Source organism: Bidens hawaiensis, unplaced genomic scaffold, assembly GCF_021521415.1.
Source record: "Bidens hawaiensis isolate Kalapana, Puna unplaced genomic scaffold, B.hawaiensis_p1.1 tig00027238_1, whole genome shotgun sequence".
Taxonomy (NCBI): domain Eukaryota; kingdom Viridiplantae; phylum Streptophyta; class Magnoliopsida; order Asterales; family Asteraceae; genus Bidens; species Bidens hawaiensis.
Window position 1 is genome coordinate 110,831 of NW_027494396.1, and position 144,179 is coordinate 255,009.

The following is a 144,179-nucleotide window of genomic DNA, read 5'->3' on the forward strand; positions in this document are numbered from 1 at the left end:
ATAAAAGAAGACATCAAATGTTCATCATTCTTATGGGTAAAGAACCGCAAGGTTATGGTTGGGTTAGAATGGGATGGTTGGTGTGTGTTCTCGTTTTGATCCATTGTATCCACGTGAGCTTGTATTTAGGAATTAATCATCTTGGTGGTTCTTGCTGGTTGTTACTCTCATTTTTAATTAGATTTCTGGCTGTAAAATGAATATATAAATAAAGCTTCCTTCTGTTGTAAGGCAAGTTCCATCAACTGCAAAGTTGGCAACCAGTTATTGACTAAAGTGCCACAGCTTGGTAACGAAAGTGCCCCTTAAGTTGATAGTTACATAATTAAAGTGCAAAATGCCCCCAAGTTGATTGTTACAGGAACAATTACACCCTACATGCCAGCCCACAGACCCCATCCTCAAACCCAAGTTTCAACTTGAATCCGCTACCGTTTATCACTAAAAAGTTAACCTTAAAAAGTTATGTTTATCAAAACTCATATTTTTATGAGTTATACATAACATAACTTAAATGTTGATCGGTCCACTAATTTGTTCAAAGGAAGTGGTGAAGGTGGAGGTGATGGCGGTGGTAGGCATCAATTGTTTTAGTTGTGGCAACGATGGTGGTAGCGGTGTCACCACCGGTGGCAATAGTAAGAAGTGGGAGACTATTGTCTATGTAAATGAATTCTTCCATTATTTCAAAAAAAATTGTTTGATGTGTTATGAGGGAATTTATCTGTTTCTTTTTTTGTATACGGTGTTTCTCCTTTCGTATACGGTATAAACGTCATGTGTTCTTTGACTTCAAACTTTTATTTCAATAAAATTTTCCCATTTTTTCTTATGGGTAACTCGCTAATATTATGTTTTTAGTTTTGTTTGTTTCCTTGTGGAATTTTGTTGAGTATGGTTACTATTTCAATGAATTTTACGAACTACACAAGGAATAAAATTTAGATTTCATATTTTGATTAAGTCGAATTCCAGGGAACTAAGCGCTCTATAAGTTTGTGGCAAATAATACGACACCTTAACTTTAAAAAAAATCATAACTAAAAAGGGCTGGTATGAAAAAAAATGACTAATTAACCGAAACGAAACCAGGTTAAGTGATAAAATCATACCGAAATACTAACAAGAACTGATAACCAACTGATGATTCCTTTTTTAACCGAAAATTACAATTCAATTTTGGTTACCTCATTCCAAAATGATAACTGTATGACATCAACTTGTTGAATATTTATTATTTGATTTGTGGCCCAAAAATTAGTATTTTGGCCAAAAGTTTTTGTCACTTCATTGATAACTATAACAAAAAATCTAGGCAAAAAATTTAGGCCAGTGTTCTTTTTTTCTTCTTCATCTTTTAGGTCTAAAGGATTTAAGCTTAACTGCAAAGTTGAGTAGTCGACTCATAACCGAACTGAACTCATACATAATATGAAAATTGAAAACCCAAAACCGATCAATTTTCTAACAAAAATTTTGGTTTTAGGTTGGTTTGATCCTAATACTTTGGATTATAATAACCACCAGATTTATTATAGCTTTCGGATATCTATTAACCAGCCATCAAATAATGACTATCATTAGCAATACTTTTTTAACGTTTATGGCTCATACTAGGGTTATTAAAGATTGAGATTCATTCAAGTTGAAAAAAATAATTATAATAATAAAAAATGTACACAACTTGATTTCAACTAAAAAGAATAATTTAATCAGCAAAACTACTATTTTACATAAAAATATAAAATGAATATGTTGATGATGGTCAAGTTGTGGGATATGCCATTCAACGCCTAGAATACCTCAAACTCAAAGAGTGGCTGCTTTGACCTTTTGAAGTGGGAAATTGAATTTTATAAAATTTTTTGTTATTTTCTATAAAGTCAAAAGTAGACGATTTCACATTTGTGGCAGAACGACCTTCTCCGAATACAACAACGTTAAATCCATTCTTTACTGGCGTGCCACTGCCATCCCAATGTTTATCTCGTATATACGGTCTTGATTATTAATATATTTTTTTTATAATAATGAATATGTTCATAATGGTCAAGTTGATTTTGTAAGTCATAACCATGTAAAGTTTAAACGTACTTTTATGATTTTTCTACCCTTGACTTTCTACTATTCAAACTTTCATGACTTATCTTTAATGTATCGACTTACAATTAACATAACATATAACTAGTGGCGAAGTTTGGACGAATTCATCGGAAAGGGCTCAAAATGTATTTAAAAAAAACATAAACGAGGGGGGCGGACTCAAATTTTGGGGCAAAAGCGGGTAAATTTACACTAGCGTATATATATTTCAGGCGAAAAATGGTATCCACTACTGCTAAAAAAAACCGGGTTGGGAGGGGGGGGGGAGGCCCTAAAGAAGCTTCACCTATGCATATAATCACTAATGCCTATAGTTTTTGTTGGCAATGGACTTTTCTACAAAATTTTGCCGGAAATTGTGTCAAGCTAACAGCATTCTACAGCCAATTTCGTCATATGGTCTCATGAATTAAAATAGATGTGTCGCGTTAAAAGTAAACATATTTGGATGGAAGGCTAAGATGTGAAGAGTTGCAACATCGAATGCCCATTTAAACGAAAGGCTATTGATAAGATAAAATGGTTTCCATTATATGAAGGTGAAAGAGAGTCGACCGGGCACATTTTCCAATCTTGCTATGTCACATCGGTGATATGGCAATTTATTAGTAGTTGGTGTGAAATACCTCGGTGTACACCTTAAGTTCCGCGGTCTCAGGGTCGCCGAGAAAGCAAAAAAAAAATAATTGGGCCGATGGTGAAATTATTTTTGGACCTTAAGTAAAAGAAGTATTTTGTTGGGTTTAAACAATTTAATTTTTATATGGGTTTATTTGGTTATAATTGGGTTATGTAAAAAAAACTTGTGTATAAAAATAGGATTAAACATGTCTCAGATGAATGAGAGTAGAACCCACAACCTTTGGGTTGTAAGTAATACTCATTTGCAACTAGACCAAACTAATGGTTATGTAATTAAGTTTAAACACTAAATATACATATTGTTTTAATAAAAATGCATATAATTAAAAAAAATTGGGCCTACGGGGTGTCGGGCATGTGGCCGTCGACCACCCGGCCACACCTTATGGCCGGCCCTGTGCGGTCTCCTCAATATTCATCTCACTAGTGTAGTACAAAACGATAAAAGAAAAGTAATATAGTCGGTGATTCTCACGATATGTTGGTATATATGGGAAAACAAGAAATATGATCCTCTTCAACGACAAAATGATTTCGTTTAATCAATTAAAATAAGGAAATCAAAAAAAGTAGTTTCCTTTAATTAAGAGAGATTCAATACATTGTATTCCCGACAGCTTCTCTATCTCTATCTATATATTACACTAAAATCACAATATTTTCGTCTATAAGATATATGTAATCGAAATATAATCGACATCGTGATACCCTTGTATATAATGTAGCGCTTGAAATCATGATGATCAAGATATAAGATTTGTCTAAGAATGAAAACATATAAATGATTGGCTAGATTGAAAGACGCAAGTATAGCATAGTTAAAATTCTCAAAAGAAACGGAAATTTTCGGACCAACAGTCCATACAACTGAAGTTGTGAAATATGTTGGATACAAGCGGGTCTTTTATGCAAATCTCAAATTAAGTTATATAAGCCAAAATTGTGGTCCACGGATTTTGCAAAGACATTTGAGAATATGTGTTCTCTGGTGGTGGATATCATTGTACTTCATTATAATAAACACCTATCAATGAAATATCTCTCTCTATGTCCCTTTCTCGCATGTTTACACTATCAAGCTTGTTTCACAACAATATACAATTAAATAATCTTTTTTTACATCTGTATCATTATATTTTCCTACCCATCCACTCACAACCACTTTCAAGTATGTTAGAAATAAATAGAGGATAAGCAGCGTTTCTCCGAATTTACTAATCTCTTTAAAATTTTATCTGTCATTCATTCACAATCACTTACAACCCTCTAAAAATTTTTAGAGATTCCTTTCAAATAATTATAGAGAAGCTATTGAGAATGCTCTAAGAGTGTATACGTTTTGTGACCATCGCAAGAATATTGCAAGCAAAGTAGATCTTATGATAATAATATATCTTTTAGGCTATGTGTATTTTGTAATGAAGGGGCTACAAAATGAAACGACTTGTGACATGTGACGCTCAGTTAGTAAATGATGGGTTTTTGTTTTTGAGGTGTAGTGGTGTTGTAACCCAACACACACACATACACATACATACATACATACATATATACATACATACATATATATATATATATATATATATCACATACAAAAATAAAATAACAATATTCAAACAATAAAACAAGCAACAAAAGAATTTCGCCCACCCCCCATATTTCCCCTATTGTAGCCCGAGGACGGTGTTCTCACCCCAAAACCACCTTTGTCTTCCATATTACTCGCCGGTTACGCATAACATTCGAATTTAAATCAAAAAGTTATTTCTAACAAAAAATAATTCTAAATCCTCACTTCTAAAAAGAAGCATTTCTCTTTATCTATTTTTGTACGATAGAACATTTGTGAATACTACGCTTTTAGAGAATATGTGATCATGACCATACCTTATGAACAATGAAAAGTTGAAAATGAAAAGAACAAAAGTTCCTTCTAAAAATAATTAATTTAGGATCAATCTTTTCATTCTAAACATAATGACAATTAGAGAGAACGGTTAAAAATGTTAGTTGATTTTTTTCTCAATCAAGTATTTTGTTAATAATGTATTTATTTTTTATAACTTTTAAGTAAAGACAAAGCCTTTAAAACACTAATGGGCTGAGAGGTTTTGAGTTCAAATCTTATGTATGATAAAAATCAGCCGCTACAAAAACAAAAAAAAATAATAATAAAAATACACCCACACATATCTTGCTAGTGATAGAATAGTTAAAACGACTTTGAAAAAAATGTTCGTGTCTTAATTAAGCAATAATATCTATTTTAAAAGTTGAATGAAAAATAAATATCGATAAAGAAATTATTTATTCGTCATTTGAAAACCAAATGGGATATGCACACGTGTATAACATTCATTATTGGTCATTTACTTCATAAAATAGTTTTAGACGGCCAAACAACTACAAGAAAACAACAAATGCATTGTGTAGATTCCATAAGTCAGGATTACGTAAAACATTATCGGGTTAAATTTAAGGAACTTTGACTACGAACCCACGTGTAGTTTTAACTTTTAAGGAACAGTTGTTGTCTAAGGCATTATGAAGATGAACGGGAGATAATTCCTAATAAATTATTAGAGGAGTAGGTAAGTCGTAGTATATCTGCACTTGTATTGAAACTTAATATCTGATGAAGTTTACAAGTTTCTCTTAATCAAGTAATGCGTTGTGTTGACCAATTGCGGATCCAGTGCTGTAGTGGGTGGGTGGGCGGTAGGGCCCAACGATTCTTCATACGACAAATAAAACCCTTTATGGCTTAAAATCGATGGTTTTTTTGGGTAGCGATTACAAAATGATGCGAACAAACAATAAACACGTTGTAATACACCAAAAAAATCCTCATCATTGTTACAAGAGATAGCCATATCAGAAATTACTAAATTTAAACTATGACAATCACATGGTGTGTAAAATGCTCTAGGGTTAATGTCTAACAATCGTTTTTGCACGCCTTGATGTTTTCCCTTCATATTCGATCCATTATCATAACGTTGTCCTCTAATATCATTTACATCAAGCCCTGAATTACTAATTTCTTTGATAATAACATCAAAAAGGCCTTTGCCAGTTGTATCATCTACTATTAAAAATCCTATAAAATATTCATTAACTTGAATCGGAGTTGATGAAACATCTACACATCGTAAGACAATGGACATTTGTTCTTTGTGACTTACATCGGGAGTGCAATCAAGTATAACTAGAAAATATTTAGCTTCCTTAACCTTTTTAATAATTTTAGTTTTATTTCATTTGCTAACAAAAAAATCAATTAGTTTTGCATTTTGTGTCTAAGGTAATGATTATGGATTTCATTGTCTTTTATGCGTCGAATATGTTCTTGCAGATATGTTCTCGCATTACTGCATCAAATTCCGCAATCATCTCGATAATAGCTAAAAAATTACCATTATTTTCTTCATATATTTTTTCATTCTTCCCACGAAATGCTATATTCTTTTTACCAAAACTCTTTACAATGGCGAGTATTCTTATTAGCATGTTTCTCCATGTTCTTTATCTTTATTTATTTGATCTTGAGTTTGTTTATCAAATGTTTTATTTTTCGCCAATCTTATCACTAATTCCATCCATGTTCTCATATTGACAATATGCGCATTACTTATTTCATGTTCTTTTAATTTGGCACTAAGATTTCTCCAATCATTACTACCTTCACATGCTAATTTACTTGTACATTGATTCACATTGAATAACTTACAACAAAAACAAAATGCTCTATCTAGTTCTATTGAATAAACCAACCATTTTCTTTCTGTTTTTTTCTCCATTTGGTAACTTTCGCATATAAAGGGAAGTACTGAAGCTTCTTGAATATTCATCTTTTGGAAATTTGTAACTATAAATTTTAATCGGGCCTTTTTCTACAAGTAGATCCCTTAAATTACTATTGATATTATTCCATTGACTTGGGTCAACAATATTTGGAGGTTCATTAGCTTGATTCTCATTTGGAAGTTGATTATTATTTATAGGTTCATCATCACTTGTTAGCTCATCAATTGTATGTTCATTATTTGTAGGTTGTTCGTCATTTGTAAGTTCATCAATTTTAGGTTCATTATTTATGGTTTTTCGTCATTTGTAAGTTCATCATTTTTAGGTTCATTATTTATAGGTTGTTCATCATTTGTAAGTTCATCATTTTTAGGTTCATTATTTATAGGTTGTTTGTCATTTGTAAACTCATTATTTATAGGATGATCATCATTTTTAGGTTCATTGTTTGTGGTTTTTGTGACGTGAAAGATTTAAAAATATCGTCCTTTTGTGATTCAATTAAAGCATCTCTTTTAAGTCCTTTTGCTTTTTTGCATAACCAGATTCGTAAGTTCGGTGTCGATGTGACATTGAAACAAATAGCAAATAAATTGATAAATGGACAAATTCTAAAGCAATAAGTGAAACAAGTAGCAAATAACAAATATGCAGATTCTATGTTGACATGAAGTGATGACAATATACTAACCTTAAATCGGCAATTCAATCCAATCAGCAGTTCAACACATTCAAATAATCAAATCCAGATTATCTTTCAAACCAACAAATCTCTAAAAGTCAAATATTGTATATTTGTATTTGATATGCACGGCTCACGGGTCACGGCTGTCCACGGCAGTCCACATGGCACAGACTGACCAACTAATACTCAACACAAACGTAAACCAACCTGCAAATCGAAATTAAAAAACGCAATTGCTTATTCAATCACAATAGAATATTAGAATGCTAGTATAAACAAAGATTATGAGACTTACACAGCATATAAAGATGAAGAAAACTGAATCAAAGAGGTGGAACTATAGGTTATAGCCGTTAGCTATTAAACGGTGATTTCATTGATTCCGATTTCCAATCCATAAATCGCGTGCGTGCATGGAAAGTGTCAAACAATCGCTTCAGTTCCATTGTTTTAATTCTATAGGCAGTAAACTCCATCCTTCCATCGACGGCCTATTAATCCCTAATATATTTATGGTTTTTTTCTAAAATTTAGGGGCATTTATATATTTTTGGGGCCTAAAGCCCTGGCTCGGCCCAACAAAGCTATTGGGCCAACCCTGGTTAAAAGTAAAGATCGTAACTCTAGTTTTTAAAAGTTTAGAATCAAAACATACCATACTGTAACGATAGTGTATTAACTATTTAAATTTAAAAAATATATCTTTTTAATCCTTTTAATAACATGGTTAAATTAATAGGGTAAAGTTAAGATAGAAAGTACAACAAAAATGAGAATGATGAGAAGGAATCTAATCCATTGATCTTAAAATTTGGATGATGTGGATTAATTTAAGAATAAAAATTGATGAGAAAGATTTGAATGTAATAACCCACTTATGATGATTTTCTCTCTCCAAATTCAAGACACATGTCAATTTCTCCATCATTTTAAAACGTTTATAACTTTTTCATAAGACATTTTTAAATTTTTTTTTTACCATAATAACAAACGTTTTTTTATCTTTAATATGAATATCATATTGTTATACAAAAATTAAAAAAATTAGTGACTTTTTTTATATTGTGTTATTTGGTTGTTCATTGTGATTTTTAATTGAGTTTTTTTATGCATTTGTTTTATAGATTTTGGTCATTGTGTTTTTCAATTGGTATTCATATTAAAGATAAGAATTAAAACAAAGATTACATCATTGTGTCTTTTTGTTCGTCATTGTGTCTTTATGCTCAACATTTGTCTTTCTACTTATCATTGTGTTTTAGTCATTGTACTCAACATTCACTTAAGTTGAGAAAAATAGTATTATGTTCATTGTGTGTTACGTTCAAGTCATTGTGTAATATGTAAATTCCATTGTGTTTTAAGTTTCGGGTAATTATGTTATATGTATTCATTATTGTGTTTTACGGGCTATTGTGTTATATGTATTCATTATTATGTTTTACGTTTCAGGTTATTGTGTTTTATGTGTTATATAAATCATTAGTATTTTTCATTATATTTACATATTATTACACAACAGTGTTATTAGTATTTAAAAAAACACAACGACCAGTTGAAAGAAACAATGGCGAAAAAAAAACACATTGACAAATAGAAAGACACAATGACGAAAAAATACACAATGACGTAATTTTTTTTATTTTAGTATAACAAAATCATACTTATATTAAAGATAAAAAACACTTGTTATTATGGTGAATTATATTTTTTTAAAAAATATCATATGAAAAAGTTATAGACGTTTAAAATGATGGAGAAATTAACATGTGACTTGCATGTGGAGTGAGAATATGTGTACAAAGTTATAGACGTTTATACCCATTTTCATTTGGTCCATACTTGACACATATCAATTAATTATATCTTTTCACACTTCTCATTTTTATTGGGTTTTGTAGAATAACTCAACCCTAAATTAATATATGATTTTAATTATAACAAAGTATTTTTTATATATTTTTTTATTTTCATATTATCTATCAATTTTTTGTTTTTATGCAAAGTAAATTCACCTAATAATAAAAGTCACCTCCCAAATACCAAAACCCTTTAAATACACCCATTTCCTAAACCGTATATGAAATGACGTGTTCCAGTTCCAGCCGGCCAACAACAACCCTCTTGTTCGGAAAATATCACTGCCACTGCCGTTGCCTCTAAACAATCAGCATCAATAAACCCTAACTCATCCACACGCACCACCAGTGATGGCTGCAACCATAGAAGGCCAGGACAGAGTCCTAGCCACAGCTCAACAGATCGTCAAAAGCCTCAACATCAACACACAAGCTACCGAAGACATGATCCTAATCCTCTCCAATTTCGACAACCGCTTATCCAACATCATCGATTTAATCGACGGCGGCGATGATCATTCCGATCACCGCTTCCAAACCGCCGAGAGCCTCATCCTCCGTGACGATTCCGGCGGAATCAATGATTCCGTTGACTCCTCCACCACCGAGTATCTCGAAGCCGTTAACACGATCATCAACTTAACCGAAAACCTAACCGTCCAGTCCGATTTCGACAGCCAGGTTATGGATCGAGCTGAAAACGCGTTGCAGTTAGCCATGTCTAAGCTCGAAGACGAGTTTCTGCATATTCTGATCCGTAACACGGTGACGCTTGACGTGGATCGGTTGTACGGATCGATCCGTAAAGGCGGCTCGATGAATACGATGAACACGTCACGCGAGATTGAAATTGAGGATGAGTTTGAGAGTTATCGAGAGGATGATGACGTCAGCAGCGGTTATTTTCATGATAGAGGTTTGAGTTTAGGCGGTGATGTTTATGTGGAGTTGATTTATCCGGAGGCGATTAAGGAGCTTAAGGCGATTGCGGATCGGATGATTCGGTCCGGTTATGAGAAAGAGTGTTGTCAGGTTTATAGTAATGTGAGGCGCGATGTGTTGGACGAGTGTTTGTCGATTCTCGGAGTCGAGAAGTTGAGTATTGAAGAGGTGCAGAAGATTGAGTGGAAGGTGTTGGATGAGAAGATGAAGAAGTGGATTCAGGCGGTTAAAGTCGTGGTCAAAGTGCTTTTAGTTGGTGAGAAGCAGTTATGTGAACAGGTGTTTAGTGAGTCTGAATTGATTAAGGAGATTAGTTTCGTCGAGACTGCGAAAGGGTGCGTGATGCAGCTTTTGAATTTTGGTGAAGCGGTTGCGATTGGTCAAAGGTCGTCGGAGAAGCTGTTTAGGATACTCGATATGTATGATGTTGTTGCGGATGTGTTGAATGATATTGAAGCTTTGTTTTCTGATGAGTCTGGTGAGTCGGTTTGTAATGAGGTGAAGTCTGTGTTGAGTGGGTTGGGAGAAGCGGCGATTGGGACGTTTGTTGAGTTTGAGAATGCTGTGAAGGGGGAGAATTCTAGGAGAGCGTTGCAGGGCGGGGAGATTCATCCGGTAACTCGTTATGTTATGAATTATATTAAGTTATTGGTTGATTATAGTGAGTCGTTAAACAACTTGTTGCCAAATAGTCGAGATCATGATATAATTGCTGAAACGGTTGATGATATCGATAGTGGTGATACGTTATCTCCTGTTTCATGCCGGTTGTTGTCACTAATTACTTCGCTACAAGCGAATCTTGAAGAGAAATCGAAATTGTATGACGATAATGCCCGTAGATACATATTCTTGATGAACAATATACTTTACATTGTTCAAAAGGTTAAAGATTCTGAGCTTAGAAACCTTTTGGGTGATCGGTGGATTCGGAAGCATCGTGGGCAAATTCGTCAATGGCACACGAGTTACCTGAGATCAGCATGGGGGAAGGCATTGTTGTGTTTGAAGGATGAAGGGGTTGGTGGGGGGTCAAGCAGTGCATCAAAGTTAGTTCTTAAAGAAAGATTCAAAAACTTTAACGCGTGTTTTGAAGAACTTTACAGGGTGCAATCTGTTTGGCGTGTCCCGGATGATCAGCTTCGTGAAGAGCTTCGAATATCAATATCTGAAAAGGTGCTACCTGCTTATCGTTCGTTTTTCGGGAGGTTTGGGAGTCAGTTGGACAGTGGAAGACATGCAGGGAAGTATGTCAAATACACCTGTAACGATTCCGGCAAATTCAGGTATACCCTAGCCGGAATATACTATTTACGTGTTATTTAATATTGACTATATGTGTTATAGTACGTTTATACGAGTATATATGATTCACAGTACGAATCATACTCGAGTATATAGTGAATCGTATTGGAATTACAACTAACCAATGAACGATTATTGAAACCCGAACGAATCGGGAATTACATTATAGACGAAGTATATAATGTTTAGTGATGTTTACGAAGTATTAATGCTTCGGGATAGGTGAATTATAGCACAGAAAAAGGATTTCAATTTAATGGTACATCGGTACGCTAAACGAAACCTTTAACACCAAACCAAGCAAGAGACGATCAATCAAGCCGAAAAAGATGCGTAACTATTAATAATATGATGTTTTAATGTCATGGGTTAAGTTTTTAAAATTTTTAAATCAGTTTTATGTAAATTTTATTTTAACCCGAAAAACGACCATTTTATGCTCGTTTTAAGCCGAATTACGAGTTTAAACGAGAAACGAACTGAACCAGACTATCCACAACATTATCCAGATTATGAAAATCGGAATGTGTGGCCTAGAATGGATGTGTGGGCCCCACCCCACACATATCTTGGCCGGCCATGATATTACACACACACATTTCCTTTTTTTTTCTTTTTCTACTACACAAACTCTCTCAAAAACTCCCCAAACACTCTCAAATCTTCAAGTGTTCAACCAAAGTCTTGAGTTTTAACCAAGAACACAAGGTATAACATATGTTTTGAAGCTTGATTCTTGTTTCTAATTTCATAATTCTTGAGAAAAGGAGGTTTTCATGTGAAAAATGGGTGAAAACCCGAGATGAAACCGATTCTCGTGTGATCAAGGGATGTATACAAGTTATACAAAGGATCTTGATCCAAGTAATTAGTTAAAAGTGTTTAGAATGAATTTTTACGGTTGAAATCTTGTCAAATGAGTTTTCCATGTGAAAGACGGGTGAAAACCCGAGATGAAACCGACTCTTGCATGATCAAGGGATGTATACATGTTATACAAGGGATCATGGTCCAAGAAATGAGTAAAAAGAGTCGGGAATGGATTTCTACGGTTAAAACCTTTGTTTTTACTTAAAAACCGACACTATGAAAGAAATGGTTTGATTGTTGGTATAGTTTGCTTGGTATAGTGTTATGGTGCTTGTAAGTGTTGTATCTAGCGGCTAGCAAAGGCTAGAAACCAAGATCTTTGCGATCTAAAGCTAGAAAACACAAGATAGTTCGGTTTTCGTGTGTATATGAAATTTGGATAGATTTTCGTGTGCTTAGAGTCGGGTCACGAAATTTCACAGAGATGATCTACACATGAAAATAAGAGATCTGTGAATTTTTGGTAATTTTTGGATAAAAGATGAATATTTGGTGAATTTAATGCTCGGTTTTGGCCAAAAATAGTGAAAAATAGCTAAACATGATGAAAAATTCTGGAAAATTTAAGATAAGCTTTTTATAACATATAAAAGTCACCCACAAAATTTGAGCTCAGTTGGAAAAGTCTAAGTAGGCTTTTCGGTGAAACGAGTTCTAGGGCTTTCTAGCTCGGTTTTGGGTGAAAATGGCTTGAAAAATGAGTTTTAAATTCTGGAAAAATTCCAGGAAGTTATGAGGATGACAGAGATCATCCCAGAAAAATTTGGGATTTTTCTAAAGTGTTTTGGTATTTTTGACATATTTAGTGTTTTAATAAGATTTAAAAATAGATAAATAAATGTAAATATAGGAAAATAAATCTGGAAAAATTCCAGGAAGTTATGAGGATGACAGAGATCATCCCAGAAAAATTTGGGATTTTTCTAAAGTGTTTTGGTATTTTTGACATATTTAGTGTTTTAATAAGATTTAAAAATAGATAAATAAATGTAAATATAAGAAAATAAATCTGGAAAAATTCCAGGAAGTTATGAGGATGACAGAGATCATCCCAGAAAAATTTGGGATTTTTCTAAAGTGTTTTGGTATTTTTGACATATTTAGTGTTTTAATAAGATTTAAAAAATAGATAAATAAATGTAAATATAAGAAAATAAATCTGGAAAAATTTTGTAAAATTTTCTTTCTGTCAAAATAAGTTTTGTGCAAAAATTCAAGACCCGAGACTAAACGGGTAATTATTTGTGCTAAAAAGAACGTAAAAACAAATATTTAAAGCTTAAAACGTGTAAACCGGCAAAGTTCGCATAAGCGAGCTGACTGGTACACGAAAACTTTAAAAATGGACTATTTTCATAAATCTAAGTAAATTAGGTAAAAATAAATCATCCGAAAATAATTCGGATGATTTGGGTAATTTTACCCGATTTTACCGTTTCCGGCACCGAAATACCGGAAACGGGCCCCACGGCCAAACGGGGTGTCAAACCGAGCTATAATTTCATCACCTTAACTAAATTGACTGTCAAACTCTAAGCAATGTCACAATCTGAGTCCTTAGAAGTGTCACGGGGTTAACATTGTCCCCGAATCGAGTACAGTACTGGGTTAACAATGTTCCCAGATGTACCGATTGATACGTATTTAAGTTATGGGAATTATATAGTAACGACTAGATATTATATTACAGATCCAGGCACGTAGCTGTTCCTTATATTACTCACCGACTCACAAAAAGGTGAGTTTTTCACGAGCCCCTTTTAATGGATTGTTTTAATTATATTTTCCCGGGGCGGAAAACATGTCTTATTTAAAGTATTTAAGTACATACCGATCGTATGGAAATACTTGTACATTTATATATATATGGTCTGATGCACAGAATATATAAAATGTTTATCATGTGTTATTGTTCTGGGGTAACATAGTTCCCAGGGGTTATTATTGTTCTGGGGTAACATAGTTCCCAGGGGTTGTTATTGTTCTGGGGTAACATAGTTCCCAGGGGTTGTTATTGTTCTGGGGTAACATAGTTCCCAGGGGTATTTATTGTTCTGGGGTAACATAATTCCCAGGAAGTTAATGGAAATGTTCTGGGGTAACATAGTTCCCAGCATGATTATATTGTTAATAAATGATTATTAAAATGATTTGTCAGTGTTTATTTAAATTAGTGAAACTCACCAACTATTCGTAGTTGACCCGTTTTCTTTACATGTTTTCTAGGTATGCCCAAGTTGGAATGATTGATATGTGCTTAACTATCTGTGCTACCTGTTGGAAGCTTGCTGCTCTATGTTTTGTAATGAATTTATTAATGTCTTATCGGTAAAATATGTGTGTAACACCTAGACAGTAATGAAACTCGCAACAATGTAATATGTTATAAATTAATGTAGTGGTATTTTCCTTATAAGCAATGCTGTTGATATCAGATGTGTCTGTGGCATCCCGTGTACGTTTCCGCTGCGGTTACGGGGTGTTACAACACCCCTGATGATTTGGAGAGGTACCTGTCAGATTTGTTTGAAGGGAAACCTGCGGTTTTGAACAACATAAAACGAAAAGGTACATAGAATGCAATCAACATGTTAATGATGATGATGATGGTTAATGGTTTGGTCTGCATTTTTGTTGTTGTCTCTGGCCCAATATACTGTAATAATCCTGTACATGTATGTTAGATCAAATGTTACGTGTAACTTATGTCGTCATGTATTTGATGGTCTACTTGTTTGTTGTTGTAGCTTGACCTCCAGGTTATTAGTTCTTCACCACCTAGGTGAGTTGTGGTGCTGCTAACCTTTCCTATTACCATTTCACTAGTTTAGGTTTTGGGCATTCATCATGAGGTCTTTTATATTCTTTTTCTAGGGCGTTTGTTACATTATTTAAACTTTTCTGGGGTTAACCGCTTAGCTCGTATTATAAGGTGTTTCGGGTCAATCTAATCTGTACAAAAGTTACCCATTTTGACATGTTACCTTAACCACTCAACCCATATATATTGCAAATTTGCCAATTCTGGTTATTATATTACCATAATGGCAAATGGTCAGTGTTTTTAACCAACCTGTGATCTTTACAAATCTGGGGAGCAGTTAGGAGAAATTTAATATATAGTATACTTGTATTACAATTGCCTTGTTTCCATCTACCTTCTGCATGGTTCTAACTTCGAAATGCCCGAAGAACCGTTCATCTTCATTGACCTGTAACCCTTTAAAAGTCAACTGCCCGGTGTAAGTTGTGCTTTACCTGGTCCCATAGGTTAGTAGAGTATTGATGGGGTGTGTGTGTCTTAACTACCGGGTAACAAAAAGACACGGCTTGTGGAATCATGTAAAGCTTTAGCAAGTACATCAGCAGCAGCATCTGTCCCCTCAGGCCTCATCCATGTAGTTCTCACTTCTAGCATATATAATTGGTGGGAGTCTAATCATAAGTTGTATACCACACGAATATAATCCATTAACGTCATCAAAAAATAATGCGGAATCAATAAATAAAACATGCCCAACCACCCAGTGTCATTAGATGCCGTTTATGATCTAATTATCCTTGCACTAGTATGGATTCGGTACAAGTTACTGAAGTTCTTTGATGCCGTTTAGGATTTAATTATCCTTGCACTTGTATGGATTCGGTACAAGTTACTGAAGTTCTTTACTAATTGATACATGTTTACGATTGTGACATGCTTGAATATCTTATCACTTGTTCGATCAATACACACTTGTGATTGTGGTCACACGCTTTTCATTGCTGAAATTTGATATAAAGTACACAAATACCTCAAATCATTTTTGAAATTCTAACTAATTTGATGCAAACATGCTCTTCATTGTTCAAAACTTAATAGATTCTGTACTCACATCCGATTAAATACATATGATAAAGAATTATGTACTTACACTTTGTGAAGCTGAAGCATGTCTCGGAAGTAGGAATACTTTCAAAACAAGCACTAAGATACGGTGTATGTGATACAGTGTAATTCCATTTATAGCAAAGCTATAACTAACAAGTATGAATCCTTTCAAACCAATCATTAAGATATTACTGCTATAATGTTATAAACATATGTATTGTAACTTGAAAGCACACTTATAGAAAACTATTGGTAGGGTATGAGAGGACATGATATGCATTACCTTTATAAGGCCTATGTGATATTTGATCGTGTAATATGGACCTTACCCTGTATGGATTCAAGGGGGAAATTTGAAGTTCTGCTTCGTGACACATGGATGATATGCAGCATAATCAAAGCCTCAAAGGTGTTTGTTTTCGGATTGATGATAATCCTGCTTAGTTTGCAATTTGCATACTGATTCAGAAGGGAAGAACTTGTATCAGTATCCCAATGCTTTATTTCTGTCCTAGTTGATCCTGATTCGACATTAGAAGTATATTGATTTTTCCCCAATAACCGAATACTTTTGTCTGTAAATACTGCATACCTGATTCCATCCATAAATCGATTTGATTCCCTATGAGTTCTAGTCTCAATAAGACTACTAATTCTTACTGTTCATATAGTATGATATGAATATACCACATCAATTCGTTATGTATGGATGATGAGATTTCATTGATACAGAGCTAATTCCAATAGACTTATTGGAGGGTCCCATTGACGTACATCCAGTAGGAATTGAACCTACGAATTCGCCAATTATGAGTTGGGTGCTTTAACCATTCAGCCATGGATGCTTAGCGGGTAATAGTGAATGACCAGATTCCAATTCAAATGGAATCTTTCAACTAAAGCAATGAGATGCTTAAATGGAATTCTTGGGTTAGGTATTGATGGAATTATTTCGTAATCAGGTTGATAAAATTCTAAAATTGAGAGTCAAGTATCACAAAATGCTTGGTTGCTTTGTGTTGTTGAGTAGTCTCCACCGTTACCATCATTATTTTGAACCGTTCCATTTGAAAATTAACAACCTAATCTAAAACAAACTAACGTAATCGACATCAAATGCATCTATAACATAAACTTGGTTTTAATTTTTGTGAGATAAGCTAAACACAAATTGTCTATCAATAGTCAAACCTTTTCATATACAGATCGATTCACCAACTCAAAATGATTTAATCATGTACGGAAATGAAGGGCGTGTTTCCTTAATCTTAAATGCATATACCTAGAAGAATCAAAAGATGCAGGAAAGTCAACATGAATAAAAGTGTGCACGTATGTTTGAAGTGGGGTTGATAAACGGGTTGGGCTTGGTGGTTGGTGGGTGACTATTGAACTCAACACGAAACCAAAAACCGTCCACATGGAGCCGATCCAAACATGACATGTTTATTCTCGGGCGGACACAAACTCAAGTTTCAAACCCAATAAATGGTTATTTGATTTTCCTTTACGTATTAAATCTTTGAAATTCTAAATTTACATGTATATTTTATTTTTTAATGCATTTATGTTTAAACTATTGTAATTTATTCTTAAACACTGGTTGAAAATATTCACTTAAAGTAATAATAAATAAATAGTTAAATGGTTTAACTCGCGAACCGGATAGTTGACACATAAACGACTAGTTTAGCTAAAGGTGTTTACGGGTTCAACCCGAAACTGACCCGGACCCATTTAGACTAAAGCAAAACCTGTGAATTCCATGTGTTTCACAATCTTGTCAGAAACTCAGTTCGCAGACGTTGTTTGAATGCATTATTAGAAAAAAGATATATGATATTCATTTTGTCAAAGTTATAAGTAGGAGAGTTTCTAAAAAACTAGAAAATAATAATAATAATAATAATAATAATAATAATAATAATATGCATACAAAAAGTCAAAAAGGCCAATTAAAAATAAAACATAGTACTGGGCTAGCGTGTATAAGCCCGGCCCAAACCCCACCCCATTATAGTTAGAAACCCTAACTCCCCATTAGTTTCGTTGTTGGGGTGGCCTCCGAAGAACACAACCATTTTCATTCACCGGATACGCCATCAGCAGCCACAGCAGCAGTCATGGTGAGTTTTAACCGGTGTACATGTATACACGTATATTATTATTATTATTATTATTACTACTGTGTAGCTAACTTATTATTATTATTATTATTATTATTATTATTGTTTTATTTTTATTCCATCTCAGGTCAAGTACTCTAAGGAACCAGAAAACCCTACCAAATGTAAGTTTTCAGTTACGTTTGTTTATTATTATCTTTTTCTGAAATTAAACATACTAATATGTTATAATTGGCATAATTATTACCGATTTTAAGCAAATGAGTTGAAACTAATACTCGAATGAGTATTTTAGATTGTGATTGTATGGACTTGTTTGTTGATTTTAGGACATTATAGAATATAGACATACTAATTAATCCTTTTTTGTATTAATGTGTAATTTATCAGCTTGCAAAGCCAGGGGATCTGATCTCAGGTGCCATTTCAAGGTAACGTACCGGTTCTTTTGGGCCGTTGTTTCATATGGATAACTTGAATATAGGATGTAAATTTGATATGAACTGTTAAATATTATATGGATTAGTTGTGGTTATTGACTGTTAGAAACCGGACCACAAAACACCTAGTTTATCAATTTAATGCATTTTCTACTCCAAATCAAGATGCATAGTGTTTTTTATTGTTTTTTTTAAAATTTTTTATGATGATTATTATTAATGTTGTTAGCAGTTTTTACTAGATATTGTCAAGCTTTTACAAAATGTTACTGTTTCTAAACCAACTTATTTGATTTTACAAACCTAAGTTTTTGGTTTCTATTGCGGTAACTTAACAAATATGACAATAGCTTTGGTTTTATAAATTGCTGTTTCAATTTATTATATTTTGGTTTTATCTGTTTATTTATTTGGTATAAACTTATTGTAATATGTTTAGAACACTCGTGAGACCGCCCATGCTATCCGTAAGTTGCCTTTGATCAAGGCCAAGAGATACCTAGAAGATGTTTTGGCCCATAAGCAAGCTATTCCTTTCACTCGTTTTTGTCGTGGAGTTGGACGTACCGCACAGGCAAAGAACCGTCATTCCAACGGTCAGGGACGCTGGCCCGCAAAGTCAGCAAAGTTTATCCTTGATCTGCTAAAGAATGCTGAAAGTAATGCAGAAGTATGTACAGTCATTTCAAGATATTATTTTTTCTAAATAATCCGATTTATAAGTTTTTGATTGGTTTTATATTTTGTGTAGGTCAAAGGGTTGGATGTGGACGCCCTTCACATCTCTCACATCCAGGTGAACCAAGCACAAAAGCAGAGACGTCGTACATACCGTGCTCATGGAAGAATCAATCGTGAGTATAACTTATTTTAGCGTTTAAGTCAAAGTTGTTATTTTTTTGATTTTGGTGAATAATGTAAAATTTTGATTTTTGTGCAGCTTACATGTCATCTCCTTGTCACATTGAGCTCACTTTGTCTGAGAAGGAAGAACCCGTTAAAAAGGAGGTTGGTTTTAATTTTTGCATTATTTTTTAGGGGCAATTTCATAGAATAGTAACCAAGTTTCAAAAGTGTTCCAATTAGGTCACTCAACTTTCATATTTTATTAAATTAAAGGTTTTAACCTGTTTTTTTAACGTTTTTATTTTTTGTTTCATATAGGAAATCATTTTATCTTTTTTTTATGTTAACGTTGAGTGGCGACGTGAATTTTATTTTTTATTTTTGAATTTTATTATAATTAACGTTTTTTAATTTTTAAAAAGTATAACTACATATATTGCAAATTCCGACCCCCACATCTTATCCTCCATTACTTTCTTAACAAACAAAAAATTCGGTGAGACTCGATTTGAAGATTTAATGACCCGATTTTAGAAAAATATGCATGAGTGACCTAATTGGAACACTTTTGAAAGTTGGTTACTATTCTATGAGATATTCCCTATTTTTAATGTTAATGTTAAAGGATTGTTGGAAAGGTTTTTGAGTAACTATGAACTTAATGCAGCCTGAGACTCAGTTGGCTCCCAGAACCAAGAAGAACCAAACTTAAATCAGGGGTGCACTCTTTTCAGTCATAGTGTTGCGGTTTTTGTTTTCGTTTTTATATTTCAATTTTCAAAAGATTTTTATCATATCAATTATGGTGGTGGTGTTTTATGGATTTACAGTATTTAAGAAACTTGTTTCATTCATGGTTGATGTCCAAATATGATTTGGTTCTATTTTTGATTTGTTGAGTTCATGTCTGATTTTGCTATTTCAGCTATATTCATGCTAGTAGTGATTTGGGCAGTAAAATTGATAAACCATACTAGAGTAGTTTAAAATTGAAGAGTCGGCCTTGCAATATTTGAAGCCTTGTGGACAAGTTGAACCTAACTAGAGTAGTTAAAAATTTAAGCGTTGGCTTCGCAATTATTAAATGCGACGCTACTTCGTTTGTTTAATCTGGTTTCTACCTTTATGCTTATGCCTATGCTTAATGCTGACATCAGAATGTGCTTTAGTTTCATTAATCTAAATCTCAACTCCATCTACTGCTTGAATCTTGGCGATCTCTGCTCCAAATTATTCAAATATGTGCCACGGTTCCATTTAGAACTAGATAAAGATACAAATATGTCAGTATGTGTATATAGACAAAGAAGGTGACAATGTGACATACTGACGTGTGTTTTGATTGGTGGAACACTAAGCAAGATGATAATTTGGTAAAGTATGATAATTGCTTATCTGCTATTGAGAAAATTTTAGTTCATTTGACATTAACTTAACAGAAAACAACTAACGGCATTGGTAAGGTAGACTAAATTGGCAAGAAAGTGAAACCACGGGAACACATACGAGCATAACACATACAAGCATAAAGTGAAACTAATTGAGTTCTAGTTTGGGCAGACTGAATGATCAAAAGATGAAGCCAGGTGCAGGCAGAGATTTTGGTATGAAGCTGAGATGAAAGTTGATGTGACAGATGGAAGTAGGCGTGCCCAAAATACCCGAACCCGAAAAAACCCGACCCGGACCCGAATAAGCTAATTAGGATCGGTTTATATAGAGTCAAAAAGTATTAACCGGGGGGTTTATTTCAGATAACTTGAATAGTTATTAGGGTCGGGTTTCGGATCCGTTTTAGAAACTTCGAGTATGCATTTATCAATCAACGTGCTTACTTTTAGCAAGGAACATTCATACACTGAAAATCCATCCTAATTCTTTTATGCAAACATATAATAATGTTAAGAAATTTGAATGATTTGTTTTTTTTTTCACAGATAATGTGCCACTTAACTTAAGATTATATATATAATGAAATTTAGGGACAATCCTAATATAAATCAATATAATGAAATAATCCCTACACAACCTATACAAAAACATACACTTTATGTAAAATTTGTATTATTTCTACACAATCTAGTATTAATATAATTTAATATAGTAAATAGCTCCTACAAATTCCAATATATGTGTTAATATGACTTGTAGTAAAATAATCCTTAAAACATACGACTGTTAACTATAAAGGAAATGAGATGTAACATTAATTATAAGTTAAAAACTCAAACTTAAAGATTGATTTGTTAAGAGTGAGAGAATTTGTTAAAAAAGAGGAATCAATTAATTTAATACGATTGAAGAAACTGATATTCTAATATTCAAAGTGATTATTGCAAAAAATAAAAATAGAAAATCCGTCCAAAATGCCCTTTCTTTTAAAAACCTTCCATAGTTTTTTTTCTTATATATTACAATTTTGCCATAGTAACTCTAAGCCATTGATTAGACAAATTAAAGGTTTAGATTGATTTATCGCACTTCTCGCAATAATCTCATTTCTCTCCCCTATATATATATATATGGCATTAAAACTTATGGTGAAATAATAATTCTAGAAAACTATGTCGGTTAAAATGATGAAAGAGTAATTCTAGAAAACTATGTCGGTTAAAATGATGAAAGAGTAATTCTAGAAAACTATGACGGTTTTTGTTCATTTTAAATCTCAACCATTGATTGATATGATCCAATGACTATGATTTATTCTTAATCTTCCTAGGAAACTACTTGTTTTTAGGATAACCCTTCCCTATATATATATATATACCTATACAGGGGAGAGATCTTGCGAGAAGTGATATTACGAGAAGTGAATGTGTAACTCCATTAATCTCTAATTTTTCACTCCCTTGCTTATGATGTTACCTACATGTATGTAGGTTGGTTGTATTTATGTCTTAATACACATTCAAACCTACTTATACACATACAAATGTACCGAGCCACATTAAAACCTACGTACCTACACACATACAAACATACATACACATATACAAACATATGTACCTACACACGTACATACGCACATACACAACACACCTACACATAAGAAATGAAGTGAAATTAGGGATTAATGAAGTTACACCTTCACTTCTCGCACTTCTCGCTGTAAAAATACTTCTGAAATGATCCAATACCTATATATATATATATATATATATGTTTTTGATCAACCACACAATGGCTCTTTTACCAATAAATCCAACTTCTGCTGCAGCAACTCAAGCACATCCTCACATTTTTGCTCGAAAAGCAATTTCCTCAATTTCGCAAGAGTCAACCACGGTGGTCTAATTCCTTTTTCAATCATTTCTTCCATTAACACACAAGCTTGAGAAGCATCTTCATTTTCACACAACCCATTAATAAGAACCGAAAACGTATGCAAACTCAGAACAAACTGTTTCCTTTTCATAAATTTCCAAACTTTAAACGCCATCTCAATATCCCCACTCTCACTAAACATCTTTTATCATTATCGTATACTCTTTACTTATTTTGAATGCATTCTTTAGTTATTATTTAGTTAATGTTAACTGATCGAATATTGTTGCTCCTATATGTTGGTAGACAACTGAAACTAGGGACATTCAAAGAAAATACATAAATAACCTGATTAAAAAACATTCTTAACTAGAAGGATCAAAGTTGCCACCTCAAATGATAATCTATATTCAAAAATAGACCAACAATTTACCAGAACTATGAAATCAAACTGCTAATTTAGAGTAACCCGACTAACCCGAACCTAAATAGGGTTAGGGTCGGGTTGCTGGTTATTTTAATTAAAAAAACGATCAATTAACCCGAAATCCGATCGGGTTGACCCGATGAACACCCCTAGATGGAAGGAGTGCACCGGCGGGGTTTCCATCCTGAATTGGATGAATAGCAGACACCAGTTAAAAATATCCTTTATAAGTAACATGCAAGGTGACATGATGAAACACAAGGTTCATAATTGCAAATCTCATTTCATTTCATTTCATTTCTTTTCATTGATTCATTCAGATTGTACTAGACAGAAATCAGAACCGGTTCATGTATGTGAAAAAACGTCTTACATTGAGAGCACATTCAAGAAAAGGAAGTGACTTAGGACAAGCAAATCAAAGATTATTCATCATAGGGACTGCATTCAAGGCTGCACAGCTTCAAGCAGTTTTTCATATACCTCTCTCCCTGTCAAATCTTCCACCTGCTCCGAAATACATGAATCAAAACCCCACTATTCACACAATCTAATAACTTTGTTTCTTCTAATAACACAAATTTTATTTCAACTCACCACGAGGAGCTTAGACTTGCTATTCCACCCTCTTTGAAGGGTCATCTGGCTTAGTTTCAAACCTAAAACCTATAAACACAAAATCAAGTTAGCTAGACCCCACAAAATAATAAAATACTTTAGAAAAATAACCAAAAGAAGAAACAGACCTTGCCCATAAATTCCAAAAGTTCATTGTTAGCTTCCCCGCGTGCTGCAGGTGCAGCCACAGTGACTCTAACATCATCAGCATTCACCCCTGTCAAGTTTTTAAGCCAAACACAATTTTATGAAAAGCTGCCAGTTGGATACTTGTGACAGATATTCATTATGAAAAAACATTTACTTGTAATTGCTGACCGCTGAGCACGGTCTTCCACTTCAATCGCCACCTGGACAAGTCCTCCCTCTAACTGAGAAATGCACGGTGGTACAGGAGCATCCTACATCATTAAACCAAATAATATTAATTTAAAACAACTTTTGCGCATTTACACTAAACAATATCACACTAGTTTGTTACAGTTAGTTACCTGTGGGTTAGTTTCTGCAGCAATTGTACTGAGTGCACCATCAACAACATATATGAAAGAAGCAGAGTCCAAGTCTTCTTCAGACCGGTAACAAACAAAGAGTCCACACCCTATGCAGTTCATGCGAAACTGTTTTTCTAACTTCCCTTCACCTCTGAAACAGAATACAGTTAGTTAGTTAGTTAGCCAAAATAAACCATACCAGTTTTTCAAAAGGTACTCATGATATATGCAGCTTACCGCTTTAGAAGAACTTTGCCTGCCTCCTTTATGTTTAACCTTGTAAGATGCTTTTTCTTATCCAATACGTAGGCTTTGTCGGTTTTTCTTTTGGGCATTTTCTGCAATTGTGTATCTACAATCATACTTTAGTATGGGAAAATAGTATAGAAAAAGGACAAATGACAATTTATTAAGGTAATAACGCGTGTAAAATCAATGACAAATTTGAAAAGTAAGATTGTGCTATATACATTTCAACAGTAATCCCATATCATAACAGGTTTCAGTTAGAATCATAAACTAACAAAAAATTGCTCAAATCATCAGTAACATAATCGTGTAGTGTTTACTATAGGGCTCGCAATTTATGGGACGGACTTGTTAACACGACACGAAATGAAACGGAGTTAAAACAAGTTTGGGTTTGAGCTTTAACATGTTTTGTGTCTTAAACAGGTCGACACGTATAAGACACGATATATCCATGTCCAACCAGGTTAAAACACCTGCTAACCTGTTAGTAACCTGTTGATATTTTTTTTTTACTTTTAATAATGAAATAAATATATGCCTAAAATAAGCACCAGTTCGCCATAGCCCCCCTTAGACGTTAGACCTTGAGTAAACCTAGTTCTCTTCTACAGCCACAAGCTTCTTGTCTTCAACAGGCAACGCCACCTAACCCAGCCAGTCCTTAGTCCGGCCTCCGACCACAGCATGCGTTGTTTGCAACACTTGAAGAAGTCCTTCATCCAGCCGCGAATTACAGCAGCATCTGTTATTAGTGTCCCTAAACAGGCCGTGCCATGTATGCTGTTTCTAAACAGGTTCGTGTTTGGAAAAACTGACATATAATGTGTCGTGTTCGTAGCTAGCACCACAGGCGACCGTGCCTGAGCCTGACTTGTCATGGCAACCTAGTTTACTGAGATATAAATTAAAACTTGGATTTTTAGTGTAGTGCATCACATAAGTTAGCAATTAATTTAGTGTGTTTTGAAATGGATAAGCTCTATAGCAATAGAAACAATGAAGCCATTGTAATTGGACTTAATTAGGGTTTGTCTTCTTGGCTCGATGTTAGACAAGTGAAGTTGGGGGAAATTAGAAGATTATTATATGTTTTTAAACAGAGTTACATATATATTATAATAATACAGTGAAATTAATAATAAGAGATAGGTTAGGTTAGGTTAGGTTAACCGACCGGTGATGAGAAGGTGAGAGCTGCAATGCTTGCAGTAATAGACGAAGAGATCCGAATCCGGACCCTCTGGCAGTGCATCCTCGCTCGAGTACGTATGAGTCGTCCTCTTCGGCATAATTAATTAATATCCACCACGATCTTCCTTCTTTCCGATATCGGATACCACCACACCACTAGGGATTTTGCTTATTTCAAGTCAAACATCTACTTTTAACTCTACGCTGTGTTTTTGTTTCTGATATTAGAAAAAGTGTGTGGATTAATATAAGTTAATAAATTATTTTTTAAAAAGTGTTTGGTTTAATTTATTTATGTAAAATGACTAAAAGGGACATTTTTATACAAGTGAATAAGTTATTTTTAAAAATTGTTTGGGATTGCTTATTTATACCATTTTATACTTTTTTCATCTCTAGCATATTGAAAAAGAAATTACAAAATATATATCATAAAATTTGTTTACATATAATTTTTTGATTAAACCATAATAATACTACATTCAGGATGTTAAAAAAACACCAAAAATGCACATAACATTTTGAGATCTATATCCTCGTCCACCCCATATTCTTCACCATCATCATGCAAATGAGAGTCACCACTATCCATCCTATATAAATATAAAAGATGCATATTGTCAAATGATAACACAAATATAAGTAGAATAACACATAATGTATTAATGTCAAACTTTTCCTCTAAAGATGAAGCTTTGCTCTTGGTTGAACGCTTGTTGGCAACATCCTTAGACTTCTTCCTTTTACCCGAACTACTTCCAGCAAAACTAGGAAACAAATGCACATCAACATCGAAACTTATTTCATCACTGTCTCCCTTGCCCTCTACATTGCTATCCTTTTGAAATTGTAACGGAGCCATAGCTTGATCTCCTACGGCAACCGAATCCCGAAACAAAGGAGCATAGTGCGTCTCAAATATTTCCAAATTTGCGTCCCTAAATTTAGCAAAGTCTTTATCTTCCTACAAGATCAATTAGAAACAAGAACTAAGCCAAACGTGCACAATACATGTAACTAATTAAGACTAATAATAATCTGGTTAAAAAAACTAGTTAAAACTGGTTAAAAAAATCGGTTAAAACTGGTTAAAAAAACCGGTTAAAACTGATTAACCTGAACCGATTAACCCGAAACCGATTAACCCGAAACCCGAGCAAGTTGACCCGATTAACACCACTAACTACACATGATTAAAAACAGTAGGAGTGTAGAACTTACCTTTATTTTCTCATCCCACCACTCAGGCGATGCATCGATTAAGCTTCTCGTCCCACCAATCCCCGTTTCATGCCTCATCAACCAGTCATAAAGCTTCCATTCTTTTTTCATGACGTCCCATTTGTTTTTAATTTGTTTTTCATCAAAGGTTATGCCCGTTTTTTCATGCATGGTTTGAACTATATTCTTCCACCCAATCTTACTAAAGTGAGTACCGGGTCTATTCCCTTTTCTAAGTTCAAGCAAGCACGCATCGATAAAATCCTTGAACATATCATTGTTCCAAAACAATTTTTTGTTTTTCGTAGTCCTAAGCATACGATATCCATGATTGATAAAACAAACACATCGAATATGCCAAGGTAAAACATATTAGTGAATATAAGAAAACAACCATGGATGAATGAGCAAACAACTAACCATATGCCATATGGTACATTAAAATATGAAGTTTTAACTTGAGTATAGCAAATAGATCATGAACACCTAAGCTTTTTTACATATAAACATGTGTCACGCATATAAGATTATTTGCAACAAAACATAATATGCATCTAATAACACACCATAAATATAAAATCTAATAAGACTAGTTAACTTAAATCCATAAACATAAACCCCAATGCAACTTATCCAATACTACTAAAATCACCAAAACACCAAGCATGTTTCAACTAAATAACTTGCAAAAGAAATTAAACACCAATTACAAGAGAATCAAACGGACTGAAAATCTATATGTACAAACCTGGTGACCTGTGTTTTTCAAATTGGACACCACCGTGTGTTTTTATAATGGAAGAAGATGATGCAGGTTCGTATTAATAAGGGGGATTTTAAGAGTGAATTCAATGTTACTGGGGGTAGATGAGATTGGCAGATAGATGAATTCAATTAATCGATGAGTTTGGTGTGCTTTTGGGGAGCGAATTCAATGATCAATTAGGGATTAGGGTTGTATAGAGCTGGGTTAATAAACATCAGGGAGGTAGGCGATGAAAGCAGGGAGATGGGTTAATGAACAGCAGGGAGGTAGGCGATGTGGTGGGTGAGTGAAATAATGATCAGGGAGATGTGTACCTGGGTGGAATAAGGGTGAAAAGGGTATTTCAAAACATATAAGGATTCAAAACCCATCTTTTAACAGGAGAAACCCATAAGTTCTTTTAAGTTCCCAAACATTAAAATGGAGAAAAAAGGACTTATTTAGTTTCATAAGTTACAAGGAGAGAAAAATAAGGAATCCCAAACACCCCCTATGTATTTTCAAGGAGATGTTTTATAAACCGGTTTTTAACTCATACCGGATCAGGCTAATAGATGGAACAACCGGTTAAATTGGGTTGGTTGTGTTGACTACCAATAAATTCTAAGTGTCGCTCTCTGGTTCCCCACCAAGCCACCAGGTTGTTTCAAATTTAAATGGTGAGCTCTCATTCATTTGACCCGATTTAGAATCATTTAAGTTAAAAATAAACTGACCATGGGTCTTACCAAACAAAAAATATCCCTTAAATGAGTTATAACATCTCATTTATTTAATCATCAAACAATGATTTCGCGATTCATGGGTCTCACCAAACCCAGATAGCCCTTATACAAGTTATAACATCTCATTTATTTGTGAAACCCTTCTTTATCAAACAATAATTTAATTTCTTTTCTCTACATATTCTTCACCGCTAGTCTATCCTCTCCATCACCGGTTAACCGCCGATTACCACCCACCGTCGTCAAACTCTTTTCTCATGCATCAACCACGATCGTTACCTACACCACCCATTCTTTGTTCGATTTCTCCTGAATCACCGTTTAATCGGTCACCGGTTCAGATTTGGTTGCCCCTTACCTCCACTTTTATTTATAAAACTCTATTCAGGTCCACTCATTTTCATCTTCATCACCCATACCACCACCACAACGTCAACCTTGATTCCAGGCCTAGAACGCTTGTTACCGGTGACAGATTACTAACATACTATGTTATCTAAAATTTATAAAAGCATGGATGATTTCATTATGAGTAAACTGCAGTTTACGTCTCTGTGGGTTGTCGAAATCTGCGGTTTAGTCTAATAGTTTCAAATTTGCGATTAAACCCGAATTCATTACTCCCGTTAAGTCATTAAATCTGGTTATTAAACCCAACGTGCCCCTCACGTGAGGGGTAGTTTTGTCTTTTTTCTTCCCAAATAAGCCCTAGCCCTATTTTGCAAGCCCCCTCGCGTGAGGGCTAGGGTGTATTTGGGGGAAAAGGACAAAACTACCCCTCATGTGAAGGGCACGTTGATGAGTTAACAGGCAAACTTAACGGATTCGTGAATTCGGGTTTTATTGCAAGTGAAATGAAACCACATGGACGAAAATCGCAAATTTGAACTATTGGACTAAAACAGCAGATTTGGACAAACCACATGGACGAAAACCGAAGTTCACTTTTTAGTTATTGATCTTAATGTTATATGATACAAACTCCGGTTAAATGTTCATTCATGTAAAATTTAAAAAGAACAGTTCATGAACGTAATTGTATAAAGGTAAATAAACATATGTGAACAAACGTAAGTGAACACAAACAAACATAAATGAATATATATATATATATATATATAAGCACACTTAAATGAACACAAATGAAAAAATATAAAACATTAATTAGATAATTCATTCAATGTTGCATCCAAAAATAAACACAAACATAACCAAACATAAATGGATAAAAATAGGCTCAAGTATAGTACAAACTATTTTACAATAAATTAAATTAAAATTAAAAAAATACAGTCACAATATTATAATTGTTTCATATAAATGCAACTTTAACTCAAAAAATAATCCAAAAGTGTATATATCCATAATAAAAAATAATCCAAATGTTTATAATAATAATAATTATTATTTATTATTATTATTATTATTATTATACAAAACTACTCAGTTTTCGAAAAATGAACCAAAAGTTTACTCATTCCAACGTTAATCAGTTTAAAAGTAACTTTAAAAAACATGTGGCGCAAATATAAAAAATCTCTTTGGCAAAATATGTCTATTTAGATTACTACAAAGAAAAAATTACAAATTTTGTCCTTTTGAATTTGCTAAATTATGGAATGGGTCCTTTTCGAAAACGAGTTCCACTTTTTATCCTTTATTTGCATGTTTAGCTCGGTTTTAGTCCTTTACACTAACGGATGTTAAGTTTTTCAGTTAAGTCACATGATGTGCAATTAACACAACCTTGAAGGGTTATTTGTCTAATTAACAAAACCTTTATCAATTTAGGATTTCTTTATTATTATTATTAATATATAACATTGGTAATATCTAATGTTAAAAAACTTATAATATATATTATTAAAAAAGCCATGTTATCATTTCCAGATAATAGCCTCTTTATTCATCCACCAACTACCACCATCACCACCCCTAGCCACCGCCACTACAACGACCAACTCACTGCAGTCATCAACAACCCAACATTGACAGTCCACACCTGCAAATCCCATCGGACACCCGCCACCACCGACTCCAACCCCAATCCCTTTTGCTCATTATAGCCGAGCATCAACAAAGTTCCATCATCGCCGGTGCCCAAGCACCACCAAACCTTCATCTTCATCCACGCACTATCAACCCCTGTCACCATCACTGTTTTGTCCGATTGGCCCGCTAAACGGAACAAAGGCCCTAGTTATGTCTGATTCAGGTTTGATTTGGTCGTTAACCTCCAATTTGGTACGATTCAGGCATGATTTGGTATGTGTCGTTTCAGATTGAACGATCAGAAGGAGGTGGTGGTTGTCGTTTTGTGTTTTCCGGCAATAAGTCACAACCACCAAACACATTCCGATTTCTAGTCCCTTTTTATTGTATGATGGTCATGTGTGTGGGGTGGTAGGAGAGTTGTGGTGGCGGTGATGGAAGTGGCGACGGTGGTGAGGAGGTAACCCTAAATATTTGGGAAAAAGGGTTTTAAATTGATAAATATCGTGTTATAAAACCTAAAAAGAATATTGGAATTTTGAATTTATGAAGGTTGTGTTAATTGCAAAAATATTCTTTTTAAAGGGTGAAAAAGACTAAAATGACTCGTGTGACGTGCACATGAGTATTTAACTGAAAAACTTAACATCCGTTAGTGTAAAGGACTAAAACCGAGCTAAACATGCAAATAAATGATAAAAAGTGAAACTCATTTCCGAATAGGACCAATTCTATAATTTAGCAAACTCAAAAGGACAAAATTTGTATTTTTTTCTACTACAAATTAACACATTTTTTGTACAAAATATTGCAACAATTAAGTTCTTTTATTGATTGGGCTGAAAATTAGAAAAACCGGTCTGCCGGTACAACCGGTATTATAGAAAAAAACTGCTGACAGTGTGCAATATTTGGTTTAACCATTTGAACTGTCCGGCTCGTGTTGGTTTTAAAAACATTTCTAAAAGGTATTTTTGAAAACGCATTTGGATTAGCTTTTATAATGGGAAAAATCAATAAATTGTTTTTAAAAAAATGTTTATCTTAGCATATTCGTGTAAAATGATTAAAAAAAAGGAAAAAATTTTTATAAGTCGGTAAGTTGTTTTTTAAAAAGTGTTTATATACCTTTTTCTTATCCCTAGCAACTAAGCATATTTAAAAAAAAATTACAAAATATATAACTTAAAATACGTTTACATATTTTATAATTTCTTGATTAGACAATAATAATATTGCGTTCATACAAATTGTAAATAAATCATTAAAAAAACCTAAAATGCATAATAATAACAAAATAATGTCATGCTACATTCATCTCCGCAATTCGATTATATCTTGCGCAATAATATCTCTTATCGTTGTCATATGCATAACATCATCATGGTACGTCATGTCTAAAAATTACATAACATTGTCTATAATGGCCATCTAATATTCATGAATAAACATGTGCCACATGCGATCCAACGTATGACATTACGTTTGTGCGTTACGCAAGTCACGAGACAACCAATCCACATAACGTTTTGAATTCTATATCCTCATTTACCCGATATTCTTCTTCTTCTTCTTCTTCTTCATCATCATCATCATCATCATCATCATCATCATCATCATCATCATCATCATCATCCGAATCAGAGTCATCACTATCCATCCTATATAAATAACACATAATGTCAAACGATAACACACATATTAGATGTAAAACAATATCACATACAATGTCAAACGATAACACAAAAATAAAAAGTAGAAATAAAACGTAATGTCAAACGATAACACGTATATAAAATGTAAAACAATAACACATAGTGTCAGACAATAAGATATAATGTAAAGCAACAAACCTTTTTTCCATAAGTAACTTAAGGAGCTCCATTTGCTTCATGAGTCGTTGGATAGATTTTTCTTTTTGGTCAAAACACGCAATGCATGTAAATACTCTTTGGAACCTTCTTCGAAATTGGGAAAAGTGATGACAATGTTCATGCAATCTGCAACTGTTGGGGAGGAACTATTTGGTGGAAAAGTTTATGTGCTTTTTTTTAAGAAGGCATCTAATGCAACATCTAGCTTTTCCACAAAAGATGAAATTTTGCTCTTGGTTGAACATTTGTTGGCAACATCCTCAGACTTCTTCCTTTTACCCGAACTACTTCCGGCGTAACTATGAAACAAAGACTCATCATGGCCTAAACTTATTTCCTCCGTATCTCCTTTGCCCTCTACGTTTTCTTCACGTCGAACACCGTTTGTATTGCTACCGTTTTGAAATTGTAACGGAGTCATAGTTTGATCTCTACAACAACCAAATCCCTAAATTTTGCAAAGTCTTTATCTACCTACAAGATAAACAAATTAAATAATGTATATCACGATGCAATCATAACTACAAGCACGCATCGATAAACTCCTTGAACCAGCATTATTTCACAAGAAATTTTAGTTGATTTCACAAACAACAAAATTTGGGCGGTTTTTATCCATAATATGAACATGGCGACAAATTAATGTAGTCCTAAAATCACATTATATAGTCTTCAAGTCCTAAAATCACATTCAAAAGTCTTCAATTAACTAGTAATCTTGAATCATCATCATCATCATCATCATCATCATCATCGTACTCAGTATATCCCACCAATAGCAATGCTATGGTAGGGTCTGAGGAGGGTAAGATGTAGACAGCCTTACCTCTATCCCATAGGGATAGAGAGGCTGCTTCCGGTGAGACCCCCGGCTCGATAGTAGTTTTGCATCAAGCCTTGGACATAAGGCACATAGCACTCAATCATCGGGACACCGGCTGATCGGTGCATGTGCCCTTGTCTTTCGGCTATCAACGCCACCACATGATGCCTGATTAACCTTCTGCCACTTTTAACGTTATTTTCACGAGATTAGTAAAATAACGTCAAAATTAGTGCAATTTTACTTTTGCCCACCCGAGGGTTCACACATATATACATATGCGCGCACCGCAAACAGAGCGTAGGCTTAACTAGTAATCTTGAATCTTACAATTATTATGACCAAAAAGACACATAATAATATACACTGTAACAATTAAAAGAGAGAACAACATAGAATTGATCCCTACACAAACTTTATAATTTATTATAATTTAGAGAGCAATAGGCAAGTTAAAAGAAGCCCAACTCAAATAAGTATTAGTTTAGCATTTGCAAAACAAATCCCAGTTTCATCCATTAGCAGTCCAATATACCAAGCTCTACTTCTTGTGAATTACACTTGTTTCTTTCGAACACATCAAAACCTATAGTTTAATTAGTCTAAGCATACTTTATCTAAACAAACTGAAACAATCAGATTTAACCGTTATATACACATTAAACTTCATAACATAAACACCACACCACCTACTTAAATTACATATGAATCAAACAGATTTAAAACCCAACTGTACGGTAACTAGGGTTTGGACGAGCAAATAATCGAACCTCAATGACAGCGGTGGGTTGGCGGCAGTTGAGAGGCGCTGTTGTGTTTGGACGAGCAAACGCTCTTAGGTCCTAACGAGTAACGAAATATATAAGCTAATTTTTTTAAACGACGATTAACGTTATTGTTTAAGTTTTTATAGTTAGTATCGGCTCAATAGCTTAAAAGTCGGCCTTGTTAAATAAGCAATCCCAAACACATTCTAAGTAGCGAGCTTGAAAGTTGAAACACAACTTAAATTATTATGTTTGTGTGTGAATTTTAGAATTTCATTTTTACATCGCTGACTATACTCATTCTGTAATTTGTTTAAAACTTTAAAAAGCTTAATGGTTGTGTTGGATATTTAGATTGAGTAACTGATTGAATATCAAGCCTATCAAATCGTGTTACTCGAATCTTCAAACTTTAAAACTGTAATTTGAAAACACTGCTTTGAAATTAAGTTTGAATAAGAAACTTGAGTTCAGTTCGAAATTAGATTAGTTTGATTCGAATTAGTATAAGGTATATATAATCTAGTTAGGAACACATATTATATGATTGATGTGTGCTATATTATACATAGTTTATCCACACATTTTCTTACATTTTAATATGTTTTTATTGCAAATTGTGTTTATTCATTACTTATTGTGAGATTAGTGAATTTGTAGGTAATTATGTACATACAGGAAGATTTGGAAGAATATTGAGCTAAAAAGATCAAAGAGATGATGACAAAAAAAAAATAGAAGACTTAAGTAATAAAGACTCCAACTGCAACACGGTTGTATGATGCTATTCAATTTTGTATCCAGTGACACAAAACCTAAAACAACAATTATATAAAGTTTAACCCATTTGTCAAAATAAGAATCGAGTAAAAGTTGTTGACTTGGTGAAGGAGTGAAGCATTCGAGTGTTTAAACCTTACACGTATCCATGATCGAAGAATCGAAGGCTTAGCCTCTCTAAACTGTTCTATATTTCTGTTTTCACCATGAACATTGTTTATCGTTCAATTATTTTTGTTTCTTTGTATGCTAAGCTAAAGTGCTAAACTTTGTATATCACTCGGGTATAGATAAATTTTGGTATGTTATGGTATTGTTTTAGTTGATGTAATCTATGAAACTTGTTTGGCATTAGTTAATTTGTATTTCTATAATCTATGATGCTTTCATTACATCAAGTATTGAAACATAAATGTGATACGAACTGACTTCTGATAAATGTGATTAATGCTAGTGTTAATCTTACACCTTCACTTTAGATATCTGTTTTAAGTTTTAACACATTTGGTTGACTTCTTTGTCAGGTCAAAGTTAGCAAGTTCACTGATGTTATGTTTCTCAGATCAAACCATTCAACCAACCACAATTCACTGATTACCACAACCAACAACAAATCCGAACATACTCATACATAAATCAGTCACTAAACAAACATTAACACAGCAACGATCAAAACATGACTATAAACCACCAAACCACATGCATCCAGTGGCGGACCCAGGATTTTTTGTCAATGGGGTCCCAATTTTTCCGGTTTACAAAATTTTTGGGTCGGTCGTTATTCGGGTCGGGTCGAGAGGAGAAACATAATAAAACACGAAAATATGGTGTCATCGGAAACGAGTAAGTAGAAAGAATATAGATTAGAAACTAGATAGAACATACACTTTTAATTCATTTTTATTCTACCCGAAAAACATAAGCATAAGCTATATATATATGGTCTTACATGAATAACCAAGACATGAAAAACTAACTCTTATACAAATAAATGATTAATTATAATATACATACACAAGATAAATAATTTAAGTATATGTAAAACTCATGTTGTCATTATATATGTTGCATGGTGATAATGGTTATATGGGATAAACTAAAGAAAAAACACAAATACCCTAACTAAATAACTAATATTGACTAGAATATTAAAAAAAACAACAAAAACTGGGTATGGTGAGGCTTGAACCTGCAACCTCTCAAAGAAAAAACAAGGGACTTTCCACTAGACTAGTTCAACCTTAATAGTATGGGTTCCAAGTATTAATTTTTATGGGGTCCTTACAAAATTTAATATATCGTCTCTATGTAATTTTTAAAAAACATTGGTGTCCCGGGACCCCGATGGGAACTATGTGGGTCCGCCCCTGCATGCATCATAGTAGCAAGCGTTGATGAATTCTGCAATCACAAAAGCAGTAATCAGTAAAAACAAGGCACCAAATTAAAACAGAAACTAACAGAAACAGAAAATATTAAACAAAACTTACAGATCTTGTTGAAGGCCACGATATCGCAACTCTGAACATACTCGTTGATTGGTTCCACAGTAAGATGTTCTTCAATAAGCGTGTCAACAGACACCAAGTCATCAACAATAGTCAACATGATCTGTAGCTTCTTGATACCATACCCTACTGGCACCAATTTTGCTGCAGTCATAGAAACAAAATACCAAAATAAATCCCAAACTTATGCATATAAATGTACCAGCAAATTATTTAATATATAATAAAAACAAACTTACATGCACCCCACAACAAGCCCTCCATTTGCACACTTCTTACAGCCTCCTCAAGCTTTTGCATATCAGTCTCATCATCCCACGGCTTGATATCCATCAAAACTGAAGACTTGCCAGCTGATAACATGAAATCACACGCACGAAATCAAGTTAATAAGACAAAATGCAAGTCAAAATAATATTCAGGAAGATTGAACAAAACAAGCATAAACCCACATTCTTTCTTCTTTCCAGATGCTTTCACTGCGGCTGCACGTTCTTCAGCAGCCTTCTTTTCCTCCTCGGTCTCTTCACCAAAAAGATCCACATCACTATCATCATCCTCATCAGCTGCAGCCTGAATAATATATGCGCAATCATATTTTAAGCAAGTGTAACATAAGCTAGATCATATCACATCACATCAATTATATATAAAAAGTACGCATATTTTACCTTTGTCTCAGCAACAGGAGGAGTTGCAATAGTTTCTTCAGGGAAAGAAGCGGATCCTTCTATGGTAACACCACTTCCTTCAGCAGAGACACCACTGCAAGAAATTTAAAAATGAGAATTATAAACGTTGTCCAATCTTCTGCAAGTCTAAAAACAGAAGTGAGAGAATGTAAAATGTGAAATTTGTGATTATAAGTTACAAATGATAATAGACGACATATCAACTATTTATACTAGAGACAACAATACTAACAACATAACCAGGTAACTAACTTGAACCAACTCTAACTAATATGTATTTTTTAAACAACTAATGATCAAGATTAAAATTCTCACGAGATTCTTAAAAGCGCCTCGATATGGTTGAACCAACGAGAAACATTCACATATTGTGGTGATGGAGGCTTTGTGAAAGCACCATGAACAGTGAGGTCATCCTTGGAAGCTTGATATCTGAGAAAATAAGATATATAATTAGTCCACATCATATAGAATCAAAAACAAACTGAGCATCTTTCAAATAGCAATGTAAACTCACCCGGTGATGTAACTGCGAGACAAAAGGTACTCATCGAGCTTCTTCAAACCAGCTTCAGAACCAACATAGAACGTAGGCGCCATTTCTAGACCATAAATAAATTATAATCAGTCAAACGGATATATTAATTGTTTAAGGTCAAATCATAGCTCATAATTTCAACTCTGTACAGAGTTTAGACCTAATATTCCTATCAGTCACTAATCCTGCTAAATTGAAACCTAAATTAACTTGGATCTTAACACGTACTAATATTATCAAAACTGTACATAATTACTTGAAATTACAACTTAATATCGAACGGAATACAGAGATATATACTAATTGAACTAAAAATTATGATGACTACACAGATCTGTTAAATATAACTAAAATAAAGTAGCTATGAATAGCTGTGATCGTTCTGAGCTGCATGTTTAAGCTGATTTAATAATCAATTAACCGATTAGACGAAAATTAAGAAACGTAATTAACGGACTGTACCTGATTATTAGATATCCGATTGCTGTCCCGCAGTTACTCGGAAGTTCGGTAGTCGGCTGAGTGGAAGACTTGAAACGAAACCCTAGTCCAATTTAATGTGGAGTTGTGGACATAACTAGGCCATGAGCAGGTTGGCTCGAGGTTGGCTCGTTCCGAGTTTTTCTTAAAATTTAAGCTTGGCTTTTGAGTGGTTTTTTTAAGTTCGGACTTTCCTCAATTATTGTTTATTAAGTATTTATGTTTTTAAGTAAATTTATATATTTTAAAGAAAAACTTTAAACGAGCCTATACTCAGCCTTTGCTCGTGCAAAACCTTAAACAAGCCAAATCTTGACTCAAGCTCGATTGTTTAGTGCAGTACATACAAGTCCAAAAGAGGTAAAACTTAAAAATGCACATGACTCGTTAAGTCTTGACGTGCCTAATTGAGCTTTCCATACAAAGCGAGAGCTCGAGTTCGATAACTACACAAGTTTAGAAGATTCGGGCTCTGCTTGAGCTCGGAATAGCACGACTCATTTCAAGCTTTTATAAATTCAAGCTCGTGAGCGACTCGGCTCGTTTGCACCTCTAGTCGTGTCAAGGTAAACTCAACATTTAACTGGTTTAATATAAAGTACAGATTTTAATATTGAGACTTAAATTCTAATATATACAAATTATAGAAGTATTTAGTTTATTAAAATTTAAAGCGTGTGTGCTAAAAATGTTGCTTTTCTTATTGTATTTAAATATATTAACATGAGCAAAATACAAAATTAAAAGGTTCTAAAACATAAACAGTCATCTCAGGTTTCTTATGAGCCAAACTCGTCAATTCCTTTACCTCGAGTTCTTACGAGTCAAGCTCGAGCGCAACATGTTAACTCCTTTACAGTCTAGTTTAGACAAAACCTAAGAAATAACTAATTGATAGTAAGTCCCTCATGTAAAGACGTGCTAAATGTAGCCGAAAAACTAATCATATGTAGAAAATTGTGTAGTAATCATTTTCCAACACGTGTTGTAATTGTATGGTTATGACTGAAATATATTTTTTTAGAATGGGATCTCAGAATCAAGGAAAAAAATTTAAAAATGAGAAATATTAAATAGTTGAAATGGTTTATAGGAGAGAGAAAATATTTTTGGGTTTCTAGGTGTTCCGTCATATTAAATGGCGGAACCCACAATGGATGCAAAGCGTGTCAGAAGTTGTCTGGTGAGCTGGAGGTTTTTCGGGTGTTCCGTCATTTCAAATGGCGGAAGTGACATTTTTTCCATGTGTTCTGCCATTTCAAATTGCGGAACCCCACTTTTAGCATACCCGTACATTTGTTTCACTTCAAATGGCGGAAGTGAATATAATATTCCTGGCATATGACAGACTTGACAAGACTTTTCTCTCCTTTTGACCTTACTATTCACTTACGCCATTTCAAATGACGGAAGTGAACAGTACTGACATGTTACGTACATTATACACTGACAAGACTTGTCCTACTTTTTGACCATAGGTAATGATATTTATTATAGGTATATTGGTTTTTAATACTTTCAACTTTCACATGTTGTTTGATTACCACTCTCAACTTTCGATCTGTAACCTACCATTCCCAACTTTCACTCTATTTGTTTCGGGCACTCCCGAACATAATGGACCCTAACTTCGTTAGATTTTTTGTTGACGTGGCATTGTTCTTACTGACATGTCATTGTTCTAGCTGACGTGGACGTTTTTATAATTAGGTTGGCAAGCCTACATGGAAAATACACTTTAAAGAAATTTCATAATTTCATCTCATCACTTCATCTCCATCTTCCAGATCCATAAAACCCTAAAAACCACAACCACCCACCTAACCACCTCCATCTCCACCCCCACCACTCACCCACCCCTTTCCTTCAGCCACCACTAGTAAAACAACCGCCACAGCACCGCCGTTTACTCTCGTGCAAAAAGTCTAACTTCCCCAATCGTGTTACCCATGTTCTCTCTAGACTTACACCTGATCATTCACCATCGCATCACCTCACCTAAACGAGTGTTCCCGGGCCTGATTTCGTAGCTCTAGCCACCGCCTACGCCACTCTCAACCCCCCCCCACTACTCACCTTTCTTCACCATAGACGCAATCTGTGACAATTACTGTGACATTCGTCAATTTCGGGTTCTATTTGTATTCGTTTGTGTATTCGTTTATCACGTAAACCGACCCGATTTATATCCCGAACATTTCAAATATATAAAATATTGCATTTTATGTTACTAAATCATTCTCATTTATTTAATTTGAAAAACCTCTTTTACGGATTCGAAAACGGCTTTAAAACGAGCAAATTACATCAAAAACGAACTTCTGGGACGCGTAACGAACCTCACAAGACGAGCTGACCAACCCCACCCCTGGGAACGCCACGCCGCGCGGCCACCAATGGGCAGGGTGGTCGCGGGTGGCGGCCTCATGTCTGCAAGTATATTTGTTTGTTGTGGTGTGTGGTTTATATCATTTTACCCAATCCGAATTTCCTACCTACTACACCTCTTGCATATCCTCTCAACCTTATCCCCTGTTATCAAGACCCTTTCCTTCATTCATCCTTGCTTCACTTTATCTTTACTCCAAATTCTCCCTCAAACATCAAAGATTTAAGGGTTGTTCTTCTTGTTGTTAGTAGTTTGAATTCCCAAGTCAAACCAACCATAGTTTTTCATTCTAACTTGTTCATCTAACTTTACCAACACTTGATTTTGGTGGAACAACATATATATATTACATACCCCTTGTTACCTTTGGTAGTTACTTCTCCGGCTCCGGTCAGTGAGGTTTCTGACCTCGTAAGGCAAGGCTTCATGGAGGACTTCGTGTTCTTGATATATATATACTTATATAACTTGTTTATTGCTTACTAACCATGCTTAACTTCTGCTCATTTTAGTTTGTTTGTCACATTTACAAGTCTTGGGTATGTGGAGACCATCTATGAACTCGTTGTGAGATGGAAACCGAACCAAACCGAACTTTTGTATAAAAGACTTGTTGTTGACTTTTTAGTTGCAAATCTTAAGTATTTTCATTTGTACATTATTAAACAAGATCTATGATATTTGGGCATGTGGAAACCATCAAGGAACGTATTGTGAGATGGAACTTTTGTTTAAAGACTTTATTGTTAACTTTTGGTTGTAAAACTTAAGTTTTCTTCATTTATAAATTATTATACAAGTTCTTGGATATTTGGGCATGTGAAGACCATCAATGAACTATTTGAGTGATGGAAACCTAACCAAACCGAACTAAACCGACTTTTACTCGCTTAAGACACACAAGTGTGATTTTAGCTATCAAGACTTGTATATTTATTTAAAAAATAGTTTACAAACTCATTTTAATTATTTTCTTAAGTACTTGGAAATGTTGGATCCAACTTGATCTCATAACAAAGTTTGGATCGACAAACCGAACACTCATTTAACGTATGTTAGTTAGTTATAAAACAATAGATCTACATACTTGGTTAAGTCTTAGTAAGTTTTATTGAATTATCTCATAACATTCATTATTTTGGAAAGTTGACTTTGGGTTTGATCAATTATCAAGACTCAAGACCCGAACCAACAACCCGAAACGCTCGTTAAAGACCCGTTTTAATATCTTTATCCCAAAGGAACTTGCATTTTTGCATTCTTCCCAACTTATTAATTAACAATGGTTAAGGAAATATTAAGGTTAGATACTTTAACCCGGTTTCGAGCAAACTTACATTTTTAAAGGGTTATTATTACAATTTGTTAAATATTTACATTTTAAACATTGAACTTTAATTGTTTACATTTCTCAACATTTATTTTATTTAAAAGCCTTCAAGACAACCCTTTTTATTCAAGACTCCCTTTCACATAAATTTTACCCGTTAAACCTCATCCTTTTGGTTACTCGTTATTTTACCGATCAAGTTTATAACTTGAATGTGAGTACTTCATACCCCATTTTCCATCTTTCGTTTTGGGGTGACATTTCATACTTAATCAACTAAATGCTTTATGCATGAATCTTAAACCCACAAACGTGATTGTATACCTTACTTAAATAATTGCTCGATTTGGTGTTCTATGCTTACATGCTTATATGTTTATCGCTTTTGGATGGTGGAACTATAAATCCTAGACCATTTGGCAACCCCTCATGGCAAGGCGTCGTTAACGTAATGCAATTAACGATAACTATAAAATCCTAGACTGTTTGGCATCCCCTTATAGCTAGGTGTCGCTAACGTAATTCTATTAGCGATATCTATCTATCCAAGTTGTTGCTTTTATCTATTGTTTCGTATACAAGTTTTGTGGATTTTTCTTATTATATACTTATAATCCCAAACTTATGAATTTCTCACCAACCTTTGTGTTGACAAACTTTATTTTATGAAATGTTACAGGTTTGACTTTTGTTGACCCGAGGACTTGACGAAACACGTTACCAAGACTATTAGGATATTAGTAAAACGAACAATATAATTGATTACTTGTATTCAATTTGTTTGTATGAATGAGACGTGTTGTTTATTGATTTATGAAATAAAATGAGTTGATTAAATATTGTCACTTTAAATAGTGTCTTGTGTTTTTTGGCAATTGGTTGCACCCCGACATTTTCCGCCGCCTTTGGTCGTGGTATGACAATTACAACCCCAAATCAAACCCTAATTTCTTGAATGAAGAACAAATCTGAAATCTCTACGAATTAGGTGGTGACCGGAAAAAAGGGGGAATGAGAAGATATATAAAGAGCAACAAGAAGGGTTAAAAGGGGCGGTGCGGGTTGCAAATCGTTGTGGATGTCGACAATTACGATGATTTGCCTGACTAACCTTGCCTCATCTTTGTCTAAAAACCCTATTCCATGGCTGTCTCACTGCCTGCTCCCACCACAAGCACACTTCCTCCAACCTAGAGAGTAGATCGAGAGAGATGGAGAAAATAAATAGATGGTGGCGGTGGTTTAGGTGGTGGTGGTCGTTCAAATGGTGGCAGGGGTTCAAATCGTGGTGTTGGTGGTGGTATGGTTGTTGATTAGGGTGAGGGCGGGGTAGAATATGGTTGGTTGTTGGATTTTTGGAATTTAAGAATTTTAAAAAGTATTACACATAAGCCTGCCACGTAATTTAAAAAAATGCCATGTCAGCATCTCCACTAACGACGTTAGCTATCTGTAAGCGAGGGAGTGACAAAAACAAATATGTTGAAAGTTCGGGGTGGCATATAATAAATCGAAAGTTAGGAGTAATATCAACCAGTTGGTGAAAGTTAGGAGTATTAAAAACCAATACCCCTTTATTATAAAATATTTATTACATATTTATTATATAAAAGTAAACAAATTAATAAAGAAATTAAAAAAATAAATCACCTATGAAATATTTAAATTATACTTTTTAAATTATTTATTATATTTATTATAAAATATTATATTATACTTTTTAAATTACTTATGAAATAAATACTAAAAAAATATTATAAAAAACTTTGGGTTTATAGTTATCAGAAAAAATTAAAAGAAAAATAAAAGTATTAAAACCAAAGTTTCAAAGTTTTTTATAAGAAAAAAATATAGTTTTTTTTTAAAGAACACTACGACAAGTACTAAAAAAACAATTAAAAAAACTGATGTAACACAAAGTATACACTTTTCAGCATCAAATTATCCTCTTATTTTGGTAAAACTCCATGCAAATTCGTTATATTTAGTACTTAATTGAGTTATTTATGAATTTGCAGGTCCGGGCGCCCGCCCGACAAAGAAACGACGAAAAGATGGCGCTTTTCGGACAAAAATCAATAATCTGCCAAAAGTGCATGACCATGCTAAGAAAGTGCATGACCATGCTGAGCCGGTGCATGACCATGCTAAGGAAGTGTATGACCATGCTGACCAAACTGCACCATCATGCGCTTTTATTGCACGACCGTGCACCTTTATTGGAACCCATGCACATCTGATACCGTGCCAAAAGTGCATGACCATGCTATAAAAGTGCATGACCATGCTGAGAAACTACACCATCATGCGCTTTTAGTGCACCACCGTGCACCTTTATTAGAACTCGTGCACATCTACTATCGTGCCAAAAGTGAAACTGCACCATCATGCACGTTTTGTGCACCACATTAGAACCTGAGGGCACGAGCCCCTGCACTATCCGATGCCGAGGACAAGACACGCCAACTTTGAAAGTGCACTAGCTAGTGCCAGAAATGCACGACCATGCCCTTTTTGTGCATGGCCATGCACCTTTTTGGAACCTGCAACTCTGAGCATCCGAAAAGTGAAAGTATGACTTACCTAAAATAGTGCACGACCATGCACTTTTTGTGCATGACCGTGCACTTTGTCCAGAAGCTTATAAACACTGATTTTAACTTCATTTTGGTGTGTGGAGTCTTGGGGATTCTCTCTCAACCAAGTGAATCATTTTAGGGGATTCTTGGAGGCTTCCACCAACACAAGATTCATTATTCCATCCTTCAATCCTTGCTTGATCTTAGTTAGCATTCCTTTATTCTTGAACATGTTTTGTAAGCTTATTTCTAGTTTGATTATAGTTGTATTAAGCCCTATGGGCTAATTACTTTTGCTATCTAGACAATGTTGAAACTCTTATTAATGTGATATATTATCTATGCATGATTTGGGTAAAGTGGTTTTCTTTCAAGAATATGGTTGAATTTATAAGTTGATACTGATGGTGTTCATGCTTGTTATGTTACATAACCTTGTTAGTTTTGCAAATGTTTAGGCATTCATGTTGGAAAACTATGTTCTAGATGTTTGTTTGTAAACTTTGAATGTTCATGAAATCTTTGTTTACATTACTAAGTTAGGAATGACTAGTAAAAATTAACTTGGTTATATAATTATTGATGAGTATGAAACCCTACACTTAATATTGGACAATTGATGAGTGTTGTTATGATTCTTAACTTGGTGATGACTTGCTAGTTAAAGTTTCATAAGTTTATATTAATTTCATGAATTTGACTACTTTAGTGTAATCTTGGGTGATTAGAATGTTGTTATGCTAGCTTTCCTTTGATTATGAGACTTTGTTGTTTTGACAAACAAGCTAGTCTATGTTTAACTCTTGATTGAAAATCCATCACGATGATCATTTGCTAGTATTAGGTTGCTTTATTGAAATCTAGTATTTATGTTTAGATTCATGATGTTTTTGCCATATCATTGCTATTTTGTCATGTAAGTAGAGTAGATTCTTTTCTAGGTAGTTTGTTGGATTGATTGTTTTTCTTGTATTTTTACTTGCTTTGTTTTCATTGTATGCTAGTTTAATTACTTAAATATTCAAATCTAGATTTATTTGTTCGGTTGGTCATTTACAAAGATTTAGTACTAGAAAGTTGCCGTATTCATGGATTGATACTCGGTTTTTACCGACACTTTATTACAAACGATAGGTACACTTGCCTTTCGTGTGTGGTTTAGTTGTAGGTGAAAACCTATTTTAAAACCCGATTTGTATGGAACTTTTATTTAAATTTTTATATATATATTCACACACGTCAAAAACCAAAATACTAAAAGAAAATACGACAAGTATATTTTTTTAAAAGAAAAATAAAGTTTTAAATTTTAATACTTTTATTTTTCTTTTAATTTTTTCTGATAACTATAAAACTAAAGTTCTTTTTAACATTTTTTTAGTTTTTATGTCATAAGTAAATAAAAAAAGTATAATTTAAATATTTTATAATAAATATCATGAGTAATTTAAAAAGTATAATTTAAATATTTCATAGGTAATTTATTTTTTTAACTTCTTTATTTATTTGTTTACTTTATATAATAAATATGTAATAAATATTTTATAATAAATAGTTACAACTAGCTATGGGCTAAAAGTAGAGATAAGTCTTGTCGGTGTATGGTGTATATCACATGTCAGTCCTGTTCACTTCTGTCATTTGAAATGGTGAAAGTGAATAGTAATGTCAAAAGGAGAGAAAAGTCTTGTCAAGTTTGTCATATGTCAGGAATATTATTATTCACTTCCGCCATTTCAAATGACGGAAGTGAAACAAATGTAGGGGTAGGCTAAAAGTGGGGTTCCGCCATTTGAAATGACAGAACACATGGAAAAAAATGTTATTTCCGCATTTGAAATGGCGGAACACCCGAAAAACCTCCAGCTCACCAGACAACTTCTGACACGCTCTGCAACTATTGCGGGTTCCGCCATTTGAAATAGCGGAAAACCTAAAAACCCAAAAATATTTTCTCTCTCCTATAAACCATTTAATTTTTCCTATTTCTAAACTTTTTTTTCCAGAATCAGGTAATCTTACCCCTAAATCAACATCACTAGTTGTAACTACTCTTCTAATATTTAATTGATGATGAAGCTTTACTATATCATGTCCTTACAAAATATAGTTTGTTTTCTTAGCATCTCATTCTCTTAGAAACAACCAAAATAAATACTGATATATTTTACAACGCGCATGTCGCAATAGTCTGTTACACCCTATGCTGACGTGGCAAGGATCTATTCTCTCAATATGGCTAATAGTTTTCTGAACCGGCGGCTTCCTCTCGGTTTTTGTCGGGTCCGTGCCTTAGTAGTTCCTTTATCTTGATCCACTTGGCCCATTTCATTCACAACAGCTGACACATCAAGAGTTTTGCAAAAGCTATCCAATCCTTCAAAACTAAACCAGTCTTCCTTCATCTACAACACATACAAATAATTGTCTAAATATTGTTTGCTATGTTAGAAATGAAACAAATGTGGCATCGGAAACTAACAAAATACGGGTACTCATCGGTTATGCTAAAACTTTCTGGAGCACTCTCAACAAAGAGTTTTATATAACACAAAGAAGCCACATTCCTCATTATCTCTTTGCTGTGGAACCTGTAAAATTATTCATTTGTTAATATAAACCTTAAACCAGATCAAGAAATATAATAACATATGTTAGTCACCTTAGGAACCAAAAACGGCATTTTGTGCACCAGACTTTCATCTTCGGTCCTATTCAAAACCAATGATCCTTGCAAAATATTATCAAATGACAACAAAAACTAAACATAGCTAGCGTACACACCATTGAACAATGAAAAAAAGACATATTTTCTAGAAAATATGTCCTATTTGTTGATCAAGCTCAACACCTTTTGTTTGTTGGAGTCTTGTAAATACAAAGTATACCATAATGGATCAAGGTATACGAATGAACTCTGTGTATCTCCGGAAAGCTGAGCCATATAGTCCATTAGTCCTATATAATTTAAAATGTTAAATTAATGACGTTTTTGTTAATTAGAAGAAATAAACGGTTTAGCTCTTTCTAGGTAATTGTAGAACTTCTAAGTGTCCAACTTCCTCATTTGGTCTACTGCGTTCCTCTTGTTTAACGAGTAACTATGATTGGATTATGGTAAGTTCTTTTTTAACTACTTTTTTTCTTTTTCTAACTAAATGAAGTGCTTCTTCAACTACTTTTTTTCTTCTTTTTTCACGTGGATGCATCAAGTTACATGTTCTGTAAGATGGTGATGAGGACATAAATTAATGCCAATATAACAGACTACGCCCCAAGTTTTAATATAAAAAGATGGAGTTAGGTAAAAGATATTAATGTCAAAGGCTATTAAGAAGCCAAATGTAGTAAGTATCCCCTAACCTAAAATTACTAACTTTCTTCTTGGTGTTTGTCCGATCACAGGGGGATCCACGCTCGGTCAGGTTTTGCCATTTGTCCTACACAGTGCAAATTGTAATGAATAATAATATGTAGACTAGAGAGTAATGATGGAATCAATTAAAAATGAATGATGAGAACTGGATTGGTAAAAAGAATACCTTAAGATTCGTATTTGATTGATTACACAAAGAAGAAGCAAACTCGGAATCAGAGAGAATATCTTTCCATTTGCCAAAGCCATATGTTTCAGCACCTGCGCGCAACGCCTCTTCTTCCTTATATGTCCATTTCTGTCTTAATTGCTTTTCCATTCACTCTTGTGTTATACACTTTAACTACATAAGAATGTGCTAGCATAATAAACACAATTCAAAACATAATAATCCATTTTTGATTCAAGCATCCCATGTAAATAGTGAGTTATAAGTAGATTAGAGGTGTAAACGAGCCAAGCCACTCACAAGCTACTTGAGCTCATACTGATAAAAAAGCTCAAAAACGAGACCCTTGTTTTCGAGCTCGAACCGAGCCCAAGCCTCAAATAAAGCTTGTTTAGTTATCGAGCTCGAGCTTTGTATGAGAAGCTCACCGAGCCTTGTGTATCTTTAAGTTTTATCACTTTTGGAGTTCTATGTATTAACTTCACACTGCACAACCAGTCAAAGTTCATAATAATTGTCCTCTTTACTTGTATAAAAACTAGATAACAAGAACCTGTCGCGGGGGTAAATTTACTCGAATTTGGCAGATATCGGATAAGTTTGTTCAATGGTAATGGTTGTAACATTTATGTTTGTAACGGTACCGAAAACTATACCCAGATTATAAATTTGACTAATTAACATATTTAAATTGAAAATAGCAACACCTACTGTATAACTTAGGTAAAAAAGGAGACAATACCTATTTGCGTCTATGTGGTTTTAGGGCGGGAGGAAATTTGCCCCCATAAGTCAAAATGATACTTTGCATGCTTGTGCTTTCAAAACGGGCGCACTATAGAACGACAATTTTTTTTGTTCAGTTGCTCGCATTACATATGTGTTATAAGATTATATATATATATATATATATATATATATATATATATATATATATATATATATATATCTCCGCTACATGGAATTGTTCATATTATAAATAGGAATTGTTGTATTGCATACGTGATGATAAACTTTAGTTTTCATAGTGTGAATAATATAAACATTATATGCAATTTATTCGTGTGTTACATATATGTAATAGCATAAGTTGTTTTTTTAAGGACTAGTTGACAAAATTAATTAAAAACCAAGCGGAGTAACAGTAACTTTACCCTTTTGCAAAAGTCAGTTTTATATTTATTTTTTAAATTTTTATTCAAGTAATATTTTTTATTCATAATTGATAAGTAGTTTATTTTAAAAGCATGATGATTAATGTGAATGAAAAGTTGGGTATTTTCTTACCCCTAACCTTTTTAGCAGGCTTTTGAAAGCATTCTTACTATTTAAGTAAGTTTTTTTGAGTCGAGATGTCAATCGTTTATACTGATTTTGATACTTTACTACTAACTTATTCAAGAACATCATTAACGAGGAAACCCATCACAATGAGAAAACACCATTGAATTAGGTTTAAAACTTGAAATTATAAGACCCTAAGCCTTAACTATCACCCCTATGCATATGCATTGAGCAAGAACGCGAACTGCCATACCCCTAAATCATATGACAGTTTGACTTTGTATATATTTAATGGAATTATTGTTCAACTTAATAATCAATATGGTTCCTCTATTATTTTGATTATGCTTCTTGTTACACACAACTTGGCACGACTCTCTTGCCCACATTCATATCCTAACATATAATAAAAATCATTCTAATTTTAATTAAAACAAACAACAAGGCTACTCATTTTCACTACCTCCATTTCTTAATATTTATGACAGATGAAGTGTCACAACTAAACCCCGAATACACATTTTTTTCCTTTTCGATTTAAAATTGCATATTGGCGAGTGATGCTTCAAGATGCAAGGCATATAACATGTTGAAGAGAAATAGGTCGGAAATCAATTCGATAGGTTGAAGAATGATGAGCATGATAAATATATAACCGATTAGATAAAGAATGCATAAAAAACAACCATACATTGAACAACAATTTATAAATTCGAACGCACAAGATTGAAGAACAACACATTGGTAGATGGAAGAGGAATCACAATGGTTGGGGGAGGCGATAAGTTTAAGAAACATCGTGGATTTGAAGTATTTGATGTTACGGGTTATTGGGTAAATTGATAAAACAGATACGCAAATATTAACACAAAAACGGATAAATGAGTATTGGAATGGATATTGTTAGAATTGGGGTGAAGGAGGTGATGACAAGTGGCGAACTGGTGATGTGGACATCCTAGGATAGGGCCAAGTGTCACTCCTATTGTACAGATGAGCAAAGTACCGAATCTATTGGAACCAAAAGTACCAATCGCGAAAATTGCCAAAAATGGGTAACATAACCAAAAACGTTTAGTACAGTACGATACAGGAAGACAAAAAAATGGGTAATATACCGATACCGTACCGATTCCAAAATCTAAAAAAATAAGTACAGAATTAACACTGAAAATACTTGATACCGTTTGATCATTCCTTCCGGTCGAGAGTCTTTTATTAGGAGTAAATTATAGGTATAGGTAGATATAATTTAAAAAGCTTGTGCATGTGTGGCTTTTTGGAAGCTTATTAGGTAATCATTGATAATTGATACGCCACGTCCTATCACCCTTGACCAGTTAATTATAGAGGTGTCAAATGTGACGGGTTGGTAGGTTAACGGGTTGGCAGGTTGACGGGTTGAAATGTGCAACAAGAACCCGACCCATATTATTATTCGTGTCAAATATGTCAATCCTAACCCGCACACACATAAATTCGGGTCGACCCGAACACGACCCGTTTAACCCATATTTTTTAAATAAGTTAATTTATATAATCAGACATACAAATTATAATAAAATCAAACCATATATTACAAAATTCAAATGAAATTTAAGCATGAGTCGATTTAGATATAGATGGATTTGACGATATGTTCATACATATTGGTGAATGGATAGAAGAAATGCGTCTTGGGTAATGAAATTTTGGTTGAGAACTTAAAAGTGTCGTTCACGAAAAATATAATTTAAGAGGATACCTAAAAAGGTAATACGGGGAATGAAAAATAATTAAATTCTTCAGCACATTTTTAAAACTAAAGAGGGAATATAAAATTAATTTTAAAATATCTAAATTAAACGGGTTAATGGGTCAGCCCGTTTTTATATAGGTCAACTCGAACCCGACCTGTTTAGAAAACAGGTCAACCCGAACCCGACCTGTTTTTAAACGGGTCGTGTTAGCCGACCCAAAACCTGTTTTTTTTCGTGCCGGGTTCGGATTGGGTTTCTGGTCGTGTCAAGAATTGACACCCCTAGTTAATTACTAGGCAGAACCATTAAATATCTCTTAAGCAGGTAACTCATTTAAAGTCGTCGTATATATATACACGATTATATGTAAACACAAGAGTATCTCATGCATCAATGGGGTGGAGGTCAATTGTCAAAGGCTAACTAAGCCTTTAAACAATAATGTTCTGTTCTTGAGTTTTTTTATAGGAGGGAAGGGAAAGAAAAACTAAGGATAGTTAAAAAATGGGTGTTCTTGAGTTTTTTTAAGAATGAAAAGGAAATGAGTAGGAGGAGTTAGGAGGGATTAAATTAATGTATTTTCATAAGTTATACTTCCAAAAATAGGATGATTACTAAGGATAACTATTTTTTAATATAGTTATCCTTTCCTTTCCTCTAATTTCCTTCCAACTCAAAAACATACCTAATTAAAAAAATTTCCTTTCCTTCCCTTTCTTATCCTTCCATCTCCTTTCATTTTCTTTCCTTAGTTAAAAAACTCAAGAACAAGACGTTTGTGAAGGGAGGTTTTGGGTTCAATTATCACATACAACTAGAGGTGGCCATTGGAGTGGGTTGGGTTGGATTTGGGTGATGGGTCAGGATAGATATGAGTCATGATGGATTTTTAAAATAAAGGGTTAGGATAGATATGGGTCAAGATGGGTAAAACTAACCCATCTTGACCCAAGTGAAGGTTGACATACAAAGAGTTTTAAAAACCCCTCAAATAAATATTCAAAAAAATTATTAAAAAATAATAACTCAAAATATAAATAAAAAACGCAAAATGTAATATAACTAAAATGTTTCCTCAATCATCCTCGTTCATAAAAAAAAAACGTTTTTTACCGGTTTCAGGTTCGAGTTTTTCGGGGGTTTTTTCGGTTCGTTTTTTTTTCATTTCGGTCGGTTTCGGTATTTGCTCGGTTTCAATGTTTTCGGTTTTGATTTTTTGGTTTTTTCGGTTTCAGTATTGTTTTGTTTTAGTTAGTTTTTCGGTTTCATTTCGTTTTTATTTTTTCGTTTCGGTTCATTTGTTTTATTCTGGTCGGCTACGTTTCAGTTTTTTGTTTCGTTTTGCTTAGCTTTTTGATTGCGTTTCGCTTTTTTTTGTTTCGTTTTGGACGTTTTTCTATTTCGGTTCAGTTTCGTTTCAGTTTTTTTGTTTCGTTTGGTCGGTTCGGTGTTTTTAATTCATTTTGGTTCGGTTTTAAATTGCATTTAGTTTTTTTTTATGTTTCATTTTAGGCAGTTTTTCAGTTTCAATTCGGTTTTTTGTTTCCTTTCGGTCGTTTTTCTATTTCGGTTCAGTTTCGTTTCTGTTTCGCCTTGGTCGGTTAAGTGTTTTTGTTTTGTTTTGGTCAGGTTTCAGTTGCATTTCGTTTTTTTTTCGTTTTTGTCGTTTCTCTATTTCGGTTCAGTTTCGTTTTGGTTTTTTTGTTTTGTTTCGGTCAATTCGGTGTTTTTGTTTCGTTTTGGTCGGTTCGGTGTTTGTTTTGCCCGCTTTTCATTTGCATTTCGTTTTTTTTTGTTTCGTTTTGGTCAACTTTTCGGTTTCATATCGATTTTTTTGTTTCGTTTTGGTCGTTTTTCTATTTCGATTCAGTTTTGTTTCAGTTTGGTCGATTCGGTGTTTTTGTTTAGTTTTGGTTAGCTTTTCGGTTGCATTTCGCTTTTTTTTGTTTCGTTTTGGTCAGCTTTTCGGTTTCATTCCCGTTTTTTTGGTTTCGTTTTAGTTGTTTTTCTATTTCGGTTCAGTTTCGTTTTAGTCGGTTCGGGGTTTTTGTTTCGTTTTGATCGTTTTTTGGGTTTCGGATGAGTTTTGTTTTGCACGTGATAGTTTGGGTATTTTGAATTAGATAAATTTTAGATAACTTGGATATTTTGTTTTGACCCATTTTAACCTATAAATGAAACTCACTTGTATATTTCCAACCCATCCTGACCCACTTGAAAAATTTTTATGATCCATCTTAACCTATTTTACTTTTAAAGTTTATCCATCTTGACCCAAAACAATCCATTTGGGTTGGGTTTGACACCCTTACATACAACATTTAAAAGAGATTCATGTTAAATAAAAATATTCACAAGAGTATCTCATGCAAATATATATGACAGATCGATACACAATTTTTAATACGAGAGGTGTGATAATTTCCAGCTAACCTCATTATTCACCAACTAATTTGATCTATATATATATCAATATCTGAAGAGGTAGGTCCTAGCAGAGCCCAGTTGGACCCGCAAGACTCACCTTGAAAAGGGACGTCTGCGCAGTTGAACCCGCAAGACTCCTTAACGGACGTCTGCGCGGTTGAACCCGCAAGACTTAAAGGGACGTCTGCGCAGAGACCAACTGGATCCGCAAAACCCACCATGCTCAGAGACGTGACGTCCTTACGCGCAGAACGCAAGCTGTTCCCACAGGAAAAGCCTCCCAATGGTGAAGTACTCTGCATGTTCCCGCAGCTGCGGATACAAGCCATCAGGGAAGACTACCTGCGCAGCAAAGCTACACGCACAAGGCACTTAGCTCTCATAATAATTCAGTAGTCACCTGAAGAAGGAATGAGCAAAGCCGGGAATACTCCCGCCCAAATGAGCCAGTCCGTACGATACGGGAGGATCTTTTGTACTGTACCTGACGAGGTATGGACAAAAGATCTGACCAAAGATACGACAGCTCACTGATAACAGTATGACGAGCAGCTCGCTCTTGTACTGTGTCACTATTAGCCGCTGCCTACTCACCAACCTGTCGGAGGACGTGCATAGCCTGCAGTTGGTGGAACAGGAATAGTACACAGCCGGCCTGGTCAATATCAGCCGCTGCCTACCCACCAACTACCAGCATGGCATGTGCGTAGCCCACAGTTGGCAGAACAGGAACACTATTCAGCCGGCTATACCTTCTTGGAAACCTACCTTCGGCTATAAATACTCCAACACCATGGAATGGTATATCATCTCACCTCATATCTTATATCTTATACCTGATATCTGCTCTAGTCATTCTCTTAATATACACTTATATTCAAGAGCAATCTAGTCTGATTCTCACGCCGGAGGGTGGTCACAAGGAGGTACCCCCCCTTCTCAGTGACGAGCTCACGGTGTCTGTTTTGCAGGTTATCAGAAGAACCATCTTTGCCGGATCTAACCCCTCGTGGGAAACATCTATTTAACCCCCAGATTATCCGTAATCTGCCCGGGGTCGATTAGTGTTTCTTCATTGGCGCCATCCGTGCATAAAAGCTAGAATTTAATCCTTTTCAGTTTTCTCAAAACTTCTGGAAAGATGGTTAAAGAAACTCTGGTAACCACAACCCCAGCTACTGGGGAGAATACCGACGACTACACAGTTTTTACGAACACTACCCCGGTTACTCAAGCCGGGGCAAGTGCAGAAAATTTTACGAACACTACCCCAGTTACCCGAGCTGGGGCAAGTGCAGTAAATAATCGCTCACTGGGATTCACCGATACCCAGTTAGAGAGACAACGAACGAGGGTCCCCCGCCAAACACTAGATGAAGTTAAAGCGTGGGCGGAAGCACGTCAAAAAGAATTCCAAGCTGAGTTGGATGAACGCTTACGTTCACTCCAACAGGCTGATGAATTCGAAGAGCACTTGTATGATGATTCGGAGGAATCCGATAGTGACGCAAACCCTCGTCATAAGGCGAAAGGGAAGCGTAAGGAAACGGACTCCCAACTGAGAAGGCATTTTGGAGAAACCTTCATACCAAAAAGCGCGGGTGGAAACCCACGTGACTTCTCCAAAACATTTACACCAACTGCTGCAAAGGCGGGAACGTCCAAATTTGCAAGGGACATTGCGGAAGCAATCGCCCCGAAAAGTGCCAAACAGATGTCCAACATCGGCACTTACGATGGTATATCTGATCCAGACGATCATTTGAACAGGTTCATTGCGGGGGCAACCGTCAGTAGTTGGACGGAACCTACGTGGTGTTACATGTTCCAAATGACGCTTGTTGGGGCAGCTAGAGCGTGGTTCGATCGTCTACCGGTCCACCACATCTACGATTGGGCAGACTTCCAGCAGAAGTTAGCCAACACTTCAGCCAACAAAGAAAGTATACCGAAGAGCAATGGACAATCCTCAATTGCATTCGAGAGGAAGATGAATCTTTGCCAGACTTCATCACTCGCTTCAACTCAAAGAAGCTAAGTCTGGGTAATATTAGCGAAGATCTTGTTCGCGCTGCTTTCATCCAGGGCGCGAATGACCCAGAGCTCATCCGCACCTTAACGGGTAAAGATGGCATGCCATCCACATGGGATGCCATCATGACAGCAGCTAAACGCTTTGAGGAAACGGAGAAGCAACTGGGTAGAGATCTCCCCCAGAGCATAAACCTCTACACCCAGAAAACAAGAGAAGACAACGTCCTTACCGCCCGACTAAACAAAAAGCGGAAGCTAGGCATTTGGCAGTCAAGGGTAAACTTTGACACCTCATCCGGCTTGCAACATCGGTTAGGCGGAAGGGATAACGTACAGTCGAACCAGAATTCCAGATGGACGCCACTCACCAAAAGCGTCACCGAGATATTCGCCACTGAGGAGCTCCCATGGCCAAAGGCTCCAATAATCCGACATCGTCACAATGCTGATCGGAGCAAATACTGTGACTTTCACAGGACAAAAGGCCACAACACTGAAGAATGCACAGACGTGAAGGACATCGTCGAAGCATTTGTCAGAGATGGGACGCTCGCGCACCTCGTGGCGTAACGAACGCTGAGCAGGCTGATGCGTGTAGAACCCCAGTTGGGGAAAACACGAATAAAATTGCAGCTTCAATGTTGGAGACTACATACTGCGTAAACAACGAGATCCCGAACCAGGTGCATATCGGCTCGATGGCACTCCCATCCCAACAACATGTAAGGGAGCTCAATTACACAGTTTGCATGTAGATCAATTCCAAACTTGTAAAGAAAAGGCCCAGAGCCACTTCTAATGGAAATGATTCTCCTTAAAACATTGATGCTGATAATTTTACATTTATACTTATGAACTTTCCACACTAATATGCCGGTCTTCACCGCATAAATAAGTGTAAAGAAGTCGTTGCTTGTGGAAGGCGGCAAAACCCGCATAAACACAAAACGGCAAACCTTCACGCAGGTCAGTCATAGGTAAAGCTTGGTGATCCCACTAAATGAAAGTGCCGGTCCTAACCGCACAAATCATGATAGAAGAAAACGAACTAACCTATTGACAACCACGCGTCGAACGGTTAACCTATTCAAAATACTTAGAAAATTTCTAACGAAAAGATGAGGAAAACCTCCACGCAGGTCAGATATAGGTGAAGTTTAGCCATCCTACCAAGTGCAAGTGACGGTTTTACCCGCACAATCACGAAGGAGGAAGCAAAACTTCAACCTATTATCTACCACGTTCAAAGGTTAACTTATTCTAAACACTTAGAAAATTTCTAACGAAAAGATGAGGAAAACCTCCACGCAGGTCAGATATAGGTAAAGTTTAGCCATCCTACTAAGTGCAAGTGACGGTCTTACCCGCACAATCACGAAGGAGGAAGCAAAACTTCAAACTATTATCTACCACGTTCAAAGGTTAACTTATTATAAACACTTGGAAAGTTGCTAATTTAAACTAAAGTATGCATGAGCAAGTCATATAACGTTTATAAAGCAAGTTATCCAGTGAAAGTAGCGGTCTTACCCGCACAAAGATTTATATTTCTTAATAATTCATTACAAGAATGGCCGGGTAACTACCCGCCTACAAGAATATAAATCTATACAATGTAAACCTATCCTAACAGTGGGAAGGGATCTTAAGGTTCAAGCTTCAGGACCACTCCCTCCAAACCCACTTGTACCCGCACCATCAGTTGGCTGTGGCGGTTCAAGGAAGGTCTTTAGAATGGCTAGCCCATCATCAGCAGCAGCAACTTCGTTCACCTTCTCCACCACCGGATGCGGGAAGGCGGCATACTGGTTCACTGCTTGGTCATATACAGCTTTAGTATCCACATCATATAAAGGGAAGTTGGAAGGCGGGATGCCTTTCTCAACGAACCCTAGACCAAGCAGGAAGCCGGCCTTTTCCCCATCCTCATGAGAAGCGTTTAGGGCTGCGCTCATGGCATCGTCGTATGATGTGTCCGTAAAGACCCGATGCACAACCTACAAGAAAAAATACAAGTATCATAACCTTTTCTAAGTACAAAGAAAAGCGTAAAGATATTATGAAATTACGCATACCTGAGACAACGCTTCTCGAAGAAGCCATTCCTTGGCAACCAGAGCCTCCTGGAGGGCAGCTTGAGCTTGGTTACGGGCGCGTTCGGCTTCACTTTTGTTAAGGTTGGCGAGCAACACTTCCTTAGCAGCAGCCTCTTCAACGCCCTTTAGCTTCCGCTCAGTGTGGTCAAGCACGCCCCTCTGGTCCAAGATCTCTTGGAGCTTCTTGGCGTCTTCCATAGCCAAGGCATCATGAGCCTGCTGGAGCCTCTCTAGCTTGGCTTTATGCTCCTCATTCTCAATGCATAGAGGCTCAGCAACAGCTTCAGCCTTGGTGGCCCTCTCAGTTGCGTTCAGTGCAGTTTCCTTAGCCAGCCGAAGCTGTTCGTTAACAGCCTGGGCAGCCTTGGAACGGGCCTCGAGCCGGGACTGAACTTCAACCTCGAGGGCCTTGAAGGCCTTCTCCTTTTCCGCAGCCACTGCGGTAAGCCTCCTGTTCTCCTCCCGGACAGCCCGCGCCTGAGCTACTTCTTGGATACGAGCTGCTTTTAACTTGTCGTTTTCACGACAAAGCAGCTCGACGCGCGGCTGCATCCGGGCCAGGAGAATCCGAAGCTCATTGGTTAGCCTACCCTCCTGGTAGCTAGCCATTGCTTCCCCCAACGCACCACTGGGAGCAGCGTGACGAGCCCACTCCACGCACTCCACAGGCGTGCGAATGGTTGTTCCTCGGCGGATGTTCCATCGTGGAACATACACTTCATTGGAATCCGACACTGCAAAAGCAAAAAACAGTTAGGAAAAGATGATAAAAAAAATATATATATATAATAAAGGCCAAAATAACCCTACGCACCTGTAGGGTCGACGACAGGCCTGTAGCCGCCAAACCTATCACCCGAACTTAACTGATATCCATCCAAGAGGTCAGGCAGATGGGAAGGAGGCAGAGATTGGCTTGACGCCCCAACCCCAGACATACCTGAAGGACCGGCCGTAGTTGCCGGCACCGGAGGAGGCATAGCGGAGGCCGCCGCGGTAGAAACCAGCGGAGGTGAACTCACCAGAGGTGAACTCACAACCGCGGCCGTGGCTGCGGAAGAATCCACAGTAACATTCACCGCCGGCTCAGTGAAAGAATCAGTGAATATGGCACTGACAGCCGGCGGAGATGTCGTCACAGTTGGAACAGTTGGCTCAACTGGGTGAGCAACTGAACCAACTGAAACAGGCGTAGCCGCCTGGGTCATCGCCTCAGGTAGGTTGACCAAGCCTACCGTCATGGGTCCGTAGGTGCTCCTCCCCGCTCCACCCTGGAATGCGGTAGCATCCACGCCTGTACAAAGAAGATATAAGTATAATGGCGGAAAGATATGAAGTTAATAGTAAAGGAAGTTTGTACTTACGGGTTTTCTTGAGCCTAAAAGTGCGAACAGGCGGGGACGAACCCGATGGAGCCGGCCTCTTCACGCCGCTCACCGTCGTCGCCCTAGGCTGCTCGGAGGTGACAGTCGTCTCAGCCTCCGGAGCAGTGGTCTTATCACCACCAGGGTTCCCCGCCACCTCCTCGCTTTCGGTCTCTGAATCAGACCTATGCACCGGATCGGCAGTGGAGGCAACCTTCGCCTTCCCCTTCTCGCCGGCAGCCTTCTTTTTCCGCACCAACGGAGGACCATCTGCGGATTCCTCATCAGAAGATGACAAGATTAGAGGAATTCCAGCAGAGGTACCCCCCCCTTCTCAGTGACGAGCTCACGGTGTCTGTTTTGCAGGTTATCAGAAGAACCATCTTTGTCGGATCTAACCCCTCGTGGGAAACATCTATTTAACCCCCAGATTATCCGTAATCTGCCCGGGGTCGATTAGTGTTTCTTCAATATCACATACAAAATTTGGAGTGATCGAGATTCACATGATAATATAATATACAATACACACATACACCTATATAGAGATCGGGAGTTCATAAGATTCACCATTCACCAATCACCACTTCCTAGACGCCGTGTGATTTCAATTAGAAATGGAAGAGACTGTGAAAACATTACCACAACATAAATGTAGCTGGTTGAAAGACAGGTTTGTCTTGTACAAGTATCAAGACTTCTGGAGCGTTCGTGAGTTCCTTGAAGGACAAATTTTGGCTCAACAAAGCTTCAAGGCTCGACCAAGTGATCAAGGCTTTTGCCATCGTAACCCGAGAAAAGTATGATGGATCCTCGAGCCCTTTGCTCACAACCATGCCTCATGGAATCGTTCCTTTTCTAGAGGAAGACCATGAGAAAATTGAAGGAAACCACGACAGCTTGTGCTACCCGCTCGTGGGCACACACCTTCCTTACAATTCCCTCCCAGAATCAATCCTAGCTTCCAACTGCAAGATAGTTTACATATATCACAATATAAAAGATGTCATTGTTTCTTATTACTATTTCATGAGAAACGTGGCGAAACTACCAATGGAAGATGCCCCGTTTGAGGAGGCGTTTGACGAGTTTTATCAGGGCGTTTCATGGTCCGGACCATATTGGGATCATATCTTGGGATACTGGAAAGAGAGCTTGGAGAGACCCGAGACAACTCTTTTCTTGAAATACGAAGATTTGAAGAAGGATCCAACAAACAATGTGAAAAGACTCGCCGAGTTCATTGGGTATCCCTTTACAATCGAAGAAGAGAAAGCGGGTGCGATAGAAAACATTATAAAGTTGTGTAGCTTTGAGAATTTGAGCAACTTGGAGGTAAACAAAAGTGGAAAGAGTAGTAGTTCAAAAAAAGGTTACGAGGGTGAAAACAGAATTTTCTTCAGGAAGGCTACGGATGGAGATTGGAAGAACTACTTCATGGATGAGATGATCGAAAAGATTGATAAACTGGTTGATCAAAAACTTGATGGCACTGGTTTAGTTCTAAAGTGAAGACTCAAAATCAGCATTCATTTGATAAAAACTGCTTGATTCTAGCGTGTTTGAAGTTTATGTCATAGTTGTGGGCTATGTCTCTCTTCGAATGTATATTTTCCTTAGATGTGATGCTTTTATATTGTTTTGTTGTATGTGTAATAGTAATGATAAAGTTCTTTCTTCTTGCGAGATTTGTTAAATATGACGAGGTGCAATATAAAAAGTTTTGATAGTTTCTAGATAGAGTCGATAGTGAATTAATCAAGGTGCTACTAAACGTATCCTCTTACACCATTTTTACTAAATATACACCCCTGAACTTATTAGATCAATTACTATTACCTCTTAACATTATTTATATACATATTAGTCCATACAATATTTTTTAACTTAATAATCTCCGCTACATATATCAAATTAAAAATTATCAAGTATTACTATTAATTTATTTTTTAGTATTAATATTGTAAATATTTATAACATCTTTTTTTAAATTTTAATAGTATATATATTTATAATATCCTTATTTTATCTCTTTATCTTTTACAAAATAAGCCCTAAACCCGAAAACATAAATCCTAAACCCGAAACCCTAAACGCTAAACCCGAACCCTAAACGCTAAACCCAAAACCTGAAAACCTAAACCCGAAATCAAAAGACAAAACGCAACTTGTAAAAAAAATATGAAATATTTAATTTTGTGCTAATTTGGTAATTATATGATTTCAATAGATAATATGAAAGTTGGCTTTTCAAAGGGGTGGGGGTATAACAAGCAACATGGGATACGTTTAATATGACCCATTAATTATTAGAATAATATAAAGTATTAACAATTGACAATAGGTACCAAAATGTTGGGTAGAGGTGTTCATTCCTAAATGATCATGGTCCAAGTCCCCTGTCATGTGTATATAAAGTAGTTAGAGTTTGTGAGTATGCATATATAAAAATAACAACTGATAACATGAACTACGTGAGCAATACACCAATTATTGTTGAGTTGTAGTCTAATTTTTTTTCGAGTTAAATGTCATTTTATTACCTATGGTTTGGCCAATCACGCAACTTTAGTACATATTCTTTATTTTGTGTAAATGGCTACCTTAGTTTCAAAAAACTTGCATTTTTAGTACTTTTTTCTAACCCCGTTTATTTTTTCCGTTAAGTCATGGTTAATTTGGTAACTTTGTTTTTTTCTTTTATTTTAAACGCTTATATCTTTTAAACCCTAAATCCCGAAATCATAACATCAAAATCCAAATCCTAAATCCCCAAATATCGTAAAAATTCAAACCCTATGATGATATGGAGAAAGGGTTTGGGGATTTAGGATTTGGATTTTGATGTTATGAGATTTGCGGATATAGGGTTTACAAGATATAAGTGTATAAAAGAAAAGAAAAAAACAAAGAAAATAGCGAAGTTATCAAATTATCTCTGACTTAACGGAAAAAATAAACGGGGTTAGAAAAAAGGTACTAAAAATGCAAGTTTTTTGAAACTGAGGTAACCATTTGCACAAAATAAAGAATAGGTACTAAAGTTGCGTAGTTGGTCAAACCACATGTACTAAAATGGCACTTAACTCTTTTTTTCTTTCTTGTTTTTCTCTAAGAAGTAGGTACCAAAACAGCAAAATGCAACCTGGTCACTAACCCCGGGTTTTTAGTTGTGTGGGTTGGATGCTATGTACCCGGGGTTCTAACCCCAGATTCTTCCGGTGTTGCTTCCATTTGTTATCGCTAAAAAAAGTGTTTGGTTTGTAAATGAGCCTAGCTGAGACAAGTTGAGTCGGCTTAGAGAAAAATAAACTTTTCAAATAGGTAATGCCTCCTTAAAACAACCGAAATAAATACTATCATGGAGGTTTACAGGGTAACTCTAGGAAGAGACCATGTCTATTACCAAAAGTGTGTCAAACCTAAACAAATACGGAAAACTTGTTTAATTACCGTTACAAGTTTACTACTCTATGCAAAACACATGGAGTTTTCAATTTTGACCCTAAAGTCTCACCAAAGTGACAGAATATCAATACACCATAATAACCCCTGCAAAAATATATCTCCAGAGTCCAAATCATCAAATGCCCATCAAAATTAAACATATTAAGACTAGAGTTTTGTTTTATATTGTGTTTTTTTAACGATCAACAATCACTTTATTGACAAATTGGCAAGGAGCTAAACTACTAGGTACAACCACCAACACAACATAGGGAAAAAAAAAGACCACCTACGCCTCCACTACAAACAAACAAACAAAACACTAATTACAAATCTAAATCTACACCAATTATCCCTTAGCAAACCTCTCCTTTTGAACCTACTTTTGATCCAAAGGCGACAACTTTAATCTCTTCAACCAAACTACGTAGTTGAACCGAGACACCCTTCTTCACCACATCGTTTCTCCTTTTCCAAATGCACACATAGAAGCTAAACACGAGATATTGTGGTGACAACCCACGACTCTTTTCATATAATCAAACGAGCTTACAAAGAAGAAGGAATTTTTGACACACACAAACAATAAACCCTAGCCAAATACTGAAAGCGTAACTGGGAAAACAAGACAACCAAATCTAGGAAACTAAATAACCCTTAATACTCTTACTATGCTAAAGAAAACACACTAAAATAAAGTTTACAAAGCAATCCCCTGAACTCTTAACAAATCAAGATTAAACCTTCACATAGTGTGATCTTACGCCTTCATTTTAGAACTAAACCAGTGGCACCCAATTTCTCACCAATCAGATTATCAATCTTTTCGATCATCTCATCCGTGAAGTAGTTTTTCCAATCTCCGTCCTTAGCCTTCCTGAAGTACAGTCGATTTTCAATCGCGAGAACTCCATTTGAACAGCCACTTTGGTTTACTTGTAAGTTGCTCAAATTCTCAAAACTACACAACTTTATAATGTTTTCTATGACATCCGCATTCTCTTCTTCTATTGTAAATGGACACCCAATGAAGTCCGCAAGCCTCTTGACATTGGCTGTTGGCTCCTTCTTCATATCTTCATATTTCAACAAAAGAATTGTCTCAGGCTTCTCCAAGCTTGCTTTCCAATATCCTAAGATATGATCCCAGTATGACCCACCCAATGTAATACCTTGACAAAAGTCGTCAAATGCCTCCTCAAATGGGGCGTCTTCAATGGATAGTTTTGCTATTTCTCTTGCGAAATGGTAATAAGAGACCATGACATCTTTCACATTCCGATATATGTAAACCATCTTGCAGTTTGAAGCTAGGATTGATTGTGGTAGGCAATTGTAAGGAAGGTGTGTGGCCACATGCATGGTGTTCAAGTTGTTCTTTTGGTTTGCCACAATTTGTTCAAGTTGTTTTTCAAGGAAAGGAAGACAGTTATGAGGCAAGTTTGTGAGCAGAGGGCTGTTGGATATTGTATCAAACTTGTCTCTAGTAGTGATGGCAAACACCAAGGCCTTTAGCCATGTCGTGCCACTTTTGGGAAAACTGCACAAAAACACATCACTTGGTCGAGCCTTGAAGCTTTGTTGAGCCGATGCTATTGCTTCAACGAAATGTGGAAAGGTCCAAAGGTTTTGATACTTGTACACGGTGAGCCTGCCTTTCAACCAGTTACAAGTGTGTCGTGGAAGTGTTTTCAACATCTCGGCTTCCATGGAAGTATAAACAATTTAGCTAGCTAGGAATTTTTAATTTTCAGTGACAATGACAAATGTGTTATATTGTGAATGCATGGTGAATTTTATGAACTCTATATATAAGTGCCTTATCCACAATATGTGGTGTGTGTGTTAAAAAAAATAGAGTATACACAAAACACGTGTGTGTGTGTGGTAACTCACACAAAACACGTGTGTGTGTGTGGTAACTCAATTTTGAAATGTCACATGGGGTGCTGAAGTGTTCAGTGATGTTGCTTCAGCCATGTGAAAACTGAAAAGTATGGCCAGCCTTAAATTGTGTGTAGTACGATAGATATACTTTTTTTTTAGTTACAAAAGCGTGCTAGGTGTTGTCATGTCATTAGAGGGGAAAGGGTAATTATGGGTGCTACCCATTCATCGGCCAATCCTACATCGTCATTTCATATCTATCCTCAAGTATCCACAAACCACAAAATCATTGACAACACATACCCACAAGTACCCTAAAACTTTATGTGCAATTAATTGATTATTAATGAGTGTTTTTAATTCTTCAAAGGTCTCAAGAGTAGTATATTCACGGTAAACCTTTGCCATAAATTGTTATTTGGCAAACTACCCGTATAGATAGAAGTGAGTTTGTCATGTGATAAAGAACCGATAACACCTACCCACACAACTTGGTGGTGTAATGCCATTATCATTATATTGTTCAAAACAATCCAAATATAAATATGTATCCGAATTACCCAATAATCCGTTCAGATATTCAAATTTTCACATGGGAATGCTCTTAAAATATACAAAGAGCATTCCTTGTATTCATATATCTCAATCTCTATAATTAAACTAAACATACTATATTTTCTCTTTTATTTTCAATTAAATAATATTTTTTATACTATTATTATTACATTTTCTCTATCCTCAACTTACAACTACTTTTAATAAACATTTAAAATTATAGATGGTGACCAATGATTTTCCCAATCTACTCATCAACAAATATTTTTTATCTACTCCACTCACAACCACTTACAACAACTTTATATAATATAGAGAATCCACTCACAATAATATAAAGGGCATGCTGAGAATTCTTTAAGGTTGTGAGTGCTTCCACTCACAACTACTTTCAATCAAAATTAAAAAATTATAAAGAGTGAACCGTGTTTCTTCAATCAACTCATCAATAAAAGTTTTTCTATATGCTCTAAGGTCTCGTCTTCCATGGATCGATCAATGGTGTGTATATGCAATTATCCTATATATTAATTTACAACTCCTAACATCTTCCTATGTTGTACTCTTTGCTTCCCATATTGTACAGTCTCTCCAGTTGTTTCTCTAAAACATTTTTGATTTGTGTGCTCTTTTGATTGGACTGCATATATCACTAACTATTCTATGTGTAGCCTCAACCTGTCATACCCCGGTTTAGGGCCTAGGCGTGTGACCATAAGTTGATACATGTTTTGTAAATACATTAGAGTTGCGGTTTATTATAGCGGAAGACTTTGGTTGAATAAAATATTAATTTATTTGAAAAAAATTTCTCGGATAATAAATACCCAGTGTTTGATTTATAGATCTTATTTAAATACTGTTTTCAATATTTTAATAATTTAAAACTGAGCCATCATTACCTTGCGAGCATCTAACTCCATGAATGTCTTGCTACCTGTACTTATTTGTTTTCCCTGAAATGTGGAAAAAAATACGTCAGCTAAATGCTGGTGAACACGTATGACTCTATAAAACATTTGAATGACATTACAATACAATTATAGTTTTCTGTACACTCAGCAGAAGTAAGTCTACTTCTGGGCTTTGTACCACTCCCCTACACACACACACAAGTGTTCTCCCGAACTATATGTATATAGCCCCTGCAAGGAGAACTAGTTATGACCGTTAGCCCGCGGCCACCTGACCTTTGACTGATTATGCTTAACAGTTATGTTTGGATCTAGACACATGTGTACTCGGTCTGAGTTGCTTTTATTTTCTATATTGTATTATAACGTTTTAGAGATCACATAATCTCATGTAAACGTTGACTGAATCGTTAAGACAAACACCCGTTCATCTTATCTAGTATAAATATGTTTTGATTGATTGATTGAAAAGGTTAATGTATTTACCTGTACAGTCGGTGTGCGTTTGAAACCTTAACTGTGAATGATTGATTGATTGTCTGATTGATTGATTGATTGACCTATAATAAAATAGGTATATAAATATCCGGATCATCTCTTGATCCGGCTATAGACCTTTAGTCTGGTTTAAATAGCTTTAAACCTTGATTGATCATTTATTTGAATAAAATATTTATACCTGTAGTCTGTTAGTTTATTTACTAATCATATGCTGAGTTTCTTCTTCATGAAGAAACATCTATAATATGTTCCTTCTTCAAGAAGAAACATTCAAGGACTGTTACCTTTGTATGTATAATTTTATGTTTCTTAATCATGAAGAAACAATATATTAGCTATATTCTTTGTATATAAAATGTTACGTTTCTTAATCACAAAGAAACTATATATCCTTATGAATGTAAAACTGATGTTTCTTAATTGTAAAGAGACACTATTATAATCCTTTGTATTTTAAAACTTATGTAAACATAATTATGATCAAGGTTTGGGCTATATCCCTGACTATGGTCCAAGCCATCTAATATAATAAATTAATGACTTAGGCAGAACCCCTACCTTACACGGGTATTCGAAGTTTTATACCTAAGATTGTATGAGCAGCACTTCTACTCTATGTCGCGTACTGGTGCTTAAATTATCAGAAATTCGGGTCTTAGCACGAACTTCAAGGTTGGCACGCAACACGAGGCGACATATGGTGGTTGTCGTGACATGCACGTATTTCGAGGTAGAATGTCGGGTTATTTTCGGGTGGCACGCACTTCGAGGGAACGTCAGTTATTTGGCACAGATTACGAGGTTCGGCGCGCCAAACGATGCTCGTCACGCAAAACAAGGTAGAGAGAGTGAATTCTAGAGAGAGAATCTAGAGAGAGAAAGTTTGGTGTGAGATTTGAAGTGCCATGGACCCTCCCCCCTTTTATAGGCTGAATCTGGACCCATCGCGATACGCGATGGGTTTTCTTAAACCCCTCGCGTATCGCGACGCCGCATTTTCTCCGCCGCCATACCACAAGCTGACACGTGTCCGCTGACTCACCAAGGCCCATTGTGATATGCGATGACCTGTGTTCTGGGCTCATCGCGTAGCGCGATGGGTTCCTGAATTCAATCTCACTTTTGGTCCATTGTCTTTTGTTAGCTTGTCACTTCTGGGTCTAACTCCCATTGTCCAAAAATACTAAGGCAGCTCTCAAGCGGCTCGCGGCGATGAGAGCGTGCGAAGTGCGCCATCAAAGCGCCACATTGCGCCCATCGCCCGTGCCCGTCGGGTGCTTCGCACCCTCCGCTAGGACCATTGAGTGTATGCTAGGCATAAAAGAATATTATTATGGAATTTTCTCTCTTTATAAAGAGCTTCCAAATATTTACCACTTTCCATGTGGGATGAATTTTAACTTCCTTATTTATACCCATGTTGAATACCTCCACTTTCTTACATCTTTCAATGTATGATGAAATTTCCTTATTCCATATCCTTAACATGAGATGACTTTAGTTATGGGATATTTTTATTTTCTTATAGAATGATTTCATTTTCTTTACTTAAATTTTCTTATTACTTATTTTAGAAAATAATTTTGATCCTTCAACTTTACTAAATTGTCAAATTTGGACCAAAATTTTAGAGGTTACACAACCATTCCTTCACTTCTCAGCCAACTTCACAAAAAAGTAAGGATTATCTCATCTAAGTCTCACTTCAACAATGATAAAGCCTAAGACTAGTCTCATTCACAACCAAATCAAACCCAACTTTATATTATAAAACTAATTTCACTTTCACTTTTACAACCCAACCAAATTTAATTTTCCACTTTCACTCATACCCCAACCAAACTATCTATTTACTAAATAAAATATATATTATGTTAGTTTTTATTGTATTAAAAATAACCTTTTATTTTAATGACAAAACCTACTCCAGGAAAAAATTATCTACTCTATAAGTGGATTTTTTTTATTTTAATTTTTAATAAATTTTAGCATTTTTATTATATTTTCTTGAATAAAATAGAACTAGCTAGTTTACCCGCGCTTCGCTGTGCGGGCCTGCCATTGCAAGTTATTGTTTTTGTTACTTACAATTACTATCCGGCCGGGGAAAACATAGAAACCTAACTTTCACATACAAAGTTTTACAGCAGCTGAGCAATTATCCTTCCAATAGCCTTTAGTGCCTTCTTGCTTCCAATCAGCTGTTAGGCCTGCAAATGTATTTATTATTTAAATCTAAAACATACATGATATTCAATTAAACTTATGGCAAGACAAGAAATACCAGTATAAATCCATTTGCTTTCTTTACGTTTTTGTTGACCCATGTTGCCATCTGCATTGTTTTTCACAACACTAATGAAATCGATATTTTATGTAAAATCATTCTAAACAATTTTAAAACTCAAATTTTAGATGTTTTAACTTTTAAAGATTTAAGGAACCGTTTACCTCAAGTTAATATCTGCCACCACAAAAGTCAATATCCAATAAAAATTCCTAAGAAGCAATTAAAGTATCATCCATCTTAACCTACATATCAAATTTCATAGATAGTTAAATTAATGATCTCAAAATAATTTTGATATGCAGACACATACCAAATTATGATAGCATATTGATCTTCACACGTGTCCTAGCAAATTTACCAAACAAAAGTCAAAGTCTTTATCAAATCAAACAAATTCATAGTTGAAGAAATTAAAGGTACCTCAATCAAATATTGTTTCTTGTCGTCAATTTTTATAGCAACGTTCCTATTAACTAAGAAACCAAATCATATCCAACTGTTAGTAAAGTTAGTAAAATAGTAAACATTAATCTTGACTTCAATAATTAAATTGGCCACCCTTAAATTGTAATAGCTAAACATACTGATGTAGCTATCTTATTAGCATAGGCGGCCCGATCACGAATTTTTGTATCATGATTTTCTTAAAAACTTGGAACCGATACCCAAGATGTTTGGTTCGGTACCATTATCGTAGGCAAAAACTTGGTAAATACCGGTACCAAACATATCCTAAATCCTCAAAAAGTTGGTACCGAATCAGCTTCATCCATGGACAGTATCATTATTTCCTTTTTCCGGTAAGACACATTTAAATTATCCGGTTATAAATTATAATTCTAATCTTTCATAATATCAATGTTATAACAAAACTTTATTATTTCAGGTTATTTACCCGATTGATTACGGAAGATTTCATTTTACTTTCTTAATCAAAATCGGAGATATCATGGTTATTATCATTATTTGTTATTTTCCGATAAAACATTCAAATTTTCCGGTTATAAATTAAATATCAAATGTTCCATAATATCAACATTAATATTCAACTTCATAATTTCATGTGAATGTCACGACTGATACAAGCTAATTTCACTTTAAATTCTACAAAAAAAAATCCGAGATACCATGGTCATTCTCACAATTTCGTTTTTCCGGTAACACCATTAAAATTTTCAGGTTATTAATTATAATTAAAACAATCCATAATATCATTATTAATATTCGATTTTATTATTTCAGGTTATTACCGACTCATATAATCTAATTTCACGGATTGAGCATGACTTTATAAGATGTATTTTTTTATATTGATGTATATTTCTTTTTTGAATATTCACGTATATTCATTTTCATTATTTTTATATAAAAGGAAACATTCATGTATATCGGGGATATCTGTAACATCCCAAAATTTCCAAAATAATATTAATTATATTACTTAATAATAGAGGGAAAGTTTACTCGGGTTATCGGGAAATAAATAAATAGAGTAGGAGTTGGTATTGGTCGGGCTAGTGTTGGGTAATGGATATGGGTTATGGACTTGGGAAGGAAGGAAGAGACCATGGGCTTAAGCCCATGATCCATAATTATATAAACCTTAATCCCCATTTTCCATTCATTTCACACATATTCCATACACCAACAAAACACACACTTAGCTCTCTCTCATCCTACTCTCTCTCTAGCCGAAATCAAGAGGAAGAAAAAGGATAATCGATTTCCGACCCGAGGTAATGATAGTTTAATATTGTAAGAGCCTAAAACGTTAGTTATAGTCGTGTAACGACGAGCCGACACCGTTAAACCGTTTAAATCACAAGATCCGGGTGGAATCGGGTATAAACCGGACCTAAGATGAGTTTAGGGATCACCCTAACTCAAATCTGGATCAAACGGGACGAAAAATGATAAAAATGGTGGAAGAACGAGTGAGATCTCGTTTTTCCAGCGAAAACGCGGTTTTCCGGCGATGACGGAGCCGGAAAGGCGGCGCCGGAAAAGATAAAGGTGTCAGGGAAGGTTCCCTGACCTAACCCTAGTTCGCTAAGGAAACTTAGAGAACTAGAGGGTGATTCTTTAGCTAGTTCGCTAAGGAAACTTAGAGAACTAGAGGGTGATTCGTTAGCTAGTTCGCTAAGGAAACTTAAAGAACTAGAGGGTGATTCTTTAGCTAGTTCGCTAAGGAAACTTAGAGAACTAGAGGGTGATTCGTTAGCTAGTTCGCTAAGGAAACTTAGAGAACTAGAGGGTGATTCTTTAGCTAGTTCGTTATGGGAGCTTAGCGAATCAGAGGGTGATTCGTTAGCTAGTTCGTTATGGGAGCTTAGTGAATCAGAGGGTGATTCGTTAGCTAGTTCGTTATGGGAGCTTAGCGAATCAGGGGGTGATTCGTTAGCTAGTTCGTTATGGGAGCTTAGCGAATCAGGGGGTGATTCGTTAGCTAGTTCGTTATGGGAGCTTAGCGAATCAGAGGGTGATTATTTACCCAATTCGTTAAGGGCAAAGTAACGAACTAGGAGTTTAATATAAAGATAGAATGGTCCCTGGACTTAGAAAAGAATTATATAATTACATAACAGCCCTTGGAGTTTGGCAATTTATGAAAGATACCTTTAAAAGGTTAACGAGTAACGATTAACTAACCGGTAATGATTCAATGAAGTAAAACCGGCTTAGACACGTAAGACTGATTAATTAGCAATGAGAGTGGCTAGAGTAGTATTTGGTATTCAATTATTAAACAGTTAGACGCGCACAGCTCGAGAAGGAGTAACCGTTAACAGAAGAAGTAGCTGAGATCAGGTGAGTTTCTAGCCCCATTTCCTTGTTATGTTTTCGGGGCTGTGTGCATACTCGATGTGAAGTGTGAATACACTTACCTTAAGTGGTAAGTGTATGCTATAGATGTTATACGAAGTAGCTAATATATAATACTTGCCGGTGCGTGAACGATCTTCGGATATTGCACGCATCGCCAAGGATAGTGATTGCCAAGTGGTTATTAGTGTGTATGAATGCTATGATGTGACTTGCTTATTATGTAAATGATATGAAGCGTGTTGTAGACAAGTAGAGGTAGAGTGTGTTAGAAGTGGCAAGAGTCTAGTAAGAGTGTTAATGGCATGACGATAGTACGTGGTAGGGTAAGCCTATACGTGACTACGTCATTAAAGTGGCAAAGTGGCATAACATTATACGTTATTAAAGTGGCAAAGTGACAAGGTGGTAGGTGTAAATAAGAGGCTAAGTGGTAAGGTGAGCAGGTTAGATAGTGGACTACGTGTCTTCGGATACGTATATGATGCATGTAGTGGTTGTATGATAAGTTGCTTGATTAACTAGAACTCACTCAGCGTAGCTGACTTTTAGTATGCACGCAGGTGATCAGACCAAAGAACTAGCATGAGGATGGCACATGGCATGGATTGAAAGGCTGGCATCTGAAGATGGAAGAAAAGATGTTTTAAATAAAATGTTTTGTGTTATGGTATCAAAGAAAAGATTTAATGCTTTGTAATGAATTATTTAAGTTGACGTTTCCGCGAAGGTTTTAAATAACTCTGATTGTAAGAATCGTGTATATGAGTAAATCCGACGCTAAAGTAGGGCTACCGAGTGCGGGGCCTTACAATATCTTGATTTATATTTTTTTTCCCGACGTGTGTTAACAAATTGCACATTTAAGTATCCAATTAATACAATTTATTTAGTTTGACTTTTCTTATTTATTTAAATAACTGAATTAACATGAATATTGTAATTTATATAGTTTAATTATCTCATTATCACATTTTATATACTTTGACTTTCCTTAATTTACAAAGAAACCGATTTTTAAAAATTAACTACATTTCCGACCTCATTTACTATTTGACCATTTATATTAAATCGTTTTTAACCATTCATTAAGGTAAATCGTTTTAAATATAAATTACATTTACATATTTATAGTACTTTTGTTACTACCATTTATAATTATTGTATTTCCTTTTATATTAAAATTTAAATCTTAACGATTTATTAATTAATTTCAAATAATTTCCCCCAAGTCAAATTCAGTAAAAGTTTACCGTAATTGTATATAATTTTGGTATATGATAACAACTTAATTTGAAATTAATTATTCATAATTTACATAATAATAAGTTTACTAAAATTTTCAAAAAAAGTTATATTACCGTATTTTGATAAATTACAAAGCGATCTGATTTCTATTTATATTATAATTTATAAATATTTTTATCATTTCTATTTATATTATATTTTACATAAATAAGTAAATAATTTATATACATAATCGATACATTGTTAATCTTTATCTCATCACATTATATCATTACATCGTCATTTAAACATTGCAATCTAATTGTGTTTTTATTTTGTTAAGGTCAATGGATGTCCAAAATTTAACTATGGTAATTGTAAACATTTTTTGTATATGATTAACCGTTAACTTATAATTAATAGTCCATAATAATGATTTGATTAAAATTTAAATTGAATATTTATTCTCTTTACAATAATAACTTATATACATTTAAATTTTGACTATATTGTTACATTTAAACATTGTAATCTAATTGTGTTTTTATTTATTAAGGTAAATGGAGGTCTGGAATTTGTCTATGGTAATTCTCTACATTTTTGGTATATGATTTAAACTTTAATTTATAATTAATGTCCATAATAATGATTTGACTAACATTTACATGGAATATATATTCTCTTTATAATAGTAACAACTTATATACATTTAAATTTTTACTACATTGTTAAGAACCATATTTTCATAATTACAAAAAAAATCTCATTCACATTATGTTTAATTTAGACATTATCAAAATTATACTTTACAATTTTGTTATTATTTTTATTTATCTTATAAAATTACAAGTCACGGTAGTTTGTTATAGTTGTTTTGCACTCATACCAATTATTACAAGTTGAATTAGATGAGTAGGCAGTTTCCTCTCTTCATACCAATTATTTCGTACTTTCGTTTAAAATCTAACCCAGGTTTGAAATATATTGTTAGTTCAAATACTAGCATTTGGAACCATATTGAACTATGACACGGGTTTGAAAAAATTAAGTATATTTTTACAAGTTCTTATGTTATTGTTTTTATATTTTCAATCATTTATAACACAGACTCTAATCTAGATATCAATAATAACGAGTATATCAATAATAATCGTTCTCTTAAATATATTAAACTTTCATTTGTTCATTTTATATCAATAATAATCGTACGACCAAAATTATCATTATATTAAATACAATTACTTCAAAACTTGGCTGGTATTAATTAATTATTTATTTAGTAACTGTTACACTTTTGATTATGTTATCAAAATTATATCAATACCTTATTCCTAACTAGAAATAAAAATTATTTGTAACTTTAAACTTATATTCGTTTAAATAAGATTAATTTTAAAGTTTATTTAATAGTCATCAACCATATTAATATACATTATCTACTAATTTATGTTTTAAATTGTATTTTAATCACTACGTTTATTGTGCAAAAGAATAATACTTTTCTTGACATAATATAAGTTTTTACTTCAAATCAATTCTTAAGTTTACAACCATTAATTTACATTAAATCTTTTATTTTTAAACACCTAAAAATGAGGCACAAAATGATTTTAACATAACTGTCAAACAAATAGTAATTGCTAAAAATAAAACATGTTTTCTCCTCAATTTATACATTTTTTTTCGTAATATAACTATTATGTAACACCCCGTTTTTCTAGTTTTGGTTAATAAAATGAGAATATGGATTATTATGAGTCGGGCTAGTGTTGGGTAAAATGAATATGTGTTATGGACTTGGGTCATGAAGGAAAGAAGGAAAAGACCATGGGCTTAAGCCCATGATCCGTAATTATATAAACCTTAATTACCCATTTTTTCATTCATTTACACATATTCCATACACCACCAAAACACACACTTAGCTCTCTCTCATCTTGCTCTCTCTCTCTAGCCGAAATCACCAAGGAAAACCGATCCCGATCCAAGGTAATGATAGTATGATGTTGCATAAGCTTAAACTCGTTAGATATGGTCACGAAACAACGAGCCAACACCGTTAAAACGTTAAAGTCACGAGATCCGGATGGAATCGGGTATAAACCGAACCTAAGATGAGCTTAGGGGTCACCCTAGCTCAGATCTGGATCGAACGAGGCGAAAAACGGTGAAAAACGAGTCAAAACTCGTTTTTCCGGCGACAGCGCCGGAAATGGTACGAGGTAAAAAGGGAATGCCAGAGAATGTTCCTGACATTCTCTGACCTAACCCTAATTCGTTAACGGGGAGTTCAGGTGAACGTAACCAAGTTCATGTGAGTTTCTAGCCCCATTCCTTGTTATGTTTCGGGGCTTTGTGAATACTAGATGTGATTAGTTAATACACTTATTTTAAGTGATAAGTGTATGCCATATATGTTTTATGTGAAAGGTATGATTGACTGCTTGTCGGTACATGAACGATCTTAGGATATTGCATGTACTGCCAGGTAATGGTTTGATGATAAAGTTGTTGTATATGAAGAATGAATGATGTATGTATGTATGTATGTATGAAACTTACAATTATGTATATAGAAAGGTATGGTATGAAGGTATGGAAGAAAGGGTGACCGGACCCTAATAATATCCGAGGATGAAGGGAAACCGGACCCTAATAATATCCGAGGATGGAGTATGTAGGGTGAAATACCCTTTATAACGTAAGGTTAGCTATAAATGTATATGGATGAATGAAGTACAGGTTATGTATGTAATGCGTACCTTCGGGAACGTATATGTGTATGTAAAGTAAGTTATGTGATTAACTAGAACTCACTCAGCGTAGCTGACTTTTAGTATGCACGCGGGTTAACAGATTGAGGTAGTTGGTTTGAGATGGACACATCGCAGGATTGAAGAGGCTGGCATCTGAAGATTTTCATGATGTTTTGAATGTTATATTTTATGTTATGTTTAAAAGACAAAATTATGGATATTTGTAACGGATGGTTGATGTTTTATATTATTCCGCGAAGGTTTTAATTAACTCTGATCTTTAGAACTGCGTTTATGAGTAAATCCAATGTCCAATGTAGGGCACCTGTAACGGGGCCTTACATATTAGTGAACATTGAATGTTTTCTTAATTTATTCATATTATTTCCATAAGGAAAAAACATTTTCTAAATATTTCTATGTTTAAAGTTTAATGAAAGTAAATTTCTATATCACAACTAAATTAGCATGTGCGAAATATGGCGAAAAGTTTAATCTCCGAAGTAGATGAAATTGTCTAAATGGGTAAAAAAAAGTATAGCTACAAAGGAAACGAGTTAAAGGATACACATTGAAAAAAAACATAAAAGCTAACGAGCACAGTCTATCAAAACAACATTGGATTATTATTATTATATGTATTCAATAATTATTTAACATAATTTATCCATAAAAGAGTTATAAAAAATGGATGAGAAAGCTTTGGCTAATTCCTGAATGATATATATTAGGAACCAACTATATGTCAAACACACTTGAATGAAAATTAACATGTTATTGAATATTGATTAAGACTTTATTTTAAAGATAAATTAATTATAGTATTATGAAAGACTAAATTTAGGTTTTTGATTGTCATAACAGTTTGTTTTGTAACATAATTTTACAATATACTTACAAATAGAAATGTCGTATATACTGTTCATCTTTTAACATCTTTTAACATTGATGTGTAATAAATGTTTAAAATTAATGTGTAAATAAACACGGGTCTTATCTTAAAGTAATAAACATTACAATTATTGATGTGTAATAAATGTCTTAGATAGAGTCCATCTTTTGAATTAACATTGAGATAGAAGTTTTTTTGAATCTACATTGTAGAATTGTTTTATTGATTTGGAGACTAATTTCCTTTGTTTTCTTATTATTATAAATATGATATAAGTTATATAATATTTTAACTTTTCATTTATCTTTGTTAGTCTTTGTATGATTTTGTATTTGATTCAAATAAGTTATGATTTCTTATAATTCATGTAAAAGTATCATATATTTATAAGTACAACATTTGCATTTCATTAAATTTATATGATGTTACATATATATTATGTTTTTAAATATGTTACACCGTGTGTAACACGGATACTATCCTAAATCAATATTGGAATCTAATGATATGTTTCTTTTAAGAGATTTGGATCACTTGTAGCTTGCTAATGTTAGAAAAGAAATGACACATTTGGATTTGAAAAATGAAGTTAGTGAGAAGGTAAAATGGTTATTACATTCACACATTTTGTTTTTAGTTTTACATAATCTTCTAGATATTAATGTTAACATAAACTCATTTTGACATACATTAACATTTTAGTTTAATACTTAATCAGGTTGCATGGTTTGTTTTGTTTTCTTAAAATAGTGACCAAGTTTCAAAAGTGTTCTAATTAGGTCACTCAACTTAAAAAGTGTTCCAATTAAGTCTCAACTTTTATATTTTATTAAATTAAAGGTTTTAATATGTTTTTTTAGTCTTTTTCTTTTTTGTTTCATATAGGAACTTTTTTTATATTTTTTTTATGTTGACGTTGAGTGGCGAAGTGAATTTTTTTTTGAATTTTAGTATAATTAATGTTTTTTAAAATTTTCTAAATTTAACTACATATATTGCAATTCGACCCCCACATTTTATCCTCCATTTCTTTCTTGACGCACAAAAAAATCGGTGAGACTTTATTTAAAGATTTAGTGACCCGATTTGAGAAAAATGCATGAGTGACCTAATCGCAACACTTTTGAAACTTGGTTACTATTCTATGAGATATTCCCTTTCAGGTTCTATAGCAAAATGCTTTTGTTTTTCGGACGGAAATTTTTGAAGTTCATATTAGGATAATAAGGTTTAAATATTTTCATTACTTTGCTAATATAGACAAGTTTGTGTAACTATTAACTTTTTATGTAGACAGTGTTACTATCTAATATTTTGTTTAGGCCATTAATATATGGTTGTCTATATTGATTTTCTTATTTATCTATTTTCAACCCGTGTGTAACATGAATACTATCCTAGTAACTTATTAAACAAGATCTCTAAATTGGGTTGGGCTTGGCCCGGCCGCCCGCACTTGTCTCATCTTTGACTTCGGATAATAAACCGGCCCAAACATGGCCTACGAATCCAACATGGTCATGGGTCAAATTTTTGTTTCATTAACGGGTTAAAAAATGTTTTTATTGTCGGGTCACATTTAGCGCGGTAACGGATCAATTTTTTGTTTCATTAACAGGTAAACAAATGTTTTTATTACGAGGTCATATTTAACCAATAATGGGTCAACTTTTTGTTTAATTAACAAGTCAAAAATTGTTTTTCTAATCACGACATATTTAACACATTAACCTGCTGTATTATTTTATGGTGGCACAGACAATGGAGATGGTATTGCAGCGGTACCATATGTGCCAAAACTTAAACAGAAAACGTACATGTTTACATTAGAACTTTGCTGAACAATTTCTCTAGGTTATTAACTCTTTATTTTGGCACCTATTGCTAAATTTCTAACTCTAACTTGATACACATAAGGCATCGTAGAAAACAAATACACGCTAGGAGTGAGTATGTGTGCAATGCGACTCCTATAGATTGGTGGTGTTGGTTGTTGGAAATATTTTGGATCAATAATAATTATTAGTAGATATTACTAATAAACTAGTTATTAGCGAGTTCAAAGAGTAGACTTGAATGTGATATCGATACTCTAAAATGTGTGGTTAAGAACTTAAACTTTGGTGAAATGGAAAATGGGTTTATCCCACAATGAGTCAATGATAGAAGAAGAAATTAAGAAGTGGCTTATAAGGATGAGGACCCACAAGATTATATTCTTGTATGACAATACACACTTGAGAGCCGTCTTAGTATTTTGGCAGGTGTAATACCGGGTCGTGACAAGTGTCGTCAGTGTTGTTGACTCACCTGCCATGTGTCATGATCTGGACAAGAGTATGCCACCGGTTACTAAGTGTTGCGAGTCAGATGCCATGTGTCGAAAAGTGAGGTGAGTCAGCACGCCACATGTCAGCGCTTGAGCTCACCTCAATCCAGAGAGTGACACGTGTCCGATGACACACCACACTCCACCAACTATAAATAGAAGGTGGGTTGTTGGGCAGATTTAAAATGCACCGACACAACTCACAACACACATTCATCACCCGAACCCGCACCACAAAATAGCTGGGTTCGATTGTTTCCAACTTTCACGCTCTAGCTCCAGGTATAGTTCGGATGCTAGGTTAATCCCGGAAGTACATTTTGTTTCAGCTGTTGTACCCAATGAGACAGACGAGTTCACCGGGGTGACTCGAAATCTATTTTAAGGGACCTCTATTAAACAAAAATTCTTAACCAACACCTGTTTTATGTTGCTTTCATTTATTTTGTACTACTATCTTTTAGATTTAATTATGTAAATTTATTTTATGTAAAGTTGTCTTGGTTTCCTCCACTCTTGTATTGTAATCAATATTAGTAGAATTTAAAGTTTATTGTTTTGCTTTAATTTTGTGAACGGTGTCTCTATATTGGTTGTGGTGACGAGGAAGTGATGCAAGTGGCAAAAGTGATGGTGTTGACAGCCGTAGCTGCATGGGTGTTGCTGGAGCTAGTGGTGGCGTTGGCGATGATGAGGTTAAATGTAGGTGGTTCTCGTAGTAGTATTGGCAATGAGGGGTGGGTGATGGCTACACTTGATGGTGTGTGTGGTGTTGGGCCAATTGGACTCGGATTAAGTTGGGATAGTTCGGATATTCGGATCTCTCGAAAATAAATTTAATATTTTTAAAGTTTAATTTATATAACAAATTATATGAGATGTAAACTATGCGTTCTCCACGACTCCACGATGACTCTAACAAATCGACCACCTCCAATCTCCACTCCACCAACTGTCGTCTGTCACCACATCCACTGTTGCACTCGTATCATGTCCTCAAGCACTCGTCCATCACCACCACCTCCTTGGATCCACCACCATTTTTGCGTTCTCCATCTCGATAAGGTATTTAGGTTAATTACACATTTGTTTCAGAGATTTGTTATTGTTTGCTTGTATTACAGATTGTTCGATTTATACATTAGATTTGTTCGATTTATTATTTGAGATGTTGTAAGTTTAATTTTAAAACAATTTTTTCAAGATTTTCGGAATTCCGATTCACTATCCGATCGGATATCCGATATTTTGAATCCAGATTCGGATAGTGAAATCCACTATATGAAAGGTCTGGATATCCGAAACTTCAGATATCCGGTTATAAAACCTACCACAAAACGTATACAACGATTAGAAAGTCTGATGCATGTATGAACAAGATTTATCAATTTAAATGCAAGGTTATCAAATTCTTTGTGTTATTGATCCGCTTTGCACTCTAATGTGCCAACAAAGCATATAACTATTACTCGAAATTGAAAGTCAATAATGTCTTCCAATCCAAAGCCTTGACCCGCTCTATGCTTGACCCAAAGATAAGAAGTTGAATTTAAATCGTTTCTCCTTTTCCAAATACACCACATAGTAACTAAAAACACCGCGTGAAAGGCTTTATATTTATCAGCATGAAACGACACGTACCTATAGAACACGAGATTTTAGGGTGACAACCCACAACTCTTTTCATATAATCAAACGAGCTTACAAAGAAGAAGGAATTCTTGACACACATAAACAATAAACCCTAGCCACCTATTTATACTAAAAACATAATTTGATAAACTAGACAACCTAATTATCAAGGAAACTAAATAACCCATAATGCTCTTACCATACTAAAGAAAACAAACCCTGAACTCTTAACAAATCAAGATTAAACCTTCACATAGTGTGATCTTACGCCTTCATTTTAGAACTAAACCAGTGGCACCAAGTTTCTCATCAATTAGTTTATCAATCTTTTCGATCAACTCATCCGTGAAATAGTTCTTCCAATCTCCGTCCTTAGCCTTCCTAAAGTATAGTCGATTTTCAATCGCAAGAACTCCATTTGAACAACCACTTTGGTTTACTTGTAAGTTGCTCAAGTTCTCAAAACTACACAACTTTATAATGTTTTCCATGACATCCGCTTTCTCTTCTTCGATTGTAAATGGACACCCAATGAAGTCCGCGAGCCTCTTGACATTGGCTGTTGGCTCCTTCTTCATATCTTCATATTTCAACAAAAGAATTGTCTCAGGCTTCTCCAAGCTTGCTTTCCAATATCCTAAGATATGATCCCAGTATGACCCACCCAATGTAATACCTTGACAAAAGTCGTCAAATGCCTCCTCAAATGGGGCGTCTTCAATGGATAGTTTTGCTATTTCTCTTGCGAAATGGTAATAAGAGACCATGACATCTTTCACATTCCGATATATGTAAACCATCTTGCAGTTTGAAGCTAGGATTGATTGTGGTAGGCAATTGTAAGGAAGGTGTGTGGCCACATGCATGGTGTTCAAGTTGTTCTTTTGGTTTGCCACAATTTGTTCAAGTTGTTTTTCAAGGAAAGGAAGACAGTTATGAGGCAAGTTTGTGAGCAGAGGGCTGTTGGATATTGTATCAAACTTGTCTCTAGTAGTGATGGCAAACACCAAGGCCTTTAGCCATGTCGTGCCACTTTTGGGAAAACTGCACAAAAACACATCACTTGGTCGAGCCTTGAAGCTTTGTTGAGCCGATGCTATTGCTTCAACGAAATGTGGAAAGGTCCAAAGGTTTTGATACTTGTACACGGTGAGCCTGCCTTTCAACCAGTTACAAGTGTGTCGTGGAAGTGTTTTCAACATCTCGGCTTCCATGGAAGTATAAACAATTTAGCTAGCTAGGAATTTTTAATTTTCAGTGACAATGACAAATGTGTTATATTGTGAATGCATGGTGAATTTTATGAACTCTATATATAAGTGCCTTATCCACAATATGTGGTGTGTGTTAAAAAAATAGATATACACACAAAACACAAGAAACTTTTAATTTTTTGACTTATATTTTGAGTTATGATTTTTCATTTATTTATTTATTTTGAATTTTTTTTAAGAGGTTTGTGAAATCTCAAATCATTCACACATTTCAACATTTATTTTCTTTTAGTTTGATCTATTTTAACTAATTATACATTTTAATTAAACTTTTATCAATCCTAATGGGTCATATTTTTCACCCCCAGTTTAGAGGTGGTAACCCAAGCCCCAAGGTATCCTAATACCCACCAATTTCATATTATTATGTCATTTACACCAATACTACCAGAAAACTTTTTAAACAATAGGTAATGCTTCTCACAACTACCCCAATTCTATCTCTTTCCTCTCTCTCTCTCTCTCTCTCCACACACACACACATTCTCTCTCGCTCTCCATCGGGTGGTCCACGATTTTGGGTACCTGAAATGGACTTTAAGGTGACAGTGACGTTCAAAAATCGGGTATGGTACCTGATGATGCCCTCTTGCCCTAAGTCTAGTTTGTATATTTGTAAAGTCTATAAGTCTATAAGAAATTTGCCAAAGTTAACGCTAAATCGTTGCGTTGATTTTGTGGTGCTAGGGTTATAAAACCCACCATAAAATGTATACAACGATTAGAAATTCTGATGCATGTATGAACAAGATTTATCAATTTAAGTCCAAGTTCATTAAATTATTTGGTTATTGATCTGCTTTGCCCACTGTTGTGCCAACAAAGCATATAACAATTACTCGAAATTGAACCTCCGTTATTTCTTCCAATCCAAAGCTTTGAGACCCGCTCAATACTTGACCCAAAGATAAGAAGTTGATTTTATATTTCCTACCACGGAGATGTTTTCATTGTTGAAGGTTATCCCGTTTCTTGATCTACGAATAAGCCAATATGCGGCTACCATGCCTGCATTGACCATTCTTTTTTTTACCCTTTGTTAAATTCCAACTATCAGGAAATTCCACCATTTGTTTGACTGTTTGACATTGCGAACCATGTGTACCGAACCGAATATTTCGGTACCAGTACTGGTATCAAGAATTTGTAATTTAGTGGATGCCCTTTAGTCAAAAAATGTCATATACATACTTTATGTTTTAAAACCATATCACGTTATGTCATTTTTTCATAACCCAATTAATTTTTCTCGTTAAATCTATTCATGTCGAAGACAAATTAGGGTAAATTGTAATTTTACAAATTTATTACATAACTAAAATTAAATTAAAAAAATACTTATTCTTTCTCTTTCTTCTACCATCCATTCATAGTCATCAACCACCCCATCCTCATTCTGTCTCTAAGGAGATAAAAGTCAACAAAGAAGTTATGCGTAAGAAGCTTGTACCCTAAGCAAATTATTTTATACAAATGATGAATAGTGACAATATAGTGCGATTTGATTTGAATATATCGTGTTTGTCGGCTAAAGTAGGGGTGTTCACGATCCGATTTTGACAGTTTTTGGTTCAAACCGTTACCTACAGTTTTTAATCAAAGAAAACCGAACTGTTAGAAGTTAAAACCGAACCAAACCAAGCCGTCACAAACAGTCTGGTTCCGGTTTGGTTTCACGATTTAGGATTTGTAATAGGCAAACTCCATAATAAAGACAAATAATATAGCTATGCATGAGATTTAATACAGAAAAGTTCATTTCTAGAACTATTTAAGCTTTACATTTTATATGCGTACTTCTCTTCTTTTGATAGCTGTGTTTTGCATTGCATATCGGTCTAATAAAGCCCATACTTCAGTTTTAAATAATGATAACAATTAAAATAAGTATGTATAATAAATACATTTTTGGGATAGGAATTGAACATGCAGGTTTCATAAATGAGATTGGACATGACTTTGGACTAACATAGAGTATAAATTTTTAGTTAGCCTAATTATATATTAAGTGAAATATAAAATTTTAAAATATTAAAATTTAATATATAAACAATACCCACGGTCCGGTCCAGTTTTATACGGCCGGATTTTGGTATAAACTGCAAACCAAACCGTTCGCCACGGTTTAAAACTATTGAAACCAACCGACCGAAAGTAAAGAAAAGAATCACCATGAAACCAAACCGATGGCTGGTTTGAACGGTTTCACGTTTTAAACCGAACCGTAAATACCCCTAGGCTGAAACATGTTATTTAAGATGGTGATCATGGGCTAAATATTTAGCTCTAAATAGTTGGGGTTTTCTTTTTAATTAATTAATTGAAATGGGCTTGGGTTTGGCATTTGATTCAGCTTTGTAACTTAACAAGTTAACAATAATGATAGGTTTTGTTAAATGGATCGGACCCATTTGATTAATTAAATGGATATTAAGGGTTAATTCACTTGGATATTAAGGGTTAATTCACTTATTCAATCAATTCAAAAACCATAAGTTGAACTGTTGAAGACAATAAGAAAATTTATAGCCCAAACATCATAAAAAATCCTAAGAGTTGACCTAAAATAAAACAAAATAAGAAAATTCATTTCTTTTAGGTATTTAAAATTTTGCCAATTTGATAGAAGTGAACATATTTTTACATACTTCAGGAAACTTGCTACTAAGGGTGTAATCTAAACTAATAAAAATCAATACATTAACTTAAAGAAAAACTTAATAAAAAATCAGAGCTGAAGTTTTAACTTTTAACATTTTATTTTATTACAAGTACAAAGGTTGCTGACATAAAAGATATACCTATTTACATTTAACTGAAAACATAAGTAATAACACTTATTTTCTGCTTATTCTTCATCATGACAGCTATATTGAGCACATTATATAATATACAACCACCTCAACATCAGCATTTCGTGAGTAGAACCGCTTCAGCAGGGCGGTGTGCGTTAGCCTGAACTTGAGAAGCATACTGAAGGTGCCAAAGCAAGTCTTCAAAAGACGGGCGGGCCCACGAATCACCGACAAAACATTTCTTAGTTATGGAGATTATAACCGACAATGATTCAGGTGAAGATGAAGCAAGGACAATGGGGTCCACTACTTTCTTTCTTTCGTCTTCGGTTTCAAATGAAGCCTGAAATATCCAAAGAATGAATCAAGTTCTTTAAACTGCTTCAAAGATAATAACTCGTTTTCGTGATCATATTAAATTTTAGTTTTATGAGAATACCATTTCGTTCACCAGAAATTCGTCTTTTCTAGATACCGCAGAAGGCCCAACAAGGGTTTCGAGTAGAATGAAACCAAAGTTGTAGACATCGTCTTCTAAGTTCTTCATTTGCCTGCAAGAAAAGATCCATGAAAAACCTTGTTTTATCTAAAACGGGTCAAATAAAAAATAAACTAAATCACTTTCATTCAAATATTCAGTTTATTATTACTATAATTTATTTTTGTAACTACAATTAACTAGGTGTCAGTCGTGCTGGGTTGGATTGTTAAACCTGAACACGACCCATATTTTTATTTGTGTCAAAAACATCAACCCTAACCCGCACACACTTAAAATTGTGTAACCCTATCATGAACTGTGTAACCCATTTATCTAAACGTATCAAAGGAGTTGGTGGGCGATAACCAAGTTGTAACTTGTAAGCATGTTAATCGACTTGGTTGGTTGTAAAATATGGGGGGTTCGTGGGTCGACCTGTTTAACTAAACGGATTAAACACATCGACACTACAGGACTTGCTTTTAAACTGGTTAGATATGCCAACCCAAAACCTGATTAACTTCGTGACGTGTTTGGGTCGTCTTTAGGGTCATGTCGGAAATTGCCAACCCTTGAATTAACCCATTACTTACAAAAAAAAGTGAAAAATAAACAAATTGTGTTTACACGCCAACAAACGCGACATGGCTCATTTCAGCCCGTATAAGTTTTCACCAAGAGAGATCTCTTACCATGATTCAACGCCATCCCCATTTGCCTGCGAAAAAAAAACAAGAATAAAACGGTCAGATCATGTTATGCTCATGAACAATATTTTTTTTTTATGTTAGAATATTATTTTACATACATCTTCTTGTTTAGTATCTTCTGCTATAATAGAAAGCCCATAGTCACTCAGCTTTGCCATCCCACTTTCATTCAACAAAATATTATTAGGTTTTAATCGGTTGTTGAAGAAACCGGGAATGAGTCCAGTGTGAAGAAAATGCACCGCCTTCGCGACACCCGACAAAACCCTCAATCTATCTTCCCATTTAAGAACGTTCCCTGCATTAAACAATTAAAAAAAAATAAAAAAATGCTCAAACTTATGGTCATACTGTGAACCAAAATACTTACCAGCAAGAAGAGAATGGTAATTCCCATGATTCACATATTCATACACAAGGTATACTTTGTTTGAATCACTGTCGTTTGGCGCTTCATTACTAATGCAGTGTCCCAAAAGGCACACCAAATGAGGGTGTCGAAGGCGTGCAAGCAAATCCAACCTTAATTTAAGGTTTCTAATCGTGTACTTTTTGGACACAGTTAAATGCCTTATCGCAATGTACATTCCGTTTTCTAGCATCCCTTTGTAAATCTAAATAAAAAAGAAAGATAATATACAATCGTCATTTTACATTTGTACATGTTATTGTAGAGGTGGTACTTTCGACCCGTTGATTTGGATTATGTTTCACCTCTAACGGGTCAAATGGGTTGGTTAAAAGGAGCTTAAAATGGTTAAAAGTCAGACAAAACGTATTTTTGATGCGTAAAACCTCATCTATCATATTGTTTTAAAAAATGGAATGTTGTTGTATCAGCTAGAACTTAAAACTTATAGACAGTATTTTGGGTTAACCAACCCTGCCCGTATCATCAAGTTATCGGTTTTGAAATTTGCAGTTAATAATGATTGCATTATGTGACGAAAGTTTGGTACCTTGCCAGTTGAACCTTCCCCTAATAAGGTAGAAGTATGAAAGTTTCTAGTAGCTTCCTTCAACTCTTCAAAAGTAAACAATCTGTACACTGGGAGTCCTCCTGTACCCAGCTTTGCAGCCTCAGAAACAAGCCCTGGTTCAAAAAACAAAATGTATCACGACTAAATCATCAGTCCTACCACTATTTTAAGCGCTTATTCAAGATCATGTTTCTGAAAATTGTATTTTTTTCAAAAAAATTCTGAAAAAACTTGAAACTTTTATAAAGGTTTTCTGGCTCATACAATGATAACTGCTTATTGAAGATCATATTTATGAAAAGTGTAACTATTTAAAGCTTTTCTGGCTCGGATACTATGATAAATGCTTATCGAAGGTCATGTTTCTGAAAAATTCTAACTTTTAAAGATTTAGGAAAAACTGTAACTTTTATAAATTTTTCGAGCTATGTAAGATAAGTAAGTGCTTATTCAAGATCATGTCTCTGAAAAATTGTGACTTTTTAAAGATTTTTTTAAAAAAGTTAACTTTTTACAGATTTTATGAAAAAAAAAATGTAACTTTTTAAGAATTTTCTGAAAAATTGTAACTTTTGAAAGTTATTCCGAATTTAATACATTAATACCATGTCTTGTGCTTATTCAAGATCATGTTTCTAAAAGGACTTACTGGCACTAGTTAAGAGCTCGGACGGATAGCCGGTAACAGAATAATCCTGCACCTGTTTCGGCAGCAATTTCGGTTCCGATAGGCCCCGAACACAAACTCTTCTACAAATAACCACCGACCCAAGTACCAAAAGCACAAGAACTAAAATACTTCCCAAAATCACTCCCACAAATATTACTGGATTCTTCCCATTTCCTTTTCCTGAATCTCTAATGTTTTTCGGATCCACTGCAACTCCTCGCGCTTCTTCCACACAATAACTTGATGGATTTTGATGTTTCACATCTACCATTAAGCAATTTCCATCAAACTTAACATTTCTATTATTCAACCCATTGCTTAAACAAGAGGGTAAACCACCCGAAAACCGATTTAGTGAAATATCAACGGTTGCGAGTTTGTTCCCACATTGTAAGCGGCTCGGTAGTTGACCAGTCAACTTATTCGAAGTAAGATTCAAGTAAGTAAGATATGGCAATGAGAAGAGTGAAGGTGGAGGCACACCAGAAAGTGAATTGAATGAAAGATCAAGCTCTTGAAGGTTATTGAGTTGACCATATTTGACTGGAATTTGACCAGAGAATAAGTTCTTACTGAGATACAAAACAGTCAAACTGTTTGGTAAATTGGGTAGATCTGGTAATTGACCTGTGAACCCATTTTCCTTAAGGCTCAAACTGGTCAAATTTGATAACAAGTCAACCCCATCAGGGAAACTATTATTCAAGAAATTAGCATCAAGATTCACACTTTGAAGACCAGCTAATCTTGTAAAAGTTGGAGGTATTGGACCATACAAGTAATTATAACTCAAATCAATATGCTCAAGTGTGTACAATCTTTGAATCTTATTAGGAAGTTGACCCCATATTCCCAAAGAAACCAAATTAAGAACCTTTAAGCTTGTTAACCTTGATAAAGTGGCAATCAAAGAGTCCATTGAGAAGTTTTGTGAAAGAGTTTGTGAAGGAATTGGAAACCCATTAAAGGCTAAACTCACCTTTTTGAGATCACCAGAAACCCCTGTGATTTTGAGCTCTGTGACATAGTTATTCTCACAAGTGATGTTGACTTGCGGTGATGATAAGTAGCATAAATCATCACTTGTGTTGGCCCAAAAGTCTAATGGCTTTGGGTACTCAAGCTGCTTTCTTATTTGAAGCAGAACTTGCTTTTGTGAAGGCTGAATTGCATTTGTGAAAAACAAACTCCATGAAAGAGTTAAAAACATGAGATAAAAGCTTGAAAACTCCATTAAAATGCTCTGTTTCTTGTTTTTTCAAAAAGTATGAAATTTACATAAACTGAGTTGATTGATGGTGACCCAATTGAATCTTTAAGAGGTAGAAGTGAAGATTGAAGCTTTAAAAGAACAAAAACAGACAAAAGGGTTAAGCTCTGTTTCTGAAATCAAGATTCCTCTGTTTCATGTGAAATCAAGATTGAAACTTTTTATAAAAATTGGTGGAATCAAAGCAAAAAAAGATGAAATATGAAGTGGGTAGTTGAAATAATTAATAATAAATGTTGGGGATTTGAAGTTCCAATGCATTAAGTGCTGTCCACACGTGGAGTTGCTGCCAATGAAGAGGCCAGAGATGAAGATGAAGAAGTGGGCATTTGGAGATGAATTCCTAATATTAGATTTCAAGAGTTAACTGGCAACTCCCAACAAGAATTTACAAGTGATCAAATTTCTGTATTTAACTTAAAAGTTGCACTTGATGCATGTTATTTAGTACCAATTGACTTTAGATCAGTAGATAGTACATACTACTAGTGGTCAATGGGTAGACAGCCAGCAATAAATTCACGTGACAGCTTGTAGTATTGTAGTCGGTGCTTAATTTAGTAGCAACTTGGAGAATTGATGTTTTAAGACAGGTTTTATCACCAATTAAATTATCATTCTTTTCGAATCTATAGTTTGTTTAGCAAAGTTAATTTTTTTTAATATTTTTTTTCAAGGTTAACTTTTTATTATTTCTATAGAATTATTTTACAAACAAACAAAATCTTTTTTTTTATTAATTTTGTATTTTTATACGTATTTATATATGAAAGCAAAAAATATAATTGTAATAAAATACATATAATGAGTGAGCTTACCTGGCAAATTCCAAGCGAGCTTTTTTACGAACTTGTCTCTAATGAGACTTGAGTGTGAGCTTTTTAAACAACATCAGTACAAAATACTACATCATTTTACTTTTTTCGCATACTAGAATGCATCTTCATATTTTTACGGATTTGCATGACTGCAACAAATATTATTATGAATTCTAACATTCACAAAAGTTAAATTCATCCATGAATTTTGTATGGATTGTATCGCTATTTGGTGACATATTTTTCAAATTATATACTTTGTTAAAAATACATAAATAAGATTATGATTTTCTCATAACAATATAAATCCTAATTCTTATATTACCGTTACCAATAGTTAGTGTTTGGGAATTTGTAATTAACTACTTGGATAATTTGAACGTCGTATAATACTTTCATATTGAAAATTTTTATTGGTTTTCCAAATATTAACCAGATAAAACTCAGACAAAACAGTAACTTCATATGTGATCTGAGAGTTTATTATGAACCAGTTTGAAATGGTGTAAATAACCAATTGATAGAGGAATTGTATTACAAGGAATGGATGCAAAAAGCGCCGATGGCAATTACCCATTTGAATTAGGGTTTCTCTAGAAATTGCGCTCATTTTGACATTGGACTTTAATACAACAATAATAGTCAAAATCCAACCCTTGCAAGAATGCCAGGATGTCGCCCCCTTAGTGTTTGGGAAGTTCTGTAAACGAGTATCTTTGTTTGAGAGTGGTGTAAACACTATCAGATCAAAATTATTTGTGGTTTCCAAATAGTTTGACCGGATAAAACTCAGATTTGAGAGCAAAAATCAAGTATGTATTTTGTGTGTGTTATGATGAACCAATATTTCGTATGATCAAGCGCTGGTTATTAGAGTTAGGGTTTGATAACTGCTTTACAGTTATCTTATTTTAAATTTCAAAATCAAAATATACGCTCTTGATTTTGACATATAACATACTTACGAAATTTATTAATAATCAAATAATTTAATAATAATCACAATTTTACATTTTTAATATAGTAACTAGGGGTGACAAAACAAACCCAAATGGGTTGTTTTGGGTCAATTTGGATAATTTTTAAAATTGGAATGAGCCAGGATGAATCAAAAGAATTTTTCAATGAGGTCAACATGGGTTGAGAAAATGCTAGTGAATTTTTTTGTTATGGGTTAGAATGAGTTTGTTTATGGGTTAGGATGGACTAAAACGAACTCCATCTAATTTAATTTAAACAACACCCATAAAACTGAAAAGAAACAGAGAAATTGAAACCGAACAGATACCGAAACCCACCGAAATGAAGAAAAAAAAAGCAAAACCGAACTGAAAAATTCAAACCTAAACAGATACAAAACCGGTTTTTTTAATAATCGAGGACAACGGTAGAAACATTTTAGTTATTTTATACTTTGCGTTTTTGATTTATACTTTGAGTTATTATTATTTTTATTAATTTTATTGAATTTTTAGGGGTTTTTGAAACCTTATGTATTTTAACCTTCACTTGGGTCAAGATAAGTTAAATTTACCAATCTTGACTCATACTAATCATCTATTTTAAAAATTCATCATGACTCATACTTATTCTAACTCATCACCCCAATCAAACTCAACCATTCACATTGTCACCTCCAATAGTAACATATGTCAAAATAAAAAATTGGCGGGCTATGCCCCTTGGACCCTGCAAGCCCCATTACTTAGGGGTTTCGCTCTTAAGTACCAATAGGATTATAAATTATAATAAGATAAAATAAGTGTGCACTCCGCATCCGATTTGTTTAGATTCATATTACAATTAACTTGATCAACAAGTTAATTCTCAATTACACTAAAATCACTAACACTTAGACCCTGCTACCAGGAGCCTGCCAAGGGGGGTGTTTGCCGTTCGTTAGGGGCAACATAATAATGAACTCAAATAAGCGTACGTCTTGCACTTTCTAACTTGTTTAATGCATTTTATGATTTATATTGTCTACGATTGAAATCAGTTGGCTAATAACATACTTTAGTGTCAATAATTATTTTTCAATCACAATTTCGCTAAATACAAAATTAGCAAACAAAATGTTTCATTTGATACTTAAGACACACATACAAGGACATCTTAACGAATATTACAACATTTGACTTTGGGTGTTGTATGACATTCAAGAATGGCTGCCTGCCTTCCTCCATACCTATGTAGCAGTAGATGATGAAGATTGCAAAGGGCAAAATGGGTATTGCTTGTTTGTTCTTGGTGAGTGGTGACAATGTTAAAGAGACAAGTTGTCAGTGTCTTTCAATAATATGAAAATGGGCAAATTTCAAAGGTTCCACGACATTCATATGATATGAAATTCAGAGAATCACTGTTTTGAAAAGGACGTCGGTGGACTTAAACCGAGTGAGGAAAAAGATCCACACACTACTTTAGCCCGGAGGTTGTTTAATCATTGTCATAACAGTTTGTTTTGTAACATAATTTTACAATATACTTACAAATAGAAATGTCGTATATACTGTTCATCTTTTAACATCTTTTAACATTGATGTGTAATAAATGTTTAAAATTAATGTGTAAATAAACACGGGTCTTATCTTAAAGTAATAAACATTACAATTATTGATGTGTAATAAATGTCTTAGATAGAGTCCATCTTTTGAATTAACATTGAGATAGAAGTTTTTTTGAATCTACATTGTAGAATTGTTTTATTGATTTGGAGACTAATTTCCTTTGTTTTCTTATTATTATAAATATGATATAAGTTATATAATATTTTAACTTTTCATTTATCTTTGTTAGTCTTTGTATGATTTTGTATTTGATTCAAATAAGTTATGATTTCTTATAATTCATGTAAAAGTATCATATATTTATAAGTACAACATTTGCATTTCATTAAATTTATATGATGTTACATATATATTATGTTTTTAAATATGTTACACCGTGTGTAACACGGATACTATCCTAAATCAATATTGGAATCTAATGATATGTTTCTTTTAAGAGATTTGGATCACTTGTAGCTTGCTAATGTTAGAAAAGAAATGACACATTTGGATTTGAAAAATGAAGTTAGTGAGAAGGTAAAATGGTTATTACATTCACACATTTTGTTTTTAGTTTTACATAATCTTCTAGATATTAATGTTAACATAAACTCATTTTGACATACATTAACATTTTAGTTTAATACTTAATCAGGTTGCATGGTTTGTTTTGTTTTCTTAAAATAGTGACCAAGTTTCAAAAGTGTTCTAATTAGGTCACTCAACTTAAAAAGTGTTCCAATTAAGTCTCAACTTTTATATTTTATTAAATTAAAGGTTTTAATATGTTTTTTTAGTCTTTTTCTTTTTTGTTTCATATAGGAACTTTTTTTATATTTTTTTTATGTTGACGTTGAGTGGCGAAGTGAATTTTTTTTTGAATTTTAGTATAATTAATGTTTTTTAAAATTTTCTAAATTTAACTACATATATTGCAATTCGACCCCCACATTTTATCCTCCATTTCTTTCTTGACGCACAAAAAAATCGGTGAGACTTTATTTAAAGATTTAGTGACCCGATTTGAGAAAAATGCATGAGTGACCTAATCGCAACACTTTTGAAACTTGGTTACTATTCTATGAGATATTCCCTTTCAGGTTCTATAGCAAAATGCTTTTGTTTTTCGGACGGAAATTTTTGAAGTTCATATTAGGATAATAAGGTTTAAATATTTTCATTACTTTGCTAATATAGACAAGTTTGTGTAACTATTAACTTTTTATGTAGACAGTGTTACTATCTAATATTTTGTTTAGGCCATTAATATATGGTTGTCTATATTGATTTTCTTATTTATCTATTTTCAACCCGTGTGTAACATGAATACTATCCTAGTAACTTATTAAACAAGATCTCTAAATTGGGTTGGGCTTGGCCCGGCCGCCCGCACTTGTCTCATCTTTGACTTCGGATAATAAACCGGCCCAAACATGGCCTACGAATCCAACATGGTCATGGGTCAAATTTTTGTTTCATTAACGGGTTAAAAAATGTTTTTATTGTCGGGTCACATTTAGCGCGGTAACGGATCAATTTTTTGTTTCATTAACAGGTAAACAAATGTTTTTATTACGAGGTCATATTTAACCAATAATGGGTCAACTTTTTGTTTAATTAACAAGTCAAAAATTGTTTTTCTAATCACGACATATTTAACACATTAACCTGCTGTATTATTTTATGGTGGCACAGACAATGGAGATGGTATTGCAGCGGTACCATATGTGCCAAAACTTAAACAGAAAACGTACATGTTTACATTAGAACTTTGCTGAACAATTTCTCTAGGTTATTAACTCTTTATTTTGGCACCTATTGCTAAATTTCTAACTCTAACTTGATACACATAAGGCATCGTAGAAAACAAATACACGCTAGGAGTGAGTATGTGTGCAATGCGACTCCTATAGATTGGTGGTGTTGGTTGTTGGAAATATTTTGGATCAATAATAATTATTAGTAGATATTACTAATAAACTAGTTATTAGCGAGTTCAAAGAGTAGACTTGAATGTGATATCGATACTCTAAAATGTGTGGTTAAGAACTTAAACTTTGGTGAAATGGAAAATGGGTTTATCCCACAATGAGTCAATGATAGAAGAAGAAATTAAGAAGTGGCTTATAAGGATGAGGACCCACAAGATTATATTCTTGTATGACAATACACACTTGAGAGCCGTCTTAGTATTTTGGCAGGTGTAATACCGGGTCGTGACAAGTGTCGTCAGTGTTGTTGACTCACCTGCCATGTGTCATGATCTGGACAAGAGTATGCCACCGGTTACTAAGTGTTGCGAGTCAGATGCCATGTGTCGAAAAGTGAGGTGAGTCAGCACGCCACATGTCAGCGCTTGAGCTCACCTCAATCCAGAGAGTGACACGTGTCCGATGACACACCACACTCCACCAACTATAAATAGAAGGTGGGTTGTTGGGCAGATTTAAAATGCACCGACACAACTCACAACACACATTCATCACCCGAACCCGCACCACAAAATAGCTGGGTTCGATTGTTTCCAACTTTCACGCTCTAGCTCCAGGTATAGTTCGGATGCTAGGTTAATCCCGGAAGTACATTTTGTTTCAGCTGTTGTACCCAATGAGACAGACGAGTTCACCGGGGTGACTCGAAATCTATTTTAAGGGACCTCTATTAAACAAAAATTCTTAACCAACACCTGTTTTATGTTGCTTTCATTTATTTTGTACTACTATCTTTTAGATTTAATTATGTAAATTTATTTTATGTAAAGTTGTCTTGGTTTCCTCCACTCTTGTATTGTAATCAATATTAGTAGAATTTAAAGTTTATTGTTTTGCTTTAATTTTGTGAACGGTGTCTCTATATTGGTTGTGGTGACGAGGAAGTGATGCAAGTGGCAAAAGTGATGGTGTTGACAGCCGTAGCTGCATGGGTGTTGCTGGAGCTAGTGGTGGCGTTGGCGATGATGAGGTTAAATGTAGGTGGTTCTCGTAGTAGTATTGGCAATGAGGGGTGGGTGATGGCTACACTTGATGGTGTGTGTGGTGTTGGGCCAATTGGACTCGGATTAAGTTGGGATAGTTCGGATATTCGGATCTCTCGAAAATAAATTTAATATTTTTAAAGTTTAATTTATATAACAAATTATATGAGATGTAAACTATGCGTTCTCCACGACTCCACGATGACTCTAACAAATCGACCACCTCCAATCTCCACTCCACCAACTGTCGTCTGTCACCACATCCACTGTTGCACTCGTATCATGTCCTCAAGCACTCGTCCATCACCACCACCTCCTTGGATCCACCACCATTTTTGCGTTCTCCATCTCGATAAGGTATTTAGGTTAATTACACATTTGTTTCAGAGATTTGTTATTGTTTGCTTGTATTACAGATTGTTCGATTTATACATTAGATTTGTTCGATTTATTATTTGAGATGTTGTAAGTTTAATTTTAAAACAATTTTTTCAAGATTTTCGGAATTCCGATTCACTATCCGATCGGATATCCGATATTTTGAATCCAGATTCGGATAGTGAAATCCACTATATGAAAGGTCTGGATATCCGAAACTTCAGATATCCGGTTATAAAACCTACCACAAAACGTATACAACGATTAGAAAGTCTGATGCATGTATGAACAAGATTTATCAATTTAAATGCAAGGTTATCAAATTCTTTGTGTTATTGATCCGCTTTGCACTCTAATGTGCCAACAAAGCATATAACTATTACTCGAAATTGAAAGTCAATAATGTCTTCCAATCCAAAGCCTTGACCCGCTCTATGCTTGACCCAAAGATAAGAAGTTGAATTTAAATCGTTTCTCCTTTTCCAAATACACCACATAGTAACTAAAAACACCGCGTGAAAGGCTTTATATTTATCAGCATGAAACGACACGTACCTATAGAACACGAGATTTTAGGGTGACAACCCACAACTCTTTTCATATAATCAAACGAGCTTACAAAGAAGAAGGAATTCTTGACACACATAAACAATAAACCCTAGCCACCTATTTATACTAAAAACATAATTTGATAAACTAGACAACCTAATTATCAAGGAAACTAAATAACCCATAATGCTCTTACCATACTAAAGAAAACAAACCCTGAACTCTTAACAAATCAAGATTAAACCTTCACATAGTGTGATCTTACGCCTTCATTTTAGAACTAAACCAGTGGCACCAAGTTTCTCATCAATTAGTTTATCAATCTTTTCGATCAACTCATCCGTGAAATAGTTCTTCCAATCTCCGTCCTTAGCCTTCCTAAAGTATAGTCGATTTTCAATCGCAAGAACTCCATTTGAACAACCACTTTGGTTTACTTGTAAGTTGCTCAAGTTCTCAAAACTACACAACTTTATAATGTTTTCCATGACATCCGCTTTCTCTTCTTCGATTGTAAATGGACACCCAATGAAGTCCGCGAGCCTCTTGACATTGGCTGTTGGCTCCTTCTTCATATCTTCATATTTCAACAAAAGAATTGTCTCAGGCTTCTCCAAGCTTGCTTTCCAATATCCTAAGATATGATCCCAGTATGACCCACCCAATGTAATACCTTGACAAAAGTCGTCAAATGCCTCCTCAAATGGGGCGTCTTCAATGGATAGTTTTGCTATTTCTCTTGCGAAATGGTAATAAGAGACCATGACATCTTTCACATTCCGATATATGTAAACCATCTTGCAGTTTGAAGCTAGGATTGATTGTGGTAGGCAATTGTAAGGAAGGTGTGTGGCCACATGCATGGTGTTCAAGTTGTTCTTTTGGTTTGCCACAATTTGTTCAAGTTGTTTTTCAAGGAAAGGAAGACAGTTATGAGGCAAGTTTGTGAGCAGAGGGCTGTTGGATATTGTATCAAACTTGTCTCTAGTAGTGATGGCAAACACCAAGGCCTTTAGCCATGTCGTGCCACTTTTGGGAAAACTGCACAAAAACACATCACTTGGTCGAGCCTTGAAGCTTTGTTGAGCCGATGCTATTGCTTCAACGAAATGTGGAAAGGTCCAAAGGTTTTGATACTTGTACACGGTGAGCCTGCCTTTCAACCAGTTACAAGTGTGTCGTGGAAGTGTTTTCAACATCTCGGCTTCCATGGAAGTATAAACAATTTAGCTAGCTAGGAATTTTTAATTTTCAGTGACAATGACAAATGTGTTATATTGTGAATGCATGGTGAATTTTATGAACTCTATATATAAGTGCCTTATCCACAATATGTGGTGTGTGTTAAAAAAATAGATATACACACAAAACACAAGAAACTTTTAATTTTTTGACTTATATTTTGAGTTATGATTTTTCATTTATTTATTTATTTTGAATTTTTTTTAAGAGGTTTGTGAAATCTCAAATCATTCACACATTTCAACATTTATTTTCTTTTAGTTTGATCTATTTTAACTAATTATACATTTTAATTAAACTTTTATCAATCCTAATGGGTCATATTTTTCACCCCCAGTTTAGAGGTGGTAACCCAAGCCCCAAGGTATCCTAATACCCACCAATTTCATATTATTATGTCATTTACACCAATACTACCAGAAAACTTTTTAAACAATAGGTAATGCTTCTCACAACTACCCCAATTCTATCTCTTTCCTCTCTCTCTCTCTCTCTCTCTCCACACACACACACATTCTCTCTCGCTCTCCATCGGGTGGTCCACGATTTTGGGTACCTGAAATGGACTTTAAGGTGACAGTGACGTTCAAAAATCGGGTATGGTACCTGATGATGCCCTCTTGCCCTAAGTCTAGTTTGTATATTTGTAAAGTCTATAAGTCTATAAGAAATTTGCCAAAGTTAACGCTAAATCGTTGCGTTGATTTTGTGGTGCTAGGGTTATAAAACCCACCATAAAATGTATACAACGATTAGAAATTCTGATGCATGTATGAACAAGATTTATCAATTTAAGTCCAAGTTCATTAAATTATTTGGTTATTGATCTGCTTTGCCCACTGTTGTGCCAACAAAGCATATAACAATTACTCGAAATTGAACCTCCGTTATTTCTTCCAATCCAAAGCTTTGAGACCCGCTCAATACTTGACCCAAAGATAAGAAGTTGATTTTATATTTCCTACCACGGAGATGTTTTCATTGTTGAAGGTTATCCCGTTTCTTGATCTACGAATAAGCCAATATGCGGCTACCATGCCTGCATTGACCATTCTTTTTTTTACCCTTTGTTAAATTCCAACTATCAGGAAATTCCACCATTTGTTTGACTGTTTGACATTGCGAACCATGTGTACCGAACCGAATATTTCGGTACCAGTACTGGTATCAAGAATTTGTAATTTAGTGGATGCCCTTTAGTCAAAAAATGTCATATACATACTTTATGTTTTAAAACCATATCACGTTATGTCATTTTTTCATAACCCAATTAATTTTTCTCGTTAAATCTATTCATGTCGAAGACAAATTAGGGTAAATTGTAATTTTACAAATTTATTACATAACTAAAATTAAATTAAAAAAATACTTATTCTTTCTCTTTCTTCTACCATCCATTCATAGTCATCAACCACCCCATCCTCATTCTGTCTCTAAGGAGATAAAAGTCAACAAAGAAGTTATGCGTAAGAAGCTTGTACCCTAAGCAAATTATTTTATACAAATGATGAATAGTGACAATATAGTGCGATTTGATTTGAATATATCGTGTTTGTCGGCTAAAGTAGGGGTGTTCACGATCCGATTTTGACAGTTTTTGGTTCAAACCGTTACCTACAGTTTTTAATCAAAGAAAACCGAACTGTTAGAAGTTAAAACCGAACCAAACCAAGCCGTCACAAACAGTCTGGTTCCGGTTTGGTTTCACGATTTAGGATTTGTAATAGGCAAACTCCATAATAAAGACAAATAATATAGCTATGCATGAGATTTAATACAGAAAAGTTCATTTCTAGAACTATTTAAGCTTTACATTTTATATGCGTACTTCTCTTCTTTTGATAGCTGTGTTTTGCATTGCATATCGGTCTAATAAAGCCCATACTTCAGTTTTAAATAATGATAACAATTAAAATAAGTATGTATAATAAATACATTTTTGGGATAGGAATTGAACATGCAGGTTTCATAAATGAGATTGGACATGACTTTGGACTAACATAGAGTATAAATTTTTAGTTAGCCTAATTATATATTAAGTGAAATATAAAATTTTAAAATATTAAAATTTAATATATAAACAATACCCACGGTCCGGTCCAGTTTTATACGGCCGGATTTTGGTATAAACTGCAAACCAAACCGTTCGCCACGGTTTAAAACTATTGAAACCAACCGACCGAAAGTAAAGAAAAGAATCACCATGAAACCAAACCGATGGCTGGTTTGAACGGTTTCACGTTTTAAACCGAACCGTAAATACCCCTAGGCTGAAACATGTTATTTAAGATGGTGATCATGGGCTAAATATTTAGCTCTAAATAGTTGGGGTTTTCTTTTTAATTAATTAATTGAAATGGGCTTGGGTTTGGCATTTGATTCAGCTTTGTAACTTAACAAGTTAACAATAATGATAGGTTTTGTTAAATGGATCGGACCCATTTGATTAATTAAATGGATATTAAGGGTTAATTCACTTGGATATTAAGGGTTAATTCACTTATTCAATCAATTCAAAAACCATAAGTTGAACTGTTGAAGACAATAAGAAAATTTATAGCCCAAACATCATAAAAAATCCTAAGAGTTGACCTAAAATAAAACAAAATAAGAAAATTCATTTCTTTTAGGTATTTAAAATTTTGCCAATTTGATAGAAGTGAACATATTTTTACATACTTCAGGAAACTTGCTACTAAGGGTGTAATCTAAACTAATAAAAATCAATACATTAACTTAAAGAAAAACTTAATAAAAAATCAGAGCTGAAGTTTTAACTTTTAACATTTTATTTTATTACAAGTACAAAGGTTGCTGACATAAAAGATATACCTATTTACATTTAACTGAAAACATAAGTAATAACACTTATTTTCTGCTTATTCTTCATCATGACAGCTATATTGAGCACATTATATAATATACAACCACCTCAACATCAGCATTTCGTGAGTAGAACCGCTTCAGCAGGGCGGTGTGCGTTAGCCTGAACTTGAGAAGCATACTGAAGGTGCCAAAGCAAGTCTTCAAAAGACGGGCGGGCCCACGAATCACCGACAAAACATTTCTTAGTTATGGAGATTATAACCGACAATGATTCAGGTGAAGATGAAGCAAGGACAATGGGGTCCACTACTTTCTTTCTTTCGTCTTCGGTTTCAAATGAAGCCTGAAATATCCAAAGAATGAATCAAGTTCTTTAAACTGCTTCAAAGATAATAACTCGTTTTCGTGATCATATTAAATTTTAGTTTTATGAGAATACCATTTCGTTCACCAGAAATTCGTCTTTTCTAGATACCGCAGAAGGCCCAACAAGGGTTTCGAGTAGAATGAAACCAAAGTTGTAGACATCGTCTTCTAAGTTCTTCATTTGCCTGCAAGAAAAGATCCATGAAAAACCTTGTTTTATCTAAAACGGGTCAAATAAAAAATAAACTAAATCACTTTCATTCAAATATTCAGTTTATTATTACTATAATTTATTTTTGTAACTACAATTAACTAGGTGTCAGTCGTGCTGGGTTGGATTGTTAAACCTGAACACGACCCATATTTTTATTTGTGTCAAAAACATCAACCCTAACCCGCACACACTTAAAATTGTGTAACCCTATCATGAACTGTGTAACCCATTTATCTAAACGTATCAAAGGAGTTGGTGGGCGATAACCAAGTTGTAACTTGTAAGCATGTTAATCGACTTGGTTGGTTGTAAAATATGGGGGGTTCGTGGGTCGACCTGTTTAACTAAACGGATTAAACACATCGACACTACAGGACTTGCTTTTAAACTGGTTAGATATGCCAACCCAAAACCTGATTAACTTCGTGACGTGTTTGGGTCGTCTTTAGGGTCATGTCGGAAATTGCCAACCCTTGAATTAACCCATTACTTACAAAAAAAAGTGAAAAATAAACAAATTGTGTTTACACGCCAACAAACGCGACATGGCTCATTTCAGCCCGTATAAGTTTTCACCAAGAGAGATCTCTTACCATGATTCAACGCCATCCCCATTTGCCTGCGAAAAAAAAACAAGAATAAAACGGTCAGATCATGTTATGCTCATGAACAATATTTTTTTTTTATGTTAGAATATTATTTTACATACATCTTCTTGTTTAGTATCTTCTGCTATAATAGAAAGCCCATAGTCACTCAGCTTTGCCATCCCACTTTCATTCAACAAAATATTATTAGGTTTTAATCGGTTGTTGAAGAAACCGGGAATGAGTCCAGTGTGAAGAAAATGCACCGCCTTCGCGACACCCGACAAAACCCTCAATCTATCTTCCCATTTAAGAACGTTCCCTGCATTAAACAATTAAAAAAAAATAAAAAAATGCTCAAACTTATGGTCATACTGTGAACCAAAATACTTACCAGCAAGAAGAGAATGGTAATTCCCATGATTCACATATTCATACACAAGGTATACTTTGTTTGAATCACTGTCGTTTGGCGCTTCATTACTAATGCAGTGTCCCAAAAGGCACACCAAATGAGGGTGTCGAAGGCGTGCAAGCAAATCCAACCTTAATTTAAGGTTTCTAATCGTGTACTTTTTGGACACAGTTAAATGCCTTATCGCAATGTACATTCCGTTTTCTAGCATCCCTTTGTAAATCTAAATAAAAAAGAAAGATAATATACAATCGTCATTTTACATTTGTACATGTTATTGTAGAGGTGGTACTTTCGACCCGTTGATTTGGATTATGTTTCACCTCTAACGGGTCAAATGGGTTGGTTAAAAGGAGCTTAAAATGGTTAAAAGTCAGACAAAACGTATTTTTGATGCGTAAAACCTCATCTATCATATTGTTTTAAAAAATGGAATGTTGTTGTATCAGCTAGAACTTAAAACTTATAGACAGTATTTTGGGTTAACCAACCCTGCCCGTATCATCAAGTTATCGGTTTTGAAATTTGCAGTTAATAATGATTGCATTATGTGACGAAAGTTTGGTACCTTGCCAGTTGAACCTTCCCCTAATAAGGTAGAAGTATGAAAGTTTCTAGTAGCTTCCTTCAACTCTTCAAAAGTAAACAATCTGTACACTGGGAGTCCTCCTGTACCCAGCTTTGCAGCCTCAGAAACAAGCCCTGGTTCAAAAAACAAAATGTATCACGACTAAATCATCAGTCCTACCACTATTTTAAGCGCTTATTCAAGATCATGTTTCTGAAAATTGTATTTTTTTCAAAAAAATTCTGAAAAAACTTGAAACTTTTATAAAGGTTTTCTGGCTCATACAATGATAACTGCTTATTGAAGATCATATTTATGAAAAGTGTAACTATTTAAAGCTTTTCTGGCTCGGATACTATGATAAATGCTTATCGAAGGTCATGTTTCTGAAAAATTCTAACTTTTAAAGATTTAGGAAAAACTGTAACTTTTATAAATTTTTCGAGCTATGTAAGATAAGTAAGTGCTTATTCAAGATCATGTCTCTGAAAAATTGTGACTTTTTAAAGATTTTTTTAAAAAAGTTAACTTTTTACAGATTTTATGAAAAAAAAAATGTAACTTTTTAAGAATTTTCTGAAAAATTGTAACTTTTGAAAGTTATTCCGAATTTAATACATTAATACCATGTCTTGTGCTTATTCAAGATCATGTTTCTAAAAGGACTTACTGGCACTAGTTAAGAGCTCGGACGGATAGCCGGTAACAGAATAATCCTGCACCTGTTTCGGCAGCAATTTCGGTTCCGATAGGCCCCGAACACAAACTCTTCTACAAATAACCACCGACCCAAGTACCAAAAGCACAAGAACTAAAATACTTCCCAAAATCACTCCCACAAATATTACTGGATTCTTCCCATTTCCTTTTCCTGAATCTCTAATGTTTTTCGGATCCACTGCAACTCCTCGCGCTTCTTCCACACAATAACTTGATGGATTTTGATGTTTCACATCTACCATTAAGCAATTTCCATCAAACTTAACATTTCTATTATTCAACCCATTGCTTAAACAAGAGGGTAAACCACCCGAAAACCGATTTAGTGAAATATCAACGGTTGCGAGTTTGTTCCCACATTGTAAGCGGCTCGGTAGTTGACCAGTCAACTTATTCGAAGTAAGATTCAAGTAAGTAAGATATGGCAATGAGAAGAGTGAAGGTGGAGGCACACCAGAAAGTGAATTGAATGAAAGATCAAGCTCTTGAAGGTTATTGAGTTGACCATATTTGACTGGAATTTGACCAGAGAATAAGTTCTTACTGAGATACAAAACAGTCAAACTGTTTGGTAAATTGGGTAGATCTGGTAATTGACCTGTGAACCCATTTTCCTTAAGGCTCAAACTGGTCAAATTTGATAACAAGTCAACCCCATCAGGGAAACTATTATTCAAGAAATTAGCATCAAGATTCACACTTTGAAGACCAGCTAATCTTGTAAAAGTTGGAGGTATTGGACCATACAAGTAATTATAACTCAAATCAATATGCTCAAGTGTGTACAATCTTTGAATCTTATTAGGAAGTTGACCCCATATTCCCAAAGAAACCAAATTAAGAACCTTTAAGCTTGTTAACCTTGATAAAGTGGCAATCAAAGAGTCCATTGAGAAGTTTTGTGAAAGAGTTTGTGAAGGAATTGGAAACCCATTAAAGGCTAAACTCACCTTTTTGAGATCACCAGAAACCCCTGTGATTTTGAGCTCTGTGACATAGTTATTCTCACAAGTGATGTTGACTTGCGGTGATGATAAGTAGCATAAATCATCACTTGTGTTGGCCCAAAAGTCTAATGGCTTTGGGTACTCAAGCTGCTTTCTTATTTGAAGCAGAACTTGCTTTTGTGAAGGCTGAATTGCATTTGTGAAAAACAAACTCCATGAAAGAGTTAAAAACATGAGATAAAAGCTTGAAAACTCCATTAAAATGCTCTGTTTCTTGTTTTTTCAAAAAGTATGAAATTTACATAAACTGAGTTGATTGATGGTGACCCAATTGAATCTTTAAGAGGTAGAAGTGAAGATTGAAGCTTTAAAAGAACAAAAACAGACAAAAGGGTTAAGCTCTGTTTCTGAAATCAAGATTCCTCTGTTTCATGTGAAATCAAGATTGAAACTTTTTATAAAAATTGGTGGAATCAAAGCAAAAAAAAGATGAAATATGAAGTGGGTAGTTGAAATAATTAATAATAAATGTTGGGGATTTGAAGTTCCAATGCATTAAGTGCTGTCCACACGTGGAGTTGCTGCCAATGAAGAGGCCAGAGATGAAGATGAAGAAGTGGGCATTTGGAGATGAATTCCTAATATTAGATTTCAAGAGTTAACTGGCAACTCCCAACAAGAATTTACAAGTGATCAAATTTCTGTATTTAACTTAAAAGTTGCACTTGATGCATGTTATTTAGTACCAATTGACTTTAGATCAGTAGATAGTACATACTACTAGTGGTCAATGGGTAGACAGCCAGCAATAAATTCACGTGACAGCTTGTAGTATTGTAGTCGGTGCTTAATTTAGTAGCAACTTGGAGAATTGATGTTTTAAGACAGGTTTTATCACCAATTAAATTATCATTCTTTTCGAATCTATAGTTTGTTTAGCAAAGTTAATTTTTTTTAATATTTTTTTTCAAGGTTAACTTTTTATTATTTCTATAGAATTATTTTACAAACAAACAAAATCTTTTTTTTTATTAATTTTGTATTTTTATACGTATTTATATATGAAAGCAAAAAATATAATTGTAATAAAATACATATAATGAGTGAGCTTACCTGGCAAATTCCAAGCGAGCTTTTTTACGAACTTGTCTCTAATGAGACTTGAGTGTGAGCTTTTTAAACAACATCAGTACAAAATACTACATCATTTTACTTTTTTCGCATACTAGAATGCATCTTCATATTTTTACGGATTTGCATGACTGCAACAAATATTATTATGAATTCTAACATTCACAAAAGTTAAATTCATCCATGAATTTTGTATGGATTGTATCGCTATTTGGTGACATATTTTTCAAATTATATACTTTGTTAAAAATACATAAATAAGATTATGATTTTCTCATAACAATATAAATCCTAATTCTTATATTACCGTTACCAATAGTTAGTGTTTGGGAATTTGTAATTAACTACTTGGATAATTTGAACGTCGTATAATACTTTCATATTGAAAATTTTTATTGGTTTTCCAAATATTAACCAGATAAAACTCAGACAAAACAGTAACTTCATATGTGATCTGAGAGTTTATTATGAACCAGTTTGAAATGGTGTAAATAACCAATTGATAGAGGAATTGTATTACAAGGAATGGATGCAAAAAGCGCCGATGGCAATTACCCATTTGAATTAGGGTTTCTCTAGAAATTGCGCTCATTTTGACATTGGACTTTAATACAACAATAATAGTCAAAATCCAACCCTTGCAAGAATGCCAGGATGTCGCCCCCTTAGTGTTTGGGAAGTTCTGTAAACGAGTATCTTTGTTTGAGAGTGGTGTAAACACTATCAGATCAAAATTATTTGTGGTTTCCAAATAGTTTGACCGGATAAAACTCAGATTTGAGAGCAAAAATCAAGTATGTATTTTGTGTGTGTTATGATGAACCAATATTTCGTATGATCAAGCGCTGGTTATTAGAGTTAGGGTTTGATAACTGCTTTACAGTTATCTTATTTTAAATTTCAAAATCAAAATATACGCTCTTGATTTTGACATATAACATACTTACGAAATTTATTAATAATCAAATAATTTAATAATAATCACAATTTTACATTTTTAATATAGTAACTAGGGGTGACAAAACAAACCCAAATGGGTTGTTTTGGGTCAATTTGGATAATTTTTAAAATTGGAATGAGCCAGGATGAATCAAAAGAATTTTTCAATGAGGTCAACATGGGTTGAGAAAATGCTAGTGAATTTTTTTGTTATGGGTTAGAATGAGTTTGTTTATGGGTTAGGATGGACTAAAACGAACTCCATCTAATTTAATTTAAACAACACCCATAAAACTGAAAAGAAACAGAGAAATTGAAACCGAACAGATACCGAAACCCACCGAAATGAAGAAAAAAAAAGCAAAACCGAACTGAAAAATTCAAACCTAAACAGATACAAAACCGGTTTTTTTAATAATCGAGGACAACGGTAGAAACATTTTAGTTATTTTATACTTTGCGTTTTTGATTTATACTTTGAGTTATTATTATTTTTATTAATTTTATTGAATTTTTAGGGGTTTTTGAAACCTTATGTATTTTAACCTTCACTTGGGTCAAGATAAGTTAAATTTACCAATCTTGACTCATACTAATCATCTATTTTAAAAATTCATCATGACTCATACTTATTCTAACTCATCACCCCAATCAAACTCAACCATTCACATTGTCACCTCCAATAGTAACATATGTCAAAATAAAAAATTGGCGGGCTATGCCCCTTGGACCCTGCAAGCCCCATTACTTAGGGGTTTCGCTCTTAAGTACCAATAGGATTATAAATTATAATAAGATAAAATAAGTGTGCACTCCGCATCCGATTTGTTTAGATTCATATTACAATTAACTTGATCAACAAGTTAATTCTCAATTACACTAAAATCACTAACACTTAGACCCTGCTACCAGGAGCCTGCCAAGGGGGGTGTTTGCCGTTCGTTAGGGGCAACATAATAATGAACTCAAATAAGCGTACGTCTTGCACTTTCTAACTTGTTTAATGCATTTTATGATTTATATTGTCTACGATTGAAATCAGTTGGCTAATAACATACTTTAGTGTCAATAATTATTTTTCAATCACAATTTCGCTAAATACAAAATTAGCAAACAAAATGTTTCATTTGATACTTAAGACACACATACAAGGACATCTTAACGAATATTACAACATTTGACTTTGGGTGTTGTATGACATTCAAGAATGGCTGCCTGCCTTCCTCCATACCTATGTAGCAGTAGATGATGAAGATTGCAAAGGGCAAAATGGGTATTGCTTGTTTGTTCTTGGTGAGTGGTGACAATGTTAAAGAGACAAGTTGTCAGTGTCTTTCAATAATATGAAAATGGGCAAATTTCAAAGGTTCCACGACATTCATATGATATGAAATTCAGAGAATCACTGTTTTGAAAAGGACGTCGGTGGACTTAAACCGAGTGAGGAAAAAGATCCACACACTACTTTAGCCCGGAGGTTGTTTAATCATTTTATTATTATATCATTCACATCTTTAAAATGATTTCGTTTATACTTTACAATAAAAAATAAAATAAATGTTCATTAATTTAGCCTTTTCTTTTTTATAGTTTATATGGAAGGGATTGTGAGAGTGTTTAAATGAATAGAGATAACTATAAGAAACTTGTTTGAGCCCCATGTTATAAGAGTTTATTTAAGTTTTGTCATTTTATATTTTGTAGTTAGTTTGATTTAATATGTATATATTAGTTTGTTAAGTTTATTATGTTTTATAACGTTTGGCCTCTTTTAGTTAAGAGGTGTAGGTTTTTAAGATTTTGAACGAACAAACATAAACAAACACGAACATCCTACTATACTATTATAACAAATTAGTTTGCCTCCATATGTCCCTTTCCTATTAGAAGATTACCTTTTCTTCCAAAATTATCTTGCACTTCTCTATTTTTCTTACCATTTAAATAAATCAAAAATAAATTATATTCCTAATAACTAAAATAATTAATGTATTCATTTAAGTCAATAATAATACCGATTTCCAAGTTTCAATTCTTTTAACTTCATTACACCATTTCCTTCATACTCAACCTTACCTAATCAACAAAATCCTCCATACAATCGGCTATTATTTTATGTCAATCGGACAATGATTTGATTAGATCTGACATATTCAATTGATACCGCCGTTCGTCTAAATAAGGGCAATCGACGATAAACGGAATACTCAATTACATCACAGAAACGATTTCCGTCAATCGATGAGTAGATCCATGTCGATTGTTAATCAGATCTTCACTTCGATGGTTGTTTTACCCTCAATCGATGTTTTTTCTGGTTAGTATTTTATATTGTTAGGATAGTATGTTTAATTATCCTAGGTTAGTATTTTATATTGTTAGGATAGCATGTTTAATTCTTAATCTTAATTGTTAATGTTAATTGATATTTTTAATTGATAATTCCTATGTTTCCTATGGTTAATAGTTAATGTATAATTCATTCCAGATTTCAATTACATTATATGTTAAATGTTAAAATTTTAATTTTTAATGTGTCATTGATTCCAATTTTCAATTATGGTATTTGTTAAATTTTTAATGTGTAATTGATTCCAAATTACAGTTATAGTATTTTGATTTTTATTGATTCATATCACTAATAACACCTAATAACTTTTCAAAATCGGAATTTGAATTCGTAGTCAACTTAATGTCTAGTTTTGTAAACATTAATTATAATATAATTGAATTTATATCAATTTGAATTCGTAGTCAACTTAATGTCTAATTTTGTAAACATTAATTATAATATAATTGAATTTATATCATTTATGACTTATGAGTTATTATGATTTTGTTAAAATAAATCCCTAATTACATTCTGCAAATTTACTATATTTATTAATCTGTTATTTTACAAATACCTAATATATTCTTTAAATTTACTATATTTATTAGTAGCAAAATAAGTTTATATCAATATCAATTACATTTTTTGAAATCCCTGATTGTATTCCCTAAATTAACTGTATTTAGACCTTTCCTTTTTTTTAACAATTCAAACTTTCTAACAAATAATGTTTATCTATATATACTATAACCAGAATAAAGAGATTCACACACTTCTCACTTACTTTTCTATTCATATTTGTATCATTGTCAACGTTTTTCATTTTCTTTCATACGGATAAATATTTTTTTTAACTCATCTAAAAGTTAATTAATGAATCTTGAATCTTTGCTTGATTTTTTTATTTGTTACACAGCAACATGGAAGCATCAAACATTACCATGTTCAACGGTTTGGATGTTTCGAACAACGATTGTGTACTGAATGTTCGTATACTCAGACTATGGCGTTTGAAGGACAACAATAAACCAGGAGAGGAGTGGTCCATAGAAATGATTTTATATCTTTCTCCCTCTATATATATATATATATATATATATATATATATATATATATATATATATATATATATATATCTTCCTCTCTCTCTCTCCCTTGCGGTTTAGCCATTTTTGCCGACTTTCTTTTCAATATTTTCCGGTAATGTATTTATTCTACGCTAATGATTGATTCTTATGTATTATTCGCTATTGTCATTGTCATTTCATTTTCTTTGCACTTTGTTGTTTGTATTGTTTTTAATTCTAATATGATTTTCCTATAATCTGTTTAGGTTCTACATCAAACTCCAAGATTCAAATTACATGTTGAAGTTTATATAACTACTCTATCTTTCATACAATGAATGGTTTATTTAGGTTGTGATTAAAATTTCTCTATTTGCATCTATCCACCATTGGTAATTCTAACTAGACCAAACTATATGTATTTATTTTTAATTTAGCCGGAATAGTATATTATGTAACATTAATTTAATTTTAATCATTTCAGGTTATAGCGACCCAACTTATAAAATAGCTAATTGCCTGGAAGGAGTATTTTATGGAAAACTGGTTTTCTTTTTGTACAACAATGGATATTATGTTACGATTATTTATGTATTTATGTAGGTTACACAGTTCATGTAAATTAAATCATTTTTATATGATCAATTTTTATTTTGGCTGTTAATACGTGTGAATCTTATCTTGAAACTTCTATCAATTGTTATAAATTTTTGGGAGTATTTCTAAATAACCGATTTGATTAAAATTTTGTAATTATATCTAAATTATTTAGTCAAGATTTCTCAAGCTGTAAAGGTAACAGATTTGTGAGTTAATATGTGGAGTTGGTGACTGGGTTACTATTGCGTTATTATTCATATTTTGTTTTTAGGTATTATAGATTTTTATTATATTATAGTTATTTTTTTGAATGATCAACAAGTTATATTGCAGCTTTTAAACTTTCAGTCAATTATTTAAAGTATTACCATAATTATATAGTTATTTATGGGTATATAGATGTATAATTAATATAATTATGGTAACATTTAATATTTGATTTGACTTACAATAATGATTTCCTTTATTATATCAATATCAATATTTGAATACTTATCTTTTAATACGTTCATAAATGTCTTATATAATATTATTATTACAAGATTTTAATACTTTCAAAAAAATTAAAATTAATCAAATCATTAAGTGATTTTAAGATTTCTCAAATTTTGACATATATATTTTTTTTATTTCTAATTTTATTTTTTACTTTGTGGTTGATTTTTTCTTTTTATGGTAACGATGTCACCAAGTGGATTCTTAAACATTCAATTGACCTTCTTTATATTATTTTTGTGATTGTATTTAAATGTGGTAGGCTAAAACAAAAGGAGTTTAAGGATCATAACAATGCTTGCATTCTTATTTGATCATTTTCAAAGAAAGTTTAGTGAGTAGTTCAATAAATGAAGTATTATAATTATTAGCAATGACTTACTACACATTCCGTTTTTGGATACATTTCAAAAACATAACATTTATATAAAATTATTTATTTCATATAAGTAAAAAATTCACAATATATTTCAATATATTAGCATATATTTATAATTGACATTTTTTATATAATTTTCTCCCGTGTAGTACACGGGTCACTAACCCATAGCCTACTAAAGCATATGTTTTTGAACATTTTTCTTAATGTTACAAAGTTTTTGGGCGTGTAACATATGAATTAAATAGATTTTACATGTTATTCTTAATGTATTTTTTTGATTCATGGTTTAAGTTATAAAGATGATTGAACTTGTAATTTTATTCTTATAAATACCTTATAATTCATATATAATTATATTTTTTTTAGAAATACAACTTTTTACAATTCATTACAGTGTATAACATAATATATATTTTCCACCTGTGTGGTAAACGGTTCTTTGATTTACTAACCCGTGTTGAACATTTCTCTTTTTATTTTAAGATAATTTTTTTACAACAAAATCTTAGTCTTTGTAAAATTATATTTTAAATCCGTGACAATATTTTTTTTCGAAAATATCATTTTTATGCACACAAAATGTAATATAATAATATCGGTATGGATTTTTATTTCTATAATAAATCACACCAAATTTTGGTTTGACACTTTGAATTAATAGTGGATAAATATATCAAAAACTTATTAAAAAATCATAAATAAAGATTATTATATGAAATAACTGAATTTACGTATTGTATATCATAATTGTCACGACTCAAGGTGGATACGTAAAACATAATTTATTATTTTCAATATTTTTTATGAACAATCTATTATTTTTAACACATAATCATTTTCTTACGTAACAACTTAGAATCAAGTTCGGAAATGTTAGATAAAGAAATAAATAATTACTTGAAGATAATGTTGGATTCTCAAAATCTTTTGGTTCAAGGATACCGTACGGTAAGCGATTGTTTTAAAAACGATCCCGGTATGGATTTAAAGTTGTGTATTATTGGAACAAGGCAAAAAGATGCACGGACTTACAACCTGCCAAAAATTTCTAAAATTGCAGCGTTAATCGTTGGTGATATTGGTGACACAATAGATTAGCGCGATATAATTGTAACGACTCAAAGCAGATCTCTAGCAAGAGTTAGAATATATATGAGAGACCCCTTTTCTACTTATGGTCAACAATATGTTGCTTTATCAATAGTGAAGAGTAGATATTGTATTAAAATGCATATTTTGGAAAAGTAAGGTAAAGTTACAAACAAGACAACAAATATGGTTGATAAAGAAATATTTAACAGTTTATGAATTTGTAATTTTTAAAGTTTTAAATTATGTTTCCAAACAATGTTTTATGAATATTCATTTTTAGTAAGTTTTTGTTTTAATTACTTTGTTTACCTAGGAATATGAATTGCAATTATATCAAATAATTCTCCCAATAAACATATGAAACAAACTTTTATCATCTTAAATATGTCTTTAGTTGATGATTTATATATTCCACCCGTGTCGTACACGAGTCAATAACCTAGTCCACAAATAAAATAAACCGGACCTAAAAATCTTATTGTTATAATGTAAATGCAGATACAAATTTATAGAATGTAATTTTTCATATTAAAATATTTTAAATTCTTTTTAATAAAATATGTGTTACATACGGCTCCCATGTTAATAATTTGGAGGCCAACCAAAATGCAAAGGGAAAAAGCATTTGATGACCATATTATTATTTAGTACAAAATATTAAAGAGGTAGAGCCCACCATGATGTAACGGCCAAAACATCCTTTTCAAATCATTCAGAGACAATTTGTCATTATCACATAATTGAATTAATCTTTTAAATTAGATCATCCAAATAGTTTGATTAAGAACCTTTGATTACTTTTAAATTAGATCATCCAAATAGTTTGATTAAGAACCTTTGATTGTCTAGTCTTTCACTACAAAATGATTATTTAAAATCAAATAATTTATATAATTATATTGTTATTAGTAACCATAAACCTTAATACTATCGACAATCATCATGGTTAGTGGGGGCATTGTTTTAAAAACCGGTTCAAACCGGCCGGTTGAACCAGTTAACCAGATTTCGCAAAGCAGACTGGTATTTTGAGTCCGGTATTTTTTGCCGGTTTGCTAGAACATCGTACCAGCCGTTTTGTCTAAAATACCGGTTTTTACCGGCACACCGGTTTTATGTCCGAGACATTGTTGATATTTGCGACCCATATTTTTTCAAAATTATTTTTAACCCAACAATTAACATTCAAACGTGTAACTTTAGGACTATTTTTTCAAAAATTGAGTGCTTTTGCATTATTTTTTTTAATATGGATTAACTTTTGGATTATTTTTGGTTTTAGAATCATTTACTTTTGGGGTATTTTTGGATTTAAATTACATTTATAGGAAATTATAAGGTAAATATTCAACCGGTTGATCCTTCCGGTATAACCCAGTTTAACCGGTTGTACTATTTTTTTAGTCCAATCCGATACAAGTAAAATATCGGTTTTTAAAACATTGAGTGGGGGTTATAAAACACTTTTTTATACCTAATGGAACCACACTTGAACTGGCATGAAAGGAAACACCCTAGTTTGACATTGATCTTATGCTTTAATATTGAAATTAAAAGAAATTTTATAGAGTTCCGGTTCTACCGACTAGGTCGTAAAAAACATGTTGTTGGACCAAAAGAAGACTTAAGTACATAATTAGGTAGCAGGTACGGGAAGGTTGAGGTGCATGTGTCTCTTGATGTTTATATGTTATTGTACTATTTTACTTGTTTTTCTTTTATTACTAGTAGTTAAATAATATTATATTTTAAGTATTGTATTTTGTTGCTTCGACATCATACAAAGTATGATTATGTGTGTATATGAATTTAGAGTTGGATGTCTCTCTTGATGCAACTTTTCTTATTCTCTAAGGCCAAGTGTAGTGGCGGCAATTCTAGACGAAATGGGACGATTTTGGGTGCTAACACCGCCCCGGGCGATTTTTGGGGCGATAAAGGGGTGGGGTGGGGGGGGGGGGAGTTTTTCTCGCCTGGATGTGTGTTTCTTTTATTATTATATATATATATATATATATATATATATATATATATATATATATATATATATATAACACCATTACACCCTAAAAGGCTAAAACACAAGAACATATCCTTTACTGATTGGGCGCTACATGACGCAAAACGCCCTATTTTATAGTCTTTCCACTACACATAGCCTAATGGCTTATCTACACTTAACAATCCTAAGACCTAGTCACCCAACTAATAAGTTTGTTATGATTCGGAATTTACTATGTATGGTACTATGGTAGTTGTGTTTTTAAACCCTAAAGAAAGAAACAACAAATCAATGTTTTTATAGAATACGAGGCCGGTTCACATTGATATAGCATATAATCATGGATGACATGCCATTTACTCGTCTAATATTCGGTCTCATGTTTATAAATCCGATCAGCAATACGGTTAGTATGAATTTTAGCCTAGACCATAACAAAAATGCTTAAGATAATAAGATCCAAGGGCATATAAGCTCACCATACATGCATATGATTTCAAGGCTTTACACTAATGAATCATCTCTCAAACCTCAAATCATGGATAAAATGTAACAATTATATGATTTTTTTGGGTGTCAAGAAATAGTATCACAACAAATCATGATAATCCGTTAACAAAGATTGTAATCAAACTATTAGATTTTTAGCATACAAATCCATGTGTTACTTTCAATAGGGTAATGATATAACAAAGATCTTAGATAATTATGTATCTACCGTCACATTAGTCATGATTATTCCTTCTTTTCTTACGTTTCACGATCAAAAATAATATTAATTAATTTTGTTAATTATTTTGGGTTGGATATTATGCTCAGAATCAAATAAAAACGTTCCTAAAGTCTTTCTAAAAAAACAAAGATATATGATATGATAATACATTAGCTTTGTGAAATAAATGCACTTTCATGATTGTGGAATAGAAAAAGGCTATACTTTATAGTAAAGTGGATATCCTTTATTTTTCTCTGAGAAAATGGCATCTCTACACTTTTATAAAGAAATGGGATCCTATGTTCATGACCCTACCATGTTACATGTATAATAATATTAGTCATAAAACAACAAAGCACCCATGGCCTAATGGATAAGGCGTCTGACTTCTAATCAGGAGATTGTGGGTTCGAGTCCCACCGGGCGTGTTTTGTTTTTTTGAAACATTTTTTTTCAAGCTTTAGTAAATTACCCAAGCAAATAAAATGAAAATATTTGTAATCATGGGCAGTAAAATTTAAACCCGATCTCATGCCCATCTCGAATGTTTAGTTGCTTATGTTTGTCATCCCTTTACACACAAATTTTTTATATGATCTTGACCGGTTGCGATTTTATATGAACATCAAGTGTTCATGAAAGTTGTCATTGTAAGTATAGATCATTAACCTTCTCAAAAGTACATTACTCGAGAAAACATAAAAACCAATATAACAGGTTCAGTATGGCCGGTCTCCTAAAGAAGCCAAAGAAGAAAACGAGACTATAACTTTACTACAATTTACATTCCTCTCCTTTACTCAAAAGTCAAAACTAATAGTGGCTTTTTTAGCTTTACAAGTTACAATCGTATACCCCTAAAATCCACTAACTTAAACACAAGCAATTAATTAACTACTATCTAACAAACAAATGAGAAGAGTAGAAATTCATAAATGCTGATGCAGGATATGGATAATTTAATAATGGAAATAACAATAAGGGCCAGTAGTCCTTGATGGGCCATTTATGGGCCTTACGTTATGAGAAAACTCACACAGTGCTCCCAGTGACCCAGTCCAGAAATGCCCACATATGAGCCTTTTTGGATTTTACAACATTTAGAGCATCACCCAATTTTTGGTCAAAATAAAATTCACAAGTCAATATATAAAATAGCTATATTAGTTATACCGAGAACAAAAGGGTCTTGACCCAAGATATCAAGATTTTGGATAAGACTTTGCGTTTTAAGAGTTTAAAGTTTAAAATCTTGTGGTTGTCAACAAAGTATGTAATTTAAAAGAAACGTCAAAAAAAAAAGTAAAAAAATTTGAGTTTTCGTTCTAAAAAAAACTTATACTGAAAAGTTGTTCAAGTATAATATTATTCTCTAAAATCTTTCAAGTGTTAGATTATTATGGAAACTTGGCTTCTCTCATGAAGGGTATTAAGAGAGATGCCTAGATGATTAGTGTTTCATGGTGGTGGTGCTGCCAAAATCAAAACACTAAAAGGTGTTGTTTGTTTTTCACTAAAAGCACTTCTCCATCTTTTTTGTCTGCGCCACGCAGACCAAGTGCAGACGTTGGGCTCTGCAGTGTGTTTGTTTTTTAGAAGACGTTTCATTTAAAAACGTCTGCGTGTCCTCCTCCCCTAGTAGTGTTGCCCCTTCTTCTTCTTCTTCTTCTTATCAACAAACAGACTACACACTCCACCCTCCTCTTTCTCCACCCCAACCCTAGCTTCCTCTACGTTACCCGAGTGGAAAGACAAGTACTTGTGTTACAAACCCCTTAAAAAGCTTCTCAAAACACTTCCTAATGACAACCCACAATCTCCAGCCGATCTGCAACAATGGTTCGTCAGGATTCTCAATGAAGAACTGGATAAGTTTAATGATTTCTATGTTGATAAAGAGGAAGAATTCGTCATCCGTTTAATGATTTGTATTTTGATTTCAATTTGAGTTGTGGAAATTGGTTATTTTAATTTGATTCGGGATTTCATTTTGACTTTTATATATAACATCAGGGACTGTAATTATAGGCTTTCAAGTATGAGCACTGTGTTTACTTTTAATGAATTGGATTATTTAAAGTTAATTATTATTAGTATTTGATATGAATTTGCAGTTGTATACTGGAGTAGCTGATTCCACTATGATCTGGTATTGAGATGAATAAACTAATAAGTCTTTTGATTATTTCATTTCAAAACATAAAATAGGTCAAATTCCTGAGCCATAGATCTATTATATATTCAATAGGGGTGTGCATGGGTTGGTTTTGTTTTGCTCTAAAACCAAACCAGAACCGAAATTTCGGTTTTTGAGTGCTTAAAAACCTTTCAGTGTTGTTGACTATTATTTAAATTCGGATGTTGAAGACCTTTTTTATTTACATTTCAGTTTATTTTAGCAGTCTGCAGATGTTAAAAAACAAACAGTCTTCTTGTTGTATACTGCAGAGGTTTGGTCCACCTCTTCTGCTATAGATGTCTGCAGATGTGGTCCGCAGACTGCAGACGTTTTACCTCTGAAAAAACAAACAACACCTAAGTTTTAAGTTACCAACTGATAAACGAACAAACCTAGAAAGGAATCGTTAGCGTGAAGGGTATCATACCATTCCTCTAGCTTTTCACTACGTCCCGCTTCCCCTTGCCAATGGAGGGGCCAATGTTCTTGCTTCTACCACCATGTCACGTCGCCTTCCCTCCCACTTCTCCTAGCAACTCCTCCATTTCCCTTCTTTGTTACTTCCTCACTTGGGCAAATGACGATATAACCTTCCACCCAGGGATGAGCATTTTGTCCCAAATACCTGTACTCGTACCCGTACCGTACCCATATGCGTACCCGTACTCGTACCGATTTAGTATATTCGGTACGAGTATTGGCACTCATTTTTGTTGAATTTTGGTACGGGTATAATCGGGTACGGTACGGGTACATTCGGTATATTGTACCTGTTTGAAATGTGTAGAGATTTTTATGTGATTCTCAATATTTACTATCTATAATAAATTATCTATATTCAATTCTCCATATAATAATCAAACTTATCATTATCATTATAACATATATTAATATTTCACATAACGATTAGGGTTAATTCTCCATATCATTCTTCTTCTCACTTCAACCATCATCAATCAACCAACTGCTGGAGCATCGAACATCATCAGCCATCAAGCATCAACATCATTTAGATTATATATCATAAAAAACATGGACTCAAGTCAATTCATGTTGTTTGTTACTTGTAAACATAGCATTACTCGGACTAATTCCTGTTGTTTGTTACTCGTACCGGTGTCGGTTTCAAGATCGTTAGAGATTTGGATATAAAAAAGAAAAGTGGTACATAAGCGGGTACCGTACCCGAAATACCCGTACTAATACTCGTACCCGTACCATTCCGAAAAATTTGGTACGGGTATGGGGACACGATTTTGTTGATTTTCGGCACGGGTACAATATGGTACAAGTACTGGTACGGGTACTGTCCCAAGCTCATCCCTACTTCCACCTCAATTAACCATCTATCTCATCTCACCCCGTCCGACTCCTACATCACCTATCCCAATAACCAATACCGAAGCCACACCGCTTACCCTTACAAAAATATATGCTTAATATAAAAAAAATTAAAAGTTAGTATCAAAATTACAAATGTTCCAAACTTGAGGGACTCTTTAAGAACATATATATTTTGGTATAGTTACAACCAATGTTTTAAAAACCGGTATTTTATTTGTACCGGATTGGACTAAAAAATGGTACAACCAGTTGAACCGGGTTATACCGGAAGGTTCAACCGGTTGAATAGTTTACTTTATAAAATAAATATAAATGTAACTTCAATCTAAAAATAACCAAAAAATAAATGATTTCATAACAAACAATAATCCAAAAGTTAATCCATATTAAAAAAAATAATGCAAAATCACTCAGTTTTTTAAATAATAGTCTTAAAGTTTACACGTTAAATGTTAATTATTAGGTTAAAAGTTATTTTGAAAAAAATATGGGCCGTGAATATAAAATTTTCTCGGACACGAACCCGGTTTGCCGATAAAAACCGGTATTTTAGACAAAAACCGGCGATACGATGTTCTAGCAAACTGGCCAAAAATACCAGTCTGCTGTGCAAAATCCGGTTTAACCGGCCGGTTTGAACCGGTTTTAAAACACTGGTTTCAACCAACACTCCAATCTCTTCATTTTCCCGCCAAAGTTAACAACCCTCACAAAAACCGTTAAATATAAGTATATAACCATATAAAACCCTCAAAATTCAGTTACACACACACACACACAGGTCTCTCAATTAATCAGCTCTAATGGCTAAACCCAGATTAATCAAAAACCACCCTCAATTTCTCCTCATTAACCCCCAATTAACCTTCACACCTTCAGCCTGCATACTCTTATCCATCACCCTCTTACTCGCTTCGGTTCTCTGTTTCGCAGCAATCCGTCCGTCGGTTAACATAATCACCCACACATCCACATACTCTCCTCTGTTTCTGGCTTCACTCTCCTCCGTGTACCAAGATCCAACCGCGGATGATACTAATTCTCCGGTAAGTCTTTCCGTCACTTCAATGGTGCCGTTGCCGCTTCGTTCGGTGTCTGGAAACGCGTTGGGGTTCTGGGAGCAGCCGGACGGAGAAGGGTTTCGGCCGTGCTTAATGTTTGGGATGAAGTATCGAAGGAGGTCGGTTAAGATTGCGAATGAGAAGAAGCGGTTTTTAGTGGTTGTGGTTTCTGGTGGATTGTTTCGAATTAGGGCCCAGATTGTTGACGCGGTTGTTATCGCGAGAGTTCTTGAAGCTGCGTTGGTTTTGCCGGTGTTAAACGGAGACGAGAGGTTGTTGTAAACTTGTAATTAGGATTTTGTGTTAACTGTTGACTTTAGGGTTCATAATTGATTTGGGGGTTAAAGTTATGCATATTTATGTTGCTAATTGTCAATTTAGGGTTAATAATTGCTTAAGTTTCTAATTTTCAGCATTATATTATGCAGTGAATTTTCTGAACTATTTGATGTAGAGCACTTTAGAAAGACGTTAAAAGCCGATATTCGAGTAGTATCATCTCTACCATCTACACATTCAGTTTCATGGCAGTCATTAGAGAATCAAATTCCACATAACGTCCCTCCGTTTTGGATTCGTGCAAGATTCTTCAAGAAAGTAAGAAACATCAACCACATGGGCCACATTACCGCAATTTCTGCTCGCTTTTAGTTCTAGGAACATCCATTATTAAAAGTCTTAATATGTTTTTGCAGCTTAACGAAGACGGGTCGCTTGTGTTAACCGGGTTAGATTCGAAATTGTCAAAGAATCTTTCGCCAGACCTTCAAAAACTTAAATGCAAGGTGGCCTTTCACGCGCTGAAATTTGCAAAACCCGTTAGAGAACTTGGTAACAGAATTGCTAGACGAATGTGGATTGAGGGCCCGTATGTAGCCATTCATCTCGGTCTTGAAAAAGATTTGTGGGTAAGATCGGGTTGCCCAACAGGCTTAGGCCCAGAGTATGACATCATGATAAACAAAGAACGGGAATCTAGACCCGAGTTTCTTGCTACAAATTCAAACACTAATTGCCCTCTTAATGCATTAGAAGCATCGAGGTACAACTTTCACAGCTCACAATTTTTCTTTACTGAATAATGTTCTAATTTGACCCAAATTACAAATGCAGACTTCTTAAAGAATCCGGTGCACCAGCAAACACTCGGGTGTATGTTGCGGGTGGCGACCCGTTTGGGGGTGATCGGGCCATTCAGCCATTGAAGACTGAGTTTAATAATGTGGTGACTAAACATATGTTGGCTCGAGATGGTGAACTTAATTCATGCAGAAACAGGACCGCTGTTTTGGCAGCAGTCGACTATATTGTTTCATTAAGTAGTGATGTTTTTGTGCCTTCTTTTAATGGTCACATGGCCCGAGCTTTGCAGGTATGCGTTATCATGATTCTCACAGGTTAATGGTTTATGGTTGACTTGATTTTATGATTTTTTTTGTGTGTTTTTTCAGGGTCATCGAGCATATGCGGGGCATAGGAAATATGTGACAAGTTCTATGGGTTTCAAGGGGCAACCACAGCCGAGGGCTAAGAGGAGAGACCGAGATGTAACAGTGTTTCCTGTGCCGGAATGTATGTGTAAACACTAGCCAATTAGCTCATTTTGAGCTTAATATTGGCTCTTACTTTAACCCAACAATTTGTAACATTTAGCATTTGTGTAGATCATTGACTTGGAATAAATGGAATGAATCATAGAAGTTGCAAGTGTATGGAATTTGGTACTAACACTTTTACCATATGGTCAACTACCAAAAGTTCATATCTAGCTGAAATATTTAAATCTAACGAGAAGCCATAGATAATAATATTAGCTCAGTTGCATCTTATATCAAGAAATAAAAGATCTCTACAATATTGTGTAACACTTTGGATATACTGACGATTTAGAGACGAGTGATGATTTAAGACTAGAGCAAGTAGTTAATGTCAAACCACCGTTTCAGAAAACTAAATACTATGTTGATGCAAAAGAAGTGATAGTTACTGTGGTGATAGAACTTATTAAAACTTATGTCTAAAAGACTCAAATTAACAAATATAAAATACTAATTTTGCAATCTATTTTTGTTTAACCGCACCAAAATATATCATAATAGACACACACTGCAATTATACGTAGCATACTGGTTGGCTGGTAGCATTACTTTCAATTATCCAGTTACATTTTACTTAAGTTACAATTGTTTTATGATTTAGTTAAGGCAAACAATGGGTTGGCTGGTAACAGTGTTTCCGTAGCATACGGTTGGCTGGTAGCATTACTTTCAATCCTACATCATGTACATTTTGATGATTTAGTAACCTGATTGTTTTAGTGTACATAAGAACTGGTCTCAAAGAAAGAGAGAAAAAATTGTAATTTGAAAATATCGGAAAAAATGTTACACATGACAAATTATAAACTTGGCATGTTATGTTGCGCAATCGATTTGCACTTTGCAGATTGTCCCTCAGTGGTTTAAGCTACACCCATTGTTTGCCTTTGATTTTAGAGATGTTTTGAGCTTTCGTAACTCTTTAAAAGTCCCCAAGAAGAAAGCGAAGGCATTTCTGGCCACTATTCTAACTGCCTGGTGGTGGTGTATTTGGAAGGCGATGAACAAGTTGGTTTTTAGCCAGAAGCCAGTCTGTATGGTAAAGTGGCAGATGACCTCAAATCTCTTGCTTTTCTTTGAGTTCGTAGTCGTTCACGAGCGGTGGGACTAAGTTAGGTGTTTATTTTGGTGGTTTTTAAATTTTGGTTTGGTGCAACTGTAAACTATTGGTGTGGTAGGTTTAGTTAGCTTTTTGCTAAACTAATTCTTTTATATAAGTTAATCAGTTGCCATATTTGAAAAAAAAAAACTGAATAATGACATAATAAGAGTTAGGCAGCACATTATTAAATATTCATTACACCAACCAATCTTTTTTCTCCTTTAACTAGTCAGTTGCCATAGTTCGGAAAAACTGAATAATGAAATAATAGCATACTCCTATAAACTACCTTGGGGACGATCAAGTCCTCACTTGTATTTTTCTTCGGAAGTAAATTGTCATCTGCATACTGCAGCCAATAATATTTGCAGAGAGCTAGTTCATTGCAAGATCACTTATGTCGTTCTTCAGAACTTTCCTCAACAGTCCTGTTGGACCAAAGACGACTCATTTCTGGGGTCCTGTTGCCAATTGGGGATTCGTTGCAGCGGTATGCATGCTTTTCCTCTATTGTTAAACTAATATCGCTTTCAAACCGATCAACACCTATCCGAATTACAAGTTCGGTTTTCGGTTTGGTTTTGAACCGAAACCGAATTGGTCAGTTTTTATTTTCACAAAATGTGAATGACTGAATTCGGTTCAAACAGAATAACAAATGATGGTTATTTAAGTTTTGTCATTTAGCCCAATCCAATATTGAAGAAACACTAAGTGACCCGGGGCAGATTATGGATAATCTGGGGGTTAAGTAATGTTTCCCACGAGGATGAGGTCCAGCAGAGAAGGTTGTTCTTCAGGTGACCTGCAAAACAGACACCGTAAGCTCGTCACTGAGAAGGGGGGGGTTCCTCCTTGTGACCACCCTCCGGCGTGAGAATCAGACTAGATTGCTCTGAATATAAGTGTATATTAAGAGATTGCTAGATAAGAATGAGATATCAGATGATGTCCTTACCATTCCAAGGTGTTGGAGTATTTATAGCCGAAGGTAGGTTTCCTAGAAGGTACAGCCGGCTGAATAGTATTCCTGTTTCACCAACAGTGGACTACGCACAGGCCATGCTGGTTGGTGGATAGACTACGGCCGACAGTAACAAGGTCGGCTGTACACTGTTCCTTTACTGCCGGCTATGCACTGTTCCACCAACTGTAGGCTGCGCACGTCCCATAGTAAGGGTTGGTGAGTAGGCAGCGGCTAATAATGACAAACAGTACTAGAGGGTGCTCCTCCTCGTACTGTTGTCGGTGAGCTGTCACCCTGTGATTGGTTCATGGGCTGTTCTGGTCAGATCGTCTGTTCTGCCCATACCTTAGTAGGTATAGTACAAAAGATCTTCCAGAAGCATACGGACTGGCTCATTTAGGCGGGAGTATTCCCGCCTTGCTCATTCCTTCATGTGACTACTGAAGTAGCTAGTGCCTTGTGCGTGTAGCCTTGCTGTTAGTGCGGGTAGCCTTCCCTGATGGCTTGTATCCGCAACTGCGGGAACAGGCGGGGTACTTCACCATTGGTAGGCTTTCCCTGCGGGTACAGCTGGCGTACTGCGCGTAAGGTTCTCTGAGCATGGTGGGTCCTGCGGGAGCAGTTGGTCGTTGCGCAGACGTCCCTGTTCAAGGTGAGTCTTGCGGGTCCAACTGGGCTCTGCTGGGACCTACCTCTTCAAGTCCCCCCAGTCCAATGTTCTTCTCATGAATTATTAATAAGTGAGGTGAACTTTTGGACTTAGCAAGGGGTTTTGAAAAGGGTTTTTAGTTTTTAGGTTTTCCGTGGGGATTCTTCCCGCGGTTTTCTGATGTCACGCAGAAATTCCCGACTTTTCTGCTTGATCTTTGGGTATGAAGCGGGTAGGTTTGTAACCTCCTCGCAAGTCAGGAGCGTTGAGTCCCACTTGTGTGGATTCTCCATGGGGTTTTGGTAGTTTCAACATATTGATCAATTATGCTAAAACCACCAATTCCATCTTGGAGTTTCAAACAATATAGTTCTCGACGTTCCCGTCATGCGGGGATGTTATTCCCGTTTCCGCAAGCATGGCCCAGAAGATCCTTCTTGGTTTGAATTCCCTGCAGAGTGCTAAGTATGTGAAGGGTTTTGCCTTGACACTGTACCCGCACTCGTCTTACGGTTACTTTACTTCCAAGGTATTCCTGGCGTCAATTCCCTGCGGGTGCTAAGTATGTGAAGGGTTTTGCCTTGACACTGTACCCGCACCCGTCTTATGGTTACTTGGTTGCCAAGGTAAGGGGTATTTTCCCGCTTACTTTTGAATCTTTTTGAATTTTTTTTTTTTTTTTTTTTTTTTTTGAAATTCGAAGAGTTGGTGGAAGGATAAGAACAGTCCAAACCTCTGAAACGTTGTGCGAAGGTTTCTTCTGACTGTGTCAGGACGTGCAGGAAGTTATGGTGACGTGACAATACATGGTCATTCCAGACGCCTTTTCAGGCGCGTGGGCGCGATTTTTCGGGCGCGTGGCCGCAAAATTAATGGTACGCGTCCTTTCAACAGCTGTTGCCAGCTTGCTTTCTGCCACGTGTCATAGTTTCATTGCACCTTCGATTTCTCTCTCTTCCGCATTAATTTCATCACATTAATTGCGATTAGTATATAAAGGGGGAGAGGGTTATTTTAATCCACACTTTCACTTTTCTCTTCATCTTCAAAGCGATTTCCGGCGAATACTCAACTTTTCAGTCGAGCATTCTTTCGAAATCGTTTTCTTCTTTCATCTGTAAGATGTCTTCTCACGATCTCGAAGCTACAGCCCAGGAGGCTGGGGTGTTCACCGATGACAAGAGTACTGCTGGCGAGTGCCAGTGTGCTCTGCCTGTCGATCTGTACCAGTACATCGTCAGGAAGTTCATGCTCGAGTCTCTCGAGCCTGAGTTTCCTGAACCCCATCAGACGGTGTATGATGCCCCCAGAGGCAAGATCGGGGTATATGCTGAATTCTTTGTTTACGGGAATCTTAGGTTCCCGTTGACAAAGTTTGTGTACCGTGTCCTAGAGAGGCACGGTGTGCACCTGACCGAGGTGCACCCGATGGCGATCGCGAAGATTCGCCATTTCGAGTGGGTATGCCGGATTCTGGGCATTGAGCCCTTTGTCGACCGCCTGATGACCTTCTACTCTTGGAGGTGCATCCAGGGGTGGTATACCCTGATAACCCGGATAAAGGGTTTGAAGATTTGCGCTACCGAGCGCAGTCTTCGCTCGTGGAAGCGGGAGTTCTTCTTCATCTCCGCCCGTGCCATCCCCCTTGCCATGAAATTCAAAAATGGGCAAGCACTTCCCAGCCTTCACGCCTCCAACTACCAGGAGGCGGAATGGTTTTCGAGGATATCCCGAGTCCAATCTCCGGTTTACCGGTTTGCGGAGTCCGGGATGGTGATGCTCGGGACGAGCCGGGTGTGGAAGGATGCGGATGCGCGAAAGATCCCGATCATCCTCGAATACGGTTCGAACTCTGTTCCTTATGGTATGCTCTGTTTCTTTTTGTTGATTTAGAATCCCTTCTAACTTCTTTCCTGTTTATTTCAGAGGGGAACAACTTGCAGTCTCTCCTGCAGCCGCGGGAGAGTGATGGTCCCGCTTGGATGGGTACTCGTGCTCTCGATGAGAACGAGTTGCCCATCTTGGAGCAAACGAGGGATCGGTTTGTGGAGGTCTACCCGCTAAGCCACGAGATCCTGAGCGCCAGGCGGCCAGGTAAGGCGCTATTCAACCCTCGACCCCTCAATGTTGAAACCTCTGCTGGAATTCCTCTAATCGTATGTTCTGATGAGGAATCCGCAGATGGTCCTCCGTTGGTGCGGAAGAAGAAAGCTGCCGGCGGGAAGGGGAAGGAGAAGGTGGCCTCCACTGCCGATCCAGTGCCTCGGTCTGACTCAGAGGCCGAGAGCGAAGAGGTGGCGGGGAACCCCGGTGGTGAGAAGACCACCGCTCCGAAGGCTGTGACGACTGTCACCTCCGGAGAGCCCCGGATGACGACGGTGAGCGGCGCAAAGAGGCCGGCTCCATCGGGTTCATCCCCGCCTGTCCGTACTTTCAGGCTCAAGAAAACCCGTAAGTACAAACTACTTTTAACTTCATAGTTTTCCATCTTTAATACTTTCCTTTGTGCAGGCGTGGATGTTGACGCATTCCAGGGTGGAGCAGGGAAGAGTACTCCCCCGCCAATGACGGTAGGCCTGGTCAGCCTTCCTGAGGCGACGACCCAGGCGGCTGCGCCTGCTTCCGCTGGTTCAGTTGCTCATTCCATTGAGCCAACTGTTCCAGCTGTGATGACGTCACCGCCGGCTGTCAGTGCCATTTTTACAGCATCTTTCACTGAGCCGGCGGTTACTTTTGCTGCGGACTCTGCGACGGCGACCGCGGCGGACTTCACCATGCCTCCTCCGTCTTCGGCATCAACGGCCGATCCTTCAGGTATGCATGGGGCTTCTCGCCAGCCTCTGCCTCCTTCCCGTCTACCTGACCTCTTGGACGGATTTCCCTTGGGTTCAGGTGACGGGTTTGGCGGCTATCGGCCTGTTATTGACCCTACAGGTGCGTAGGGTTCTCTTGGCCTATTATTATATTTTTTTTTATATATCATCTTTTCCTAACTGCTTTTTGTTTTTTGCAGTGTCGGATTCCAATGAAGTGTATGTTCCACGATGGAACATCCGCCGAGGAACAACCCTTCGCACCCCTGTGGAGTGCGTGGATTGGGCTCGTCACGCAGCTCCCAGTGGTGCATTGGGGGAAGCCATGGCTAGCTACCAGGAGGGTAGGCTAACCAATGAGCTTCGGGTTCTCCTAGCCCGGATGCAGCCGCGCGTCGAGCTGCTTTGTCGTGAAAACGACAAGTTAAAAGCAGCTCGCATTCAAGAAGTGGCTCAGGCGCGGGCTGTCCGGGAGGAGAATAGGAGGCTCTCCGCCGCGGCTGCAGAGAAGGAGAAGGCGTTCAAGGCCCTTGAAGTTGAGGTTCAGGCCCGTCTCGAGGCCCGTTCCAAGGCTGCCCAAGCTGTTAACGAACAGCTTCGGCTGGCTAAGGAAACTGCTAGGAACGCAACTGAAAGGGCCACCAAGGCTGAAGCTGTTGCTGAGCCTCTACGCCTCGAGAATGAGGAACTTAAAGCTAAATTAGAGGCGCTCCAACAGGCTCATGATGCCTTGGCGATGGAGGACGCGAAGAAGCTCCAAGAGATCCTGGACCAGAGGGGCGTGCTTGACCACACTGAGCGGAAGCTAAAGGGCGTCGAAGAGGCTGCTGCAAAGGAAGTGTTGCTTGCCAACCTGAATAAAAGTGAAGCCGAACGCGCCTGTACCCAAGCTCAAGCCGCCCTCCAAGAAGCTCTGGTAGCCAAGGAATGGCTTCTTCGAGAAGCGTTGTCTCAGGTAAGCTTTTCATGTTTTTACGCTTTTCTTTGTAAATAGAAAAGGTTTTGATACTTGTATTTTTTTTTCTTTTGTAGGTTGTGCATCGGGTCTTCACGGAGACATCTTATGACGATGCTTTGAGCACAGCCCTCAACGCTTCTCATGAGGATGGGGAAAAGGCCGGCTTCCTGCTTGGTCTAGGGTTTGTTGAGAAAGGCATCCCGCCTTCCAACTTCCCTTTGTATAATGTGGATACTGAAGCTGTTTATGATCAAGCAGTGAATCAGTATGCCGCCTTCCCGCATCCGGTGGTGGAGAAGGTAAACGAAGTCGCTGCTGCTGATGATGGGCTAGCTATTCTTAAAGCTTTCCTTGAACCGCCACGCTCTACTGATGGTGCGGGTCCAAGTGGAAGTGGTCCTGAAGCATGATCCTGAAGATCCCTCTCTACCATTAGCGTAGATTTTTGTTTTTGTATAGCTTCTTTTGTATGCGGGTATGCACCCAGCAATCTTTGTAATATTTGAATTTGATGGAATAAAGATTGTGTTAGTTCTTTGCCTTGTTTATTTTACGCCTGTTTTGATCTAACTTAGCAATTTCTTTAGTACTTAGATAAGTTAACTTTTTAACGTGGTAAATTATAAGTTTGTTTCGCTTCCTCTTTCATGATTGTGCGGGTATGACCGTCACTTACACTTAGTAGGATGGCTTAACTTTACTTATATCTGACCTGCGTGGAAGTTTTCCTCATCTTTTCCTTTGAAATTTTCTAAGTGTTCAGAATAAGTTAACCTTTGGACGTGGTAGATGATAGGTTGAAGTTTTGCTTCCTTGTTCGTGATTGTGCGGGTAAGACCGTCACTTGCACTTACAAGGATGGCTAAACTTTACTTACATCTGACCTGCGTGTAGGTTTTCCTTACAACTTTTGAGATTTTTAGCGTTGTGTTTATGCGGGTTTTGCCGCCTTCCACACGTAACGACTTACTTCTTCCCCCATTTATGCGGTGAATACCGGCACATCAGTGTGGGAAGTTCATAAGTATAAAGGTAAGGCTATCAACACATTGAAAGGAGAATCATTTCCATTAGAAGTGGCTATAGGCCTTTTCTTTACAAGTTTGGAATTGATCTACATATAACATTTGCGTAATTGAGCTCCATTCCATGTTCTTGGGATGGGAGTGCCATCGAGCCTTTCGAGCCGGTATGCGCCCTTTCCCAGGACTTCTTTGATAATGTATGGCCCTTCCCAGACCGGGCCAGCTTTCCTGGGCGTTCTTGGTTCGAAGCCTCGTTGTTACGCAGTATGTAGTCTCCTACATTGAAGTTGCAGAGTTTTACCCGCGTGTTGTAGTACTTTTGCATTTGTCGCTTGTAGTTCTCTTCACGCACTGCGGCTAAGTCTCTGCGTTCCTCGGTTAGCATAAGGTCCAACCGTCTTTCCGCATCATTGTCTTCTGGCTGAATCAAGACCCTTGGTGAGGGTAAGCCAATTTCGACCGGGACCATGGCTTCAGTGCCATAAGTGAGAGTGAACGGGGTTTCTCCCGTACTGGCCTTCTTCAGCGTTCTGTTTGCCCAAAGGACGTGCGGAAGCTCGTCCACCCAGCCGGATTTGTGTTCCAAGAGTGTTTTCTTTATGCCTTCGACGATGCTCTTATTTGCTCTTTCCACCTCACCATTACCTTGCGGGTGTGCCACTGAGGTAAAGGTGTGGGTGATTTGAAGTTCTTTTAGCCACTGTTGTAGCTTCTTGTCAGCAAAGTTGGTGCCGTTATCGCTCACCAAATTCTGTGGAAGTCCAAAACGACAAATAATAAATTCCCAAATAAATTTTTTGATATGTTTCGCGGTTGTTTGGGCTAAGGGTTTTGCTTCTATCCACTTGGTGAAGTAGTCGATGGCTACCACTAGGAACTGAACATTTCCTGCTGCTGTAGGAAATGGGCCTGTCACATCGATGGCCCACTTCTGAAATGGCCATGAAGAGGTGACTGGAACAAGTTCATTCTTCGGGCGGTGCGTGTTGGGTGCGTAGAGCTGGCAAGACCTGCATTTTCTGATGTATGCCAGCGCATCCGTATGCATCCCCGGCCAAAAGTATCCCGCGTTGTTTAGCTTAGCTACAACAGCGCGGGGACCTGCGTGTACTCCACAGATGCCTTCGTGTACTTCCCTTAGGAGGTAGTCAGCATCTTGGTTGTCCACGCATCTTAAGAGTGGGCCAAGAAAGTTACGTCTGTAAAGGATGTCATCGATGAGTTGATAATTCAGTGCTTTACAGCGTAGTTTTCTTGCCTGTGCTTTTGACTCTGGTAGTGTACCTGCCGCAAGGTATTTTATTATTGGTGTCATCCACGTTTCCGTGCCGGTTTGGATGACACAAATTTCCTTGTGCGGGACCGAAGGTGTCTCGAGGAGTTCAATGCGGATATCCTTTCCTAAGTGGGTGAAGGCTAATGATGCAAGCTTGCTTAACGCATCCGCAGATTTGTTTTCACTTCGCTTGACGTGTATGACTTTGCAGTCGTTGAAATCGCGCATAAGGGATTTTGCTTGTGCGAGGTACGGGGCCATTGTGTCGTTCACGGCCGTGTACGTCCCGTTGATTTGATTGGCTACTAACATGGAATCCACGTGGGCTTCCAAGTTTTTCACTCCCATCTTACGCGCAATTCTCAGCCCAGCCAAGAATGCCTCATATTCGGCTTCGTTATTCGTACTTGGAAAGTCCAGTCGAATAGCGTAAGTGTATTCTTGGCCTGCTGGGTTGGTTAGTTTCAGCCCTGCGCCTGAACCCTCGTTACTGGCTGCTCCATCAGTGTAGAGTCGCCAGACATCATTGATGTCTTGTGCTGGAGAGGGTTGAGCCTCTTCCTGGCACTCTTTTTCCCGCGATGCAGGCACTTCCGCAATAAAGTCGGCCAAAACCTGGCCTTTTATGACTGGTCTTGGCTTATACTTTATCGCGTACTCCCCCAACTCAATTGCCCATTTGGCTAGGCGTCCCGATAACTCGGGTTTGCCTAGAACGTTTGCAAGTTTGATGTTGGAGAGAATGGTGATTGGGTGACCCTGGAAATATCGTCTTAACCTGCGTGAAGCGTGTATAAGTGCTAAGACTAATTTTTCGAGGGTAGAGTACCGGGTTTCTACGTCTGTTAGGATACGGCTGACATAATAGATTGGCATCTGGATGCCTTTTCGCTCTACTAGCAGGACTGCCCTGGTTGCTCTATCTGTTGCGGAAAGGTATAGGATTAACTCCTCTCCCGCTTTTGGTGCTGTGAGCGTTGGGAGTTCGATCAAGCGTGACCGAATCTCCTGAAAAGCTGCTTCCGCTTCTGGTGTCCAGCGGAAGTGCGTTTTCTTTAAACAGTTTCTCAACGTTGACACGAAGGGAAACGACTTATCCGCGTGGTTTGCCAAAAAGCGATTAAGTGCTACTAGTCGTCCATTCAGTGTCTGAGCCTGTTTGATGGTAGTAGGTGATTCCATTTTGATAATGGCTTCGACCTTTTCAGGGTTCGCTCTGAAGCCATCTTTAGTGACGATGACCCCCAAGAACTTCCCTTCTTCCATTCCAAAGGCACATTTGCTCGGGTTGAGCTTCATGTTTATCTTCCTGAGCGTGTTGAAAGTTTCTTCGATGTCTTTCAACATCGCTTCTGGGTCAGGGCTTTTGATGACTAAGTCATCCATGTAGACTTCCAAGTTTCTCCCGATTTAGGCATGAAACTGGTTGTCCATCAGGCGTTGGTATGTGGACCCGGCATTCTTAAGTCCGAATGGCATCATTTGGTAACAAAATGTGCCATCGGGCGTCCGAAAAGCGGTTTTGTCCTGATCATCAACGGCCATGTGGATTTGATGGTACCCCTTATACGCGTCCAGGAAGCATTTAAGGCGGAACGGTGCCAACGAATCCACCTTAAGATCAATTTCGGGTAACGGATAACAATCTTTGGGGCATGCTTTGTTCAAGTCCTTGAAATCTATGCACATGCGCCATTGTTTGTTATTCTTAGGTACCATAACGGGATTTGCAACCCATGTTTGATATCTACTAACGCGTACGATGCCTGCGTCAAGGAGTTCCTTGACTTGGGTTCTACACGCGTTAGTTTGTTCTGGCCCCATTACTCTGCGCTTTTGTACGATTGGCGTAACAGCCGGATCGCATTTGAGCTTATGCTCTGCCTTACTTCGGGGTACACCAGTCATGTCAGCTGGTGTCCACGCGAAGATGTCAGCGTTTTTCTGTAATAAGCGCTTGAGTAAGGTGCGTGTGGGATCAACAACTGTTGGGCCAATGGAAACGGCTTGGTCAGGGTACTTGCCGTTGAAGGCCCATCTTTCTGGCTCGGTGATGGTTGGTTTAGCCATCTTTGGTTTGGGTTTAGATGAGACAGATGCGATGCATACCTGGGGAATGCCGGTGATCATCGCTACACCCTCAGCTGTTGGCCATCCCATCATGCCGTGGACTGAGGATACCACGGCGTTGAATCTTGCCATCCCGTCTCTTCCGAAGAGAATGTCGTATGTGTGGTGTGGCTTCCTCATTACGACAAAATCCACGTCTTCTGTGCGTGAGTGATTCCCGTCCGTAAGAGTGACGGGGAAAGATAGGATGCCCAGGGGGTGTTTGTGCTGCCATCGAACCCTTCCATCGAGGCGCAGATCGTTTCCAGGCGCTCTTTGTCTTCGTCATCTAGCTTGTCGAAGAACTGCCTGTACATCACCGTTGACGAGGCGCCGTTGTCAGCAAGAGTGCGAGAAGTGATGTAGTGCCCCAGCTGGCTTTTGATGACGATAGGGCCTTCTTTGCTGGGTCCTCCTGGCACTCGCGGGAAGCGCACCTCAGCTTCCTTCCACGCGCATGGTTCTGTTGTTCGCCTTTTTCTTCCTCTGATCTTACCATGAACCATGTTGATGCTGATGTCAACGGGCTTTCGTCCGTTGCCTCGGTACCGGTTGTCGTTCCTTCCTCCCTTCTTGATTGATGCCACCAGGTGTGCCAGTCTTCCATCCTTGACGAATGCTTCAACAATATCCTTCAAGGATGTACACTCTTCCGTACTATGACCTTTTGTCCCGTGGAAGTCACAGGATTTACTCTGATCCGCATTAGGTCGCTGCCGGATCATTGGAGCTTTTGGCCATGGTAGCTTTTCAGTGGCAAATATCTCCGTGACGCTTTTGGTGAGTGGCGTCCACCGGTGTTTTTGGCTTGAAGGGTGTGTGTTATTTCTTCCGCCAACAAGAGGGTGAGAGCTGGATGAGGTGTCAAAGTTTACCCTTGACTGCCAGATACCTAGCTTCCTCTTTTTGTTCTGCCGGGCGATCCGAACATTGTTTTCTCTAGTCCTCTGCGTGTAGAGGTGTGTACTCTGGGGAAGATCCCTTCCCAGTTGCTTCTCCGTCTCGGCAAAGCGCTTGGCCGCCGTCATGATGGCATCCCATGTTGATGGCATGCCGTCCTTACCCGTCAATGTGCGGATAAGCTATGGGTATTCGGCGCCCTGGATGAAAGCGGCGCGAACAAGATCTTCACTTATGTTGCCGAGACTTAGCTTTTTGGAGTTGAAGCGAGTGATGAAGTCTAGTAAAGATTCATCCTCTTCTCTAACGCAGTTGAGGATCGTCCACTGTTCTTCAGTATATTTCCTTTGCTGGCTGAAGTGCTGGCTGAACTTGTTCTGAAAGTCCGCCCAATCATAAATGTGGTGGACCGGTAATCGATCGAACCATGCCCTGGCCGCTCCAACCAGAGTCATCTGGAACATATAACACCACGTGGGTTCCGTCCAGTTACTGACGGTTGCCCCCGCAATGAATCTGTTCAAGTGGTCGTCTGGGTCGGATAGACCATCATAGGTGCCGATGTTGGACATTTGTTTGGCACTTCTCGGGGCGATTGCTTCCGCAATGTCCCTTGCGAACTTAGACTTTCCTGCATTTGCAGCAGTTGGTCTAAAGGTTTTGGAGAAGTCACGCGGGTTTCTCTCCGCATTTGTTGGTTTAAAGGCTTCCCCAAAATTCCTTGTCGGTTGTAAGTCCGTTTCCTTACGCTTCCCTTTTGCCTTATGGCGAGGGTTTGCGTCGGTATCGGATTCTTCCCGCTCATCGTCTGAGTACTCGCACTCACTGTTCATATTGAGATGTTGGCGAGTACTGCCGAATTCGTCAGCCTGTTGAACTGAACGCAAGCGTTCATCCAACTCAGCTTGGAACTCTTTCTGACGTGCTTCGGCCCACGCCTTAACTTGATCTAGTGTTTGGCGAGGGACCCTCGTTCGTCTCTCCAACTGGGCATCAGTAAACCCCAGTGGAATATTTACTGCACTTGCCCCGGCTTGGGTAACCGGGGTAGTGATCGTAAGATTTGTATAACCGCCGGTGTTCCCCCCAGTTGCTGGGGTTGTGGTTACCGGGGTTTCTTGGTCGATTACTGGCCTTGGGACCGGAGTAACGTTAACCATTTCTTCAGAAATTTTGAAAATACTAAGAATTAGTTCTAGTTTTATGCACGGATGGCGCCAATGAAGAAACACTAAGTGACCCGGGGCAGATTATGGATAATCTGGGGGTTAAGTAATGTTTCCCACGAGGATGAGGTCCAGCAGAGAAGGTTGTTCTTCAGGTGACCTGCAAAACAGACACCGTAAGCTCGTCACTGAGAAGGGGGGGGGGGGTTCCTCCTTGTGACCACCCTCCGGCGTGAGAATCAGACTAGATTGCTCTGAATATAAGTGTATATTAAGAGATTGCTAGATAAGAATGAGATATCAGATGATGTCCTTACCATTCCAAGGTGTTGGAGTATTTATAGCCGAAGGTAGGTTTCCTAGAAGGTACAGCCGGCTGAATAGTATTCCTGTTTCACCAACAGTGGACTACGCACAGGCCATGCTGGTTGGTGGATAGACTACGGCCGACAGTAACAAGGTCGGCTGTACACTGTTCCTTTACTGCCGGCTATGCACTGTTCCACCAACTGTAGGCTGCGCACGTCCCATAGTAAGGGTTGGTGAGTAGGCAGCGGCTAATAATGACAAACAGTACTAGAGGGTGCTCCTCCTCGTACTGTTGTCGGTGAGCTGTCACCCTGTGATTGGTTCATGGGCTGTTCTGGTCAGATCGTCTGTTCTGCCCATACCTTAGTAGGTATAGTACAAAAGATCTTCCAGAAGCATACGGACTGGCTCATTTAGGCGGGAGTATTCCCGCCTTGCTCATTCCTTCATGTGACTACTGAAGTAGCTAGTGCCTTGTGCGTGTAGCCTTGCTGTTAGTGCGGGTAGCCTTCCCTGATGGCTTGTATCCGCAACTGCGGGAACAGGCGGGGTACTTCACCATTGGTAGGCTTTCCCTGCGGGTACAGCTGGCGTACTGCGCGTAAGGTTCTCTGAGCATGGTGGGTCCTGCGGGAGCAGTTGGTCGTTGCGCAGACGTCCCTGTTCAAGGTGAGTCTTGCGGGTCCAACTGGGCTCTGCTGGGACCTACCTCTTCAAATATAATACCAATTAATTGTAACAAAAATAATATGAAAGTTAAAAAAACTATTCGGTTGAAACGGAAATACTAACCTTAAATGAACTCGGTTTGGTTAGGTTTTCGGTTACGACTTAGGAATGAATAACCAGAAAACCAAACTGATAATATAAACATGAGACCTGTGATGATTTGGTACTTGTATTGAAGAGGTTTTTACTTTGTGGCAGGCAATGGCTGACTTCAACAAACCTCCAGAAATGTTATCTGGCAACATGACAGGAGGTTAGTAGCAGCACATATAAACAAAAATACTTGTAGCAAATGAGATTATCAATATAACCGATGTTTTTCAGTGATGTGTGTATATTCGGCTTTGTGCATGAGATTTGCGTGGATGGTTCAGCCTCGCAACTATCTACTTCTTGCGTGCCACGCTTCAAATGAAACGGTTCAACTTTATCAACTTTCACGTTGGGCAAGAGGTCAAGGGTAAGCTTTACTAAAAACATATCCACCTCTCGCGAAGCACGAATTGATCAGATACCTATGGTTTCTAACAGGTACTTGCAGCTGAAGGAGAGCAAGACACTGGCACCCTCAACTTCAACTTAGATTGTTTTGTTTTCAGTTACTGAAGTTCTGTATGTTTCTATTGTATGCATTATGCCATTGGATAAAGGTTGTTGAAATGAGTAATGTTGTATACTTGTAGCATCTCAATTTGTCAGATAATATAAAAAGGCATACATATATCTCTCGGATTTTGTAACAGGTTGGTGATTGAAATCAATTTTTTTTAACATGTTTGATTGTATGAAAGCAATTCTAAATGATATGTTCATACACTGTTGGAATTAAACACAAAGCCAAAACTCAAGAATGGTTTTTTGAAGTAACAAGTATTTTAACCATCAGAAATGAAATGTTTCTAAGCTTTGACATCTATCGTGAAAAGTACTATAATAAAAACGAAAACTTAGGGCGTCACAAACGTTAGTTGTCTAAAGAGAGAAACATAAGAGAGTACATAGAACAAGAGAGCCAAAGATAACTCATGGAAAATGTAAAACCATAAGTGCTTGAACAATTTAACAACAAAGCATCCTATGAAGATCATGAATAATGTTTCACACTAACAAATATCAAAGAATTAATATCTATCTAGAAATCCTAACATGTTCAGCAGGAAGAGGAGACTCAAAGAACCATCCATGATTAAGAGCTTCTTTAGCACTTATCCGCTTCTCAGGATCGTACGTCAGAAACTTGTTCAACAGATCAAATCCCAACTCAGTAAGTGCAGGTGATCCGGTAAAAGTAGCCACAGGGAATTTCTTCCTCAAACAGTTATAAGGCTGCTTCACAAAGTTTGACTTTACTCCTGGCAGCTTTGAATAGCCGGGCCAAATGGTGTCGTTCGGTGTACCAAGAGTCCTAAAAATCTTGTCAATCTGTTCAAGTTCCTTACCGCCATCAAACAATGGTTTCTTGGACAACAACTCTGCCATTATGCAACCAACTGACCACATATCGACAGCAGTTGAATAATTCTTCATCCCCAACAAAAGTTCAGGAGCCCGGTACCAAAGTGTAACCACCAGTGAAGTATATGGTTTTAGAGGAGTTGCATACTGGCGCGACATGCCAAAATCACAAATCTTCAACTCACCGTTCTTGTTCATGAGCAAGTTTGATGTTTTTAAATCTCTATGCATCACATAGTTATCATGAAGATAAGAGATACCCTCTAAAAGCTGGATCATAAGGCGTTTGACTTCACTTTGACTGAACGGTTGCTTCACACGCTCCATGTATCCTTTGAGTTCATGATCAACACACTCCATCACCATGTAAACACCATCAAAGTCATCCATAACAACTTCCTTCATTTCCACAAGGGACGGGTGTTGTAACATACCAAGAATGCTGATCTCACGTAAAGCGGTTATTGGAAACCCCTCTCTTTCCCTTCCCATTTTTACCTTCTTTAACGCCACAATTTCACCCGTTTTCAGATCACGGGCCTTGTGAACGACACCGTATGTTCCTTCACTAATCTTCCCCAGCCTTTCAAATTCGTGCACGTTTCTACAGCTTGGAATCACGCCTAACCCGGTAGTAAACCGGAGTTCATGCTCGTCATCACTTTCTGAACTTGAATAACCCATATCATCCGCATCCTGCAGATCTTCACTGTCTGAAACTAAAATACGATCATCTTCAGTAGACAAAGAAGACACCTTATCACTCCTTTCAAAGCATTCCTGCTTGAACTCCCCGCTTTCAGGGCTTGAATCGTTGCCATTGGATTCAATTCTGGGTGAGTCGTTAAAAGCCCACTTTGATTTTAACAAGTTTGGTTCCTGAACATACTCTCCGTCTCCATTCTCACTTTCTTGAGCACGCCCTTCAGGAGACTTTGAAGCCAACAAGCTCGGTATCTCCAAATCATCTGAAACATTAGAGACAAAAGACTCCACAGAAGAAATCTGCAGATCAATTTCAGTTGAAACCGAACATCTTACAACATTTTTAAGATGTTCAGGCGATATTGGTGAGGAAGAACGAGTGATACCAGAACTACCAGAAGAGCTTTTCGAATCAAACTTCTTCACCTGCTTCTCTTCTCTATCCCAAACAATAGGCGAAAACTTTCTTTTCTTGGTACCAACCTCTCGGTTTCCGTCTCGTAACTTGTGATCAAGCTGGTGCACAAACCGGTCACGATCACCATCATCAAACGAATCCCTCCTACGATCACCGGTTCTTCCATCTGAACCTTTGGTGTATAACCTTTCATCACATCGGTTTCTATAAGAACGAGTTTCCTCATCAGAACGAATCGAACTTTTCCTCGAGAAGTTCAGTCGTCCTGTGGCCATTATTAATAACAAACAAACAACACCAACAACTGATTTTCAGCGACCGATAATCGAACAAAACAAAGATAATTAAAATGAAACCCTAGCACAGATCTAGAGCCCCAAATTAAACCGAAACCCTAACAATTCAACTCGATTCAATCGCTTTTGTTTTGAAAACAAATACACAAAATATTTTTGAAACCCTAATTCACAAATCGACCAGATATTTTGAAATCAAAACAGGCAAACACGAAATCGTAACGGACTATGAGAAATCAATAAGCAAATAGCACAGATCTAGCAAATAGATTAACAGATCTGTGATATTAGGCGGTGAATCGGTGACGATCTTCGTTCTTTCGAACCTCAAATCAATCAAAGGCGACGATTAGATCTTACCGGAGCACGAATCTTCGAGTCCGATGAACGACGACGGTGGATATTGATTGACCAGAGACTCGTACGCAACCTTATCTCTCAACGATAGCCGCCTTTGATTGATTGATTGATTAATATGTTCCTTCGTCCCCAATTAACTATTTTAATATTATTATTATTATTATTATTATTATTATTATTATTATATGGTGTTAAAACGCGTATGAGAAGCGGGACGTTATTGGGCTTTTCAGTTGGGCTTTCTATATTACCAATATTTACCATGCTATTTGCCTAAAAAAGATATAGAAATTTCAATTACATAGCTGAATTTAAATACGTCGGTCGAACCGAATAAAAAGATTCGTAAGTTTTAACAAATAATGAAATGTATAAACTAATTTTTATAAATCATGATTAATGTTATAACCAATTGACGATATCGTTTGACAGTGATGAAACAATTGACGATTAATGTTAATTGGAGGGTCAAAATGTATATACATATTTTTAAAACTATAATAAATAAAGTAATAAGTCAAAACAAATAAAAGCTCAAATGCTAGTAAAATAAAAAGACTTTTAAGTGAAATTATTATTAGTTATTTATTACTGACATTATTACTATTATGGTAGTTTTCATTAAAAAAATTTTATAAGCATTCAGAATTACACTTTACATTTAAAAAGCATTACAAAATAGATGAAAAAAAAAGTGTGCGGTGACTTCAGTCTTAGACCTATACTCCAGACATACTCGGTCTAGACTATTTGCTAGATGGTTTAATTTCAAAAATGTCATTCTTATCCTGTGTATACATCGTCATCTTCACACAATATTAAAGTCTTCACTCTGCAAACCTAAAACAACTCGCACACACCGGGAAAAAAAATCCGATGAGAAGCTTTTTACATCTTTCTTCTTCTATTTCAGCTAATAATCTTGAGGGTGAGAATGAAAAACCCACCAAATATAGGAGCAAAACCTATATGGCCGGAGGTCAACGGACTCCTGACTCCTGACCCTCCCGTAGTTCTGCGCATTTTGACTCAAGATCTTTTATATATCAAACATATATGTGTATATAAAAAAAACTTTGGCCCCGAAACTTACGTGCCCCGTCCGAGGGTGCGGCTCGCACACCCCCTGGGCCGACCCTGAACTTTAACATCAATTATCAAAATACAAGAATGCGGGATTACAACCGCTGAAAGGATTATTTGCAACATATAAAATCCAGCTCTTTTCAACGAACCTAGATCTGCCACACAAGGACGGTCGTAGAGTAACGAACACGAATCTCCTTCGAGCTTCTTCTTTACTATTTCTTTTCTTAATCTAAAAATGAACCGTCAAACCACAAATGCTGGAATTGTAAATGAGCCGAATTCAAGCTTAAGATTAAGCTTAGTAACCGATTTCCAGCCGAGTATACCATAAGTAAGTTTAAAGTTTTTATACCATTTGAACTCATCATCTTGAAGTTATAACTCATAACATATAGTTCACTATATTCAATTTCATAATACATAAAGAAAAACCCTTTATTCCTTCAAGGAAGTGACAGACTCAGAAACATATACAAGACATTTGTATCAAATGACATATTTGAAATTTTATGTAATGATGTAAAAGCAAATTTATCAAATTATCAAACTCAATAATTAATAACCTCAGAAAATCTGGACATTTGGTTTTAGTTTTGTACTGTTGAAATTCCATTATACACTTTATATGCTTTGACGATCTAAAATCTTTAGATTTCAAATCTTGACCGGACTCTGTCAAAATCGAAATCCACATCACCCTTCCTCTACACCAACAGTCTAGCACAACTTGCTTCTAGCATTAACTTGGTTCATGAGAATAAAATCTTCCTACCCTTTCGTCGTTGCTACTATGAGATTTAGTTAGCTAGTATTGAAACTCTTGGCATACTATACTTTCTTGTATTGAAACTCTATACACTTCATCTTAATTCGAATAAACATTGTGCTCACAAATTAACAGTTTCAACTGCTATATCCATGCTAAGATATTGGACAGAGATGATCCTAAAGATGCATATGGGATTGTGTTTAGAAAGCATGAGAAAAGCCTTTCAAAAAAAATAAAAATTCATGAGAATAAAGTTCTTGGTGCAAAATCTATTTATGAGGTAATTGATATTTACGTTACTAATCTGCGTAATAGCTTTGATATTTTTTTTGTTTAATTGTTTTATGTTAAATGCTAATCAGATTTGGGCGTTTAAATATCTTGAGCCACGCTACTAGAGGTGGCAATAGGAGTGGGTTGGGTTGGATTTGGGTGATGGGTCAGGATGGATATGGGGTCAGGATGGATTTTTAAAATAGAGGGTTAGGATGGATATGGGTCAAGATGGGTAAAACTAACCCATCTTGACCCAAGTGAAGGTTGACATATAAAGGGTTTTAAAAACCCCTCAAAAAAATATTGAAAAAAACTATTAAAAAAAATAATAACTCAAAATATAAATAAAAAACGCAAAACGTAAAATAACAAAAATGTTCCCCCCATCATCCTCGTTCATTAAAAAAAAAACTGTTTTGTACCGGTTCGGGTTCAAGTTTTTCGGGGTTTTTTTCCGGTTCGGTTTTGTTTTTTTTTATTTCGGTCGGTTTCGGTATCCGTTCGGTTTCAGTGATTTCGGTTTCGATTTCTCAATTTTTTCGGTTTCAGTGTTGTTTTGTTCTAGTCAGTTTTTCCGGTTTCATTTCGTTTTTCTTGTTTCGTTTTGGTTCATTTGTTTTATTTTGGTCGGCTACGTTTCAGTTTTTTTGTTTCGTTTTGGTAAGCTTTTTGATTGCATTTCGCTTTTTTTGTTTCGTTTTGGTCAGTTTTTCTATTTCAGTTCAGTTTCGTTTCAGTTTTTTTGTTTCGTTTGGTCGGTTCGGTGTTTTTGATTCGTTTTGGTCTGGTTTCTAAACTGCATTTAGTTTTTTTAAGTTTCCTTTTGGTCAGTTTTTCAGTTTCAATTCGGTTTTTGTGTTTCGTTTCGGTCGTTTTTCTATTTCGGTTCAGTTTCGTTTCTGTTTTTTTGTTTCGCTTTGGTCGGTTCATTGTTTTTGTTTTGTTTTGGTCAGCTTTTCAGTTGCATTTCACTTTTTTTTGTTTCGTTTTGGTCGTTTTTCTACTTCGGTTCAGTTTCGTTTTGTTTTTTTTAGTTTTGTTTCGGTCGATTCAGTGTTTTTGTGTATTGATTTCAGCTTTTCAGTTGCATTTCGCCTTTTTTTGTTTCGTTTTGGTCAGCTTTTCGGTTTCATATCGGTTTTTTTGTTTCGTATTGGTCGTTTCTCTATTTCAATTCAGTTTCGTTTCGGTTTTTTTGTTTCGTTTTGGTCAGTTCGGTGTTTTTGTTTTGTTTTGGTCCGCTTTTCAGTTGCATATCACTTTTTTTATGTTTCGTTTTGGTCAACTTTTCGGTTTCATATCGGTTTTATTGTTTCGTTTTGGTCGTTTTTCTATTTCGATTTAGTTTTGTTTCGGTTTGGTCGATTCGGTGTTTTTGTTTAGTTTTGGTTAGCTTTTCGGTTGCATTTCGCTTTTTTTTTTGTTTCGTTTTGGTCAGTTTTTCGGTTTCAATCCCGTTTTTTTTTGTTTCGTTTGGTCATTTTTTTATTTCGGTTCAATTTCGTTTTTGTTTCGTTTTAGGCGGTTCGGGGTTTTTGTTTCTTTTTTATCGATTTTTGGGTTCGGATGAGTTTTGTTTCGCATGTGATAGTTTAGGTATTTTGAATTAGAAAAATTTTGGATAACTTGTATATTTTGTTTTGACCAATTTTAACCTATAAATGAAACTCACTTGTATATTTTTAACCCATCCTGACCCACTTGAAGAATTTTTATGATCCATCCTAACTCATTTTACTTTTAAAGTTTATCCATCTTGACCCAAAACAATCCATTTGGGTTGGGTTTGCCACCCTTATACATGCTACCTTTATTTTTGGTGACCATCTTCTATTGACTTTCAAAAAAATGTTTCACAATAACAATGATCAAAGAAATGAAATCTATTTAGAAATCCAAACTTGTTCAGCGGGGAGAGGAGCCTCAAAGAACCATCCATGATTAAGAGCTTCTTTAGCACTTATTCTCTTCTCCGGACCGTACGTCAGAAACTTGTTCAACAGATCAAATCCCAGCTCAGTAAGTGCAGGTGATCCAGTAAAAGTAGCAACCGGAAATTTCTTCCTCAGACAATTATAAGGTTGCTTCACAAAGTTAGACTTAACTCCGGGCAGCTTAGAATAACCAGGCCAAATCGATTCATTCGGTGTACCAAGAGTTCTAAAAATCTTGTCAATTTGTTCAAGTTCTCTACCACCATCAAACAATGGTTTCTTGGACAGCAACTCCGCCATTATGCAACCAACTGACCACATATCAACAGCGGTTGTATAGTTCTTCACCCCCAACAAAAGTTCAGGAGCCCGGTACCAAAGTGTAACCACCAGTGAAGTATACGGTTTTAGAGGAGTTGCATACTGGCGCGACATCCCAAAATCACAAATCTTCAACTCACCGTTCTTGTTCAAGAGCAAGTTTGATGTTTTTAAATATCTATGCATCACATAGTTATCGTGAAGATAAGATACACCCTCTAAAAGCTGGATCATAAGACGTTTAACCTCACTTTGACTGAACGGTTGCTTCACGCGATCCATGTATCCTTTGAGTTCATGATCAACACATTCCATTACCATGTAAACACCATTGAAGTCATCGATAACAACTTCTTTCATTTTGACAAGGGACGGGTGTTGTAACATACCAAGGATGTTGATCTCACGTAAAGTGGTTACTGGAAAACCTTCTGTTTCTCTTTCCATTTTAACTTTCTTTAAAGCCACAACGTCACCCGTTTCAAATCCCGGGCTTTGTGAACGACACCATATGTTCCTTCACTAATCTTCCCCAACCTTTTAAACTCGTGCACGTTTCTACAGCTTGGAATCACGCCTAGCCCTTCATAATCATCGTCACTATCTAAACTTGAATAACCCTTATCTTCAACATAATCCGAATCTTCACTGGATGAAACTAAAATATGGTTATCTTCGCTAGATAGAGAAGACACCTGCTTGAACTCCCCACTTTCGGGGCTTGAACTGTTGCCATCTGATCCAATTACGGGTGAGTCGTTAAAAGCCCACTTTGATTTGTATAAGTTCGGTTCCTGAACATACTCTCCATCTTCATTCTCACTTTCTTGATCACACCCTTCGATGGATCTCGCACCCAAATCATCTGAAACATTAGACACAAGAGACTCCACAGAAGATATCTGCGGATCACTTTCACCAAAAACTGAACATATTTCAATACTCGTAACATCTTTAACTGATTTTGGTGACAAAGAACGAGTAATATCAGACCTGACGGACGAAATACTAAGAACTCTGCTCCTGGAAGAGATCCTCACCTGCTTGTCAACTCTATCCCAGAAAACAGGTGAAAACTTCCTTTTGTTGTTCGGTCCCGAGTTTAACCCGTTTTCCTTAAAATCCACCTCTCGGTTTCCGTCTTGCAACTCGTGATCAACCCCGCAGCGATCACCATCAACAAATCGACATCTTTCATCATCAATGTTTCTTCCACTTGACCTTCTAGCAAACTTTGTTCGATAAAGACCAAAGACTCGATAACCGGGTCCTTCATTAGAACGAATCGAACTTTTTCTGGAGAAGTTCAGTCGTCCTGTAGCCATTATTAATAACAAACAAACAACACCAACAACTGATTTTCAGCAACCGATAATCCAATACACCAAAGATATTAATATTAAAAATTAAAACCCTAGATCGGAACAAACAAATACACAAAAACCGAAACCCTAATTCGAATCAACAAGAGAATATGAGAAATCAAAAGGCAAATAGCAAACTGATAATAATTGGCGACGGTCTTTGGTTATTTGAGGCCACAAATCACTCAAAGGCGACGATAACTCTTACCGGAACACGAATCTTCAACGCCGACGGTGAATATTGACGACGATTGTACGCAAACTTATCTCTCAACGATGGCCAACGGTGAATGAATATTCGATTGATTGATTGATTGGTCCCAAATTAACGAACGACTTAAATATATACGACTTTGAGAAGCCGACATAGGTGTGGGTTTTTAATAATTGGGCTTTTACATCAGCCTTTAGTTTATTGGGCTTTTGGTTTATAATAACTTTATTATGCCTTCTGATTAACGATTCTCCATGGATAGATACTGACCTAATTATATAGGCCTGTTTTTGCATTTAGACCCAAATAAGTACTAAAGTTCATATAAACTTTCTTTTTGCTGGCTTACAGCGTAGAGGTTGAAAAAAAACCCGGACCGGACTCGAAAAAAAAAGCCCGAAACTGGTTTTTTTATACCTGGGTTTTCAATACATGAATCCGTACCCGACCCTACCCAGCTACCCGTATGGTATGGATAGGGTATGCATTTCGATATCAAAACTCGTACCCGAACCATACCTGATTTGTACCCGGTAATACCCGAAAACTGGAACCGATTCCATACCCAATACCAATTTTTTAATACCCGAAATTGGGTTTTCAAATACCCGATCTATACCCAGAATTACTTCATACACTTTAAAGGGCTAAATATGTAAATTTATAATACACATTTTGATCCGATTATCATGAAGTTATTACTTAATTAGATATTCAATTTCATAATACATAAAGAAAAATCCTTTACACCATC

At 35.7% G+C, this 144,179-nt stretch overlaps 11 protein-coding genes, 1 long non-coding RNA gene, 1 other non-coding gene and 5 pseudogenes across 16 annotated transcripts; 7 read left to right on the top strand and 11 right to left on the bottom strand.

The window, feature by feature from the left end:
• The first annotated feature begins 9,429 nt into the window (after positions 1-9,429).
• On the top strand, positions 9,430-14,883 carry LOC143574989 (exocyst complex component EXO70B1-like). Its single transcript, XM_077059470.1, has 2 exons — positions 9,430-11,300; positions 14,705-14,883. The coding sequence occupies exons 1-2, from the start codon at positions 9,448-9,450 to the stop codon at positions 14,787-14,789; spliced, it is 1,938 nt and encodes a 645-aa protein (XP_076915585.1). The 5' UTR covers positions 9,430-9,447; the 3' UTR covers positions 14,790-14,883.
• A 3,258-nt stretch (positions 14,884-18,141) lies between these two features.
• On the top strand, positions 18,142-20,350 carry LOC143575000 (large ribosomal subunit protein uL22y-like). Its single transcript, XM_077059478.1, has 7 exons — positions 18,142-18,210; positions 18,338-18,374; positions 18,601-18,641; positions 19,090-19,320; positions 19,402-19,504; positions 19,591-19,658; positions 20,164-20,350. Exons 1-7 carry the CDS (start codon positions 18,208-18,210, stop codon positions 20,206-20,208), a joined length of 528 nt encoding a protein of 175 aa, XP_076915593.1. The 5' UTR covers positions 18,142-18,207; the 3' UTR covers positions 20,209-20,350.
• Positions 20,351-23,496: 3,146 nt separating this feature from the next.
• Positions 23,497-25,899, bottom strand: LOC143575001 (UPF0235 protein At5g63440). Of its 2 annotated transcripts, none has more exons than XM_077059480.1 (7): positions 25,729-25,894; positions 24,540-24,640; positions 24,300-24,453; positions 24,113-24,209; positions 23,937-24,025; positions 23,788-23,856; positions 23,497-23,697 (listed from the first exon to the last, which is right to left on the bottom strand). In XM_077059480.1, the coding sequence occupies exons 1-7, from the start codon at positions 25,804-25,806 to the stop codon at positions 23,638-23,640; spliced, it is 648 nt and encodes a 215-aa protein (XP_076915595.1). In that variant the 5' UTR covers positions 25,807-25,894; the 3' UTR covers positions 23,497-23,637. The 2 variants fall into 2 exon arrangements, with proteins under 2 accessions (XP_076915595.1, XP_076915594.1); XM_077059479.1 differs by having other exon boundaries at positions 23,500-23,697; positions 24,540-24,654; positions 25,729-25,899.
• A 336-nt stretch (positions 25,900-26,235) lies between these two features.
• LOC143574995 (uncharacterized) lies at positions 26,236-30,612 on the bottom strand. Its single transcript, XM_077059474.1, has 4 exons — positions 30,424-30,612; positions 26,967-27,230; positions 26,420-26,709; positions 26,236-26,338 (listed from the first exon to the last, which is right to left on the bottom strand). Exons 1-4 carry the CDS (start codon positions 30,610-30,612, stop codon positions 26,236-26,238), a joined length of 846 nt encoding a protein of 281 aa, XP_076915589.1.
• Positions 30,613-36,065: 5,453 nt separating this feature from the next.
• LOC143575002 (elongation factor 1-delta 1-like) lies at positions 36,066-37,988 on the bottom strand. Its single transcript, XM_077059481.1, has 8 exons — positions 37,894-37,988; positions 37,411-37,495; positions 37,209-37,325; positions 36,873-36,966; positions 36,654-36,774; positions 36,441-36,554; positions 36,184-36,345; positions 36,066-36,094 (listed from the first exon to the last, which is right to left on the bottom strand). Coding segments are annotated over exons 2-8 (693 nt in total). The 5' UTR covers positions 37,494-37,495; positions 37,894-37,988; the 3' UTR covers positions 36,066-36,092.
• A 1,464-nt stretch (positions 37,989-39,452) lies between these two features.
• Positions 39,453-42,844, top strand: LOC143575003 (uncharacterized). Its single transcript, XR_013142689.1, has 2 exons — positions 39,453-39,569; positions 42,806-42,844. It is a non-coding gene; the product is annotated as an uncharacterized LOC143575003 (long non-coding RNA).
• A 3,587-nt stretch (positions 42,845-46,431) lies between these two features.
• On the bottom strand, positions 46,432-47,904 carry LOC143574996 (uncharacterized; annotated as a pseudogene).
• Positions 47,905-59,303: 11,399 nt separating this feature from the next.
• Positions 59,304-60,210, top strand: LOC143575005 (flavonol 4'-sulfotransferase pseudogene; annotated as a pseudogene).
• Positions 60,211-62,646: 2,436 nt separating this feature from the next.
• On the bottom strand, positions 62,647-63,864 carry LOC143575006 (flavonol 4'-sulfotransferase pseudogene; annotated as a pseudogene).
• A 16,359-nt stretch (positions 63,865-80,223) lies between these two features.
• On the bottom strand, positions 80,224-81,174 carry LOC143575007 (flavonol 4'-sulfotransferase-like). Its single transcript, XM_077059483.1, has one exon. It carries the CDS (start codon positions 81,163-81,165, stop codon positions 80,224-80,226), a length of 942 nt encoding a protein of 313 aa, XP_076915598.1. The 5' UTR covers positions 81,166-81,174.
• Positions 81,175-83,990: 2,816 nt separating this feature from the next.
• Positions 83,991-88,316, bottom strand: LOC143574990 (putative inactive leucine-rich repeat receptor-like protein kinase At3g03770). Its single transcript, XM_077059471.1, has 7 exons — positions 86,841-88,316; positions 86,171-86,304; positions 85,582-85,825; positions 85,310-85,509; positions 85,194-85,219; positions 84,460-84,571; positions 83,991-84,363 (listed from the first exon to the last, which is right to left on the bottom strand). The coding sequence occupies exons 1-7, from the start codon at positions 88,093-88,095 to the stop codon at positions 84,133-84,135; spliced, it is 2,202 nt and encodes a 733-aa protein (XP_076915586.1). The 5' UTR covers positions 88,096-88,316; the 3' UTR covers positions 83,991-84,132.
• Positions 88,317-95,668: 7,352 nt separating this feature from the next.
• On the bottom strand, positions 95,669-96,619 carry LOC143575008 (flavonol 4'-sulfotransferase-like). The gene has a single exon (XM_077059485.1). It carries the CDS (start codon positions 96,608-96,610, stop codon positions 95,669-95,671), a length of 942 nt encoding a protein of 313 aa, XP_076915600.1. The 5' UTR covers positions 96,611-96,619.
• Positions 96,620-99,437: 2,818 nt separating this feature from the next.
• On the bottom strand, positions 99,438-103,880 carry LOC143574991 (putative inactive leucine-rich repeat receptor-like protein kinase At3g03770). The gene is made up of 7 exons (XM_077059472.1): positions 102,288-103,880; positions 101,618-101,751; positions 101,029-101,272; positions 100,757-100,956; positions 100,641-100,666; positions 99,907-100,018; positions 99,438-99,810 (listed from the first exon to the last, which is right to left on the bottom strand). The coding sequence occupies exons 1-7, from the start codon at positions 103,540-103,542 to the stop codon at positions 99,580-99,582; spliced, it is 2,202 nt and encodes a 733-aa protein (XP_076915587.1). The 5' UTR covers positions 103,543-103,880; the 3' UTR covers positions 99,438-99,579.
• Positions 103,881-114,394: 10,514 nt separating this feature from the next.
• On the top strand, positions 114,395-114,467 carry TRNAR-UCU (transfer RNA arginine (anticodon UCU)). The gene has a single exon. It is a non-coding gene; the product is annotated as a tRNA-Arg (tRNA).
• Positions 114,468-118,299: 3,832 nt separating this feature from the next.
• LOC143575009 (O-fucosyltransferase 37-like) lies at positions 118,300-120,304 on the top strand. Its single transcript, XM_077059486.1, has 5 exons — positions 118,300-118,895; positions 119,052-119,220; positions 119,319-119,665; positions 119,737-119,995; positions 120,075-120,304. The coding sequence occupies exons 1-5, from the start codon at positions 118,366-118,368 to the stop codon at positions 120,210-120,212; spliced, it is 1,443 nt and encodes a 480-aa protein (XP_076915601.1). The 5' UTR covers positions 118,300-118,365; the 3' UTR covers positions 120,213-120,304.
• Positions 120,305-121,497: 1,193 nt separating this feature from the next.
• On the top strand, positions 121,498-134,862 carry LOC143575010 (mitochondrial pyruvate carrier 1-like). Of its 2 annotated transcripts, XM_077059487.1 has the most exons (4): positions 121,498-121,813; positions 134,423-134,477; positions 134,549-134,684; positions 134,756-134,862. In XM_077059487.1, the coding sequence occupies exons 1-4, from the start codon at positions 121,721-121,723 to the stop codon at positions 134,805-134,807; spliced, it is 336 nt and encodes a 111-aa protein (XP_076915602.1). In that variant the 5' UTR covers positions 121,498-121,720; the 3' UTR covers positions 134,808-134,862. The 2 variants fall into 2 exon arrangements, with proteins under 2 accessions (XP_076915602.1, XP_076915603.1); XM_077059488.1 differs by lacking the exon at positions 134,756-134,862 and having other exon boundaries at positions 134,549-134,688.
• Positions 134,863-135,243: 381 nt separating this feature from the next.
• Positions 135,244-137,425, bottom strand: LOC143574992 (uncharacterized; annotated as a pseudogene).
• A 3,992-nt stretch (positions 137,426-141,417) lies between these two features.
• Positions 141,418-143,517, bottom strand: LOC143574993 (uncharacterized; annotated as a pseudogene). The gene is made up of 2 exons (XR_013142688.1): positions 143,298-143,517; positions 141,418-143,261 (listed from the first exon to the last, which is right to left on the bottom strand). The product of XR_013142688.1 is annotated as an uncharacterized LOC143574993 (transcript).
• Positions 143,518-144,179: the final 662 nt, after the last annotated feature.

Excerpts from the sequence above, each read along its gene's own strand:
- LOC143574989 (XM_077059470.1), top strand. The coding sequence starts at position 9,448 with ATGGCTGCAACCATAGAAGGCCAGGACAGAGTCCTAGCCACAGCTCAA. Across the intron at positions 11,301-14,704 it reads GGGAAGTATGTCAAATACAC|CCCTGATGATTTGGAGAGGT; the intron begins CTGTAACGATTC and ends GTGTTACAACAC.
- LOC143575000 (XM_077059478.1), top strand. Across the intron at positions 18,642-19,089 it reads ATCTCAGGTGCCATTTCAAG|AACACTCGTGAGACCGCCCA; the intron begins GTAACGTACCGG and ends TAATATGTTTAG. Across the intron at positions 19,505-19,590 it reads TGCTCATGGAAGAATCAATC|CTTACATGTCATCTCCTTGT; the intron begins GTGAGTATAACT and ends ATTTTTGTGCAG.
- LOC143575001 (XM_077059479.1), bottom strand. The coding sequence starts at position 25,843 with ATGCCGAAGAGGACGACTCATACGTACTCGAGCGAGGATGCACTGCCA. Across the intron at positions 24,454-24,539 it reads GGCAAAGTTCTTCTAAAGCG|AGGTGAAGGGAAGTTAGAAA; the intron begins GTAAGCTGCATA and ends ATTCTGTTTCAG. Across the intron at positions 23,857-23,936 it reads TTTTGGAATTTATGGGCAAG|GTTTTAGGTTTGAAACTAAG; the intron begins GTCTGTTTCTTC and ends TTGTGTTTATAG.
- LOC143574995 (XM_077059474.1), bottom strand. The coding sequence starts at position 30,612 with ATGGTGACAGGGGTTGATAGTGCGTGGATGAAGATGAAGGTTTGGTGG. Across the intron at positions 26,710-26,966 it reads GGTGGGATGAGAAAATAAAG|GAAGATAAAGACTTTGCTAA; the intron begins GTAAGTTCTACA and ends TTGATCTTGTAG. Across the intron at positions 26,339-26,419 it reads GCTTCATCTTTAGAGGAAAA|GATGGATAGTGGTGACTCTC; the intron begins GTTTGACATTAA and ends ATATTTATATAG.
- LOC143575002 (XM_077059481.1), bottom strand. The coding sequence starts at position 37,493 with ATGGCGCCTACGTTCTATGTTGGTTCTGAAGCTGGTTTGAAGAAGCTC. Across the intron at positions 37,326-37,410 it reads TCTCGCAGTTACATCACCGG|ATATCAAGCTTCCAAGGATG; the intron begins GTGAGTTTACAT and ends TTATTTTCTCAG. Across the intron at positions 36,967-37,208 it reads GAGGCGCTTTTAAGAATCTC|TGGTGTCTCTGCTGAAGGAA; the intron begins GTGAGAATTTTA and ends AATTTCTTGCAG.
- LOC143575007 (XM_077059483.1), bottom strand. The coding sequence starts at position 81,165 with ATGGAAGCCGAGATGTTGAAAACACTTCCACGACACACTTGTAACTGG.
- LOC143574990 (XM_077059471.1), bottom strand. The coding sequence starts at position 88,095 with ATGGAGTTTTCAAGCTTTTATCTCATGTTTTTAACTCTTTCATGGAGT. Across the intron at positions 85,826-86,170 it reads GGGAAGGTTCAACTGGCAAG|ATTTACAAAGGGATGCTAGA; the intron begins GTACCAAACTTT and ends TTTTTTATTTAG. Across the intron at positions 85,220-85,309 it reads AAGATACTAAACAAGAAGAT|GCAAATGGGGATGGCGTTGA; the intron begins GTATGTAAAATA and ends TTTTTTTCGCAG.
- LOC143575008 (XM_077059485.1), bottom strand. The coding sequence starts at position 96,610 with ATGGAAGCCGAGATGTTGAAAACACTTCCACGACACACTTGTAACTGG.
- LOC143574991 (XM_077059472.1), bottom strand. The coding sequence starts at position 103,542 with ATGGAGTTTTCAAGCTTTTATCTCATGTTTTTAACTCTTTCATGGAGT. Across the intron at positions 101,752-102,287 it reads CGAGCTCTTAACTAGTGCCA|GGCTTGTTTCTGAGGCTGCA; the intron begins GTAAGTCCTTTT and ends TTTTTGAACCAG. Across the intron at positions 101,273-101,617 it reads GGGAAGGTTCAACTGGCAAG|ATTTACAAAGGGATGCTAGA; the intron begins GTACCAAACTTT and ends TTTTTTATTTAG.
- LOC143575009 (XM_077059486.1), top strand. The coding sequence starts at position 118,366 with ATGGCTAAACCCAGATTAATCAAAAACCACCCTCAATTTCTCCTCATT. Across the intron at positions 119,221-119,318 it reads GTGCAAGATTCTTCAAGAAA|CTTAACGAAGACGGGTCGCT; the intron begins GTAAGAAACATC and ends ATGTTTTTGCAG. Across the intron at positions 119,996-120,074 it reads ACATGGCCCGAGCTTTGCAG|GGTCATCGAGCATATGCGGG; the intron begins GTATGCGTTATC and ends GTGTTTTTTCAG.
- LOC143575010 (XM_077059487.1), top strand. The coding sequence starts at position 121,721 with ATGTCGTTCTTCAGAACTTTCCTCAACAGTCCTGTTGGACCAAAGACG. Across the intron at positions 121,814-134,422 it reads ATTGGGGATTCGTTGCAGCG|GCAATGGCTGACTTCAACAA; the intron begins GTATGCATGCTT and ends ACTTTGTGGCAG. Across the intron at positions 134,478-134,548 it reads ATCTGGCAACATGACAGGAG|TGATGTGTGTATATTCGGCT; the intron begins GTTAGTAGCAGC and ends GATGTTTTTCAG.